Source organism: Drosophila mojavensis, unplaced genomic scaffold, assembly GCF_018153725.1.
Source record: "Drosophila mojavensis isolate 15081-1352.22 unplaced genomic scaffold, ASM1815372v1 contig_231, whole genome shotgun sequence".
Lineage (NCBI taxonomy): Eukaryota > Metazoa > Arthropoda > Insecta > Diptera > Drosophilidae > Drosophila > Drosophila mojavensis.
The window spans coordinates 2,249,011-2,359,207 of record NW_025318772.1 but is presented as its reverse complement, the minus strand read 5'-3'; the positions used below and the strand labels follow the sequence as shown (position 1 = coordinate 2,359,207).

At 42.1% G+C, this 110,197-nt stretch overlaps 4 protein-coding genes across 21 annotated transcripts; 1 reads left to right on the top strand and 3 right to left on the bottom strand.

The window, feature by feature from the left end:
• Positions 1–3,548: 3,548 nt before the first annotated feature.
• LOC6574708 (putative gustatory receptor 89a) lies at positions 3,549–5,298 on the bottom strand. The gene is given in 3 exon segments (XM_002000703.4): positions 3,549–3,984; positions 4,051–4,994; positions 5,052–5,298. Coding segments are annotated over 2 exon segments (1,098 nt in total). The 5' UTR covers positions 4,984–4,994; positions 5,052–5,298; the 3' UTR covers positions 3,549–3,819.
• Positions 5,299–6,678: 1,380 nt separating this feature from the next.
• LOC6574706 (caspase-7) lies at positions 6,679–7,892 on the bottom strand. The gene is made up of 4 exons (XM_015167613.3): positions 7,521–7,892; positions 7,349–7,431; positions 7,042–7,291; positions 6,679–6,980 (listed from the first exon to the last, which is right to left on the bottom strand). Exons 1-4 carry the CDS (start codon positions 7,852–7,854, stop codon positions 6,712–6,714), a joined length of 936 nt encoding a protein of 311 aa, XP_015023099.1. The 5' UTR covers positions 7,855–7,892; the 3' UTR covers positions 6,679–6,711.
• Positions 7,893–9,641: 1,749 nt separating this feature from the next.
• Positions 9,642–87,562, top strand: LOC6574703 (collagen alpha chain CG42342). Of its 18 annotated transcripts, XM_032729759.2 has the most exons (19): positions 9,642–10,243; positions 21,422–21,684; positions 21,761–23,006; positions 62,944–63,023; positions 63,090–63,197; positions 63,386–63,454; positions 64,380–64,433; positions 64,590–64,760; positions 65,227–65,332; positions 70,532–70,629; positions 81,124–81,486; positions 81,544–81,612; positions 81,673–81,768; positions 81,830–81,874; positions 81,934–81,996; positions 85,371–85,397; positions 85,473–85,526; positions 85,896–86,093; positions 86,337–87,098. In XM_032729759.2, exons 3-19 carry the CDS (start codon positions 22,190–22,192, stop codon positions 86,502–86,504), a joined length of 2,586 nt encoding a protein of 861 aa, XP_032585650.1. In that variant the 5' UTR covers positions 9,642–10,243; positions 21,422–21,684; positions 21,761–22,189; the 3' UTR covers positions 86,505–87,098. The 18 variants fall into 18 exon arrangements, with proteins under 18 accessions (XP_032585650.1, XP_015023097.2, XP_032585667.1 ...); XM_015167611.3 differs by having other exon boundaries at positions 21,422–23,006; positions 87,045–87,562; XM_032729776.2 differs by lacking the exon at positions 85,371–85,397 and having other exon boundaries at positions 21,422–23,006; positions 87,045–87,562.
• Positions 87,563–89,380: 1,818 nt separating this feature from the next.
• Positions 89,381–99,601, bottom strand: LOC6574701 (calexcitin-2). The gene is made up of 5 exons (XM_002000696.4): positions 99,442–99,601; positions 94,201–94,333; positions 93,221–93,273; positions 91,916–92,035; positions 89,381–90,270 (listed from the first exon to the last, which is right to left on the bottom strand). The coding sequence occupies exons 2-5, from the start codon at positions 94,256–94,258 to the stop codon at positions 89,947–89,949; spliced, it is 555 nt and encodes a 184-aa protein (XP_002000732.1). The 5' UTR covers positions 94,259–94,333; positions 99,442–99,601; the 3' UTR covers positions 89,381–89,946.
• Between the last annotated feature and the right edge of the window lie 10,596 nt (positions 99,602–110,197).

The following is a 110,197-nucleotide window of genomic DNA, read 5'->3' as shown; positions in this document are numbered from 1 at the left end:
GGCCAAGCAGGCGGCATAAATTAGGCTCAGCCCAGCCATAATTTTTGGCACACTCAGCGAATATCTATGAATTCGTTTGTTTGTACTTTTGTTGAATGCGTTTTTTGGATACAATTGAACCGAAATAAACACAGACACACGCGCGCGAAACACACACACACCCACAGACAGAGTTGGAGTCTCTCTTACATCGCGCACAACCGACAGCGCAAACACCTCGCGATCAACTGAATCGAGCTGGCCCAGCCGCAAGCCGCAAGCCAAGTTAAGTCTAGCTGGCTCTATGCGAGCAGATGATGCGACGAGTTTTCCAACAACAAGAAGAAGAGCGAGCAGCAGAAGAGCGACAAGTGCAGCAAGTGGCAGGAAAATGAAGAAAATGCGCCCCAACAAAGTCTGGGTCAAAAGAATGCAGCAGCAGCAGCCGCAGCAGCCGCGCAGCTAAGCTTTTATCCTGCTTCATAGCTAAAACTTAGATAACATACATATATGACAGATATTTTGATAAAACAAAGAGACCGTTAAAGCTTTGTTTATGGCCTTATAATGAAAGCAATTCAAAAGAAATGAAATGAATTGAAATAAAATGAAATGGAAATGTAAAGAAATGAAAGAAGGAAGACTAGCCCAAAAGGCAACAACAGAGAAGGCAACAACAACAGCAAAATGGCAATAGACTTTGTAATAATAAAAACAATAAACAGCCAAACTTATTAACATAAACATGCAGTAGAAGAAGAAGAAATGGCAGTGCCAGCAGAAGATGAGGAAGCCAAAGTGCTTAGGCGGAGAGTGCACGACGAGGGAATACCCTATAGAAGAAGTATTTTAAGTTTGTAACTGAAATGAGAGATCGAAATGTGTCAGATTTCTAGGTTCTGTGCTTATATTGAATACTAAATTCACCAAGCCAGTATACTCTCTTTCGATACAAAAACAATGTATATAGGTAAAATAAATGTTTCTGATATGTGCGTATACTAAATGGGTTGTATATAAATTCTATTGCCTAGAGCTTCAATGCATTTCGAGTTTGGCGCAAAAGAACAAATTAACATCGATAATTATCGATAATTATCGAACACCAAAAAGGAATTGGGCTGCTTATGAAATATGCGAATATGAATTTATTCAAGTCAAATGCCACAATGCTTAGCTTTAAGATTGCTTGAATTCAGAGCTACAAACTTGCTCACTCTGTTCAATTGATAGGCAAAGTTTTGTTCGAAATCGATTTTTATCGATATTTGTAATTAATATTCATAACTACTATTAATAATCATTATCCTTGTAGATAGATGTAAGAGGAAAGAAGAAAACGTTCACAAAGCGAATACTGGATCTCCTCAGTTACAGTGCCAATATGCCCCAGCTTACGCAATTCGCCTAGGGTATGGGCCATACAGTGCGCAAGGTGCGCTTGATGAGCTACTGTGCCCAGCGTTCACGTTAGCCGACTTGGCCATTAACACGCCCCATTCTCAGTTGTTTAGCGCGTCGAGCTTCAACCAAGCGCAGCTGCTGCTGCTTTCTGCAGATCAGAAATCAAACGAAGAAGAAGCAGACGAAGATAAGAGAGGTAAACACAACAATGCGATAAGCTAAAGCGTATGCCACCCCGCCAAGCCGATGCTCAGGCTGGAGTCGAGCCTAGTGAAGAGGCGTCCTAACGGTGCTGGTCATAGCCGGAGCTGAAGATGGGCTGTTGCTGTGGCTGTGGCTGGAGATGGGCTCCACAGAATGCAAAAGCGAATGGGCCGAACAAAAGCGAATAGCAACAATAACAACAAAAGGCTGATCTCTAGATCAAAACCGAACAACAACAACAACGGCTTGTGGCTAATAGCCTTTGCATAACACCTGAGTGGAGCCGATGTGCCAGCCAGTGAAGCGGGGCAGGGCAGGGCAGGGCAGGGCAGGGCTGGGCAGGTGGGGCCTGAGGGACAAGCTGCAAGCGTCGTCCGCCCAGCGGTCTGGAAAATTGGCGCGTGCAGAGGCTCCTATACTTGCGGTTAGCTGGAAAAAGTACTTCATATATATGCTATATGTCTATATGCTAATAGCGAGGGCAGCTCAAGCAGTTGCTGGGTTGCTGTGCGGCTGTCGAAGTGAAAGCAGGAAATCGTCTCAGTCCAACCAAAGTCTAAAGCTAATTCAACTATGCATATCATCAAAATTGGATTACGATTTTGCCCCATTCAATCTGTGAGCTGCTTCAGTCCCCAAAAACTTGCTTTTTGCGCTTTGAATGATTTGTGAATGATGCAACCCAACTGCACATTTGATATGCTTTGTTAAGTGCCTATGGGTTGCAGCAGGAGGCATGGATTGTGTTTGAATTATGTAACTAGAACTATTACTGAGTGAAGTGGATCGAAGTCTAAGATTTGCATAACTGAAAAAAGGCAGACCGATGTAGAGTTAATCAAATAAAATGGAATATTCAAAAGCTTTAATGACATGAAACTTATATGAAATTTAAATGTATTTTCGCGAAATTTTGACCAACTAAGTTGTTTATAATGCCATCAAAAGACATGACAATAGACAGTTGAAGAAATCTGCTTCAAATTATTCGTCAGCTGTATAGAAATGAATGGAAGTGGAGTTAATACAATATGTATTGCGCTATGGTCAAATGAAATACATACATATATTCACATATATATATCTATATATATGTGCCTATATAAATTTGTTGATTTGTCGCTCGAGGTCATGTATTGGGTTACTATTTCTAATCAATAATAGCAGAGTTTAAATGAAGATGATTACAAATAATAACCTTGACCTTGACAACTTGACAATAGCTTAAAGCTGCAAAAAGTTGCCAAAATTCAAATCTAATACTAAATTTGTTAAATTTCTTGAGTAACTCGCCAATCTATTATCAATTCACTCTTTATCTGTTTATTTGTCTTACACGCTCTATCTCCCTATCTCTCTCTCTTATTTCACTTTCTCTCTCATTTCCTCTCTAGTTTTCTTTGTTCTATCTCTTACTGTATGTATCCCTATATCTTTTTTGTCTATATTTTTCTATCTAATTATTTGAAGATCTCATTTGTATTTCTCTCTCTTCCTCTTCTTATTCATAGAGAAATCTCTTTCTCTATACATCTCCTTCTTTCTCTCAGAATCTTTCTATCTATTGTCTTGCTGTCTCATTCGCTCTACCTCTCTCTCTGCCCTTTCTTTACTCTCTCTCTCTCTCCACTGTCACTCCCTTTCTTATTCTCTCTCTTTGTCTCTTTCAAAGTTTCTTCTCGTACTTTCTCTATCTCTTTCCCTATATTTTTACGCCCATGTTTCACTATATCTATCTCAATTTCATAATATTCGCAGTCTGCATAAGATCCCTCCTCTTCAAGTATTCCCGCATTCTGGAACTCCATTAGTTAATCAAACAAGTCTTTCCATAGTTCAACTAAAATTCACAATACCCCATTCACAATAGTTTACATTATGTAATCTACATTCATCGATAATATGTAAATTCGAAGCAAATAATTTAGTTCATAAATTCATAAACTTTGTATATTGTTCGATTCAATCAATAGTATATATATTAAGAGTATCATAATCTGGACAGGTGTCGTCTTTTGCAGCAACTAGTTTTTTTTTCTTTTCCTACGCTGGGTGGCTCATGAATTTTGGCCACTTTCTTATCCAGTTTATGCGTCTATTCAAAAAACCAAAAAAAAAAAAGAAGCGTTAAAAATGAGATTAAAGACAAGCGCAACAATGAACTATAGATGGCGCCAGCTGCAGTGGTAGCTGTCATCGCTAAGCCAATACGCAAACCAAACAGAAAGCTTTCTATCGCTTTATATTCTCTACGGTGAACTGCAAAATGATGACAATGAAATTGACGGCGTACGAGACGAGAAACAGCCAAAAGGCGTTGTCCAAATTGAAGAGGCCCAAAATGGAGAACTTCAGATTGTCCAGGGGCCACATCAGCAGCGGCGTCGGCAGCGCAGCCTGCAAGCATCAGTAAGAAGTCTGAGCTGAGCTGAGGAATTCACAAAAAATTGAGCTGAAACGCACCTGCTCCTCGGTCAACTGCTCTGGCACATAGCACTGCTCCAGGCTACGACTGCGCAGCTTCCTGTGTTGCTCCTGACACATTTGCGTGGCCAGGATGAGGGCGTAGAGCTGAATGGCGACAATCGCACAATAGTTCGATATGGTCAGGGGGATGCCGTGCCGCTCCACAAAGTACGACATGTAGGCGTACATGTTGGCCAGAATGTTGATGAAGTTGCCAATGACCAGCAGGAAGATGCCCAGTTGCAGGACGCTGACGAAGTCGTCGCAGACCCGCAACAGACGCCTCTCGCGTCGCAGGAGTCGACGCTGTTGGCACGCTGCATCCGGCTGCTGCCATTGCCACTCCAGCTGCTGCATGCAGCCCAGCAGGAGGAGCAGCGCACCGAAGACGCCGTTGCCGAAGACGCTGCTCATGTGCTGCACATAGAGCTGGATGCCGTACGCCAGCAGCTGCAGCCAGGGCAGCCGCGCGGCGTTCTGCTGCAGGAAGGGCACGTTGCAGAGCAGCTCGTACAGCGACAGCAGCAGCTTGGCCCACATCAGCAGCGTGGCCGGTCAGCTGAGCGTGTGCCGGCGCTGCAGGCGCGCCAGCCCGTTCAGCAGCCGGGCCAGGCGGCGGCGCTGCCAGACGTGGGCGCCCAGCAGAGCCAGCGATATGGTAACATCGCCGGCCATCGTGGCCAGCGCGATGTGCTTGAACAGGGTCGAGTGCTTCACGTTGGTCGCCTCGTAGAGGGCCAGGCTCTGGCGCAGCAGCAGCGGCGACAGCGCCAACAGACCGAGCCAGTGCAGCCAGGCGCTGGCCGTCACCAGGCGGCGACAGCGGGCGCCACGCCCCCAACTAAAGCTGAGCGGCGCCAGACCCAGCGCCTGCCACAGGCGCAACAGCAGCAGGAGGCACAGCGCACCGAAGTGTGGCAAACGCGGCATGTTGAATGCAACTGAAAGAGGCGCGTGGCAGTTGCAAGCGCAAAACCAAGTTATATAAATGCACTTACCGCCCCATGCCCCTTCCAGTGATTATGAGCATTCAAGCTGGGCCACGGCTGACTGTTAAAAATCTAACCACAGCTATAAACGTTGCTCGCGCAACACGTTATCGCGTCCCAGCGGCATTAGCGCAATTCCAGATAAGTGTGACAACAAAAACTCTATCGTTAAAGAAAAACAATGAAAGCAAAATATAGCGATCGATAGGTAGTAGTTACATATACTAAATATGCTCTATAAAGAAGACAATTAAATGAGTTTCGATATGTGAACACAGATACAGATACAGATACATATACAGATACAGATACAGATACAGATACAGATACAGATACAGATACAGATACAGATACAGATACAGATACAGATACAGATACAGATACAGATACAGATACAGATACAGATACAGATACAGATACAGATACAGATACAGATACAGATACAGATACAGATACAGATACAGATACAGATACAGATACAGATACAGATACAGATACAGATACAGATACAGATACAGATACAGATACAGATACAGATACAGATACAGATACAGATACAGATACAGATACAGATACAGATACAGATACAGATACAGATACAGATACAGATACAGATACAGATACAGATACAGATACAGATACAGATACAGATACAGATACAGATACAGATACAGATACAGATACAGATACAGATACAGATACAGATACAGATACAGATACAGATACAGATACAGATACAGATACAGATACAGATACAGATACAGATACAGATACAGATACAGATACAGATACAGATACAGATACAGATACAGATACAGATACAGATACAGATACAGATACAGATACAGATACAGATACAGATACAGATACAGATACAGATACAGATACAGATACAGATACAGATACAGATACAGATACAGATACAGATACAGATACAGATACAGATACAGATACAGATACAGATACAGATACAGATACAGATACAGATACAGATACAGATACAGATACAGATACAGATACAGATACAGATACAGATACAGATACAGATACAGATACAGATACAGATACAGATACAGATACAGATACAGATACAGATACAGATACAGATACAGATACAGATACAGATACAGATACAGATACAGATACAGATACAGATACAGATACAGATACAGATACAGATACAGATACAGATACAGATACAGATACAGATACAGATACAGATACAGATACAGATACAGATACAGATACAGATACAGATACAGATACAGATACAGATACAGATACAGATACAGATACAGATACAGATACAGATACAGATACAGATACAGATACAGATACAGATACAGATACAGATACAGATACAGATACAGATACAGATACAGATACAGATACAGATACAGATACAGATACAGATACAGATACAGATACAGATACAGATACAGATACAGATACAGATACAGATACAGATACAGATACAGATACAGATACAGATACAGATACAGATACAGATACAGATACAGATACAGATACAGATACAGATACAGATACAGATACAGATACAGATACAGATACAGATACAGATACAGATACAGATACAGATACAGATACAGATACAGATACAGATTATATCGTACATGTAGTACTCATTTATTAAAATAATTATTATTTTTTAATTATTATTTTTCGGTTTGACGCGCAAATTAAAAGTTTTAGTTAATGTGGACATAAAATTGGGCATTTCCTTCATCTGGTTGAGCGCCTCGTTCTTCGTGTTCGATTGATACTCGTAGGCGACCTTGCGATTGACTGCGGTCAGCAGACGCAGCAGATCCACGCCCTCCGGCCGGCTGGCCTCATTGCTGGCAGCCGAGTCGAGCACCTGACAGAGACTCTGGATGAACCAGGAGCCGACCTCAACATTGCGGAACGAGTAGAATCCTGGAAATTGGAGTCCAGTCTTTAGATATTGAATTTTATTTCTATGATTCGGTTTACTCACTCTCGAAGGTTGAGTAGAAGGCCAGCATATCCGCCGTGCTGGGTATGGCATAGGTGATGGGCTGTGCTGTGGGTGCTGCAGCTGGAGCCAGCTCCCTGGTCATGACCACGATGCCGGAGTACTCCACGGCCCGTTCCACATTGTCGCCGCGACAGGCTTGTATGAAGAAGAGCTTTGGCTTGTTCACCAGGGTCTTGCAGCTGTCGCCCAGAAAGGGATTCCACAGACGTTCAACGGGATACGCCATGTCCTAGAAGCAAATTTTATATCCAATAGAGATCTCTGTGGCGACCAATCTGAGACATACCTTGGCATAGACCTTGCCCTCATCGCCGTGCGACATGACGACGAGAGCGAAACAGTCATTTTGACTGTGATCCTCGCGTGCCACTGCAACCGAATGGAATTTCCGATAAAAGTCATTATCATATATTAATATACACATACTTATTTATATAAATAGAACAGGCATTACTCACCCTCTCTGAGCAAGTCGTTGATTTCGGCGAAGGTTAGATCGTTATAGGTGCGCACATCGAACCCATAGCCGAGCAGAGATTTCTGTATCGCGTCGCGATCCCGTTCGGTGCCCACGCGCTGCTTGTGTCCCTTGACATCCTTATGATTGAGGATCAGGGCAATGCCGGCACGTGGACAATTCTCGTAGGTATCCTCGGTCGTCGGTCTGGAGATGATGATTCGGCTCAGATCCGCCTCTGACGTGGGCGTACTAACGACTTTCGTAGCATCCGCTTTGTCTTTCTTGTGCTTGTTATTTTTGCCGAAATTGAGCGAAAAGTCCGTATCGTCCATGTCCGTCGTGTACGCGATCCAGCTAGTGACTAATGGCCAAAGCTCTCGCCTCAATTCTAATGCTGCCAGCTGTGCTTATCTTATCAATGCGCTTCTTATCACCTTCAAAGCTCGCTCCAACACACGCGACTCGGCTCCTCTCCCCCAAACTCTTTGGTATCTAACTGTTGATTAGCCTGCTTCAAGGGAAGTTCTCTTCATTGCCGGCAATTGGCAGCTAATAGAATGAGTTTTTCAGCTGCAAGCAGACAATTAGATTTAGGCAACGAGTCACGCCCACAAATGAGAAATTTTGGGGGCCCTTCATCCCGCAGTTGTCGTCAATGGGCGCGCTCTTGACATTGCTCATGGAAATTACAAACATCCGCCAGCTCGGTCCTGCTCCACAACCTTGGCTATTAATGTGTTTTCCATAAATCGCAATACGCAAAAGGGCAAAAGGAAAAAAAAAAAAAAAAAAAAAAAATAGGAAGACATCGAAGAAATGACGTTGAATATAGAGACACAGGACGCCAAAGTTCGCAACGCAATTCAAATTTTGCACGCACACAAAGCAACGGAAACCGGAAATGAGTATGGCACCCAAAGAGCACGAAAGTGTTTCGCCTCAGAGGACTCCATTGCAGTGGGCTTGTGTCAGTGTGGCGGCCGCCAGTACGCACGCAGTGCCCAATTGTCAGTGTACTGGCATCCAAAGGTACCGTTAGTGCGTTGCGTTCAAAGAGAGCGCTTCGCCTAAGAGAGTCGGCGCCGGCTAAGAGAGTGTGCGTGCGTGTGTGTTGCGCGCCGTGTGGAACGTGTGGCAAATGAAACAGTGCTGCAGGCCTGGCCATAGAAAAACTATTTTGGCTAATTAATAGGACTAGATTATTTTCATGGAATGCTTTTTTGTTGGTCAACAGGAGCTCTGGTTGGTTAATTTAATTATTACATTATTTTTCGTGCTGTAAAGCTTTGCAAACAAGGGCTAAATTGATATAATTAGATTAATTAAAACAATGCAGCTACTATTCTTAATGCGAAATTCCATTAGTTCAAGCAAAGAATTTTTGTCATTATTCCACATCTGCATTAATTCCATTTTCAATTGAATTTAATTATGGCTTTCCCATTATACGCTCAATTTCACAGTGCTTTAGTTTGATGCGACCGCAGACAAAAATCAAACCTTCCGTCGATGGCGATTGCCAATGCGATTGCATTGCAGAGAACAACAATCCAAATCAGCAGCATCAGCGATGGCAAGAAGAGAACATATACACGATAACAACAGCAGCATCATCTACATACGCACAGTGAGGCAAAATGGTTGTATTGCGAAGGTAGATTTAAATTAGCTTAAATATTTTAGAATTGCTTGAATAAAAATATTCAAAGAGATACTCATAATATTATGAGAGTGATTTATAGTTTTAATCATATTTATAAGATTAATTCTACTTATAACGATTTATTTCTTATTCTTCTACTGAACATTCTGCATGATAAAAATATTGGATTGCGTTATACGTTTTACTTAAAGTTAATATATGAAATATACAATATGAATATATCCCGTTCTACGTATACGCATTGAATTTGTATTATAAAGATTCTCTAATAATAATACAAACGCTTCACAAAATAAGAATAATATTGAATTTAAAGCATTAAAAGATATTCCTATTGCCCATGTAGCTATCGCATCCACAACATGCGCAGAGAGCCACTGTGCGACGCTGGCAGCGGTCGCAGCAGCAAGAGCAATAGCAACAGAAGCAGCGGCAGCAGCAATAGCAACAACTTAGTTTCATTTCCAGTTTTCAGTTGCGCGACGACTTGCATTGCGAGCGGACGTGTTGAAACGGTGCGGAAGCGAAGCGATTGTCAAAACTAAACAGAAAACATAGCGAACGTCGAGTTATTTCAGTGTGTTTGTGCGAGTGAGTGCAAGTGTATGAGTGGCTCGCGAATAATTTGCCTGCAGCACCCGATTCGTCCAAGCATTTGGGAGCTACTAGTGCCAGCCGTTTACTCCGCGCGCGGTACTTGTATTCATTTTAGCGTTTCTGTTGCTTTTTGATTAAAGGCCTCCCAGCTACAACAACAACAACAGCAACAGCTACATCAGCTGAAGAAAAAATACAAAAAGAAGAAAGAGAAAAAGAAAGGAAAGCAAAGCCAAACAAAACAAAGCTGTAACAACAACCGCAACAACAAGCAAGAAGTGTCTGTGTGCCAAGTGCTAGCTTTAAATTATTGTTGGTTGCGGCACTTTTTTGGAAATTAAATTATGTTAAGTGCATAAATCGTTCGTCGCATCAGCAGCGGCAGCCGCAGCAACAACAATAACAACAAAATAAGCAACAACGACAGCCGAAAAAGTGAAACGCCAAGGTGCAAGCACAAAGTATGTAAAAGAGTTGCACTCGACACTCATACACACACACACACACACACACACACACATGCACACAAGCAGACATACACGCATTCAATAAAATCAACATTCTTACATGTTGTGAGCATATGTGAGTATGTGTGAGTGTGTGTGTGTGTGAACATGTTTGTACATAATGAGCTGGTTTACCCCTCTATACATGTGAGCTACACGTATGAATGTGTTTGTGTGAATGTGAGTTTTGTATGCAAAACGTGTACAACAACAACAAATTAGGGTGGTGGTTGAGCGAATGACAAAAGGCAAAAACTCACAGCATAAACGAAATCAAATCAAAAGCAGCTCAACAGAAGAATAAAAATTCATACAAAAAAGAAAAGAAACAACAATGAAAAAAAAATGCCTGCACGCTTTTAGGCGAATGCCCGCCAAAGTGCAAAAAAGAGAGAACCGTAAAAAAAAGTTGGAGCCGTTAGCTTAGGATTGCCGAAGATGCAATACACTTGCTTAGATCTGATTTATGATTAATTACAATTTTATTGAACTCTATATTATTCCCAGTCTTCCATTCTGACGATTATATAAGAAGAAGATTATTATTAATTATTAATTCGCTCGATTTCTAGAAAATTCAATGTTAAGTATCGCTTGATATATACTATATGAAATAAATATATTTTGATCGACTATTTGAATATCCCATTTATTCAAGAAATTTTACATGGAGTTTTATATTAGTTTTATCTTAAAATTTTGATAATTTTTACATCGTTATATATATATATATATATATATATATATATATATATATATATATATATATATTTTTTTTATATATTTATATATTTTCAAATAACTGTTCTGTTACCTTTATTAATAACTTTATCAAATTTTAAAATTTATACATTAAAGAAAATATTTAAGAGAGAATATGGTATCAAGTTGGGCACCTTATCCAGGCAAAGTAGATTTAAATATCATATAACATATTTCTAATTAAATTTCCAGGATAAATTGCTTTATATACCTATCCATCCCCATCATATTCAACTATTTACTGATAAAATAATACTAGATAAAATACTGCTATTTTAGTATTTGCATAAGTAGGCATCTATCATTAAACGTCTCAGCATAGCCTGTAAGACAACAGTATTCCGTTATCTGGCCATTGTGTGACCAGTGTGACCAGCTGTCAACCGTTTCTACCTCTTCTTGAACGGTAAACCCTCTGCCGCAGCGGGACCAAGTTGAGTCGACAAATCTAATGAACTCCGAGACGGTGTTCAGAAATTACTGCACGCACCTTGCTCAACAAATATTTAACATACTTTATGACAGGCCCCAGTTGGCCAGAGGCATCCCAAGCATCCAGGTGGTTCAGGTGATTGTCCCAGAGGCAGTGGCTAGGTGCAAGGCGTAAAAAAAAAATAAAAAATATATTTATTTATGTTGCTTGTTGCTTGGCGGTGCCAGGCGCTTGGTGCAAAGGTTGCGCTTTTTGCCACACAACGACCCTTTATGCTCCCCGGGGGCAATTGGCCAGGCTGGTCGGATTCGCATTTTCGACGTTCTTTTTTTATGAACTTGGCTCTTATGAAATATGCAAGCTTTTAGATGCTTTGATAAGAGTGCTGTGAGAGAGCACGGTGAGGAGGGGCAGGAGGCTTAGGTGAATTGCCTTGGGACTGCTTTGATGTTGTGTGTGTGGGGGGCGATGCGGGCGACATGCAAACAAACATTAATTGTAACTGTAAATGGCGTGAACTGCTTGAATGGCTGAGTGAATGAATGAATGAATGAAATGGGCGCATGAATGACAGTCAAGTAGACGCGACTGCGGCAACTAAAAATTGCGTTAAATGGAGGCGGCAGCACCACCAGCAGCCACAGCAGCAGCAGCACCGCCAGCCGGCGACAATTTTGATGAACTTAACAAAACACTTGACAGCAACTGTGACAGGGCGAAGTGGCAACTGGCAAGGGGCAAGTGGAGCGGTGCGACGTTGGGGTGTTGGGGCCAGAGGCAAGCTGCTGTTTGGGGTGTGGGTTGAAAGACGAGCACAGTCCATGCCATCAACGAAATTATGACGCTAAATTGAACACGAAACGGCCATCGAGCCAAAGAGCAGAGCGAAGGCATGAACCATTCCTAGTTTCAAATCGAATAGAGGGGGTTTCATTTACCGCCCTAGCCCCTACCCCAAGCCCCTAACCCCTAACCTATCAAGCACATTTAACGCGCGAATGAACCAGCAACAGCAATCAGCGAAAGGGGAGGTTGGCGCTGGACAGTTAATGCCTCAGCCTGAAGTTCTGTTTGGGGTCGTCGCGCCATGGTAGCGGGTGTTGATAACAGCAGCAACAGCAGCAGCAGCAGCAGCGGTAGCCAACAGTTGAGCATAACAATAAAAGTCATAATAATAATAATAGACATAGAATTACGGAAATGATTTTTGGACTGATAGACAGACGGACAGGCAGGCAGGCAACAGAAAGGGGTAGCGCTTCACACGGCTATGTATAGACTTTAGCTGGGTGCGGATACGGATACGGGTCGGGCTGCTGTGGAGCTGCGGCTGTGTGGTTCTATGTCTGCTGCTGTCGCTAGTTAGTTGCCACCGCAAAAGCGGAAGGTGAAAATTAAGAAATTAGCGTGCAGAGCTGTCAAATCGAAAAATGGGGGTTGGAGCTGGAGACTCTGCGATGGGAGATGGGCGATGGGAGCTGCATGCAAATTGCCAGCCGCCGCTCACTTTAACTTAATTATATAATAAACGAGAAACTGAGGCAGAGAATGAGAGAGAAAAAGAGAGAGAGAGAGAGAGAGAGAGAGAGAGTGTGTGGCTTAAAGAGCAAGGTAGACAAAGTGAGAGAGAGAGAGAGAGACAGAGATAGCGATAAAAGCTGCTGCTGGTTTGCTTGGCTTTTGTAAATTAAATGAGCTGAATGCATTTAAGGCTTAAAAGCCGCAAATCAGCTCAAGCCAACGGCTTAGCGTACGACGCTGTCTTAAGTGAGTCAGCAGCCAGGCAGACATCGTGTCTGGGTAGAGAGGAGAAAAAAGAGACAGAAAAAGCACATATAATACCCAAACCACAATGCAATTATGCAGCACCACACCGACAAGGCAGACGGGCAGACGGGCAGACGGGCTGGCAGGCAGGCAGCGCAGCTTCCAGCCCAGCATAGCATAGCCAGAGACGACATCTTGTCAGCTGCTGAAAAATTGCAGGCCGTGAGTTGTGGTAGCGACAGGTTGCAAGGCGCACACAAATTACCCAGAGGCCAGCGTACCGGGAAAAACGTATAAAGCGCATTTAAATTTGCCATTTAAAGCCAGACAGAAGAGGCCTTAAGCCCCACCAGCGACCCACCGGCCGATTGTGGCACGATGAATGCAGCCAGTGGTCAGGCAGCATGCATTGCTGCGGCATTCTCTTCAGGTCGGCCAGGTTGAGGTGGTATGCATTGATGCGTATCCCTGATTAGTGAAGCCTACAATAGACCCGATTCCAGAATACCTGCATGCCCATTGTAGTTGACTTATCGCTGGGGCTTAACGGCGTTCTTAGCTCGACCCTGACATGAACGCACAATGTCCGCTTTAAAAAGGCTCTCTTTAAAAAAATGTAGAAAAAAAAAAAAAAAAAAAGCAGAATTTAAATTGTAATTTCCATTATATTCTTACTCATATTACAAAATATTCGAAATGTTTTTGTTTATTTTGATTCCATGGAAAAGTATTTCCATTTTCTGCATGAAAAGCGATATTTGATATGTATTCGGCATGCATAAAAATAATAAATTACAAACTTTTATGATTCATCATTTGAAGCTAGGCAATTAGCATATGTGGTCGCTGGTGATTGATTATTCTTTAATGTAAGCATGCTGTAGTCGAGAGCTCCCAACTAGGAGATACTCTGCATCCTGTGCATATCTATTCTAAAATTTAAATTCCTGAATTGTGTGAAAGTTAGGTATATAAATATCCATAATATTTAAAGACTGATCACAGGAAACAGGTCTGGGATTTTTGGATATTATGATCGATTATCATATTTAGGAAAATGGATTAAATGAATAGGAATAATCATATGATATGTACCGCTAAATACATTTCAATATGTAAATTCTCTAAGGATTTACAAGACTGCTACAGTCATACTAAGGAATAGATAATGCAACATTAAATCAGTCAAGCGTGCTTTTAAAAAAATATGTAAGTTCTATGGGGTCTGTCACATACATTTTCACAAAATCATATACACCGATTCCCCCGTTTTTTTTATGGGAATTCCATAATAAACCGCTGGGAAAATTAATGCAAGTTTTAATAAAATAAAATTCATCATCAATTCGTTAATAAAACATATATACATGCATATACAAATATATCTTTTTTTATAAAGAACTATAATCATTGAGGCTATTTTATTATTAATATACATGGAAAGCACTAAAAATAGTTTTTAAGATTTAATAATACTTTTATAATCTATAAGAAAATTAAACCAAGCTCAATTTAGCAATTTATAATAAGGAAAAGTATCCCGCTTATAAAACTTTTAGTTTTATCAAATGAAAGATCTCCAAGACAAGCAAATAGAGTTAACTTTTGTATACAAACAGTAAATGATATAAGTTCTGTTTTAGTTTGTTTATTTGTGTGTAAATGTTTCTGTTTAGCTTAGTTTGCTTTTAGTTGCCTATGGCTAGGAGATTAATGTCTTATTTGGTTGATCTTTTGTTTACATTAATGAATCGACTTATTTATCAATTTCCAATATACTTTCATCTTTGCGCAACCTTAAATAGCAGCCCGAATGCTTTTGAGTTTCAGCTTAAACGCTTTGGGCGCCTGCAAAAATGGCACAAAAAGAGGAAAAATTGATGGGCCCATCTATTGCGGGCTTTAACCAAAACAAGCCACATGACAGAACCGCACACATTCTTGTCCAGTGCTCAGCTGCCCTGTGCCCCGTGTCCTGCTGCCCTGCCAGTGTCCTGCTGTATCTGTTTACACAGCTTGCCCTTTCGCAGCCTGGCCCCAGTCTGGGGCACAAGCCGGACAGACTTCGAGTTATAGTGGATTGAGCGAACAGAGAGTTGGCCAATGTGCGCCCTGTGCCTGCGCTTCAATTTACGCCTAATCACAAAACGAGCTACTGCCTGGGCCACCCAGCGCTGGGAGCTGCCGTTCGCTCGGTGGTGGTTGGCCCTGCGGCTTTGCCCGGCTAGCCAAGCAGGCAGTCAGGCATCTGGTGGGTGACCTTTTAGCGGGGTCGAGGATTAACATTTGTTGCGCCTGCCGGACTCATTCATAAAAACGCACGCAACGAGACTTGGCTCGTCCACTCGTCCGCTCGTCCTTCGTCCGGCTGACCACTTCAAGTGCAAGGCTGCATGTCTCGCCGACTACGACGACGGCAATGCCTGCGGCTGCAGCTTGTATGTGCTCCATGCCAATGTCTTACCCTTACCCACGCCCACTAAGGCCAACCACCCACCGCCAACTACCGCACCGCCGCGTGGCTGGGCTTTTGTGCAGTTAAGTGCTTAGTTGCGTGTAACTTTACACTGTTTAACAAACTCGCTAACCGCATGGCTGGCGGGAGGCGTGGCCGCCTTTGACTAAATGTTGCACCAAGCACGAGCGTGTGTCATGTGTGCCAGGTGCAAATAGGGCAGCCAAGCAAACAGTAAGGATAATCGTGAACGTATATAGTTACTCTTACACGGTGGCTCTATGCCTTCTCTCTCTCACTTTCTCATTCGCCGCCTGTCTCTTTTGTTCTCTGCTTCTTTGTCTGCCTCTCGCTCTGGCACGCTTGTGTCGGCTTTTATTACAGTTTAACTGCTTGTCGAAAACTTTGCATATGTGTGGGTGCAAACAGGTGTATGTATATGTGTAGGTGTGGGTGTGTGTAGGTGTGGGTGTGTGTATATACAGTTAATTATTCTTCGTTTTCGAATTAACTCGTTAATTTTTATACGATTTTATAATGTGCCGCCTAATACCTTAAAAGCTTTTTAAGTATAATGTCTTTAGCCAAGAGCTAAAATTGATATTAAGAGAATTTTATTACTATAGCTAGACTTATTATTATTATAATCAAACTATACTTTTTACTCCGGCTTTTGTCTTTCATTTTTGTTGAAAAGAAATTGCTATTATTCATATATTTGTTCGCAATTGAAATTCTCAGAGTTAGTTTCGTAGTTTTGTTTTGCTTGGAGCTTATAGTACTTAAAAATAATTCATTATTTTATTAAAATTTCATTGGAATTAAAAATCTCCATTTTCAAAATTAGTTGCGTAGAGTTCTTATCATGCCAAAATACTATTTAATAATAATTCAATTTATTCGTATTACTCTGCCTTCTTTTTGCTTAATATTTTGTATTTCTTTGTAACTAAAAATCTCAATTCTCAGAATTAGTTTGGTTAGTTTCGTTTTCTTATCATGCCCATATAGCTTATACTACTTAATAATAATTCAATTTATATCTTTTGCTTTGCCTTTTTTAAATGCATTTCGAATTAAAAAACCCATGGAGCATTGCTGTTGCGGGCTGACTGACGACGGAATACTCTGTTAGCAGTACGAAAACTTTTGCCAATGCAGAGAAATCTGGCTCTATCTGCATAGATGATATCTATTCTCTTCGAGTTATTTATATAATATAAAGTGCATTTTTTAGTTACGATATCAACTATTCAGCTTTCTTAGATTGCAGAGTTGTCAATATGCTTAGTCAGTGCAGAGATATTGATACTGAGACTTATATTAGGATTTGATGTTGTTGCTGCCGCAGTTGCAATTCCTTGCAGCAGCAACAAATGCAACACATTCATATATATATATATGAGATGTGTTGCTCACCCCTCAGCCACAGTTTGCCGCTCTGTTGGCTGTAAAGTGTACAATATGTGCACTAGAGAGGGATATATAGAGTGAGAGAGAGAGAGAGATAGAGAAGGGGCAGAGGGAGGTAAAAATCGAGGAGTAGACGCTGCGTCTGGCTGCATGACAGGCATCGGAGCATCGAAGCATTGGAGCATCGAGTTGGTAGCCAGTAAACAAAAGCAAACATTGCGTGCCAAAAATTCCGGAAATTTTTAAAAGTCACAACATGTGTAAGTTGGATTTTTACACTGGCTTACACACACACACACACGCACACACACACACGTACAGACATACACTCTTCATTGTTGCTGCATGTACGTAGGTGGGCTACTGTGTGAATGCCACGCCCACTTTCTATCCTTGACGGCAACGCCATGTTTTGGAGTCTTAAGTGCTAAATTGAAATTCCGAAATTAAGTAATTTCTCCCAGGGGCAAGTTGTGCCGGATGCCGTTGTTCCGAGAGTGGGCGTGCGACAGTGTTGTAAAACAGCGCACATAAAACTACAAAGACCCAACAGACGATTACAACAATGAATAGCACTAATAGTTTGTACTAGTGTATGTAGTCAAGACATAAAAAAAAACTGGTAAATTCCCGCATACACAGCATCTACAACATCCACATACACACACACACATACAGCATCTTCGGCAGCCGCAGCAAAACAAGCTGTAAAAATTATAAGGAAATGGCCAGAACATAAACAACAACACAGCCACTGTCTGTGTGTGTGTGTGTGTTGGAGACATGCCGCAATGAAAGCCGAGCTTGGACGAACGGCACAGAATCACATCATTTACGCATAAGACGATAAAGTTGCAAAAAATTTGGTTTTCTGGAAATTTAAGACGCTTGCTTGGGCTTTTATTATGTACATTGTCCTGAAACACTTGACTCGAAATCTTTGAATTGTTTACTTGTTTCGTTATTTATGTATATAACTATTATTTGGCTTACATTTCTAGTGCACACTGTACAGATATTGAAATTGATGAGAGATTGAATGATATAGCATTTGCTTGTCACATCCTTAGCAACCTGGTCTGTGAATGATATGAGGGCAAAGCCTTCGTTTGGATTTCCTTTGGCCTGTCAAGCATTTACATTTCTCTTCTTCGACTTTGGCCAACGTTTTTCAATTTCGCCGATGAAGCAGCAAAAAGTGGAGAGTGGAGTGGAAATATATATATATATAGTAGCTGTAGAGCTGGGAAATCGCACAGCCACAGCCTGGATGGAAGTAGGAGTATGTGGGGAGGGTATAGCTGCGGCAATGTTTCCGGAACTGGCTGCCAAGAAAAACTTAAACACTGCTTGCATTTTTCATATGACACGACGACTATTTATTACCCCGAACAGCACAGCACCTAAGGCCCCAGGGCTGGGGCGACTTAGCAGCCCCAAAGATGTTGGCTGTTGTTGATGATTGTTGTTGTTGTTGTTGTTGTTGTTCGTGTGTAGTGGCAGCAATAATGCTGCCAGCATTATATGTGTGTATGTGTGTGTGTGTGATGTGACCGGTGGTTGTTGAGGCGTCAACTGCTGCTCCTGGGCGCTGCTACTTGTTCTATGAGCCATCAGCTGTTGTTGTTGTTGTTGTTGTTGCTGCTGTTGATGATGATGGTGAAGAATGCGCATGTGTTGCTAACGGCCCGATTATTTTTATTGTTTATTTGCTTTGATTTTGCCCTGCTGTTGTATATGTATGTGTGTGCTGTGTTCCCTTTCATGTTTTCATTTTCTTCAGTTTGCCAATTGCCTAGGCAATGTCTAGGTGTCTGTGTGCGTGTGTGTGCGTGTTTGTGTTTTGTTTTGCGCATTTAACCGTAACGAATAAATTTAGCAAAATAAATAATCCTTTGAATGCATTGCAATTGAGCTTTTCACAGCCCTTGCCGCCCCTTAGCTATGTTTAGGTTTCAGCTTGTGGATTCACTCCCACACACACACACACACACACACACGTGCCACATTTTATTGAGCATTGTGCGCCCAGTTAGCTGAGCCGGACTCTCCTGCTAGGATTGGCTTGTCTAGTGGCCCTCGTCCAACTAATGCCTTTCTATTTTGCTTGATTTGCATTTCAATTCGAAATCAAATTTTTCAATTGCCAGCTGGACACACATTACCCTTGAGCACACACACACACATAGTCACACAGAGATATATATAAATGTTTGAGTGTGTGCACGCTTGCTAAGCAGCGTTTGCTTACACACACACCCACGCACCCACACCCACACACACACACACACACACTTGTTCGCTTGTTCGCTCACTCATGACCGACACACATAATTGAATTTAAGCGCACAAAAATTCATAGCATACTTTTTGGGGCAAAGCCCCGCCGGGCTGCTTCAGATCCATGTAAATGACAAAAGCTGCGCGCCAAACTGTTGAAATTTGAAATCAATTTATTTATATTGAGTTAGCATCAGAAAGCATTAACCTCCAGCTGACAGCGGCCACAAACACATATATACATATATGCACGTACTTTCTACGTCCGTCCCTACGTCCCCCTCCGTGCCTCTCCGTGGGATTGCAGAGTCAGCGCTAAAGCAATGCCCATTCGGGTCAATTCTTTGACTTTTCACTGGCCAATTGTCTGTCGGTCTATCCGACTGTCTGTCTGTTTTGTTGGATTGGCTCGCTCTTATTTGTTAAATTAAAAGCTTGCTGTTGTTGTTGTCGTTGTTGTAGCTGCTGTCCGTTGTTATTGGCATTATTATTGGCCCCACAGCGCACAAGACTTTCAATTAGTTTTATTAGGGTGTACCAAACATTCCATTGACTTGCACCCGCTGCTTGCTTCATAAGCTGCTTATTGCTCGCATTGTTGTTGTTGTTGTTGTTGTTGTGGCTCACTGCTCATCGAAATTGGCCTTTTGACTTTTATGCTCAATTTTTGTATTGTGGTTGCTGTGGCGCGTACTGTGGTGCGCTTTTCATACGATTGTTTTTGAGTTTTATGAGCGGTTCAGCCTCTGTCTTACTGCTGGCTCTTGTTGTGGTTGCCACATGATTACGCAATATACACGCACACACACACACATTCAAAACACGTATTGTGTAATCCATTATGATGCGCACATAATACTTGAACAGCACTTTTTTTTTTTACTCAACCTTTTTTCCTTTTGTATATAAAAAGAAACACAAAGCAAGGGAAGATAACGTTATCAGACGCAATCGACTGTAAATAAATATATATAATAGAACTTTTTTTCTTAATTATTAAGACATGTTTTATCTATGGCACCTCTCATTAGCTTAAAGAGTTTTTATGAATGCGGAAAATAATGAAATAAAAGTAAAATAAAATAAAATAAATTTCCATTGATGCAGCATTGGCTTTGTTTTCTTTTCTTTTTTGTTCATGAGCATTTAAAAAAAAGAATAAAAATAAAAAAAAAATTAAAAAATTAAATAAAAAATATATATTCAACAAGATTTTTTGCTTTTTGGTCTACATTAAACATTAGCCCATCTCTGTAGAAAACTCAGAAACTCAGGAAACAGTCTTTCACACCATCACTCAGATGCTTGAATAAATGATTCATTCTTGAAAACTTAGTTAGCAAATTCAAGTTAGGCTGCTCTTAAATTTCCCAACATGACAATAATTCTGTTTTATGGTTTTTATATTGTCCGCCGTCTGCCGTCTGCCGTCTGCCGTCTCCCGTTTGTTGTCTGCTGTCTGTTTGCTGGGAGTACAAGTGACGTTCCGCTGAAAAGCGTCTCAGGCAAACCCAGTCCGCCGTAGACTTTGTACAGTGGTAGGCTACAAATGTTTTTGACACGCCAACTCTGTAGGTCAAATACTTTTAGTGCCCCCACATCCTCTTCGCCCCTTCGCCCTCTTTCGCCCACTCAATGTTGTGGGTACTTTTTGTATTTGTTGTTTTTTTTCAGTTACTGTGCAAAAGTTTGAGAACAAGTTGAGCTGGCTCAAGTTGCTCGCCGCTAAACACGGCTGGCTGAACTTAAAACGAAGTTAACGCCAGGACGCGTCACAGCTAGGATGTCGTCCTGGCGACGCTGCCTGCTTGATTATTGAAAATGTGTCGACTGGGTCCAGTTGCCATAATTCAAGCATGGCCAATGCGGCAAACGCCTGCGCCGATTTGCTAGTAACTTTTTTGTAAACTTTTTCCGCCCCGCATTTTTCACTGACAAATTTTCTTTTTTATTTTCTCTCTTATATATTTTTTTTTTTGCCATCTTTCCCACTATTTTCTGACTTTTTCACTTTGCTCTCCAGTTTGTTGCAGTGCCAAGAGCTGAAGAACTAAATAAGTTGCAATGTGAAGAGCACTCGTGGGACAAGTGAAAACTGCGCGGTAGCCCAAGGAGAAGTAAAAAACGTGAAGAGCACAAACTCGCTGAGCGCTGTCAGAAAAGTTGCCAAGGAGCCGAGCCAGTAGCTAGCAGGAGTAGCAGCTGCTGTGACGATTGACAACACAAAAACAAAAGCAGCCACGGCGAGAGTTTGACAAGTGGCACAAGTGGCAGCAGCGCCCAAAAGTACGCAGCGACTTTTTGTTTTGTTTTGCAGCTTACGACATTTTATTTTCTCGTCCTGTTGTTGTTGCCCCAAAAGCCAAGAAAGCAGAAGGCGTACAGAGACCACCCACGCAGCCACACAGTCGATGGCCGCGTAGCTTTTGTATGCGGCTCGCATGCCGTGGCAACAACAGCGTCAATACCAACAACAACAGCAGCAGCAACAACAACAACAACAGTCGGGGCATTACAGGCACTATGTGCTGCCCAAATAGCGCAACGGAATAGAGCATCGGCAAGGACATAGCCAAACACTCGACAGCAGAAAAGAAAGGAGCAGCTGGCATAGTGCAGCACATGTGTTTTTGTGATGCGACAAGGACACTTCAAGTGCCGCCAACACACTTAAGCACAGTCCAACCAGCAGCAGCAGCAGCAGCAGCAGCAACAACAACATCTACAGTCAGCAGCAGCAACTTCTCTGGCATTAGCTTAAAACAGACAACAGACAGTCTTCAATCGCAGCATGCGCAAACATAAAGCGCCGCCCGGCGGCCACCCAATCAGTTCTAATTCCAATTCCAGTGCCAGTTCCGTGACAAGGACAATGCCAACAGTGCACAACGACACCAACGCAGCAGGCACGACAGCAACAGCAACAGCAACAGCAGCAGCAGCAACAGCAACAACAGCCACATCAACAACAGCAGCAGCAGCACTCGATATGGAGCAGCAGCGGATGTTGCTCGGCCATGCAGCTGTTGACAGCGCTACGCCAGCAGCAGCAGCAACAGCTGCTGCTACAAGCACAACTAGTCGCCTTGCAACACCAGCGGCCACCTGTCAGCAGCGATCTGCAACAGTTCGGGCAGCCAACGGCAAGGAACGGCCGCGATATACAGTCCAGCTCATGTCCTTGCTGCACATCGCCAGCTATGTGCTGTGTCTGTGTGCGTTCAGCTTTGCGCTCTATGCGAATGTGCGACAGACGCGTGTCGAGCAGCGAGTGCAGCGCCTGCAGGAGCTGGACGCACGCATCGTCGAGCTGGAGCTGCGCCTGGAGCAGCAACAATTGCTGCACTGGCCCGCAGACCAGCCCCAATTCATTTCCAGCGCCCTCAGTAGCAGCAACAGCGACAGCAACAGCAACAGCGATAATGGCACATCTTCGCACCTGGTGTTACATGTGCGCCGCGAGCTACATCGTCTGCGTCGCGACGTCTCCCACCTGCAGCTAACGCGACGTCAGCAGCGCCGGCAGGCGGCCGAAGCGGCTGCAGCAGCAGCAGCAGCGAACCTCGGAGGCAGCTCCGCGGCCAATGGCGAGTGTCAGTGCCAACCAGGTGAGTTCAACCGTTCTAATTGTATTGCCAGGGCTGCACTCAATTGCGAGGGCAGCCCAAAAGAGTACTGTCAAATACAGTGGAATATTAGGAGAAAAAAAAGCAGTGTGATATTATTTAGAGAATATCTGATTCTTAGAAATATTGTTAAATACTTAACATATTTTGTATATGTATTTTAAATATTATTATTTTATTTTGTATAAAATTAAAAAAAAAGGTATTTACTTCGACTCTTTGACAGCTTTATGATATTTTGATGAAAATTTCTAAATTTAACAAAATTTGCTTTTTATATGTTAATATGTTGTCTTTTTTTTATGATTCAAATTTAATACAAATGCCTTAGTGAATCAATAGCCGATTTTTAGTAAATATTTTTTATATATTTAAATATATTTCATATAAATATTTTTGGAAAATAATATGCATAATAAAATTATTATATGAAATATATTTACATAAATAATAAATATTTTTTGATGTATACTTTTTTTTTTATAAATATAATGAATATGTAAAGAGAAACATTAGACCACTCGAAACATTTCTTTCGCCTCCTCAACTCTCGCAACTCCCTGAGCAACTCTCGCTCTCTGAACACTTGTCGATTTGATGGCTCAAGCGTTGGCCGGCAGACGCTTTTATTTGTGGCCTGTGGCCTGGGCATGGTTAATGCACAATTGATTCGACATGTCACTCACCCACACACACTCACACACACACACGCAAGTCAACAAGTCTTGTGTGTGTGTGTGCGTGCAGCAGGCGTGATAGCCAACACAATTTAATTATTTGCGTCTGGGTAAATTTATGGCAGTTTAGAGATTTCATTAATTGGAAAAGTGTTTTCTTTTTGCATTCGTTCCCATCAGAGGGCATAGACTGATGCCCCATTCCCAGCTCCACTCAGCACACACACACACACACACACACATATGTTGTCTGTCTCTCTATGTGTATCTGTGTGTGTGTGTGTATGTTGTGTCTATGTGCAATTTGTCTGAGCTGTTGGGCTAGCGCCTTTTGTTCGTATATTTGGCTTTCAGCTTGCAGCTGGCTTCGCTGCTCGTTTCGCTTGGCATTGCCAAACTTTGATTACTCGGGGATTAGCCATGTCCTTTGAGTGCCTGCCTGCCTGCCTGGCTGCCTGCGTGGCTCTTTTTGGCTGCCAGCTTGCTTTGTGGTTTGCATAAATTTTGCTTGAAATACTTTTTAAAAACTTTAGCGACACTCGCACACATTGCCATTGCCGGCGCAATCAGTCCCCACCCACCGCCCTCCGCCCCAGCTGTGACCTTTGCTTATGGGATTTAGCCAGGACATGAACAACTTTGTGCTTTTTGCGTCCTTTTGTTCACTGTCGTCGCTGTCGCCGACGCTGTCGACGTCCTTTGTGCGCTTGGCGCATTAACGCAATTTGTCTCGACATTCGCACAATTAACTCATCCACTCGAGTGCCGCTAAGCTGTTGGCAAAGTTTGCGGCTAATCCGGGCCACGTATGGACCGCAGCGACCTTCTGGCTGCAATTTCCTTCTTTCTACTAGCATATGACGCATACGCAGCTTGTGCCGTCTCTCTCTCTCTCTGTTTCTCCCTTTGGTAACTAAATGCTCAGCGCAATTATTTAACAACTTGGCCAATTCGGGCCCAGGACCCCGACATACACTCCACTTCATTTTTTGGAGACAAGATACGACAGAAAGTTTTCTAATCGATGCGCACGCAGGTCGAAAGTTTCTGCCAGCCAGCGCAACGGTCGAAGTTTCTTTTCAAAGTCACTGCAAATAAATAAATTTTCGACGCTCTCCCGGCACTCCCGACGGCTTTGATAAGCGCGTGCCAGGCGAACGGTGCCTTGCCAGCAGCACGGCACAGCCTTTTCACAGCTCCGAGAGAGCCCAGCAGAACAATAAATCAAAGCCAAGCGGCAGGCGCTTCGGTTATGGAGGCTCCCCTTGCTTATCTCTGCAAGTGACTGCGGCAAAGGTCTTCATACTCGCCGCTTGAGCTGTCTGTATATGCAGCACAGTTGTCCTGAAGTTCCTTCGTGTCAAGGATATTGCAGTGGCGTACATTGAAATATGCTCGAGTTAATTCGATTACTTAGAACTTGTCGTTCGTTATCTGGATGAAGTTGATGAAATTACAGATTGAGCAATGTAAAGGCGAGAACCTACAGTGTTTACTGGCTAAATGCCACAGCTGTAAGCAGTAATAGATTTCTGTGATTTACTTTTAACCAGGCGATTGATCAAATAGATATGTGAATGAGCTGTGATATTGAATTGAAATATTTCTAATATTTCTAATAAATATTTATTATACATTTATAATTCAAGCTAATTTGCTTCGTTATGTGCACAGTGTATTGGCTCGTTATTCATAGTTATCAATATTTTTGAAAAGTCAAGTGCAATTCTATTCCAACTGTGAATGACATTTGACCACTTCTCATTCAATACTAAGCTGCTCTCAAATCCGTCGTGAGCTGCAGCAGCAGCACACACACACAGCCATCTGCTGCAGCTCTTCGCTGGTTTTGGAAGCTAGATGAGTGCTTCATACGGCTGTTTGGTTCCCAACATACTCTAATGCTGACCATACGCTTCTGCTGGTGATGTTGGTGATGATGCTGCTCCTGCTCCCGCTCCTGCTGCCCTCAACTGTCCCTCAATTTATCATAGCCAAACGCAAAATCCACTTTAGCAGCAACAACAACGGCAATCACCAGACAGCGCTTGATGCTCAACGGACATCGTTGGCTGCGTGTGACACTTTGCAAAGCCAAAATATGTAGAACATGCCACAGAGAGCAGCAGCCACTCACACGCAGGCACAACGAAGCACACTGAGACAGACAGATTGGCAGACAGACAGACAGTCAGTCAGAGAGAGACTGTTAGAGTATATAGTATATGAACTATGGAAATTTCCAATTAGGTTTTAATGCGTACAAGTGCTTTTTATTCAGTGCAATTTCTCACTGAACTCACACAACAGCCAGAGATGTTCTCCTTTTGGTCACATTCAGCTCACGTGCTGTTTGGCTCCCTCCCTGCGCTCACAGAGAGTGCGAGAGAGAGAGAGAGAGAGAGAGAGTCATCTCTCTGTCTGTTTTTTTCTTTTCTTTCATATTTCACAGCTGCTGTTGCTGTTGCTGTTGCTCTGCGTATATTTTTGCCAGTCATAAATTTCAATCACGTTGTCAGGATAACACCAAGTGGATATACTCATATGTCTCACGGCTGCTACAGTGCGTCTCTCTGCATATGTTGCCGCAGCCCGCTTGGGGGAGGCAGAAGGCAGGAGGCGGAAGGCCAATGGACCAGCAGCCACCCTTCCAGCTTATGCTCCTCGTTGCTGTGCGGTTTCTGGGCGTGCCAAAGCAGAACGACAAACTCTCACCTACCACAATGTACCCCCCTCTCCCCTCCCACCAGCCCACACCCTAAGCCAACCACCCACCCACACAGCGTACCCATGGCCGTGTTTGAGGCCACAGACGGTTCTGTTTTTCGGCCATTGGCACACACAGACGGCGCTGGGCAACCGAGCAATGGCAATACCAATTCGAATGCTAACGGGCCATGCCATGCCGCAGCTGAGCAGAGCAGACCACACCTCGGCATATCGATTGTCGCTACATATCAATTGATTTCCTCTTCGTTTTCAATTTGGCCAGAGCCAGCCATACTTCTGTTGCTGTTGCTGCTCCTCCTGCTGCTGCTGCTCCTGCTGCTGCTGCTGTTGCTGTTGCCTGTTTTCAGCTACATGCTGAGCATTTTGTTTATGTGACTTGGCCAGTTGTTCGCTTCGCTCGGTTGGTTTGAATTGGGCTTTGTGCCTTTTGTTGTTTGGACTTTCATTTGTGACTTTGCGTGACTTCGAGCTTACCTGGACAACAACAGAACACGCCTTGATTACCATTTAAATGCCGAACTAATAGGACAATAAACCAATCCCATTCACAGCAGACAGCAGACAGCAGCCATAACAGCAACAACAATAACAAGAACAACAATAACTGAAATTATAACAGCAGCAAATTATTAATTAGTGAAACGAAATTAATGCGCAACTGTCGTCATTATTTGTGTCGTCGTCCCATCCACGCGAGTTTCGGGCTCACCCACACACGACGCGACACTGGATGCCGCATTTGTTGACAAATTTATTTATTCGCCTTGCTGCCAGACAACCCTCACCTCTGCCCCCGCCGTCCCCTCCACTCCATAGTTGGTGCCGTCTCCTCCCCCCGGCCAGCCCGTGGCGCTGTGTTTTGTTTTACGCATTTGCGGCTTCAGCTTCTCATCGGAATGCTGCGCCGTGATGAGGAAAAAAAAAAAGAAATAAAGAAATGCTATTAAAAATAACACAGTCGACGAGGCAGCCAGATTGCCGAACAGGCCGCTGGAAAATGCAGCCAAATGAGAAAATGGAATTAATTTATTGACAGCAATAAACTAAACGAATTACCACCGAAAAATTGCATGAATTTTATTTAAATCTTCTGTCGCATGTGCCGCATATTTGCTGTCCAATTGACGATTGGCGTTTTTTAATTTTATTTTTTTTTGGTTCCAAGGTTCAATTTTTGATGAGCCACTGCGTCAGTCAGGTGCGAACTCAATTAAAATTTCAATAACGTGCAACAAGCAAAGGGACGCACGTTGCACCTGGCCAACACACCAATAATTTATAGATGGGAGTTGCTCTACTCGCAGATGTTCTCTAATTGGATTTGATGTAAATCATGTTTTGATGCGGTTTCGATTTTCATTGCAAATTTCGTATCAGAAATTATTAAAGCCAACATTTGGACAATTATGTGAATTCAAAGAAAACTAAATTTATATTAGATTTGTTATTTAATACAATCAGGTAACTAACTACAGCCTTGTTTGCTATGTAGATTAATCATATTTGCAATTGAAAGTCAATTGAATTGCAATTGGAATAGAATTTATTATAATTGCTCATATATAATCTTAAGAAGTTTGCTTGCGGATTATAACTGAATTGTGGACTCAAGTTGATGCGAGCCTGTCTGGGGCACTTTTGATCTACAGGGCATGCAAATTAGACTATTGAGCAGCTTTAATTGCCTCACTTGTCTCGCTGCAGCATTGTGAATTCATCCCAATTGAACGTGGCAATCAGCTCAATTCTCTCTCTGTCCGTCCATCAGTCAAGTGCGAGAGTCCCTCTGCTTAGTGTTTAGATATGTATGCATATATATCTTGCGGTTGTGCATGTATCTATGTCTGCGTGTGTGTGTGTGTGTGTGTGTGCAGCTGTGACCGGATCTACAACTGTCTGGGATGTTTGGTTAGTTTATTAGCCACATATGCGCGGATTTCTTTTATGGTTTTTGGTTTCCAGTTCGCACATGAGGTTCGGCCTGGCCTGGGTTTGGCTTTGGCTTTGGATTTAGCCGTTTCTTTTTTTTTTTCTTTAACATTCTGCTTCTTTTTCTCTTCGGTTTTTGCTTGTGGTTTCGTCTCATTGCCTGTTCCTGGAAATTGAACGCGTTGGCTGCTGCGTAAATATTTCAGCGCCAAGCAGAAATTTATTCGAGTCGGCGGCTCGTTTTGGGCGGCCACTGCGGCATTTGACAAGCGTCAGCGTCAGCATCAGCGATACAGTTCCAATTGCTTGAATGCTGAAAAACAGAAACTGAAACACAAACTGAAACAGAAAGAGAAACAGGAATAGGGGCGTGGCCAGGCGTGGCGCGGTACGAATGTGAGCATTGGGCGTGCATTGCCTGTAAACAGATTTCATTTTTATACTTTTACGTGATTTTCAGCGACAATTCAGCGAGTACAGCGACATTGGCGTTCAAACGACGCACATGCTCCAATTTCATGCCATGCTCACGTACGCAGCGTCCAATGCCTGCTCCAGCTATAGCTCTGCCGACAGCAGCAGCAATGCCAGCAGCGGCAGCAGCAGCGGCGGCTGCTTTATGATTTATTGCCTTGACACTGCGTGCTCTGTGCACAACCCCTGCCCGCTGGTAGAGGCAGAGGCTGAGGCACAGCCACAGCCACAGCTACAGACAGCCGCAGTTGCCACCCCTCCCCCTCCCCCCTGGCTGGGCCAACGTTTATTTTTGCCTTCGCATTGTTTGTTTGACTGACACACACAAAACTAGTCGTCGTCTGCCAGGATTTGTCGTCATTCTGTTGTTGCCGTTGCTGCTCATGGGATTTGCGAGCGTTAGTGCAACGCGTGGCAGCCAGCAGCCAGCAGCCAGCAGCTAGCAGCCAACGGGCCATGCCGCCTCCTGCTCCCCGCTCTTGCGCCCACATTTAGCGATAAATACAAGTTTTATGATGGATAATAAATGGCTTCATTCGCGTTGACAAATAGTCTGGTTTTGTTTTCATTTGCTCGGCTCGGCCAAAATCCCCTGCCCCTGCCACTGCCCCTGCACCCGCTCCAGTCACTGCCTGTGCATCCCGTCAGTTTCCGCTTAGAGGCGCATGGCATTGTCTGTTGGGCGGCTCCCAGGTCGAGCAGATAAAGATGATGTATTGCTGGCGCGTCAGTTCGCGCGTTGCCAAGTGGGTGGATTATGCTTTCAGGTAGGATTAGCAATTACGATTTAAATAGAAATTCTTGCAATTTATCATCTGGTTTTTCGTGTTGGCTTCGGTTCGGCCAATCTGTGCATTTAATCGCCAGAAAATCAGCTGAAAAAGAATAACGGTTTAAAACGTTAAGCGCCATTTCATCGGCGGTTCGAGGGGAAACGCCGTGACTAACGTGAATTTTATTGCATCATTTGAATTTGGAATATGGCAGGCAAAATATAATAATAATAATAATAATAATAATGCACAACGCTTTTGCGGCCACTCCCCGTTTGGGGCTGTTGCTTTTATGGCCGAATAATGTTTTTAGCCTTTTATGCTGCATAATTTTTCGAGCGACGGCCTCAGCGATTCGTTTTCAATTTTTGACTATTTATGCAAATTGACTGAAAATATGCATAAAAGTTGAAAATGTCATCAATTTTATGTGCACAATCCATAAAAGCGCAAAAATATTACTCATACGCCCCGCTGCGAGCGCCCCAGCACGGCTCATTAGGCCACAGTCAAAGACAACAGAAACACGAACAATAACAACAAAATATCGAAGATTTCTACTGGCCAGACAGTCAACGCTGTCTGTCTATTTGTCTGTTCCACTGTCTATCTATCTGTCTGGCTTGAGTTTTTTTTTTTTTTTTTTTTTTTTTTTTTTTTTATGTTTCAATCAATGAAAAATGAAAATGAAAATCAAAACCCCCGTCAATGTCACACAGTCTGGAGATTGGCTCTCGCCCAGTCAGTTTTACAATCTGGTAACACAATCTGCCTCTATTTACGAGCCTAACTGGAGAACTCTCTGTCTATTGCCTCTGCCAGCCGCCTCTGCCAAAGCACAGAGGGAAAGCTAATATCAATATCAGAATCAATATCAAAATCAAAATCAATCATTAACTTTGTCCATATCAGTTTCATGTGTTTCGTGCAATTCATTCTGGAGCCCGTTCCCAGGTCCACAGATTATTCGAAGTTCATTCGTACAAATCACAATCGATCATTGTCGAATCACAAACACTTAATACACGGAACGATAAAAACAAAAAACGAAAAAAAAAAAAAAAACATTTTGGGGAACATGTTAACGCTTGGTCATAATTGAATTACGGTTTTTACATCTTTTTCCCAGAAAATTCAATAATAAAATGAAAAGAAATGATTTGAGAGCGTATCGAGCCGCAATGCGGGGCAGTTAGCGCGCGTTTCCCATTTCAGTTGCCACTGTGCGCGCTTCAGTGGTTGAGTGGTTGTGCGGTTGCATGCGTGCACTGCACCAATATAATTGAGGCTGTTAACGAGCCACGGATTGAAGATGAATTCAAAAGAAGAAGAAGAAGCAGCAGCAGCAGCCAAAGGGCAGGGTGACAGTTGGGCCGAACTGGTTTTTTGCTTTAATGCTGATAAATTATGCCCGATGTGTAATACGAGAGGCGTACGTCAGAGAATTTACAATTATGTATAGATTTATATGCACATATATTATTTCCATTGTCCCTTTTTTCCATTTTTTTTTTCTCCATTTTTGTCTCTTTTTAAATGTTCGACTTCCACAAATTTGTATAAGCTATAAGATTACAATCGGCCGGCTGAGCATTTCACGGTTAGTTGGCTTAATAAGCTAACCAAAATTTAAGCTGCGATGAACTAGTTATGATTGCTTATCGCCGCAGACTGGCCTAGTGTCAATAAACACCCAACTGACAGCTCAAAGTGCGGCTATAAATTGCCAAAAAAAAAAAAAAAAAAATGGAAAAATTCGTGTGACAGTTGGGGCGAGGCGTCGCACGCATGTGCTGGCCACATCAAATGGAGTTCTGCTCAGGTGGAAAGCTTTTATGGCATGTTGGGCACTGGTAAATAAATACAACAGAAAAAAAGGAGGAGAGGAAAACTGTGGGGCTGGTGTCTGGAAATTACCTGCCTTTGTTGCGGCCGTCTGATTCATCAGTTCGAGTATCCATGTAGTTCCAGCCAGGCTGGGCTATCCTTCTGCGTGCCAAAACTCAATCAAAATTGTCGCCCGTTTGTCAATGGGCGGCTCCACTCATTCGCATGTGCCTAAGACTCCTGAGAGGGAGTGAGAGAGTGCCCTGTCTATGTCACACCCCGGAGCGTGCAATTAAGTTGCGCTTTGCTTTGTGGGTTTTTCCATTTAGTGGGCGCGCCCTGGCAGCCCATTTCATTTGCATTCGCATTCGCCGCAACGCATTGTCAGACATGCGACGTCGTTAGACAACATCGATGACGGCGATGGCGGCGACGACCGCGACTTGACGCAGTGGCGGCCACCGTTAACACTTTGCCCATGCTCGTCCACGTTACTGAGTTGCTACGTCTCCTCGGCCACCCTTTCACCCGTCCATCCCAGCCATCGCTGTCTGCGGCCTCTGCACACAATTGGAGCGCCAAAGCGTTGCTTAAATCTAATCAAAATGCGAATGTGTCGCCGTTGATGTCGCGCTAGCTGTTCAACTTGTTGTAGTAGTCGTAGTTGTCGTTGTTGTCGTAGTTGTAGTTGTTGTCGTAGTTGTAGTTGTCGTTGGTGCTGTAGTTGTCGCCTCTGCAGCAGTCGCTCTTGCTGCCAGTGAGCCAGTATGGCCTGCCGCCTTTCTTTCGCACTCGCTCCATGCAACGTGTGCAGCAGCTTCAGCTCAGTCGATGCGTTCACACACCGTTGGACGTTCGCCATTCAAATTACCAACAACAACAGCTACAACAACAGCAACAACAACATGTGACAAGTATTTCAAGTGCGGAGCATGCAACACCTTTTGACATGCTCGTTGCCTCCGTTGGCTGGTTTGGTTGGTCTTTCGCTCAAAGGCATCATTGATTTCTAAGTGCAGTTGAAAGTTGTCTAAATATGTCTTCTTCTTGTAGCAATTCAGAGCCCAAATTGATGGAAACTGAAATCGCGTTACAGTATGAAATATATTTAATAGGAATATAAACCTTAACATTTCTCTCTAAATATCGATGGGTATAGATGACATATAGCTAGTATTTGCTACAGAGAATTTGATATTTATATCTGATTTATACAGTAAAGCGACTGAGGTGTAAATGTGTAGAAGTCAATGAGAACTCAATGTCGACATCTATTTTAAAAACATTATACGGTAGAATCCAGTTATAAAGACTTATTGCGATGAAAATTGTAGTCCCCAGACAAACTTATATGAGCAAACTTATATGGTTATAGCGTGTTCCGGATATTACGACGGTGCCTTGAGCGTTGTTATAATCCGATATTCTGATCATCGCATAATCAGATAGATGTATAATAATCTTAATATTCGTTTCAAATATTATATTTATTATTATGTTTCTTTGTGTTCAATATTATAATAGTACTACTAATATTACTATTTTTCTCATCACTGGTATGAATATATAATTTATATGATTTTATATTATATGATATATATAAACATACGGATAACATATAAAAGCTATTATAAAATAGATCTATATTGCATTTATGGATGTAGTCTATATTGAAGAAATATTTTGAATTGTAATCAACATATGCTCGAGTCTATCATTTATTCAAATTGTACAAATTCCAAGTTCTTGCCCATGGGAAGAGCACTTAGTGGTCGACCTATAGAGCATTGGGTTTTTGGTTTCTCATTTCATGGGCTCATCGCTCATCGCTCGTAGCTGCGTCTAAATTGCCGACTGAGTCTAGCGCTCGGAGTCGTCTCTGGACTCGACTCGATTAGGTCTGTGTTGTGGCTCGACGAGTTGTTCACGCCAGACTGGGGCTTGTTCTGTGGCTTTTGTCACACTCATCTTCGTCGTGGTTGTCACGTCAATTTCATTGGAATTGCATTTTGGGCCGGCAGCAGCAGCGTTTGGTGTCACTGCTCCTACTCCTCCTGCTGCTGCTCCTGTTGCGCCCGGACTCGCACCTCGGGCAGCGTCCCTTTTTAGGCCGACGACGCGTTGTGCGCTGACCAGTTTGTCAACTTACAAATTTAATCAGCTTAAAGCGACAGCGCTGCCTGCCTGCCTGCCTGACACTGCTTCTTCTTCTTCTTCTTCTCATCGCGCTCATCTCTTGCCTTTTCTATGCTCCACTTGCTGCATACATTGTCGTATGTTGTATCGCGTACCCTTCAACCCCTCATCACCTCCTCCAGCCCACCATTCCGCTCATTCATAAGTATGCAGCGCTTTTGATTCCAGTTAGTTTACATTTCGTATGCAAGCTATCGCTGCATTCTGGAGCAGCTGCACACTGACGCGAGCCCAGTTGAAAATTGTATTATGCAAAGAGCTGTGTGCTGGAAATTAAACATTTGCATTCGCTTTGCTCGCTTGCTCGCGCCCTGTTCTCTCACTTAACACCTCTTGGAGGCACTCATGTGTGGCGCTTATGTGATGCTATTGGTATTGTTGTTGCTGTTGTTGCTGTTGTAGTTGCTCTTCATATTTATTTATATTTTGGCCTTTTTGGGTGTAAAACGTTTTAGCATCTCTCAAGTGTCTGAGTTACGCCCCCACTCAGATCGCGTAAACACGACCGGCTGCATTTACATAGTTAAACATATTAAGCATCACAAATGCATTTTGTGTGCGCACTTAAACGCAAGTGAAATGCTTAAATAAACATTTTAAAACAACAATAAACAGCACGTAAGTAAACAGGCAGCCAGCACTAGAATCAACATCAACATCAACTCTGGCCCACTGTGCACGGGTCTGAGTTTATAAGCTCGAGTGGCAATGCTTGGACCAATGCCAAACAGTTGTCAATTAAAGTCAACACTAAAGCAACAACAGCAGCAGCAACAACAACAACAAAAACAACAACAACAATAGCTGCTATATTAACAACAATAACAATAATGAATATAACTCTATGGCAGGGTCGCCGTCTTATCAAGAAGCAGAACAACCCGCATGAACCTTAAAGAATATATATAAATAATAAAAAAAAAAAAATAAAAAATTAAACCGACTGCTGAGAATTCACATTTATTATGTTTAACAAACCCAAATGGCGTCAACTTTCTGACACCTTCAACTCGCAGCACATATGTATGTATGTATGTATATGTATGTATGTATATGCCGGGTTCAAGATACAGAGTTTAGCTATAGAGAGATACAAATACATATATCTTATGTATAAGTATGTGAAGTGCTGTTTTTTTATGGCGCTCTGGCTGCAGCTTATAGTTGTCACTACAAATTGGTTATGCTAGGAGTCGGAGTAGGAACAGCAGTGGGAGCAGGGAATCGGTATAGGTTTTGGGTTCGCTGCTTGATTAAGCGCCATAAATCTTGAGGGTCGCAGCCAAAGCTTGAGATACATATGTAACTAGACTAGAAAAGGGTCGCACCAGCTGCTCAGAACAAACGAAATCTTTTTCCACACAACGTTAACATTTTGTTAGACAAAATGCGTACGGAGCTACAGTTCTTTACAAGTTCTCAAATCTAGCAACGGCTCTTTTGTTACAGTATCTCAGCAGAGAGAGAGAGAGAGAGAGAGAGAGAGAGAGAGAGAGAGAGAGAGAGAGAGAGAGAGAAGCAGAGAGACAGACACATTTAACACTTTATATAATTTATTGTAATTTTGTTGGTGCTATTCACGCGTTGGGTATTCTTTATTTTTTTCTTTTTTGTGGCAGGCAGCTGTTAACAAAACGGTTTCCACATAAAACTCACACCTTTCGGTTTTGGATGAGCTGCTTAGCAGCATTGGGCTGCAGCAGCATTAATACAGCTGCATCTGCATCTGCATTTGTATCTGCATCTGCATCTGCATCTGCTCTAACTGCGGCTTGAAGTCGTCAAACCCACTCAAAATGCAGATAATTTGTGTCTGCCCAGTGTGGCCTGCGGCAACAAGTTGCATGGGCTGAGCTAATGCAGCCCAGGTTTGATTTACCGTTTACCGACTGCGTGGGCTGTTGGTGATTAGCAGCCGAACGAGAGAGCAGAGAGGCACGACAAATAAACTGACTATGTAAGACGCTCTGTAGTGAGAGGAACCGAATATAGTTATACGACTCTATTAAATACATCACAATAAACGAGACTCGTTGTAAATATTTATAATATTATTATTGAAAGTAATAATAATAATAATACAAAGTAATTTTTCTCTCTTCATTTCTCTCTTTCTCTCTTAATTTTCCTATTTTATTTTATTATTTCACTCTGCCTCTCTCTCTTTCTTAATCTCCATATTTCATAATTTTTATTGCACTCTGCCTCTCTCTCCCTCCCACTTTATCATCCTCTCTCTTAATCTCTGTCTTTCATTATTTTCATTCCAGTCTCCCTCTCTTTTTCCCGATTTCCGTCTTTCATTATTTTCATTTCAGTCTCCTTCCCTCTTTCTCTCTCTCTCTCTCTCTCTCTTTTCTCACCCACATCTCCAGGCCAGTCTCGTATTTACACACCTTCAACCTTTTCCCATCTGTTGCTCTCGCTCTTCCTCACTCTCTAGCAGTTCTGACATATTTCCCTTGGCCCATCTTTCACTCGCCCCTTAATATATATAAAATATTTCAAATGGAAATCAAATTTACCTTCTGCCAACGAAACAACAATTATATAATTCTCAATGCTTCCATTTGACGTCTAGCCTAAGTACATACTTACCTCCATTAACAAATATTCGGCAAAGGCGTTCGCAGGAAAATATTTAATTTGTATTAAGAATTTCAATATTGGACTTGATTTATTCAGCACCTCGATCTCATAGCTCGCTGCATTTAATGAAATACAAAGGCATACCTATTCAAATATTTGCTTTGATTGAAAAAGAGTTAATGAAGCAGTTGACAGACAGGCCGGGCGTTTATTCAACCTTCAGTCCTTCACCCCAGAATGCTCATCAATAATCCTGCGTGTCAACATTGTTGCATGCGTTGCCCTCTTTTGGCATCGACCTTTGTTAATTGCCGTTTGTTGCATGCACACAGCTTGGTATTTAGCTCGGCCCTGTTCTCGCCCCCTGCTGCCAGTTATTACCGACTCGTTCGATCCCAGTGGCTTTTGTGCGGCAATAACTCTGTTTACATTCCTGTTAACCCGCCACACACGCATCAGCCTCAGCTTCAGCCTCAGCCTCAGCATCAGCATCGGCATCTGCCTCAGCTTCATCGGCTTTGGGCTTTGGGCTTACCTTTGCCATTTTTCTCGTTTCCTTTCAAGCCTTTGTTGATGCTCTTTGCATGTCAGCAGGCTTAAGCTGGGAGACGCCTCTGCGGCAGCGACAGCGGCAGCCTCCGCATCTGCCTAGACCATCACTTCCTGTGCGGCACCGTCCGACCCGCCTACCGTGGCTGGCTGTCTACAGGCGTCTCTGCCTACCAGTCGACCGCCTCGTCGTTCGCCTTTGTCTGTGATTTCAGTATCTTCATCGCCTTTTGCTTGTTCTGCTGCTTGCAAAACTCGTTTGCATATTGTCATAATTTCTGCACTTGCACTCACACACACACACACACGCACACTCTAATACACTCACACTCACACTACCACACACACACGCACAAACATACGCTTTCACGTAGCTCTGTGCCGGTTTTTGTTTAAACTGCTCTGCTCAGCTTAGCTCAGTGCTTGCCTTCTTTCTGTCAGCGTCGACGGCGACGCCGACAGCGACAGCGACATCAACTACAGCGCGTCGCCTAGTTGTTATGGCCACGGCATCGCCGACTGCCATTTGTGGCAAATGTAGCATGTTTTATTGTTATTTTGATTGCATTTATTGTATTTTTAAGCTGCATTGTTGTCAGCCATAAGCCGGCCGCCTTGCATTTACAAACGTTTGCCATATGCACCACATTCCTCGAGCAATCAGCTAAACGGGTATATTAGCATTGTTGTGCAGCTGCAGAACCTTTGAGCTGGACTATAATGTGTGATGTGTAAATGAATATTGAATATTATAGATAAAAACATTACACTCATAAATATAGAAACTATATTTCAAGAAAACCATGAAAAGAATTTTTAAATATTTCAGAATTTCTAATGGTCAATACAAGATTAAATATTATAGATCTAAAAGGTATACTACTTTATTAAGTATATTTCGGTTGTATGTAAAGAATAACTTTAAATATTTCCGAATTTTTTATGTTCAATATAATATTTGCATTTATATCAATACAATAACTATATTTCTTTCCATATGTTAATTTTGTGAATATTTCATAATATTGCACATTTTATAGACAACAGAGTATGCAATAGCACTGACAATTCCATTAGCTGTATAATTGTTTATGCTAAATTTATGCAGCTTAAAAAACTTCTTGCCATTCGCAGCAGTTTATGAACCTGGCCTGTGTCATCAATAAATTTCCTTTCGGTTCGCTGATTTTTGCTTTGCATTTTAAGTTCTTTCCAAGAAAATTTCACTCAGACTTTATCGTTAATATTTCATAGTAATCAGAAATTGTTGAATCTATAACCTTGATGAATACTTTGGAGCTTAACACAGTTTATATATATTATTATTATTTTTGCATTATTTGCTTTTAAACCAATTTTTATTACATACAAATTAAATTTGTTGCTTGAGCAATAGTTAAAATTTAAGAGCAAATGATTTTAGTTTTCCAACATTTGGACCCTTCTATATGCATTTGAGTTGGTTTTTCTCTTTTCACATGGACTCCACTGTCCCAGTCGGCATTAGCATGCGCTGCGATGTCTGCGGCCATTTGGCTAACGGGTTACATGGAGCAGTCGTTGCATTTAGCTGGTAATTTGCCATTTGCCTTTGCCCGTTGTTGATTGTCCATTAGCGCGTTCAGTTGAACATCGAGTGCCGCTTGAGGGTTTTAGAATTTTGCGTATCCGTCACGCTGCATGTATGTCTCTCTCTCTCTCCCTCTCTCTCTATCTCTCTCTTTCCCTCTCTCTCTCTGTGTGCATGTGTGTGAGGTGTCAGTTTTGCAACGCCCCTTTCCTGCCTACTCCTATTCAGACTTCACTTCTATTCATGCAGCTCACATCAACAGACAACAGAGAAAAATCTCTCATTGAGTGTAATTAGGCGTGTAGTCCTCTGGCACTCCTTAGCTGAGTTATGCGCTCAACTGAGCCAATACAAATGCACTTGGGAATGTATATACGCACATGTATACATATATATATTTATGTGTCTGTGTGTGTGTGTGTGTGTGTGTGTCTATCAATCAATACACAACACATCAATATTGCAGCAGATTTGCGATTGCATCTGCTCGAATCGCCCCAAGTTGTGAAATTGTCGAACTATTCAGTTTGGTTAATTAGTAAGTTTTTCTAACTACTGAAAGTTGAGCATTGTTTGTTGGTTGATTAGCGACTGCTCCAAGCACCAATAGCCAACTCTCTAATTAAAGATAACACGCTGCAAGCAAACCAAATTTCTGACGCCCACCTGGTTACGCCCTACAGCAGAGAACATGTGCGCATGGCTTGTATTCCCGTTGCCTTTGCCAACTGAACTGAAAACACAAAACAAAAAACGCAGACAAAACAAAAACAAACAAACAAACAAAGTTTTTTTTTTTTTGGCCAACAATTAAAATTGTGTAATGAACAGTGTTTTCAACACTTCCGATATGCACGGAACCAATGCATTGCCATATAATTAGAATTTAATTCAGCTTCAATTTCACTTTGTTTCAATGACAGAACTTTTATATGATATGATAGACCCGTTAACATTTGCATTTTGCAAATTATTTGATTAATATCTTTGATTTGATTGATAGCCACAACAAGTATATGAAGAGAAAAATCAAAAATACATATATACCGTAATTGTCAGCAACGGCATTTTCATGCATCCAGAAATTTCTGGACCTCAAATAACAGAAACACAAAGTAAAAAAAAAAAATAAATTAAAAAAAAAAAAATATTAAATAAAATGAATAGACAAATTTCAAAAAAAGAGGGAAGAAATATATATCTATATCTATATAAATATATTAAATAAAATAAATATAAAAAAAAAAACGAAAATTAAAAAACATTTTTACCAAATGTTTGTGGCAATTGGCTTAAATTTTTTAACATTTTTGCTAAAAAGTCCAGCAACAACAACTACAACAGCAACAAACAAGTGAAATAAACAACAAACAGTCACGTGGCTGCTAAAAATTGAAAACTAGTTAAACATTCACGGTAGCTGTAAAGGAGTCAACATAGAAAGTAGAACTCGAGCTCCGGCAAAAAACTACGAAAAAAAAAAAAAATTCAAAATGAAAAGGCAAAAAGAAAAAAATTTTTTTTCCTATTGATTTGCTGTTCAATTTGCTTGCAGTTCGTTGTCAGGGGTTGCCATTTGTTGTTGTTGCCATTGTTGTTGTCGCACAAATGTAGCCCAGCTATAGCAGCAACAACAGCAACAACAAACCAAACCTAGCCATAAATAACACGAAATGTAGCTCACAACAAGATGAAGTCTGTATAAAAAAATGAACAATAAATCTTAAGCCCATAGTCGACTAGCAGTTACTCTACAAATAGCTATATATATGTATATAGTATGAATATATTGAAATTTCAGTTCATAAAAGTTTGAAACATTTTATAATACCTCATCAGATCATCTCTTTCTCATCAGATCTGTTAAGCTGTTCGCATCAGTTGAAATGAGCTACTCGGCTCCTTCCTGTCTTCATTTTTGGCAATATGTTCCCTGTTCAAATAACCTTTTGGCATTTTTCTACGCTCGGCAGTCAAAACTAAAGTCCGGAAACGGTAAAAAAAAAATGGCAAAAAGAAAAAAGAATATTTGGGAAATAGGCAACTCGACTGGCTTTTCTATTTTTGGGTAGCTAGTTGACGACGCTGTTGGCCAAGGAGGCGAAAGCCGAATTGCTGTGCCTGCAGCTTTTATTTGGGCTCTAACCAAAAACTTTTTTGCAGCCCGGCAACAGACACTGAAATTGGACAGCTATCGCAGCTAGACAAACATTAAGTAAATAACAGCAACAACAATGTTACACAAATTGTTGAAAATGCCATACATCAGGCTGGGTCTCCTCGTGCTGCGAGAGACAGAGAGAGAGAGCGAGCGAGGCTTCTGCAGCTGTATGTCTTTTTTTAATTAATTGCCAAAAAGCGAGGCCGGCAAAAAACGGGCCAGGCCAAACACTTGTGGCCGGCCTAGAGCAGGATGGGCCGGCTGCTGCAGACCGGCAGACCGGAAGGAAGTCAGTAAGATTGTGCACAAAAGCCCCAACTAGACGAGTGTGTGTGTGTGTTTGTGTGTGGGCTGGCAGTTTGTAGCATACTTTTGTGCGCGCTGCTGTTTATGCGACTTGTAAGTTGGTCCTTGGCCATTGTTGTTGTAGCAGTTGTTGTTGCTGTTGTTGTTGTTGTTGTTGTTGTTGTTTTCTCACTTCCTTACTGATTGCCGGCAACATATTTCGCAAATTGCTGTCAAAGTGTTAAGGAAGTTGACTTGGCTTGCCCTCAGCGGGCGCCTTCACAGCAGCAGCTGTCCAATATGCCCTGAGCAATGCACTACACATAGGTTGACTCTGAGTATGTGTGAGTGCGTGTGTGTCAGGGTGTGTTAGTGTGCTCCTAATTGCCGGTAGAGGCAACAAGAGCTGCCTCGAAGATGAATTGCTAATGGTTTTCTATTATATTTTTTTTTTTTCCAAGGGAATAACAAGAGTAGCTAAAACAACAACAATAACAACAACAACAACATAAATAATAATAATAATAATCATGAGGCAGGCCAGTTTACATTGGGCCATTTGAGAGTTTCAAGTGTCAGGCATTCCAGCTAACAAAGGAACCCGCCAAGATGCTTGATAGCCTACTTTGACTGATGGGCGCCCAATGAATGCTGATGAAGATGGAGCGAACCGATGCTCATGTCCATGCCATTGAAAATGGAAATGAATCTGAAGCCGAGGCCGAGGCTGAGGCCGAGCTGACGATGAAGATGAAGATGGAGATGGAGATAAAGTTGAAGATGTATATAAGCGGCGCCGTCGTGTGAAAGTTTTCAATTTCAATTGTGTATTCAGTTTCCAAAAACAGCGCGAGCAATTTGGTGGTTGTGCACTACCTGGCTGACTGGATGGCTGTATGGCTGGCTAGGCTAGGCTAGGTAGGGAAACTCAATTAGTTGCAAATGTGCTGGCACTTGGACGAGCGAGCGAGCGAGAGAGAGAGAGAGAGAGAGAGAGTCTGACAGACGAAACGACAACAAACATTTTTCAATTAGCAAAAGGTAGCCAAGTGCCTTGAGAGCTAACTGAGCTGCGCCAAGTTGAAACCATGGACATGCAATTAACAGCATCACGTGACCTGCAACCCAAGCAACGAATTCGAGTGGCATGAAAAATGAAGCAGAAGCCGTGACGCGACGCGACGGCTAGGCGAATGCAGCGACTGCGACTGCGACGGCGACTGCCACGGTGCCGCCCTCTTGGCCCAATCGCACAGACTCAGCCAATTGACTTTTGGGCTGCCATCAATGGCATCATTAATTTATCCCAGCCGAAAATCTAGAATTCCAAATTCGAATCGAAAGCAACTTTGGCTTTGGTTTTGTGGCTTGTGGCCCGACCCGGCGCTGGGTTTCGTTTCGTTCAGCCTCAGTCAAATGAAAATAATAAAAATGTAATTAACGCCCAAGTCAAAGACGCAGCATTTGTGGGCCATGGCCATGACTATGGCTGTGGCTGTGGCTATGGCTGTGGCGCCGCCTCCTGCCTGTTGTTGTTCTGGCTCATTTCTTATACAATTAAGTGGCCCCGGCCCAAGTAGCTGCCCTTTGGCCACTGTCGGAACTTTGTCTATGCCTGCCATGAATTTCATTGCCCGGGCGTTTGTAGGCGTTTCCATTTATTGTCCGCTCCTTTGCTGGTTATCTGATTATGCGGCTGGGACCTCGGGGCGGCCTTGTCGTGCCGGAGCCGGGCCGGGCCTGATCCTCGGTCTGTCGCGGATGACACGTCAATGCCAGTTCCGTGGAGAGTTCGAAAGTTTAATTACCACTCACTGTAATCAGTGTTTGTGTGTCTGTACGTATGTATATATATGTGTGTGTGCGTGTGTGTGTGTGTGTTTGTGTACACAAAAATAGCTACAGCGCAGCAAATTACGGCCGTGGAATGCCAAAATGAAAATAAACAAAGGCATCATATGCGACTATATGCGACTTGCAAATGCTCTATAGGGATAAAATGTAGATTCTCTAGATATCAATCTCGATTTAGCACTCGTATAACTCAAAGACGAAATATCAATAACCATAGCCATAACCACACTTAAGATATCAGATTTGCTACTATATACAGTCGAGTTCCTATAATTCGAAATGGCAAGGGGATCAGTTTTTTTTTTTTTTTTTTTTTCGAATTACACAGAAATTAAAATTTTCGAGAACTATCAAGAATGCTATTTTTTCAAGGGAATAGAATTTTTTCAATTCATCGCGATTTTCAATTATAAATGTAATACCATCTATAGACCATAGATCGACAGATTGTGTATTCCTAAAGTCTTTAGATTTCAATAAATCTTAAGCTATCAGATATAATACTATATATTTATAATATAATACGATCTATATGATATAGATAGATTGTGTATTCCTAAAGTCTTAAGAATATCCCATTTTGCATATTGTTTTATGTTGTACATATTTATAGAGTCCTGTGTAATACTACAATTTCAGTTTTTCAAGTCAAAGGCCCTAGTTGTGTGTGCATAATCAGTTAGTTAGTTTGTCTTTAGTTGATATCAATTTTAATAATTGAGTTTACTCAACAATGAGCAAATAGCTCATGCACTTAACCCAGCCCGCAATTTGTATGTTCCATCATTCTTTAATAAGAATTTGTAAACATTTGCAATGGTCTATCAATAATATATAACGTGTAACCGAAAAAGCAACGTTACATAGATTTCCGGCAAACCGAACTGACTGCACTTATCCACTTTTGTAGGGCAACCACAACACAACAGAAAACACGTTCAAATTATTTTGCAACATCCCAAAAATGGAAACAACAAATAGTGAATGCCCTCGCTTGGACAGCTACCATTGTTGCAGTACCCAAAAAAAAGTAAACAAAAAAAAAAGAAGGAAAGGAAGCGAGGGCGGGCAGGGCATGGGGATGGGGCGGTCGGCATCCCCAGCGGCAGCTATAGAAAAAGTTGATGAACAACAAGACAATGAACTATGTTAAACTTGTAGCCGCAGTAAGCTGACTAAACGAGTGCCGACCTACCGACAAATTTTGTGCTCACTGCACGAGGGCGGTGCGCGCAGACAAAAGGGTCCATTGCGCCCTCGGGGGAGCAAAATAAGCAAGAGGAAAACAGAAAATATGGGGGAAATGACGTTACACAGCGGCTAACGGTCAAGAGATAGGGAAGGGGACAGCAGGGGGGGTTGGCTGTGGCCCGAGTGGCGGCACAAGATAAGCATGCTGCACTGAGCAATTGGCCAATGGCGATGGATTGAAACCAAACCTACTTGGTGCCCACTTAAGACACACAAAGCTCTAAGCAGTGAAAGGTGAGCGAGAGCCAGAGAGTGAAAGAGAGAGACAGAGAGAGAGAGAGAGAGAGAGAGGGGGAGTGAGATAGCAAGCAAGGCGAAACAATGCAGACACAACTATAAATTGATTAATGAATGCAAAGCAGAACGAAATCAAAAGAGCTAAATAGCCGACTTCTCGTGCAGATGGTTGGCCAGGGGCAGTGGCCGCCGGGGAGGGGAAGCCTGTCAAAGTGCACATCAAAGCTGGCTGCGTTTGGCATTTTTGGGGGGTCTCGACTGCTGCCTGCAGTTTGCTGTGTGTGTGCGCGCCATCTGGCGGCAAATAGATGCGGCAGCGCTGCTGACCCCAAAAAACAAAAAGGCAAAGCGAGGCGCATATAATTTCCAATCAATTGAATAAACCGCACGCAGATGCTCGCCCGATCGCTTTTTATTGCCCACTAAAAGTGAGCCACAATAGCATTCCGCGTGTCCAGCATTTGCGTCTGACCTGCTCGCCCGTGGTTGCAATTGTTTTGTTTGCTTTAATGTCTGCAACACACACACACAGGCACACAGACACTTACAGCCGTATGAGGCATGGCCCTGGCTAAGGCAAGCGAAGCTGCAACAACAAGACTCAGCAACGTCGCGACGTCGTCCTCGATTGTTTGTGGATTTTATTGAGGCTGAGGCTTTGGCTCTGGTTCTGGCTGTGGCTGTGGCTGTGGCGTCGATGACGTTGATGAATTTCTATTTACTTTGTTTAATTTCTGTTTTTATTTGCCATTCGCCGCGGCCTGCCACTCCACACTGTGGCCTGGCGTGCCCCGTGCCCCGTGCCCCACCAAGCCAGCCCCCCCCCATCGAAACTGCGTGCAATTAGCGCAAAGTGTTTTGTGGCACTCTTTATGAGTGCGCGGGGTCTGTGTCGATTTTTAGCTGCAATTACCGTTCGCCTGTTGCCCGTTTAATTGATTTTGACGCCGGTTGCCGCCAGCCCTTGCCCGCAGCAATACACCCCAATGGCCCGGCACTCCCTTCCCCCCCCTCTTTGTCGATCCACCACATTCACATCTCTCATCTGGCGTCGTCAGGCAGCTCAATCGCATCGACTCTTGCTGCGACAGCTGCAATTAGTCTGCTGTCCGACGTGCGTGACGCTGCTGCATTTGCAAAGTGTGCGAAACATCAAGGCAATAAGTCCTGCAGCTTCGCCGGACATGGCCCTGACCATCTCTCTCTCTCTTTCACTCTCCCTCTCTATATATAGATACATATTCCTAGCCACTTTACTTTCAACATCTTTTGTTTATTTCTGCTGCTGTTGCTGTGTTTGTCGTGTGATTAACTACTGTTAACTGTTTTTGTTTTCTTTACTTCTTTTTTTTGTTGCACTGCTTTGGCTCTGTTCTTGACTTTTGTGTTCTGATTTGATGCTGCATACCTGACAACAGCATCTTATAGCTTCCTGTGAGCCATTGCTCTCGAGCACATTAAACCAGCTGGAAACTTTTAGTTAGATGCTATAGCCAACAAAAGTTTTGATACTTTATTAAAAGTTCTTTTGAGATGTTTAGCTCTTAGATATAGCAAGTGGACGTCAAATGCTAATAAAGATGAGTTTTTTGCATAATCGAAATACATGAAACCTCGATCTAGCCTCTAAGCCTCTATTCTATAAACTAATTTTAGTTTCATATTAATTTAATTCATGCAACTACTTAATTAAAAATCTTCATTAGTGTTCAGTGGGAATAAAGTTTTCGAGTGGGCCGTTTAACTGAAGTTGTTGAACATTTTTAATTTATTTATACCATAAAGTTGCCGGCTCGTTGGCTCATAATTCAGAGAGCTCATAAAACATTTGCCTACATTTGTATAAACAACACAACAAGTGTGCTGGCGCCCATTTAGAAATGTTATAAATCAATTGAAAGCACACAACTAGAAATACTATGAGCCAATGCGAATGGGCTAATAACTTTGCGAGCCATTGCAAATAGCTTTCAGAAGCCTGCTACTCCTCCTACTCCTCTTCAAAAAAAAAAAAAAAAAAAAAAAAAAAAATATATGAGAGTCGTAATATTGGCTGCACAGCCATAGAAAGCGATTCATGAGAGTAGTGCTTGTTAGTTTGTTGTTTATGGCAAAGCGTACAATCAACACGAGCAACAAAAGCAACAGCAATGCAACTGCAGCCAGAGAAGAAATGAAAAATATTTCTGGCTAGCGTTGAAAGCAGCGGCCAGTCCATGAATGAGTAATAAATTGGCGCTTAATCAAGTTGGGGGCCAAACTGAAAACACAAGCCATATGCTGCAGCAGCAGTAGAAGCAGCAGCAGCAGCAGCAACTGTTGCAACTGCAACACAATATGGCAGGCATACAAAAAAATTGTGCTTCAAGTGGAATTAATATAAGGCAGGAGGCGCCACACTGAAGCTCTCTCTGCCTGCCTCTTTCGCTTGTCCTCTCCCAACCTCACTCCATCCCTTTCCCACTTCATACATATATATATGTATATAGAACTAATAGTAAATAGCATAATATGCAATATAAATCAAAAGCAATCAAATTATGTGCAGCAACAAACAAAAGAGAAGGCAACGATGAGGAAACTGCTGAAGTGGCTGCAACTCTAGTCGCCAGCAAAGTCAAAGAAAAAGAGTGGCAACAACTGCTAGTGCACTTAAAAGCAACAGCAACAACATCAACAACAATTACAGAACTTTGGCGGACTCTGTAGGCATAGGCATAAGCGGCGCTAGCCAGGCTGAGTAACTCACTACAACAACAACAACAACGGCCACGGCGACGGCAACAAAGACGCTAACACGCCCACATTGAACTTGCCTGAGGCGCAGCCTGTTGCTTGTCTTGGCCACAGCGTGGCGCAACTTTGTTGTTGCTGCTGCTGCTGCTGCTGCCCACAGCGGAAGCAGGAATATAATAACAACAACAGAAAACTTGAAAGCAGGGCGCAAAAATATATATTCAAGCAGCCGACAACAACAAACAAAGTAGAATAACTTATAATAGAGCAGAAAGTGGGTTGATTATAATTTTACGTTGCTGACGCTGCAATGTCAAAAACTGACTCCTGCTAGTCCTACTCCTGCCAGCTCAACGAGCTGCCTGCCATATGTGGCACAGCGTTAAGTCGTCAGCCAACAGTCTGCAGCCAAACATTCTGTTGTCATGCACATTTTACGTATTTGTTTTGATTTAAGATTTATTTTTTTTTTCCAATTTTGTTTTTGTATTTTTTTTCCGTCTGCCTGCCTGCTGGTATTTTATAATGATGATGAAGCGCAGCGTGTTGAAAGGTAAATAAACAGCAGCAGCTGGCTGCAACAGCAGAAGCCCCCGTAGCACCAGTAGCAACTTCAGCACACACACACACACACACACATACACCCATACACTTGAATTATGCAAACACACAAAACGCTCAACGTTGCGGCTAAAAAATTCATTAAGCTAAAGTTCATTTTTTTTCTCAAATACGGAAGACCCACGCTGTTGCTCTGGGGCGTGCAAAATGTAGACAGCATTAGTTAGTAATTATAAATAATTAGTTCGAGCCACTATTAGCGACTAATTGAATTAAAAGTTGTAGACTTTCTGCTAGCACTTGGCAAGATTTCAGATCTCTATGAGCTTCAAGCACTCCAATTTGGCAATTATGCATCATAAGAAACTTTTTGAAAAATTGATATTAAGCAAATCAAATTTGAGGCTTAGTTGAAAGCGAAGTGCGGGTATTCGAAAGTCGTGTTGCACGATTCTCGTTTCCCTCTGCCACGCGTGGCGCTGGCGGCTAAAACCGCTCACAAAATGCGCCGCATTTTCGATTCGACGTCTGTTTGCTGCTGCACTGGGGCCAGTGGAAGGCAGGCTGAAATTCAGGCTGAAATTCAGGCAGTTTATCCATAGACAGCAACGACTGACTGCCTCAAAGCAAACAGAACGCACGCGCGTCAAGCGCAGACATTTAATTTGCATAAAAAGTTTGCCATCTCACGATGGTAGCGACGGCTACCCCAAGCCGCATCTTTGGGGGCAAGTAGGTGACAGCCCCAAGTTGCCCCAAAAAGTTAAGGCCAGGCACGTGGGTGGGTTGATTGTTTGGCAGCCAGCGACCCGCGACGATGTTACCGAAACAGAAGTGCCAACAGCAGCAGCAGGAGTACGAACAGCAGCAGTAGCAGCAGGAGCAGGATCAACAGGAATAGAAGCAGCAGCTATGTACATTCACGGTGGCAATAGATGAAATTAGCATAATGTTAATTTTAATTTAAAATTTAGCCACTCTGCGTTGGCCAGAGCCATTTTTACAGCGTGTTGATGCGGCACATTGAATTTTCAGCGAATTTTTAATTTCACATTAGGCCAACACAAATTAACGAAATAACTTTTATGCTTTAAAATTACTAGACCAAACTTGAGTAGCTAAATAGATCATACTCTTTGCATGTGGCCCTCTGGCAAAGTGAGGTCATTAAACAGCTTTAACGATTTCAGCTCTGATATATATGCAACTGGCTAAATCTGTTTCCAAAGTGCACAAGCGGGTCACAGCTGTGGCAAACTTTGCAGTTTAGTTCTTTCATTTGAATACCCTGTACAGAATGAGGGGTGGGCATTCAGTCTTGTAATAGAATGCCCATCAAATGTCTAATCTTTTACTTATATGTTTGATCTATGCAAAGCTATTGGAAGGGAAAGAAGAGGCTTCAATTAATTTCTTTCTATTTTCCACGCGCTGTCTCTATTGCTGGGTAACTCGAAGTGCGGCATGCCGCATTATGATTTTCTATTCTTTGCCCCTTTTTTTTTATGGCATCTATGCAGCTCTGGAGGCAGTGTCATAATGCGACTTGCACTTGGGGTCATAATGTGGCCGCGGGCGCCAAGGGCCGAGGCTCAGATTTATGGAAGCTGTTCATGGCTTCTCCCTGGCACAGCGTGCATAATTGGCAATGCGGCATCAGATTTATGCAGCTGCTGCGCGGTTGACCCTTGTGCGGTATCTGCGCATAATTAGCACATTGCCACTTGTGCCTAATGAGCCTGTTAGACACGTCATGCGGTCAGCGATGATTCCGTGTCCCGGGCCCACGCGCTCAATGCCAATAAATATTAGATATCATGTTCGTGTTCGTGTTCGTGTTTCTGCTTGAGCTTGTGTTCGTGTTCGTGCAGTGAACCCTTTTTGTGTAGCCGCTGGGCCGGCGGCGGTTCAACTGGAAATTCTCGCTGTCCAAATTTGTATTTATTAGACAGAGCGCCACGGGGCGTATGTGTAATATGCCATTATATGCATTCCACTCAGGCGAACGCTCAACATGACGGACTGCAGCTCGTCGGGCGGACTGCAGCTGAGCATCGTATACGTATATGTGGAGCCACTTGAAATCAACTGCCATTTGGGTGTGTGTGTGTGTGTGAGTGTGTTTGTGTGTGTGTGTGGGTCGATGCAATGCTGCTGCAATAAGCACTGTGTTCAAGGGGAACGAAGGACGTCCAGAGATTTGGCAACTGCAAATCCTTGGCCAGCAAACGGTTCCATTGAACCCACGGGCAAGAGCATTATCATATCTGGGAGTGCGCAGACATGGCCACCATGCGCAGCTGTCTGTGTTTCGCAGGAATCTAATAAAAATAATGAAGATGCAGAGCAACAATAACAATAGACAAGATGAGTGTGCCATAAAAAGAAAACAGCGCGACTCGATAAAGAAGAAGAAGAAGAAGGGGAAAAAATGAAAAGCAGAAAAAAAGCAGCTAAAATAATAGAAAGCTGCTGCGTCTGCTGCATATTTTGGCCCTTGAATAAATAGACTTTGCATACACGCAAGTAGAGTGTGTGCGAGTGCGAGTGTGTGTGTGTGTGTGTGTGTGTGTATATATGTGTGCTTTATGTATTTATCATGGCACTGGCACTCAATTTATTTACAAAGCAGAACTTTCAGTCACTGCTCCAGAGTGGCCCCAAACAAGCCAAACAAAACCGAGGGAAAATCTGAAAATAAATGTGTAATGCTACGAATTGTAGATACCCTAAGCAGGGCTTAAGCTTAAAAGTAGTAAAATATATTATTATATATTAATATTATTATATTTAAAATTATTTTTTTCATCTATTTTTACTTTGTTCTGTTATTGTCTTTGTCATAGTTATTGTTTTACTGCCTTTCACTCTATTCTAATTTTCTCTTGGTTCGACTTTGGCCATTGTTCAGCTAAAAGTTTTTCCATGCATGTCAGCGAGGCGATGTCGACATTGCTTTGCTGCACTTGCTGCAGGCAACTGCAATATTTATGCTTACAGACTGCCAGGCAGTTGCTGCAACTGGACACATACTCCAATGGACACACACACAAACACACACATACAGGCACACTCAATGAACAAATAACATGTCAAGTTTCATTACAGTTCGCCCACAATTTAAAGAACCCTCGCCTCCAGGCGGCATCCGTTGCTGTCCGATAAAACTAACTCTAGTTGCGACCCCAGCAGCAACATTAGCAGCAGCAGCAGCATCAGCAGCATCAGCAGCATCAGCAGCCGTCGCATGTTTATCAGTCAACCTGTGCCCGCTGGCCAATCGCAAATCGCCAATCGCCAATCGCCATCACCGACACTTGCAGCAGCAGCAGCAGCATCAGCAACTGTTCCGCTGTCCACATCTATATATGTCTCCCCACTCTGACACGCTGTCTCTCTCCATCCTGCTCACACTCTCCCTGTCTCGCAGTGTGTATGAAATGGCTGGCTATTTGAAATTTATGGGTGCTACATGATTTGTGCGATATGAACGTAAGCAGTTTTGCACTCACGTAGTGCCAGGCAGACAAAGAGTTGCTGCAGCAGCAGCAGCAGCAGGAGTAGGAGCAGCAGGAGTATGAGCTAGAGCTAGAGCTAGACCTGGAACTGGAGAGCTTACTACTTGTCTGGCTGCCCTGTGCAGGCTGGGACACTGGCGCATTTGTCTGCTCGAAGCTATCTCTGATCATTTAATTGTAATTCGCGTCTGCATTGGCCCGAGCGACAGCAGCAGCCAGAGAAACAAAGCCCCTTTTGTGTTTTAGTTGCTGCTCATTTGAATTTGCGCCGTTGTTGTGCAAAAGGGGGCGGCTGGGCGTGCAAAATCTCTCTGTCTGGCATATTAAAATTGGTGAATTTAATTCGCCTGTTGTTTGCATAACAGGCGGGCCATGCAGGCTGCTGCACCTTAAATAATGCTCATTAAATTGCAGCAGACAGCTGGCCAGGATGTGGCAGGACGCGCACTTCAAGCTGCATGCCGCTGGGCACAGTCGCTATGCATCCGGCCATCAGCTGTTGCTGCTGCTCCTGCTCCTGCTCCGGCTCCTGCCGACGCATTATGCGCGCAAGCGTAAAACTTTCAATTATTTAAATTATACCACATGAACAATGCCACAAAAGCGCTTGCCGCACATATGCCACAAGCAACACGCAGCAGCAGCAGCAGCAACAGCTGCAGGTTGCCGTCTGCTTGCTTGTTCGCAATGTTGTCGTAGCTGTTGCTGTTGCCGTTGCTGTTGTTGTTGTCGTCTGCCATGTTACGAAATTGCCGCAAGTTTAACGCTCGTCGACACAGGCTGGCAATGCCAACGCAGTGCTTTCCACATTCCCTCCCACTTAGCCGGCTGCCCAGCCTGAGCTCATTCTCAGCCCAGCATCAGTTCGGAATCAGCCCGGATACCCACATAATTCATTCATGTCATCAGCGAAGCCGGCGGGAATGTCAGCCATTGGAAAGATGAGTGATGGCGCAGAATATCGCGCATATTGACGTCATTGTCATTGGCATTGTGTTAGTGTCACTTCATGCTCATCTCAGGCGCAACGCGTTGGCCAACTGGCTCCCCATGGATAGATACCCTTAGCTCGGCAACGTTGCTCATACGCAGCGTATAACGTGCTCTCACACGAGTTATTGCCAGTCGAAAGCCCGTTAAGTGTGAAGTGCTGAGGCACTGTGTATGTGTGTCTGTGTGTGTGTGTGTGTGTGTGTGTGTGTGATTTGTGATGGCTGACAAGCGTTCGAGTGCTTAGTTATCATACTGTGAATGTGTGCAGTGGAATGCCAGAGCGAATGAATAAACTAACCAAAGCAGTAATGCATTCGCCCGTCAATGATGTGATTAAGTACATATAGATATACGTATATGTATATAGATATTTCTTGAGATTGAGTTGCTTGCATGCACTCTGAGATCCTGACAGTTGTTCGTCAATAGATGCTGCAAGCGCAGCCACAATTAAGCCATAACTCGCCGCTCATACGGTATATGCTGTATTGCGCAATTTGTGCTCGGTTACAAGCCATTACACTGCCCACTCATGCGAATGCTGTTGTGTATGTAAAGAAGGGAAGAAAAAAAAAAAAAAAAAAAAACGTATATAAAGGAGGCTTATGGGGCATACACGCAGAAAGGCCACACACGAGAGTTAACAGTCGGCGGCTTGTCAACAAAAAAAAAGCAGCAGCGGGTAGGAGACGGGTCGAAGTTGGGGCGGGGCCTGGGCTGAGGTTCTGCATTGCCATAGACACGAACGGCGACGTCACTCAGTCAGCCAGCGAGGCAGCAATATATGAGCACACAGACAGACAGAGCTATAGCTACAGTTACATTTACAGCTCCATCTGCAGATGTATTTATATGTATGTGTATTTCCATTTATTGCTGCACTGCTCGCCCTCAGCTTGTTTCGCATTCGCATGAATTTACTTTGTATCACTTGTCACTTTTTTATTATGATTGCCCTTTGCTGTGATTTTTTATGGCTCATCCGCAAACCAGAGCCCCTCGCAACGGCTGCGGCTGCTGCTGTTGCTGCTGCTGCTGCTGCTGCTGTTATTATTATTATTATTATTATATCATTCTTCATCAGCTTGATTTCCATTCATTGTTGTGTTCATAAGGCGCACAAATATTTTTCATTATTTGTTTGCTGCTGTCGCAGCTGTTCAAGGGATTAATTTCTTGATTTACCCCAGCCTTGCATTTATAGCTATATAGATAGATTTAATACAAGTGTATGCGTGAGTGTATCTGTGTGTGTGTGTATGTGTGTGTATATTGAACACACAGATGCTCATCTTTAGTGCTATAGTAGGTGCTGAGCTCGCTTTGTTCTTTGCCGTATGGATGTTGTCAATGACAACTGCTCGAGCCATCGTCAGCTCCGTCTCTGTTTCATTTCGACTTAACTGCGGTTTTTTAGCTTTATTTTATATATTTTTCTCTCTCCCCCGCCAGCTAGAATGCAATTGCGCGGAAACATATTGAAGGAAAGCGAATCGCATTCGTTTCAGGGGCCCAGAGCCAAATATGGTAATGCCTGGTGAGAAGCTATCAGCGTCAGCGACACGGCACCAAAGAGAACGTATTAAATTCCAGTTTACTTTCGGGCGTCAAATACTTTCTATTGTTAAAAGTCTTCAATCTGTTACCTGGCTACCTAGCTACGTTTTTATTTTCTTTTCCGTTCTCTGTTTGCCCCTGTTTTGTTTGGGAATAATATTGTATTTTCCCTGCACTGTTATATATACATACATATTGTTGATGAAACTGTTTGGGATTATTCCCCTGTCGCCCCGTCGCGCTCTATTTTTTCCAGTAGCTTATCAATTCAGCGCATTTAGCCATTACTCATTTGTTTTTCTTTAATTTCCATAGGATTATCATTGGGTATTCCTTCTTTTTTTGTTTTTGGTTTTTCTACCAACGGAGATTTGCAGTCGCTGAATAAATAGTCCGCCGGATTTTCTTTCCGACAGTCCATGGCATATTGAAGTACTTTTCATTGTTATTAGCGCTCTTCGGAAAAGAGCATTCTATCAACAATAGCACTTAGAGAGCGTGGCTCTGTTTAGGCACTCATATTTGTTGGAGTGACGTAAGCCGTGGTATTATACAGATACGGAAAATGAAAATGAAAACGAAAACTTTGCAACAATCTTGGGCCGAGTGTCGTAAAGGTTGGCCAATCGGGCTGTCTGTGTGTCCGGGGTGTTTGGGCGTGTGGGTGCTTGGGTGCTTGGGTATATGGGTATCTGGCTGGGTAAGCAGCCGCTTAAGCCTTTTGCCAATTACTTAAACATAAGCAATGCTCGGGGATTTACAAGTGTTTTTCCGGCAGCAAGTTTGCCTTTCTCTCTTTTTTATTTCCGTAGTCCCAGCTGAGGGACCTGTTCTTTCCGTTGATCGTTTGGGATTAGCTGCTGCTTCTATTTTGCTCCTCTTCTTCTTCTTCTTCTTGCAGTTGGTGTTGACATAAACATTAACTTAAGTTTGCTCGAATAAGCAACATTGTGTACATTAAAAAAAACTTTGCTGTAAGCAAACAGAATGCGCTGACGCCGAGAGGAGTTTTGTAAGTTGTGCATTTGCAGTGAGTGAGTGTAAGCAGCTTTGCAGGTTGGCAGCTGCTAAGCTCCGAGTGATACGCTATAGCCGTTTCTTATCCCCGATGCCTGCGAATTTGATCGAATTACAATCAATGTTTGCTTTATGCGCAGCTCAGACTAATAAGCTTTGCTCCAATCTTGTTTTAGTTGGGCTTTCCGTTGTTGGTGCTATTGTTGTTCTTGTTGTTGTTGTCTGTCAAACTGTCAGTCATGGGAATTAAAACAAATTGGCTAAGAATAATTTAGCTCTCTGTGGCCAAAATGAATGACAGCCGCTGTCTATGCGCGCCGAATGACTTTTGTGGCAGATTTTATTATCAGCTTAAACATTTCGCAATCAGAACTCCCATCGGTCGGCATATTAAAATCACATTACGCATCATAAAACGCATTCAAATATAAGATAAACATAAAAATATAAATATAAATATAAATATAAATACAAATATAAACAATAATTATGCGAGCTGTTGGGAATTGAATAAATCCTGGCTGGAGCTGCAATAAATTATACAATTTGCATTTAAGATCATAAATCGAATAACAAATTAAATGCAAATTGCCAAACAACCATTAAAACAAAAACAAATACGAGTTGAAAAAAAAAAAATAAAGAAAATAATATAAAATTAAGCTGATATAAAAAGAGAATGAAATGTCAAATAAATGTGAAGCTAATTTGTCAGTTTGTCCGTTGTCAAACCAGCAAACCAACCGACAGACGGACAGACCGACAGAGGGACAGACTGACAGGGAACTACACGCATTTGACATCGATGTCGTTGCATTGCCCTTGATCCGTCTACCACATCTGAAGGGCGGTGGGCGAGGGCAGGGTCTGAGGGCGAGGGCGGCGGTCATCAATCAACATGAAATGAATCGAGTCCGATGAATGCAGCACAAATTGCAATTAACCGATGCATTCTTTAAATGTTTGGCAATTACTCTTTATATTTACGGGCGAACCGCAAACATTTGTCAAGCGACGCATGTTTACATGCTAGAGGGCGTTGGCCGGGGGGCGTGCATTAAATTTATTGCACTGCTTGCAACATGCCGCAGCAGCAAAACTGCGAAATTCCCCCATGCTTGGGGCCACCTGTTGATGCAGCACATTCGAAACTGTCCGGCGCATCAAGAGCTGTTTCATTTCAAAAATCCATTTACTCAAGCTGTCAGCAAACACGCCCACGGCTAACGCCACACAAGGCCAGACCCACACACACGCACGTGGAGCGAGAACCACAGCCGCCTCCTGCTTCGTTTTGCTCCTGCTGCAGCTGATTAGCGCAGCGAATTTATGGCCATCATTTGATTAGGCAAGCTGCAAAGCTGAAAAGGCAACGGTTAGCGCACAGGGCGTTTAATCGATCTGTTGCATGCAACAAACAGATTCGCTAATGCAACAGATTTGTCACTCATTTGCAACCAGGCAACGTTCAGTCGACTGCAAAGCCGGGCTTAAGCCTGAATGACAATGCAAACTTATTGCGAGCAGGCCATAATTCGGTTCACTGCTGCTGCACAATCAACAGACTCTGTAACAATGGGGGCCAAAAGCTGTTTATGTTAAAGCCAGGACAGCAGCGTCCTTCGGGCCGAGTCCTGCTCATAGTTGTCGCTGCCCACTCGAAGCTTAGCTAAGACAGCATTGTAGGCCAGCCAATGCATTAATTGGATTCACAGCCATTATTATGAGCAACAACCGCTTGGCCCTGCCACAGGGCTGTCCAAGATGCATTTGTGTAAGCTGCAATTTGGCTATTACGTTAATTAAGTGCTGCTCAGATATCCTTTTAATTAGCCAATAGACATGACACAGCTACAACTGCCGGCTGATTTATGGCCAATGCATTATCAGTGCCGGCCTGCTAGCCTGTGTGTCTATGTGTATTAACAAGAGCTGCAAACGGGTTTTTCTCTCTTGTATGTTTTTGTTTCTTTTTTTAATTTTTTTTTTTTTTATTTATTTTTAATGAGCTTCCATAAATCAGAGTGAAGCGAACCTTAACCTGTTCGGCCGGCTGTTACAGGTTTTTACTGTAGCAGCCATCCAGCATGTGCATAAACATAGATTTTCCCGTTGTAACATGGCTGGGTTCTTCTACGTTACGTATACGCATAGCTGTTCCCACTATGTGTGTGTGTGTGTTTGTATTCTGACTGTGAAACAGTAGCAGAGGCAGCAACAGCAGCAACAGCAGCAACAACAACTTGAGACAGAGAACGTAACTGAATACCGTTGGCAAAAAGGGCGACAGACTTTATTCAGGCGAACGACAAGAATTATCTCTTGTAGCAAAGTATCGCATTTCGTGAAACTGAGAGCGAGCGAGACAGTAGATGGCAGCGACAAGGGCAAAGTACAAGGACAAGGACAAGTTTCGGTGTTTGCATGGAGCGACAGCTGCAGCGGCTATGCTTTATTATAGACATTGTTGTTGCTCCTGCTGCTGCTCCTGCTGCTGCTGCTGCTGCTGCTGCTGCTGCTCCTGCTGCTCCTGCTGCTGCTGCTGCTGCTGCTGCTGCTCCTGCTGCTGCTGCAGCTCCTACTAGACATACAGAGGCAAATGCATTTATTGAAGATGGCAACAACTAACAAAAACAAGATTAAATCAAGTGTCCTTGCTGACTGACTGACTGACTGAGTGAGAGAGTGAGGAGTGAGCAGTCGGCTTGAAGCGAGAAAGTTGGCTCGGCTATATTCGACAGCGTGCAAAACAATTCAAGTGAGCATTTTCATATGCTTCAGCGTGACTTTGACTTTTTCGTTTTCATATGCTCCCAGTTGGGTTGCGGAGGATTTTCGTAGGATGCGCCTTGGCAGCAAATGTCGCACGCGACACGGCACAAGCCAAAAGTTTGCCAGCGTTGTTTGCGTTTCGAGTTAATTTTGCACGCAGACGTCCTTGACAGGATGTCGTATGGCCAGGCAAAAGTGCACACAGACAGCTGCTGCAGTCAGCTACTTAAGTGCATGCAGTATATATACAGAGGTGGTCAAAAGTAATTACACACCGAGCTTTTTTCTGCATGCTCAGCTTTAAAAGCTTGTTGTTGTTGTTGTTGTTCGCTGTTTTTGAAAAAAAGCTTTTGTGTCATAAAGCTTATTCTGTGTAGAAGCGATCGGCAAAAAGAAATTGCTAAAATAACGGTACAGGTTCGTAGATATAGCAAAAAGAACAGTTACCTAGAGGTTGTCAAAAGTATTTACACACATTTTTTTTGCGTCATAAGTATTTACACAAAATTTAAACATTTTTTAATGGCATTAATTAATGTTATTTATTTTTAATTTTTGTTGAACATAATAAAGGGTTTATTTATTTAATTTAGTATTTTGTCATTCCCCCTTTTTCGTCAATTACAGCCTGAAGCCTGGCTGGAATTGATGTTACCAATGATCGGGCGAAGTCAACTGTGAGCTCCGACCATATTCCGGTAACTTCCTGAATGGTATCATCCCGTTTCCGGTCCTTTTTGAATAGCCGTTTGGATTTTATTAAAGCCCAAACATTTTCAATAATGTTAAGGTCCGGACTTTGCGCAGGCCAGGGCAGGATTGCTTGATCTAAGTCCGCCAAAAACTTGGTGGGTATTGAGCCTTTGTGGCATGGAGCATTGTCTTGCTGCAATACCCATTCGATTGTTGGAAATAGTTTGTTCGCCGAAGTAAAAGCATTGTCATTTAATATGTGCAAATATCGTGATTGGGTCAGAGTGCCCTCTATTGGCACAAAATCTCCAAAACCATAGTACGACATGCAACCCCAAAACATTACTGTGCCACCTCCAAACCTGCTAAGAGGCTGCACTGCAGTTTTTTTATTTTGTCGACTTAAATGCATAAAAGTCTTTCGAAATGAGCCTTGAAACTGAAATGCAACCTCATCTGTCCACAAAATGTTGTACCAAAACTCCAAAGGCTTTTCAATGTACTCTAAAGCAAAAGCAAGACGTTTTGCTTTGTTTGCTTCCGAGATATCAATGATTTTTCGGACGACATAGGTGTTTATGTCAACATCCTTTAACCTTCTACGAATAGTAGCATCACTGACATGTTTACCAATTATCTGTTGTGATGCTGCAGACACTTTAACTGGGCTTATCTCGGGGTTTTCTACGAATGTGCTGACAAGTCTTCTGCATTCCCTGGTGTTCAATGCTGGCTTTCGCCCACTTCGGTGTAAATTATTCAAATTTCCAAGTGTATCCCTTTTGTTAACCAAGTTATACACCGTTTTTCTAGATATTTTGAATATCTTTACCAACTCCGATGCCCCAACACCACTCTTAAACTTGGTTACGATCTCGGATCTTGTTTCGACTGATAGTTCCTTTGTTTTTACCATTTTACAGCACATCTACAATTTCAACTACAAATTGAATTCCGATCTTAGTCAAAGACCGCACATGATCAACGCAAATCAAAGACTAAAGGCAAATTTACATTGTGTAAATACTTATGACGCAAAAAAAATGTGTGTAAATACTTTTGACAACCTCTAGGTAACTGTTCTTTTTGCTATATCTACGAACCTGTACCGTTATTTTAGCAATTTCTTTTTGCCGATCGCTTCTACACAGAATAAGCTTTATGACACAAAAGCTTTTTTTCAAAAACAGCGAACAACAACAACAACAACAAGCTTTTAAAGCTGAGCATGCAGAAAAAAGCTCGGTGTGTAATTACTTTTGACCACCTCTGTATGTATAGTATGTGTGTGTGTGCTTTTGGGCAGGGGTAATGAAAATTTCGTAGAGCCAAGGTCTCAAACTCATTAAATAGATGCCAGCTAAGCCAAAGTTTTGCTTCACTGACTTTAAACTTATGGCGCATAAGTCAAGCAGCTGTGTAATTCACACACGCACACACACACGCACACACTGGCACACACTTATTGAACTACAGCAATCAAGCTGGCAAGTATAAACAACATGACTGCCAATCCAATCCGCAAAAGGCAACAGATACCCAGCCAAAAAGCAATCATCAACTCTAGACGCTGCCTTGTGATTTAACGCTTGACTGCATTGCACGACGAATGAGACTCGATTGTTGACACACGCACACACACACACACACACTTGGCTCGATTTGCTATTATATCTTATCAGAATTTATATACACATCTACTCTAACAGAGACAAGAGTGAAGAGCATTAATGCAGCGCTCGGGGAATACAAATTTCGAATTCAACTATTTTGAGTAGGTCTGCAAAATGTCCGCAATGCCTATGCGAACTCAAAGGATACGCAGGATGCGAAGTGTTGTTTACCATTAGCTAAACACTAAATTAGGCTTTCCTGCGCCGCTCTTCCTGTTGATCGTGCGGCTGGGGCGTTGAGCGTCAATTGCCTCCACTCAACAGACGCACTTGCTCTCGCTGTCTCTCTGTCTGTCTGTCTGTCTAACTATCTGGCTGTTTGCCGGCTTGTTTAGCGCTTGTTTGTTGTACGTGTCGCTGCGGCGTTGTACGCACGTAAACGATTCCAAGTATTTATTACGCGCACAACTTGACATAATTCCTTTTTTCCGCTCTGGCAGTTGAGCCAAAGCTCAACCGAAAGCCGCCCCAGCCCATAGGCAGCGCTCATAACGAGGGGAGCTCTGCTACTGCAGCAGCAATGGCAACGGCAACGGCAACGGCTTTGGAGTAAATGCCACTTTAGTCTACTGGGCTGTTTGCTCTCGATTGGAGATGGAAGATGGAAGTTGGGCTGAGCAGGCGAGGAGAACAGCTCGATATGGATTTATGGAAGTTGTGCTTGTGTATGCGACTTGCATTACACGCTCATTGAGGGCGTTCAATTGCCATCAGCATCAGCATCAGCATCATCATCATTATCAGCAACAGCAGTGTTACATATTATCGTCATTATCTAGATTATTATCGTGCACAAGTGGGGCTCGAGCTCGAGTGGGAAAATGAAGCAAGTTTTGACTTAAGAACTTTATCTATGAACCCACCAAGCATCACATTTGTCTCATTCTCTGGCCATGTCAATGGGATTTCTTAGCGCATTAGGCAGCAACAAAACAACAACAATAACAGCAAACAAACAACGTTAACGGGCAGCAAACTGTTGGCCAAAATGACGGCAACCGTCGCCACCATCAACGCGAAAATAATACGAAAGAAAATATATACGAAAAGTGCGGCGTTAATGGCAACCCAACTGGGAAAGAGCGCAGCGCATGTGAGGGCAAGCGATATGATGATTATGATTATTATGTTGTTATTAGATTAAGCGTAATTTTAACTTTTTTTTTTTGTTTTTTGTTTTCGTGCTGCTGCTGCTGCTGCCCCATTTGCTTTTGTTCTGCTCACTTCCGATGGCATTGTTAAGTCGACTTCTTCTCTTTTTTCCTTTTTTTGGCACTGCGGCACTTCCGTTTGGCTTTGGCTTACGACACGACACTTGATGCCCCAGTTGGCCATGTTAGCAAAGTTGCCTCAAGTGTACCCAAGCGCTGGCTAAGCAACCAGGCAATGACCGTCCATTGTTCCAAGCTGTGCCTGCGTCTTGGCCACGCTTAATTGGTTCGCTTTTATTACTTGCCAAGTGCGGCTGCACAGTGTGCGCATAATTTCTACATGGCCTGGTACAGTGGGCGAATGTCATGAATTTACGAGCTCATCATTTACTCGATTCATTGATGAAAACTTTTGCTATTACCCTCGTGTAACTTAAGATTTGAGTAAGGCTTGAGTTTATTTTACTCTCTGTAGATATGGATTAATGATAGTATATGTACTAAATATAGTACAGAGATCATATTGAGACAGCTTCACACCCAACTGTCAGCTCGATTTGCTCTGATCTTCTTTGAAATGGATCTAGAGATCAACTGATCAGCTCTCACCTTTTGGTAATAGATTGTTATTAGCACCTACTTTGATAGCATTTCCTTCGAAGCTGGGTCTTTCAATTGCCTTTTGGTTTTGCTGCCCGCGACCCAATGTGACGCAAGGCAAATGAAAATCTTTTTTTAATTAAATGAGCTGGCTGCATTTGAGGGGCGTTGCTCCGTTGCTCCGGAGTCATGCTGGCTGTTCAGTGTCTGCCTGTGGCCGCTCACATCGCACCCACACAATCAGCCACACCCACTCACCAACACACACACATTTAAACAGCGACACGTGCCGGCACGGTTCAGTTCGGGCCTTTTTTTACACTTTGGTAGTTTGTGGCGCCATTTTGGCGCGAAATGAATTTAAATTGTTTGCCGGCGTTTCCTGTATTAAAGGCAGCTTCCTTCGCCTTTGGAGTTTTTCTTTCATTTTTATATTCACCTGCACCTTTTCGTATTCGTTTTCATTCACGTTCGCTCTCACTGAGAGCAGCTAGAAACGGAATTACTTAATTATAACAATTATTAAACAGCAGCCGAAAGGTCTGCCTTTTCTCAGATAGTCTTGGTAAAAAAGAGAGAGAGAGAGAGAGAGAGAGAGAGAGAGAGAGAGAGAGAGAGAGAGAGAGAGAGAAAAACTGCGCGTGTTTCCTGTTGCTTTTGTTATTATTGTTTTCGTTTTGTGTTTTTGCTGTTTTTTCTTCGCTTTTCTGGGCGCTTTTGTTATCATGTTTGTTGGCTGGCTGCTATTTTAATTAAATATTTTCACACCTACTTCATTTGCGCCCGGCTGGGACGCGACCAGACATTCATTTTATTGCCAGCATCTTGCTTTGGCCTTTATGTAGGTGTTAATTTCCTGTCTCCAGGCAACGGCAAAGGACAGTCGGCTTAAGCAAGGGCAACGCAACAACAGCAACAGCAACAGCATCAGCATCAGCGAGTATCTTGAATGTTGGCTCTAATAAGAATAATTGCCAGTAGTAGCTATAAAGCACGTTGACTGAAATTTTATGCTCCGGAAAATTGCATGCGAAATAATTGAAAAGCATCGAGTCGAGTTTTTGTCGCGTTTTGTGAGGCAGCGCTGTTGCTCCTTGGTGCATCCTGCGGCACTTGCAACAGCAGCAGCAGCAGCAGATAAAGTTTTCCACAGCGCTGAAATAATAGCAGCCAAAGTGGTTATAAATATTTTGTGCACAGTTTCTGTTTTGCCCTCTGACCACTTTTGTCCTTCTGCTTGGCGCTGCAGCGAAAGTCATTTTTCAGCTAAATGAATTTGCACAAGTTGCGGCCAAAATGCGCAAAAAGAAGCAAGAACAAGAAGCGAAAAAAAAAAAAAACTAACTGAAATGAAAAGAAATTTCAAAAGTGGCGATGCTCCGCCAACTGCGGTCGCTGGCAGAGTCAGCAGCGTATCTAATGAGGCGGAATCGGTTGACCTTAAGACACTAGCTGACGTTGCCTTTTGCAGTTAACTGCAGCAAAAAGTCGAATATGAAAACTTTACCAATTCGCCACTGACGACGAAATTGCATTTCAATTGCAGGTCCACCAGGTCCACCTGGACCGCCTGGCAAGCGAGGGAAGCGCGGCAAGAAGGGCGACCCCGGCGAGAAGGGCGAGGCGGTAAGTGCTCAATGGAGACCCGAATGACAATTCCTAACGGCAAGTGCTCAACTTTTTCTGTCCCAGGGTCTCAATGGCATCAGCGGCGAGAAGGGCGCGGCCGGCAAGCCCGGCGACAAGGGCCAAAAGGGCGACACCGGCCATCCGGGCGTCGACGTCTTCCAAACGGTGAAGGTAAGTGGAGAGCGCGGATTCACTCAAATCGGCTGCTGCTGCAAATCTGCATACGAAATTGGATGCTCAAATTCCGAAAATGTTATATCAAAAGAATTGTGTTTTTTATTTTGTATTTCCACTTGGTTTTTCTGCAAATCTCTAACCAAAATGCTCTGCTCTGCTTTCTCCGCATTCGTTCTCTGCAGGGCCTCAAGAGATCGGTGACAACGCTGCATGGCGGCACCCTTGGCTATGCGGAAATTGTAGCTGTTAAGGTATTTCTCCGCCATAAATACGTTTCAACTGCCGTACATTAGATCTGACAACCAGCTCCCGCACCCCCGCGTAACCCTAATCCTGCTACCAACCCGCTACCGCCTGGCCTGGCCATGGCCGTATCTCAGGGCAAACAGCAGTCGGACAGAGAGTTGGCAAATATTTACAACTTGTTGTCCACTGCACTTGTCTTTGTCCTTGTAGCCGTAGTAGTAGTCGTAGTTGTTGTTGTTGCTGTAGTTTGTATACGTTTTTGTTTATTATCCTGCTCATTGTTGTTCGTAATGCTTTTAACTTGACTCAGCTCTTCGGCTTAAACTGCACCATAAATTTGTAGCTACTTCAGCATAGTTTCTGCTTAGTCATTTTGTTGCATTGAAATACCAGACGGCCATCCTTTATAGCGCATCCTTTGGCTGTTTGAACTGTCGCAATGACATTTTTATCGTCATGCTTTCATGTCAACTCTTGTTTATTTTTATGGAAAGCTCTTTAATTTACATACTCGTATTTTATGCCAAGCCACACTTTTGATTTCGTATGTAATTAATATAACTGTTATTATATTTTATTTGCATATTCTTTAATTTAAATGCATTATTTATGGCGCGTTGCCAAGTTGAGTCAACGAGCACAGGCGATTTTTTCTTTGGTTTTTGCTTAATGGTTTAGAATATTATTAAAAAAAAAAAAATAATAATAATAATAATTTGATTACATAATTTGGTATTATCTACTTAATTTTCTTTTTGCTATTTAATTGATTTAAATTTACTTTTTTAGTACAAATTGAATTTTGCTTTGCAGCAGCTAAGGTTTATATTGTATTTATTTATTTGATTTAATATTTTGATTAACCAATTTAACATTTATTTTTATTTTCTAATACTTTATGGTTAATTTAATGTGTGTTTGGTTTGTAAGGACTTGCAAGAAGCGGGCGTTAACGTCTCCGCTTCGACGGTTATACAGCTAAAGGTAAGTGCTGAGGTCCTTGGCTATTATCCTTTTAGTGTAATGCATGCCTCCTACTATGTGGTTTCATCTTTGTTTAATGCACGTGCCTATCCATTTATGCGGAAGATCTGTCGATTCGTGGACAAACTAATAAACGTATTTCTTTCAATCGACTAGGGTGAGCCGGGCGAGCCTGGTCCGCCGGGACCGCCGGGAGAGCCGGGCGTTGCTGGCGTGCCGGGCGAGCGTGGACCACCAGGCGAAACTGGACCGCAGGGATTACAAGGTGAGGCCGGACAGCCAGGCCCGATTGGACCGCCCGGTGTGCCCGGCGCACCTGGCATAAAGGTGAGTGATTCACACAAAACAAAAACAAAGAGAGAGAGAGAGACAGAGAGAGAGAGGGTGAGGGAGGGAGGGAACGATAGGAATTCGAAACGATTCATAAGTAAAACAAAGATGTCACAAGGATTAATGCACTATTTGTATCTGTTGGATAAACATTGTGACGTTTTAAGTGAGTCGTCCTCACGTATCTGTGTGTGTGTTGTGTGTGTGTATCATTGTGTGCTGTCTGGCTTTGTTTTTCCGCTTTGCCCATTGTCTTTTTCTCGGTTTTCCGCATTATTTATCATTTATTTATGTATTAAGCGCCCCTCTCTCTCTCTTCCTTTATCTCTCTCATTCCCTCACCCTTGTCACCTTTTATTGTCCCTTTTTCTTGCCATTTCCACTTAATTTTCCAACAGACAGACATCAATACAGATGCAGCCCTGTGACTCATTAATACGTTTGCTTCTCGTCTCGTTTGCAGGGCGACAAGGGCGATCGCGGTGATCGCGGACTCACCACAACCATCAAGGGTGACGAGTTCCCAACGGGCATCATCGAGGGTCCGCCGGGACCGCCCGGACCACCTGGTAAGTGTCAGAAGAGAAAAAATCTCTAGAGGGGCAGCTGCCCCTCGGTTCGAGAGCCACTTAACTCTCAGAGTTATAGATATACATACACATATATATACACATACACATGGAGACTAGTCGTAAACTACGTTAAGCGCAGCTTATTGATGTTTGGGAATCGATCGATTCCATGGGTTTTTCAAGTGTTGCCACGCGGCTGCTGCCATTGGCTGGTGGCTCATCTGCGGGTTGTTTAATTTATTGCCAGCCGGCTATGGGAATAACGTAAGTGTGTGTGTGTGTGTGTGTGTGAGTGTTGGTGCGGCCCCTGGCCCCAGCCTAATTGAGTCATTCGCTAGCGCTGTCCCATTACAGCGCATTTTGGATTTTGATTTTGATTTTCGGGCTTTCGGTGTGAAAAGCAGCTCGTTAAAATGTAAATCAAACACCAAAATGCACAGCTTCAAATGCGCTGCATGCATTTCCGCTCGTCGTTGTTTTTATAGCCGCACAAATTTTGGAAATATTCTCGTTTGGTTTTTTCCTTTTCTTTTTTTTAGTTTTATTTTTTTTTCTTGTTATTTTCTGTTTTTTTTTTCATTTTTTTTTTTTCATCCACATTTGGAAATTTGTTTGCCTGCCGTATTTTGCGATAACATTTACGACCTTTGTGTTTTGTGTGCTGCCACATGCCGCAAAGTTTTGACGTCGACGTCAATTAAATGCCCCACAATTCGTCGAGGCGGCAGACGCCCCTACCGGCATACGGCCACACGCCCACTAGCCCACACGCCCACGCACCCATACGCCCACAATAGTTGAATTTCCATTTGGTCTCGGCTTTTACGATCTGACCTAACATATTTCTGCACTTTATGCGATTTTAATAAACGAAAATAACCCAAGCGGGCAGCCGTACGAATAGTTGAAACGCTCGGGCATCCAACTCGAAATCAAAATCCAAATTCGAATTGGAATCCGAGTCCGGCGTTTGTCATAAAAATTTGTAGACCCGGAGAGCTTGAAACACTTACCGCAGTCGTAAAAAAGCAACTTTATGTCATTTATGTTGCTTTTAGCGGCTCATTAGCATCGCTACTCATTCCATGTGGCGTTCCGTTGCTCGAGGCACGCATCGCCGCAATGTGGCATGCAGTATGTGGCATGTAGCATCCAGCATTCAGCATGTAGCATGCAGCATGCAGCATGTGGCAAGAGTTCGTGTAATTACCTCTGCTCCGACTCGCTTGCTCTCTGACCAATTGTTTTATTAGGGGTCTTCAGTGCGCGCAGTAAATAAACAATAGTCATGCATTAGACGGCGCAGCCACAGACAGACACATTCATGAGAGCCGAGTCGTAAATGTCAGCTAAGTGTGCGGCTATAAAGAAAATAAATTCCAGTTTTGATGAGCAAATAAAATGCCAGCTTTGGTAATCCTTTAAAAGCCCCAAAGACCTTGAACAGATCTATTCCATCTTCGTTAAATATGCTTATATGCATTTCGGGCTGTTGAACAAGTCATAGAGTCTGAAAGGTTCCTGAAACAGATTTATGAGGCACTTTGGAAAGAACTAGAAACATATTATTATAGTAGATCGGAGTGTGTGCTTCAGGTAGATAATATTTACATGTTGTCTATAAATAAGTAATAAGAAAGAGCAACAAAGTAGAATGAAATATCTTAAGTAGAGCAAAAGTTTCGGAGGATTTGCCCTCAAGTTAGGATTTTCCTTTGCAAAAATATAGCCAGTCGAATATAGACAACCCTGTATATGTTGTATATATATATAATACATAATATTTAAGCTAGTAAGTAGAATGAAATATTTTAAATAGAGCCTAACTTTTCGGTGGATTCCAGTCAGGTTTTCCCTGGTCTTCTGCTTACCAAACAAATCAGCTTTGGCCTAAGCCTTAATTATTATCAATTAAAGTTGGTAAATGACATTGATAGCTGCTCATTGCCTTGCCGTACTGGACAGCTTCCATTAGGCGCTTGAGGCTCTTAAGTATTCCATGTGCTCATCTAAAAGCAGTTGCAGCAATGAAGCAAAGATTAAATTTTCTCTCTCTCTCTCGAATACCCCTAAAGCGTGTGACCAGAGAGCATTTACTATCGATTCAGCGCTTGCAACGACCCGCAGCGCGCAGCCTCCCACTTGCCTTATCAGAGCATCAGCATGATGTTGTTGCTGTTGCTGTGGTTGTTGTTGTTGTTGTTGCTGATGTTGTCACAGTTGTTCGCTGCAGTTGCGTTAATGTTGCGCGCATTGTTTTTTGGGATTTGTAGCTAGTTGAAAACAAGATCTGCTGCTGCGATAGCCAGAGTTGCCGACAGCCAAAGCAGCAGCAGACCCTTGTGCATGGCCCACGGCCACCTCCCTGACCGGAGACAGTTCTATGAGCGCGCTGGGCTGTGCGTTGATGGACATGAAATTGCAATTTATTTTACGAAATCAGCGTCAGAATCGAGTCGCCAGTCGCTCATGGGACATGCGTCAGGGTCTGGTTCTAATGCTGGCTCTGCCTCTGCCTCTGCCCCTGCCTCTGTCTCTGCCTCTGTCTCTGCTTCTGACTACGGCTTCAGTCATTTGGGCTTGATTTGAATAAATTGAATGTCATTTGTATTTGGAATTCTTTCAGCTGGTCGCCACGTCTGTCTGTGACTCTCTGATTTTCCCTGTTGACTGCTTATCTTATCGTTGTCGTAATTAGTTAAGCTGACTTGTGCTTTATGTGTGGGCAGGCACTGAGCTGGAGCTAAAGCTGTAGCTGGACCTGGGAGACGTTTCGACAATTTAATGTGTCATTTGTATTTTGCGTCTCCAGATGAGGGCAGGAAATGCTGGCAGCATCGGCAGTTTCAGCAGCACCAGCTGCTCCAGTCCCAAATGTAATATCAAAATTTTCAATTTATTTGCTGATTTATTTGAATTCCATTTGAGTTCCTATTTTGATTGCATCTCATCCGGGCAGCTCCGCTCGGCCGAGCTCTGCTTTGCTTGGCCAGCGAAATTAAAACTTATCATTTGCACTTCATCTGCATTGCCTTTTTGCTGAAAAGGCCAACAAGGGAATATAATAGCAAACAGAGCAAAAAATACCAAAATGAAATGGGAAACTCTGAAGGGCAGACCAACACAATCCAATATCCTGGACTCTATAAATCCACTCCAGGGTTCGCGGAGCTGGACTACGCTGTCGTCGGGCCGTTGGCAATAGTTTTGATTATGGCTGAAATTGTCGCCTAAAATGCTTAACGTTAAATTATGCCGCCATAAATACTTACCGAGTCCGAGTCCGAGACCGAGACCGTGACCAAAACAAAGAGGACCAGCAAAATGTTCATTCTAAATAAACAACAGAGGACAGTGCACAGAGGCAGTGGCAGAGGCAGTGGCAGAGGCAGCGGCAGCGGCAGAGAAGCCATAAACCAAACGCCAGCCGGACTGTGGGCAGGCAAATTAATGCGCACTGGCCAGGAGGCGAGAGTCCTGCCAACTCAACTCAACGACCCGAATCCCGCCCTAAAAGCAATTTTACGAACTTAATAAATTTTCTATATCTCTTCATGCCAACACACACACACACACACATACAGGCCTGTTTTGACAAGCCACACACAATTGGATCTATGATATGAATTCTGTATGCATGTAAATACAAATATATATGTGCTGCTATATGCACTGGTGTATGTGTGTGCCGTGTGTGTATTTTGTCTATTTATTCGTCTGCCTATGTGTGAGTGGACTGTATAAATGGTCACATTTAATGGCTTTAGTCAAAAAAGACAATTTCTCATTATTTTCACTAAACAGGTCGTCACGTCGTTGTTGTTGCTTTTGTCTCGCTGTCGCTGCACAGTGGAGCAAAGTGAGTGTGCTGCTGATAGATTTATGGCGAAATGTTTCTGCACTCTTAAGTTGAAGCCAATGCGAAGCACTAATTGACTGACTATGCCAACCTGTCTGTCTGTGCGGCATTTCACTTGCAAAATGCCTATTGATTATTTTTCCTGGCGCATCTGTGACACACAAATTGCAATTGCTGCTGCATAAATAAAAGCACTGGCAAATGGGTCAAGTTACTTGAAAGCCACACGCTTCATTAGCATGGAGCGAGCTGCTGTCAAACGAGCCACTGTTGGCTTTTGGGCAGTTTATTTTTTAGCAAATAAACAATTTGCATTTTCAACTTGAACCGAGAGCCATCAAAAGCAGCAGCAGCAGCAGCAGCTACGATAGTCGCTTATCGCAGTCGGCAGCCGCAGCAGCAGCAGCAGGAGGAGGAGCAGCAGGACAATTTGCTGACCGAAAACCCATCAAACGCTTGTTGACTGACAGATGAATAGTGACAGGCCATCGAGCGATGATAATAACGGGTGTAATTACAAAGCTGTGCCACAGCCCCGCCTACTATTTGCACCGCACTTGTCGCACAGCGCGTGTCGCTGTCAATTAAGTTGTACACTTCAAGAAATATTTGCACACATTCAATCAAGTTGTTATATATGTATGTATGAGGATGTAGATCCATATCATAAGAAAACATGTGAGGCAATGTAATAAAAATAAACTATATACACAACCATATGTTGTATGGTTAGTGATGCATACAAAGCATGCGGGTATTCATGACTGCGCAATACACGCTTTCGATTGATTTACATTTTACCAGTTTATATTATATATTAAATATCAAATTAAGTCTGTTGCATATATGTTTATACATATATATAGGTGTCATTATCAGAATTTGTATCAAATTTTATTGACTATAAATATTGTGTGTAATAAAAAATAGAAATTTGTGATTTATCCAAAATAATTATAATAATAAAATATATCGCATACATTTTTTCATAATTAAATCGAGTTAAATCATGAAAATAATTTATAATAAAATGAACAAAACTTAATAGTTTAATAACAATTATTTTTTAAAATTATTCATATATTTTTTTAAAATTAATTTTTTATAATTAACTCGAGTTAATCATGAAAATACTTTATAATAAAATGAACAAAACTTAATAATTTAATAAGAATTATTTAAAAAAAAATTATTTTTATATATTTGCCTTTCCACAAACATATTCTGTAGCTCGACTATTTCTCCAAGTGTATGTGTCTATTTATGTTGCCTGAATTGTGTGCTCTTTGTGCTATTTGAAATCATTCGCTTTATATGCCAAATATTAACATTTACAGGCCCGCCCGGAGAGCGAGGAGAGCCCGGCCAGATGGGACCCATCGGACCGGCCGGACCGCCGGGCGAGAAAGGACCACGCGGCAAGCGGGGCAAGCGGGTGAGTGCTACAGCAAACCGAATAACCAATGCGAAAACTCGCTTTGCAGTCAATTTTAATTAGAAAACAACGTCGACTGCAAATTAAGTGCGAGCGTTGAAAAAAAAGCAGAGAAAGATAATAATAGAAAATCATAATGAAGAAAATTTATGAAAATGTAAATGGAAGTGTAAGTCTCTGTAAAAATGCGTGGAAGCGTAACGCTCATTTGCATACTCGTTGAATTAATCTGTAAATATTTTGTAAACACGTCGCAGTGTTACGCAACCTGTATATATGAATATATATATATGTATATACATTTGGGGCGCATCCGCATCCTTTTGGCATGACCGGGCACGCAGCGCCACCTGGCGGCTACCTTGCATGCTGAATATGTACATAGCTAAATATACGGCTAGATCTATCCATGAGAGATATATGTATGCATCCTTGACTCTGTGATATGAGCATGTTCTCCTGCGCCCCATCCCTCCCAAGGATCAACTCGCTCCACGCCCCACTAAAACCCATTACAGTTTCAGGCATAGATGAAATGCGTTTGATTAGCCCCTCAAGTATCTACCAGATACGCACGCTAAATAGGTGTTTGCGTCTCGGTGCCTCGCGGCGCCCGAAACTATGTCGCCGCACTTTGACGCCTCATCGAAATTGTCAAAACTGCGTCGGCTCTTAAGCCAGCTGGTTAATTTATACGCCTCGGCGAGTATCCGGCGCATTTATCTAGGCATTTGTGCCGTGCGTGTATGGGCACGTCCTCTGGAATGTCAACAGTGCAAAGATACTTAACATTTTTATTGGCACTTGGTGAGTCCGGGCGGCAGCTGTTGCCGCCCCGTGACGTGCTGATGGATGCACGGAGAGCATCAACGGATTCTCATATTTTGCAAAACACTGCTGCTGTATATAAATACACACGATGGATAACAGCCAGCTGAGGATTGACTGTGCGAGCGAGAGAGATGGAGAGGTAGACGAAAGGGAAGCTGGCATGAATATGTATCTAGAACGTGTTTGTGTACGTTATGAAAAATGCATAAGCGCCGCTGGCAAAGGAAAACCATCCGGGGGCAGCGATAGCATTGGCTGCTTCTGCTTTAACCACTCCAAGAGCATTTTTGCGCGTTTTGCCAATTTTCCTAAAAACAGTCTGATTATTGTATAACACACACACACACGCACACATATATATACTTAACACACACACACACACATAGAGTGCGGCGCTGAGTGGCAAATTCATATAACACGCCTTTGGCCAACTGCTGTTGGCCCAGTCATTGGCATGGCCATTGCTGTTGCTTTTACTGTTATTGTTGCTGTCGCTGTCGCTGCTGTTGTTGTTGTTGCTATCGTTGTTGTTGTTGTTGTTGTAATAATAACACAACAGCGGCAAAGAGCGTTCAAACAAAGTTCCAATACAAGCAGCAGTCAAAGACCAAAAACAACATCAAGTGGCAGTGGCAACTGGCAACAACGTGCAGCTTGGTTTTTATGACTTCTGCGTCGATTCGCCTTGGATTAACCGAGAGTTGTTCTAGTCGTTATTGCAGCTGAATGAAATGATATAATATTGAAGCTAATATACAATACATTCTCATCAGATTGGAGCTGAATCAAGAAATATAAAGAATAATCGTGTTTGCAAATTTCAGTTGATTTTGCGGGACTTTCGATCCTTCATTGATCAGCAAATCGAAATTAGTTAGTGAGTGTCTAAATTTAGTTAGTATTCAGTCAGTTATTCAGTCAGCTGTTCAGATTCAGAAAGGCACTAAGTTATTTAGTCAGTTATTCAGTTCGTTATTCAGTCAGTTTTAGTGAGTCAGTCATTCAATCAGTCATTTAGTCAGTCATTCATGCGGTCTTTTATTCAATCAGTCATTAAGCCAGGCATTCAATCATTCATTCAGTCATTCATTCGGTCAGTTATTCAAGCCATCAGTTCCTTAGTCATTCAGTGGGTTATTCAGTCAGTCCTTCAGTCTGTCACTCAATCAGTCCTTCAGTCTGTCATGCAGCCTGACACTTAGACAGTTTTAGTCAGTCTTTCAGTCATTCATTCCGTCAGTTATTCAGGCGGTCATTCTCTTAGTCATTCAGTCCGTCATTGTCAGTTATTCAGTCTCTCATTCAGTTAATTATTCAGTCAGTCATTCAGTCTGCCATACAGTCAGTTTTAGTCACTCATTTAGTCATTCAGTCAGTCATTCATTGGATCTATCTCACATTCTAACCATATCTCAATTTGATTTTTCTTACTTTTCTAGTTTCTTCTGCATAACTTTCGTGTCTCCCCTCGTTGTTAGCTTCAGTTGCGTTTAATGCATGCCGCGCCTCCTGCCACAATATTTTCAATGCTTGCGCACTCGTGCCATGGTGCTCGAATGTGCCGATTACATCGCCCGGCTCTCTGCTATTGCTGCTGTTGCTGTTGTTGCTGTTGTTGCCCGCATTGGCCGTGCCCCGCGCCTACGCGGCAGCAACGTGATGTCAAAACAAATGAAAGTCATGAGAAACGGCAGGCAGTCGCAGCTCCCTGGCTGCCTTCAGCAAACAAACAAAACTTTTGGCAACAAACAAAAGTTTGGCTCCTTCCGCGTGCCGCCGCTCCCCTCTAGCCATACAGATTCTCGGCCCAGGCCGTGCCACACCGAGGCAGTGTTCAGCATAAAAAATTATTTGCAACAATTGCCATCATCTTCGATGAACGCTGGGCTGGGTCCCAGCTCCTCCGACTCCTACTCTGACTCTGGCTATGTCTATGGCTCCGACTCTGGAGCTGGCTTTAGCTTTGGCTCTAGCGAAACGTGACGGCTCCCGGCAGCTACGACAAGGCGGGGCGTCGATTTTTCAATTCGGCTATCAGCGGCTTTGATTTTCCGAGGAAAACCTTTCCAAGCCGTAACCCAGGCATTTCAATGAATGAAAATGGGAATGCGAATGTGAATGTGAATGTCTCTGATGATGATGCGAAACGTTGAGAAATGATGCGCCTCGTGTGCCACATTTCGACTTTAACACATTCGCTTAGCAGCCAAATAGGAAAATTGTGTACAAGTTTTTCTTCTTTTGCTTTGCGTTTTCTTTTTAAATTTGGCGCGTTGCTTGCATTAAAAACTCTTGTAATTAGTTCAGTAAGTCGTAAAAAATGCTCAAATTGTTTTGGAAAACATTTATCCGTCTAGCGCTATAGAGCCACACCCCCAATGGCTTTGCATCTGGCAATAAGTCTATAGCCGTACAATGGCAACGATTTCGACTCGTTTTATTCGCATACTCTAACCAAGGGTATCTTAGCTCTAGCCAGGCGCTAGCAACAAGAAACTTCCCAGACTGCCCATGCAGTGGAAGGGTATTGGGTCTTCGGCATGGCTAGCTGAGCTACGGCTTTATTATTGCCTTTTTTCTTGTCGCGTCTGTCGCGTCGGCTACGGCCATAAAAAACGCAATTGTAGGCATTATAAATTTGACATGTTATTTTCGTCGCCTCGTCAGAATAAAATGTTCGCATGAGAATGTTGCGTCATTTGCTGGCAGGCCAGGCAAGGCAGGAAGGCGGGAAGGCGGGCGAGGGCGACGTTGGCTTAGCATATATGAAATAAGCATATGAGCAGGAGGCGGGGCAGCAGGGCCGGGTGCCCAAATGAGCTGCGATGTGATGGAATTATGCTCTGAGCAAACCTGAGCATTGCGACAGACATTTGCCAGTTGACATATAAGAAAACTCATTTATGGATCTGCGGATGAGTTATTGATGTGTAAATTCAAATTAAATGCCATTCGAAACGAAACAGAGATAAAAGTATTTCGGAACTCAAGAAATTTAACAAGCATCTATTTTACTATCATATACATAATTTGTTTAGGTTCGTTCATTGCTTATGAGAATAAATTATATATGTTGATGACCTGATGTAGTCTGGCAATCTGATATAGTCTGCCTAGAAAACTAAATAATTTGTATATAGATTTACAGATACTAAGCCAGTTTCTGTTGGCATTTCATTCTGTTTTGATAAATAGAAAATATATATATATTTTATATCACCAGGAAAACTTGATGGGAAACAATATTCTTTTATCATATTTGACAGTTCGATTGATTGTAAATTGAAAGATTCATAATAAACAATGCATCACCGCAAAGCTGGCTAATCAATTGGCTTTATTGCCTTATGTCGGTCTCTTCGGAATGAATTCAGCTTTGTGTTTGCATATTTGGGCGCTGGCAAATCTAATATACAATTTACGATCGGGCAACATATTAAAAATTTAAATTAATTTCAAACTTTTTGACGAGTTTCGCTGCGAGCAGTGAGCGCAGCGACGGGGCGTATAATGAATATCCAATGACTGTCCAACTGTGGCAGTGGGCGGTGGGCGGTGGGCGGTAGGCGTGCGGCAGATGCCGAGAGCTTTGCCATTTATTATGCGCACTGTTGTCGCTTTGGCTTTAGCTGTTTTAGATTTGCGTTGCCATTTTTTTAATAAAGTTGAAACAATATTTCACACACACACATACACACACACACACACGCACACACACTCACACACATATATATATTCTTAAACGGTGTTTCCTAGGCAGCTTCTGCCCCGAGCGCTGCGTCAAAAACTGTTGAAGCATTTATGTCAAATTTATGTTAATATATTTTACAATCGTCGCTTCACCCAGGCCCATGCCCATGCCCATGCCCATGTCCATGTCACATCAGCGTGTGTGTGTGCGTTGTCTTTGAGAGTCTCAAAATCTGCATAAATTTTGTAGCTGCTCTAGCTGGCATTTCTTATCAGCAGCATTGGGCAAGTTTCTTGTTGGCGTCGCGTGTGTCTTGGGTAAATAGAGTCATAAAAATTGCCGCTGACGCTCAAACAAAAACAAGAACAGAAACCTGAAGAGACATGAGAAAAAAATAAAACAAAAAACAAAAAATGGGTAGAAAACTTGCTGATACACGTTACAACAACAGCGAGCAGCTCCGGCTCAGTTGCCTGGGTAACATGAGCCGTGTCCCTTGGCCCTAGAGCTGCTGCTGGCCAGAAAGTCGCTCGCATGTGGCACACCGCTGACGACTCGAAGACGACACTTTGCCACACACACACGCATAAGCACACATATATGCACTGCCACACTTGTGCTCGCAAATCAAAGCCTTAAAGTTGCTTACGTGAAAAATCTAAACGATTCTGCGTGCGTCTTTGTTGCTGTGTGTTAAGTCTTTGTTTGTATGTGCGCGCGCGTGTGTGTGTGTGTGTTGTTATATCTTCATGTTTGCCACTCAAAGGGTTCACATTCGTCGTGCTCTGGCGTCTTTTCGCCGGCAATTCGTTTCGGGTGTTGGCTAAACGACGCAATAAGCTTAGCACTTTCAGCCAGCCAGCCCAACTGAATCACTGACTGAATTTTCATTGCTTCTGCTCGACTTGAGTTGAGTTGGGTTTTCGGTTTGGGTATGGAAATGTGTTTGGGTATGGGTATGGGTTTATAGCTCGATTTGATAAGCCTCCGCAATGCTGTGCCAACTGCTATGTTGCTTATCGGGCATGCGAGTCTCTCTCTGTGTGTGTGACGTCATTGTTCATTGAAAATTGCGCAGCATGCAAATTTTAGCAAATTTTTTCCCTTCTTTTCTATTTGCGCAATTTTCCATTTTGCCACTATGGCAATTATTTGTGGTCAGTGCTCATATGTCTAGCCATATTGAATATGAAGCCCAACGAAGTCGGTCAAGCATGCCATTCAAGGCACAGCAGGAGTGCGGATGCGGGTGTGTGTGTGTGTGTGTGTGTGCGTGTGGCATGTAATGTTGCCCCTGGGGTGTGCGTAACTTTTATTTTATGGCCACTGATGATGAGGGCGCTGTGGGAGCAACAAAAACGATTGAATAAAGAAATCCAGGCGCACGCAACGCCACGTATGTATGCTGGCAAATAAAAATCTCAAGTTAGCGACACCAAATGAACGGCTCTGCCCACCCACTCACACACACACACCAGTACACACGACACGCACACCTACACAGACAAGTCCTGGAAATGTATAGGCACGCGTTTGCCATTGATGTGGGGCTGTTTTCCAATGGGGCCTGCAGCCAGCCAACTGGCGTAATGTTACGTTACGCTATTCTGGCATATAGATACACCCCCGCTGCTTGCGAATGATTGCGGCTGCGAAAAGGCGAAATCTTTAGCAACGATTTCCCTAAATACTGCCAAATTTCCGGCATATTACAATATCAGGACATCAACAACAACAACAACAACAATATCGAATGGCGGTAACAATGTTTGCAAGCGGCAAAATGAAATCACGCGAAATTTTTACATTGCGTCTTGACTTTTGCCTTGCGGCTGACTGCAATGTACAATGGGCGGCATTGGCCAACAATTGCGTAAAAAAGTGATCTTAAGTGAAAATTGAATATATAGTTCAGTTTAATATTAATATATATACTATATATATAGTACTAAACTAAACTATATATTTTAAATATATAAGTATTATATTAATATGCAATTTTCATTTCATTAATTTTCAAAATTTAAAAAATTTGTTAAAGTAAATATTTAACTCTTTGTATAAATGAAATTTTTACAAACTCTAAATGTGAAAATATACATATAAGTATATATGAAGAATGTTCTAATTGAATTCTATTTTATTATTATTATTTTTAATTTTATTTATTTTTTTTAATTTAATTTTTATTTGTTCTCTTTTATTAATATAATGAAGTGTAGAATTTGTACATTCTAAGTTCTATAAAGCACAAACATATTTTATTTACCATCTATATCACTTCAATCTTATTTCTTTCGAGTAAAACTATGTATTGATTAAATGATTTTCAATTTATTTCACAAGTTCAATGTGAATTCCTTTAAAAATTTAAAAAGTTTGAGTTCTTTAAAAATTGTTTTAAGACGATTTGAAATCTGCTTTGGCAAATGAAAAACGAAAAAGAAAATAAACAGTAATTGATATCTGTAGTTGCTTTCACGGAGCCTTAAAGCTCACAACTTAAATATTCTTGGTATTTGGCTTTTGGGTCCATTGTCGATGCGAAGCGGAACATATTACGCGTTTAATGTGGCCGCGCACTTGCCAAGAACTTCCCTGGCATTGTGTGATTCTTGTAAACTTTTGTGAAGAGCGAAAGATGTGGAACGTATTACATGGCTGGGCCAACTCCGTACGCGTGATGGTGGGGTGGCAGCAGCAGCAGCAGCAGCAGCAGCAGCAGCAGCAGCAGGAGCGGGAGCGGGAGCAGGAGTTGGAGTTTTGTGTGTGAGCCGGAAACGAGCTACAAAACTTTCACCTCGGGCGGTGTTCAGCTGTTGTTGTTGTTGTTGTTGCTGCTGCTGCTGCTGCTTTAGCTGCGGTTGCCGTGGCTGTAAAAAGTATGAAATTTCTAAAGGAAACTGCCATAAAAAAAAACGAAGACGAAAAAAAACAGAAATGGGAAAAATATGCGCGCACGCACACACAAACTGACAGATGGCATGGACATCGCACTGGCGGCTGCGGCATATGACTGTACTTGAGCACGAACGTGGGCGTTGGCCACGCCCCGCTGCGGCAGTCAGTGTCGCAGGAAAAGGTCGCGCGGTCGAGATCAAAATGATTTTCAATTTAACGCATTTACGTGCGGCCATTTGTCTGCCTTTGCCTACGAAATTTCAATGAAATTCCCGTTGCGAAACGGGACTATCTACTCCCATATCCACTTCAATTGACCGGTGTCCGGCGATGGCAATTACTTTGCAATTACAACAAATTCGCGTGTATTTTCTTATCGGCCGGCGCCTGAAAGTATGCAGGGAAAGAAAACACTCGGCTTCAGTTGAAAGTTGAAATTGAAAAGCGTTTGGGCAAATAAAAAGCAAATTTGCGAATAATTTACCGAAATGCCTCTCAGCATGTGAACGCATTAAATTTATGTATGAGTGTGGGTGTGTGTGAGTGGGTGAGCGGGTGAACGGGTGTGTGTGTGGGTGTGTGGGTGTGCTATGTTTGCTGAATACATTGGAAATTAAAATCAACTCGAGGCGCTCGCACAAATATTGATACATTCTAATGGATTTCACATACAAGCAAACACACACTCGCACACACGCAGTCATAGAAAGATCGAGCGAAAGAGGCTGGCGAAAAAGCAGAGAAGAAGTTTTTATCGTAGTTAGGCAGCTGCGCCATCAGAATCGTCCTTGCGAATGGCTAACAAACATTTGCCCAAATTCACTTGGCTTCGTATCTTTTATTTATGTTATTTATCGCAGCTGCCGCTGCCGTTGCCTGTGCCGTTGCCGTCGGCTCCTTAAAGCCTTTAAATCCTTGGCCCATACGTTTTCGGCATCTCTGTTTTTATTGCTGGCGTTGATTTGTCGCTGGCATTTGTTTATCGACTCACCGACTGAGTGACTGACAGATTGGCTGATGGGCCAACTGATGGCAAATGTGGTGCCATAAGCCTTCATTATCGCCAGTGGCGCACGCAGGGCAAAAGTTAAGCGCGCGCTTTAATTTCAAGCGCTTTAATTGCCGAGCAAATGGACGACTAATCACTGAAAGCCCAACAAAGGGCGGAAGCGGAAATTCAGTAGAGCCCCAAGGCAGACACTGAGAGAGTGAGAGAGAGAGAGAGCTATTCTATACCCCAGAGTCTTTGGCAACATTGTGTATAACTGTAAAACTTGCAACAAAGTGCCAGCTGGGCGTCGACAAACACACACACACACACATACACGGAAACACTCACGCACACATACATACGTGCGATGCAGATGAGCTGCGCCTTATATGAGTATGCATAAAGGGGCAAAAGTTACTCGTGCGCTGGCAACTGCATTTGCGGTAAGCCATGACGGCGTCATGGTCGTTGCTCCTGCCACAGTCGCCTCCTGCTAGCGACCAACTTGCGTTCAAATTGTTGCTGCTGTTGTTGTTGTTGTTGTTGTCCTTGTTGTTGCTGTTGCTGTTGTCTCCTTTTTCTCGTCGCCATTTCATTTGTTTTTGTGCATTTAAGCGAGCGAACGGCCGCCATTTCGTAGCATCACTTAAGCATATGCTCCATGCGTGTGAGTGTGTGTGTGTACATGTGTGTGCTAAGCGGTTTGCATTGTTATGCAATCTATTGTTGTTGCCTTTTAATATCTGTAAGTACGGCACTTCCTTAGGCAACAAAAAGCATTGCGAACAAAAAAATGGCTATAAAATTTAATTATTTTACATGCGCTAACCCAAGAAGATTATCTTGGCGAAGACATTAAAAAGTTTCTAATACAAGTATAAAGAGGGAAACATATATACGTATAGAGAGAGAGAGAGTGAGTGAGAGAGAGTTTTATACATATTTCCATACACTTTAAGCAACAATGTTGCCCAATTTTCTGCAAGCTTTGAATTGCTATTGAATGTTTTCTTTTTTTTTTTTTCTAAGCGCCAGCTCTTACGTGTGTAAACGTTTTCCATTTCCCATTTGCTGTAGCTGTTTATATTGTTGCTGTTCCTTTTTTATGGGCCTTAACATTTGCGTAATAGACTTTGTAGCTGCCGCTGGGCGTGCTGCGGCTCGAATTCGATTGTCTTAGCGCTCGAGTACTTTTCGCTGCTGCAAATGGGATCTAAATGCAACTAGACGTATGTGTAAGTGTGTGTGTGTGTGTGTGTGAGTGATTGTGTGTGGCTGCTGTGGTTGCTCAAATGCACACGCGGCTTTTTTGGCTGTGTCGTTGACTTCTTGAATGTGTGAGTGTTCGAAATTGTTGAGAAGCGCCCGAAAACCAATTCATTATCTTTCACTTTGGAACTTACCCTGAATACGCACACACACACACGCACACACACAACCACACAATGGCACTCAACCTAGCAAGAGCCAAAGAGCAATGCACAAAACACACACACTCACACACACTCACACACACTCATACGCACACACTCGCACAGCGCACTTGAAGCACGTCGCTGCTTGACTTTATTTTCGACTCGCACTACCATGCCACGCCCCTAGCTTCCCCTGCCAGCCGCCCTCGCCGATTTTAAAGGCTTTTCTATGCCAGCATTGTCTAAGTCGGCGGCTATGGAGCGAGCTGCGACTCGGCTCCGACTTGCACTTAACACAATTTCGAGGCACACACAAAAGACTTTCACTGCGGCACAGCAGCCACCGAAAGCTCGCACCATCAATACGGCCAGCACACACCCACACTCATACACATCCATACACACCAACGAGCCGCCTGGCCACCCCAAGGGACGAGACGAAGTTGATTTTGTTTTTTACTTTATATTATCATGGCAGCGTATTACGCGTCGCTTTTGTTGCGCCATCAAAGCGTGTGTGCGGGTGTGTGGAACGAGCGCGTGCAACGCCTCGGGCGGCGCCACGTGGCATAAATTAATCTTCTCACTAAATTTGCCAACATATCTCTCTTCCATCCCCCCGTTGTCTCCCAAACGCATTTGCATTCCGCCTTTGCTTTGAGCAGCTATTTGGACCTGGCGGCGCCAAGCTGGAGGACGACTATGATGATCCGCCCGTCACACTGTTGCGTGGCCCACCCGGACCACCGGGCGCCGCGGGCAAGGACGGCCGCGACGGACGTGATGGCAGCAAGGGTGAACCCGGAGAGCCAGGTGAGCCGGGCTCACTGGGTCCACGTGGCCTGGACGGCCTACCGGGAGAGCCGGGCATTGAGGGCCCACCTGGTCTGCCCGGCTACCAGGGACCGCCCGGCGAGAAGGGCGATCGCGGCGATATTGGTCCACCTGGTCTGATGGGACCTCCTGGCCTGCCCGGACCACCAGGCTATCCAGGCGTCAAGGGCGACAAGGGTGACCGCGGCGATTCGGTAAGTTACAAACAATCGATGATTGCTATCGATATTTACCAATCGAGTACACTTTAGTACCGCAAAATGCGACGCAGGCAGGACGACGGAATGTCCGATGCCCCACACATTCCGGCAATTGAATATGTGAGTAGCTGCCTCCTCGACTCTCTAAAGACAAATCCTTAACATGCATATTTTCCACAGCTTTACGGACCACCTGGTCCACCCGGTCCCATGGGCCCGCCCGGACACACTGGACCTCAGGGCGAGCGCGGCTTGGACGGACGCAAGGGTGATCCTGTAAGTATATATAGTGCCTATGTCTAACTGTAATATCTAATATATGTCATCCATGGCATAGGGCGAGAAGGGACACAAGGGCGATCAAGGACCCATGGGCTTACCCGTAAGTATTCTGCATTGCCTTTCGATGTCCAGCTCTTATGTATGTCCATTCATTTCTAGGGCCCAATGGGCATGCGTGGTGAATCGGGACCCTCCGGTCCAGCAGGCAAGGCTGGCCTTCCGGTAAGTGACAGCTTAATGAATCCTCTGACATGAGCTCTTTTCATTGGCGTACTAAAAATTTCATGTTTGGCTTTTATGTTGCTACAAAATTTGTTGTTGATCATCTTGGTTTGGTAATTTTTGTGTTGTAAGCTTTTGCTGTGACTAAGGCATACTCTAACATTCTCTTATGTGTTCTTTATGTCTCTCTCTCTCTTTCTCTCTTTCATCAACCTGGAACAGGTGTGGGGCGACTACTAATACAACTTACTCAAAAGTGCAGTCTAAATATAAATAACAAACTTATTGCGCCTACTCTCCAAATGCGATACTCACACACCCAAACACACACACATAAACTCACACACACACTAACACCAGCGCACGGGAGGCGAAATAATAATACGCTGAACTATAAGGAAGAAATTATTTATGAAAAAAAAAAAAAAAAAAAACCAGATTTATAAATTATGCATAGAAAATGTTAGCTCTCTGACAAACCGCTCCGTTTGAATGTCAATCTATATAGTCAGTCATGTAGCTCTGTGTATATGTATGTATGTACATACCAACTGCCCATGTACATAAATACATGTGAAACCCAGCACGAAATATCAGCCGCATGCCAGCTCCAACGACAGGAGATCGCATGGAAAACAACTAAATGAATGGAAATGAATATATATGAATCATATATGAACAATACTCATATCAAACATGAAACATAACAAAGCAGCAGGCCATACAAATATTTATGTATACAAAGAGAACAGTTATTGCTATAGAGTCAGGCGATCAAACATATTTACAAATATCAATTGAATTAACCAGGCAAATTGAGTATTTAAGTACGTGTATATATATATAAATATATACGAGATGGGGCAAACATAGAACTCGGCAATCAACTAAAGCCAACAACCTGCTAACAAATGTGCAATGCAAATATTTTAATTGCATTTCATTTAAAGCTGAGCTGTTCGCATTAGCTTGTACACTTAATACAAAGCCAACAATAGCAGCAGCAACAGCAGCTGCAGCAGCAGCAGCAGCAACAGCAGCAGCAGCAGCAGCAGCAGTAGCTGCAGCAACTGTTGCATAAATCATACGCACCGTGGCACATGAAAACAACACAACATAAACTCTGACTGCAGATGCAACAGCGTGATTTAATCTGCTTGTAGCTCTCTCGATTGATCAATAAATTTCATTGTCGATATCAATTTGAAGTGCTGCTCCTGTTGCTCCTGCTGCTGCTGCTGCTGCTGCTGTTGCATTGTTGTATTATCTTAGGTGCCGTCCAGAGGCTTTGTCGTGTATTCAATTTATTGGGTGGCCAAAGCTTCACAGCTTGACAGCAACAGGAAGGGAGGGAAGACAGAAATCAATTCAAATACTCGAACTATTCATAAATTTTGAATAGAATAAGTGAAAACTGTAAAAAAAAAGAAAATCTATATAAATTTTTGAAATTTGACTCAGTGTTTGCATATAGAATATCGTGTTTAAATATGTGTGTTTTATGTCTACAAAACAAAGAAATATATGTATACATATATATGTGTATGTGTGTATTGAACACAATAACAAATTAAAACAAAATAGAATACATATAAATAATTGTAATATCATGCGACAACAACAAAGAGCTATCTTCCAATTGTGCATATTTTCAGTGTTAAATGTAACTTGAATACAAAACGCGTTGAATTAGCTAGGCTAAAACTTAAATATACCTACCCTATATATATATAATAAATATATATATATATATATATATAATTGAAATTGGAATATGTGTACACAATAAAGCATTTGCAGTGGCATCGGCCGGGCCGGTGAACGACAAAGCGGCCTCAGAATGTTAACCCAAACCCGAATACTATCCCATTGAATGCAGTTTCGAGTGCATTCAGCCATTGAGAATATTATTAACAATTAACTTATCTCATATATCCTATTGGTTTCATTGAACATCTCAAATAAATTAATGCAAATCTACCTTTCAATCTCTGCACATCACAAAAACACTAAAATGAAACGAAAAAATAAAAAAAAAAATAAATGAAAAACAATTTACATTTTATAAATAATATACGAGCATGCGATATCAGCTAAAAAACTACAGTCAATGAATACAAAATGAGACGATAATAAAAGCAAAGGGAGTAAAGCAAGTGGAATCTATGATATGTTGAACTCTAAAACAAAATGCGATGCATTTGCACAAAACTTCATAAAAAAAATAAAAAATAAAAATATTAATTTTCTGATTTATATGCATATTATGAATAGAAATTCAAAAAATGTTTGGGGCAAAATCCAAATGAATATTTATATGTCAATTTGTTTGCAATTAAATGTAACACAAAATTAAAGAATACAAAATGAAAGTAGGCGAATTTCGCATGTCAATTTTGATTTGGCCAAACTGAAGGTGTACATAAAAAAAGCTGAACGAAATGTCAACTAAAGATAAGATACGATATTTAATTAACCATAGTTCTATAATTGCGCTTAGCTCCCACTTTCACTCTATTAACTCTACTCGACTTTCACCTCTTTGACCCTCTCAATCTTTTTCAAACTAACTAACAAAATACACTATATGTAATATCCATAGGCTAGAATAATGAATTGTGTGACCCTAGCAATATGTGTTGGTCTAACGGCAATGCGAGCGCATCACATCTAACTTGAGCATTATATAATATAATTTTAACTTAAATTTAACTTTAAATTTTACAAATTACAAATTACAAATTGATATTGTCCAACTTAAATTTGAGTATTAACTTCATAAGCTGCTAACGGTAATTATAAGTGTACATTTGTTAATTACGTACTAAAAAAAAAAAAAGCAAAAAGAACAAAAAAACAACACGAAAACCAATTATTGCAATTAAATAACAAATAACAAATAATAAATATATATGTCTGCATATGTATACATATGTCTATATATTGAGTGTATTAATGTCTATATATACATAGAGGGTATATATATGTATGTATGTATGTATGCAATCGACATAATTCATAAAATACATAACGCATGCATTACGAGCATCGTGCTAATCCGAGCAGAGGGCAGCCCCTTGACCGGCGGCAGCAACAAATTGTAAAGCGGCTAATGAAATCAATATCATTTTCATCTTAATTCTGCATTTTCAATAAAGTGATGGTTTTTTACTAAAAAACAAAATACAATCGAATTCTACTAATTTGTGATTACGACTTTGATTAATCGCAAGAAGGCGAAAGAAACAGCGAAAATTGAGTTAAGATTTTCGACTTTCACTCAGGCAATTGCTAACGCTTTTATTCTCTCTCTCTCTCTCTCTCTCTCTCGCTCTCTCCGTATCTGGCCCTCTCATTCTGCGCAATGCTTACAGGGTCCGCCTGGCTTGGATGGCATGAAGGTACACTAACTGGCTTCCAAAAATGTCCGCTTAGATTCTTGGCCTTGTCTAACTGAAATCTTTGTTTTCACACAGGGCGCACAGGGCGAGACGGGACACAAGGGCGAGCGCGGTGATCCAGGTTTGCCGGTAAGTACAGCTATATATACACACACACATACACACACACGCACACACCATTTTCTGATTATATGTAGTACATATGTATCTATACACTCACACACTCACACACACACACACACACATGTGTTTTATCTACCTTATGTGGTTGCTAATTTGAATAATATGTGTTTCTTCTTTTTATTATGTTTTTTTTTTTTTTTTAAATCTTGTCTGCATGCAATTCTGTCTCTTTGTTGGCGTCGTACACTGTCTTCAATCTATGCAAAAACCTTCCACACACGTATCAACCTTTTTGACCCACACACACACACATATATATACTCAATCACGTAAACAAACAAACACACACAAACACGAACATATACGATGATAAAGGGCACCGACGGCATACCCGGACAGGAGGGACCGCGTGGCGAGCAGGGCTCACGCGGCGATGCTGGGCCGCCGGGTAAGCGCGGACGGAAAGGAGATCGCGGCGACAAGGGCGAACAGGGCGTGCCCGGACTGGACGCACCCTGTCCGCTGGGCGTGGACGGACTGCCGTTGCCTGGCTGCGGCTGGCGTCCGCCAAAGGTTAGCATGCGTTTGAACAACCCAAAATATTTCACTTTCTAATTGGCTAAACTAAAACGTGGAACTTTGCATGCGCCACTGCCCACTTATGCTACGTATTTGGCTTTGTGGTTGTTGTTGTTGTTGTTGTTTTTGTGACTAACTCGTTTAACTAACTTTTGCCTTTGCACACTAATACGGACACACGCACACGCACGCACACACACCCACCGAACGAACATATGTGCAAACATAACGGCACAGGAGCCTATCGTCTCAACGCCCATGCACAAGGACTACTTGCCGGATGTGACGCAGCCGGAGAGCAATGCCAGCGACTACGAGCAGGAGGACGAGGACGAAGAGGACCAGCCGGAGGATAATGAAAACGAATATGATGAATATCAGGAGCATTTGCATAACAATGACTAAAAACGGAAACAGCCAAGCCCAAAAGCGACAAAGGGCAAACACAAACGCAAACGCAAACACAAACACAAACTCAGACACTGAAACATAACCAAAGCAAATAGATCCTTAAACACACCCGTACCCACACACAAACACGCACACACACACACGCACTCACACATATAGAGTTAGACATATACGCACTAGCGACTAGTTAAGCATTTCCGATTTCCGCAGCTGACTTGGCTCCGTTTCGCTCACTGTTGACACATGCAATTAGCGCTAACTGATGCAGAGTGGCTGCTACCCCTAATGGCTAACTGTAGTTGATTCTATTAGCGTACACACTGCTCACTCTAACCCACACACTCACACACACTCACACACCTACACACACGTAGCTTGAACGTAACTGGCTTGGCTTGGCTTCGCTTGGTGTTGGTATTTCGAGGTGAAACATACGCTTGGCTTTGTTTCGTCCTTCCTTCCTTCTTTTTTTTAATCCGTTTTGGTAACAAGATTGGCCATTTTTGGTATACATATATGTTTCGCCCCTCGCAGGAGAACTGGCAGACGTGGCTCAAGGACGAGCTGAACGCGCTGCAGCACACAAAAACAAAAAACTAATTGCCTCAGCTGCAAACGCGTTCGCCCCGCCTCAGCTTGGGCCGTGGACGTGGCTCTGCAATATCCAGACGAATCTAAGCGCTTTGGTCTTAGTTTTAGTAATTTGTTATTGTTAATATAGAAATCGATCAATGCTATGATATATCTACCATAGAACATATCATTCAAACGTACATATGTGCCAAAATCTTTGAGAATCGCTAGAGTTGCTCAGGCAACTCGAGTTCTTACCATAAATCACAAATATTACAGTTATTTGTAGTCCTAATTTACAATACATGCACACCCACATGCATACGTACATATATATACATACATAAAACTATTTAAATTATAACGTTGTATCTACTACTATACTATAATATGCTACTGCTATTTCTACTACTTTTTCTATTACTCTAAGCAGCGGATCAAAAAATTATTGAAATAAATAATTAAATATTTATATATACAAATTTAATGAAATTAGCTCTTATATTTTTTGGCTTTATCCTTTGATTTTAAACAATAAAATGTATAAAATATTAAACTTAAACAAAAATGTGTTTCATTTTGAGAATTTTCAAATTATGATGAGCTCACATTGAAAATGATTTACTGTTGAAAGTGATTCTTATGGTAGATAAATATTTTCACAATGATATGGCAATTATGCGTGATTTACTTGTAATTTGTTAAGCTCTTAATGCCATTATTTGTAGCATTCCTGCGTATGCCAAAATAGTATAGTACAGTTACTATATAATATTTGTAGACTATTGAAATAATTTCTAGGTCTATCATCAAAAAAGATCAACGAAGGCAAAACCTAATGATCTTGACGAAGTATTGACAATTGTGAATTGTTAATCATTCAATGCGGCTTTAACCTCTCATTTATCTTGAAGATCGCAGCGATGAGACACCGCGGTGTACCGCTACTGTTTACTGTAAAAGTATGCATCACAAATTTGCGATCGCTGAGAACATTGCATGTGCCAGCTGCACACTTGCAGTCTGCAACTCATTTCATTTGCTGTTCCCCTGGTGATTTGGTTAAATTTATAACAGCTTTCGTAATCTAGAGACGGAATATCATTAATGATGACATAGCTGAACTGTGCAACAATATAATAAATAATACTCTTTAATGACCTGAGCAAAAATAAGTTAATAAAAATGCTAACTGCCGAGAGAGTTCTTAAGAATTTGATGACTTTTACTTCACTAATTTCATTACATATAGAAATTTCCAAATATATATTTAAATAAGATGTCATTGCACTGAGCCGACATCGTGATTCATCGCTCCGCTCCGCCATTGGAATCACTAAATTTTTATAAAAATTCAGCTAATAGACCAGGCGAACAGCAATGCAAGTAGGTTCTCTCATAAACATGCGAATGAAGCATTTCACTGGACAGAAAAGGGCGAGATTAATCTTCATTGCATACTTTTGGACTTGACTAAATAATATTAATCGGAGCCGCAGTTGAAGCTGATGGTAAAGATCTGATCTATAGATCTGAAGACTTGAATTTTAGTTAATTTTTGCCACTGTAAAACTAAATATTATAAATTATAATTTTGAAATTTGGTTTGAATTTGATAATGATAAATTGTAACTCTTAGAAATGAATTTAAGAATACATGAGATATTATTTAGTAGCCTGCATGCAAAAGCTTAGCCGGAAATTGTCTTTTAAATCAGCGATAAAGCGCGCCACTCAGTAACGGCAATTTGTTACGTTAAGAGAGAAAACTGCCGTTTCGTGTGCAACCTTCCCAGCTCTTTGCAGCGCTGCCACCTGGTTGCAAACTTGAACGCGAACATCTGACAAACCAACGCAAAAGCTCCCCTCGCGAAAGCTTTGCCAGCGCAGCTTTCACTGAACAAGCTTTCGCCGTTATTTTGAAGACGGTAGCTACTCCCTGTGGAGTTGCTGCCGCTGTGACCACAAAGCTCTCCGTCTGCTGAGCTCGTCGCGGTCGAGGAGCTGCACATGCAACTGCATAAATTACGTAGCCGCCCGCCCCATTGGACCCGTAAATCGCTGAGCAGTGCACCCAAGCTCGACAAGTGCAGCACCCGAAGCAGCCGAAGGTTATTTGCGGCACCAGAGAAAATTATAATTTTCATAAATTGCCAACCAATTGCTGATCTTATCGGAGTCCATGGCCTGCGGTAGTTGTAAGGACTTGAAATGGGGGCGTCGCTCGTCGCGCCCTGCCCAAATGGAATAGCAACAAGTAATGGCAATTTGCCCACAAATTAAATGTACCTTGTCGCTGTTATAGATGTTTAGCTTTTATTGTTTGTAATTGGTTGGAACACTTTACATTTACATTTATATTTAAACGCCAGAGATTGGGACGATAAACTACGACTACACACACAAACAAAAACAATTTGACAGTTTAATTGGTATTCAGTTTACAGATAACACGAATTCTGTTCTAATTGAGCTTTGAGATATCATTTAGTTATATATATATAGACATATATATAAATGTTTATATATATAATCGTATACTATATATATATTTGTATTAGTAGAATATAAAATATAAATAGTTAGACGTTTATCATTTAACTAATTAAGCTACGGATTTAGAACTTTGAATTGGGCAAAATCTGAGTTTACAGTTGACAACAACATTTAATAAAGAACGTCAGAGCTTGAAGGGCTGCTAACTGCTAACTTGGCTACAAATAGTCGAAATCGAAATGGTATTTGCAGCTGCCTGTTGATTAAGCTTTAAATTATAGAATAACTGTTGTAATTTGGATAATCCACTAGTCGGTCGCGGCATCAGTGATAAAGACATAATCGGTCAGGCATTTTCGAACAGCAGTTAGAACGAGGTCTTGCCAAAGATAAAGTTGCCGGGCGCGTTGACGTCCTCGGCGGCAAAGTACTCCTTCCACAAGGCAGCGAACTGCTCGCGGGTCACGTCGGTCTGGCCCTGGGCCATCTTGGCGAATGCCTCCTCGCACTCCTTCTTGTCCAGGCCGTAGCTGGAGCAGACCAGCGTGAACTCCGTCACATCGATGCCGCCGTCATGCGAAGCGTCCTCCAAGTCGAACATGAAGTTCATGTATGCGTTCTGCCAGTCCATCACGCTGCTGGGATCCTTGGCGTATGCGTCCCACATGTTGCACCACTCGTCCACGCTGACCTGCGAGAGCAGAAATAGAGATAGGGATAGTGAGAAAGAGAGAAAAAGAAGATTGGGTTAAAAGCCTTCGATCTATGCCTAACGCCCCAAAACACGCCGAGAAACACATTAGGCGTCTAGCCGCAGGTGGGCGTGGCAGCTGCTCGTAAAACATCATAATGGCCAACTGGGGGGTGCTGGCGCAGCCTGGGCGGGGGTTGCTTATGCTAGCCGTAATTTATGCGACCTGCACATTATGCCCCGCCGTTTATGAGCATTTCTTTTGCCTTGCCCCATGCGAAACAACAGCAATTACCGCAACATCAGCAATCGATGCCTTGACCAAAATTTAACAGTGTGCGACGCCTTGACCCAGCCGGCTGGTGGCAAACGTTAATTTTGGTCAAAGACTCCTGGCCACAAGAGGTCGGGCCATGTTTTAATGCGGCCATAAATAAGCAAAACAGCAGACAATGTGCGGTCAGCGCTATCAATTGCAGTGCCAATTGACTGAGCCCCCGTGTGGCAGCCGCCCTCGCACCACCGGCGCACCACTAACTGCATATTTTTTATGTTTATTGCATCTAAGTGCTGTGCGTTGCCAAATTGAAATGCCAAAAAGGCAGGGCACATCCTTGACCGTGTCTCTGTCTAGCTTAAGTCATAGTAGTTGCTTTGTACTCCTCGGCCTATGTGTGTGTGTGTGTGTGTGTGTAGTTGTAAAATGAGTTAAGGCAACAACAATAAATCCAAGTCTGGACAGCACAAAGCCAAAAACTGCACAAAGGCCACAAACAGTTGACTTCAGCTTATTTGCAGGAAACTTCGTCAAGTTTTTGGCTTTTAGCCAACAACTTTGCGGCTATCTGTGTCACAATCGGAGCACGGCAAAGGGGCGGCTCTTGTGCGGTGCTTGAAGCACCTGTCCTCCAGGTGCTTCTCGTGCTGAAAATTTCGCTGTACCTAGATTAGAAACTATGGCTGGTTTATAACCATGATTCAATTTGTGCAGACGCAGCCTGATTATGCCTTGCGAATGGATACTTTCCCGTGGCTGCACAAAGCGGTTATAAAGTTTGTCAATTGTAATGAGCAGCCTAGTTTGTCAATTGTAATGAGCAGCCTAGAAAACTAACTGAAGTCGTGGCCCGGAACTGCAGCTGCATTGCTCAAATAATTCACAATTCAATTTCCGTCCATTGTTGTAGATGTGGAATTTGCTTACTGGCACACAGCCACACAGCCCCAGCCAACCACCCAGCTAGCCACGCCCAGTCCTATGCACCCCAAGCCAATAAAAAGAAAATTTATGTACTTTTTTTTTTGTTGTTGCTTCTGTGCAGCGTGCGACCGACTTTGTAATGTTTGCTGCTGCATACAAACATGCAAACATAATCGGTGTGTGTCTGTGTGTCTGTGGGTGAGTGTGAGTGTGTATATGTGTGTGTGTGTGTGTGTGTGGGGGGCCCACTTGTCAGCTGCTGTCACAATGGCATCGAGTGCAGTCCATAGATTTCAACACTTTTGTCACTGACAATAAAGCCATTCAAATGGCGAACTGAAATCCCCAAACGAAGCACTTGACACGCAGTTGCTCTTTTTTGTAGTAGTTCCCAACCACACACACACATACTCACATACACACGCAGTCTGACTGTCCGCTCACCTGGCCATCGTTATCCTTGTCAGCCTTCGATCGCAGACCAGTCCAAATTTCCATCATGACATCGTAAGTCTCCTTGTTCTTTGGCGTGTCCTTTGCCCAACCGCGCAGTTTGCAAACGCGCTGTAAAACAACAACACAAAGAAAAACCCCGAAAAAATGTCAGCATAAATTGAGTTATCAGTTACGAGTTGAATAAACAAAAAACTGGACAAACACAAAAAGGCAAACAAACAAAAAAAAAAAAAAAAAAAAAAAACGTGAATTGCCAAAATCGCCAAATATAAAAACAAGAGAAAAAAAAAACTGCTGCAATATAAAACCAGTGAAAATACTATAGAAAATCAACATAGCGCCGAAAAGTGCCAAGCCAACTGTTCAACATGCAGATTGTTGCAGTTGCAGCTGTGCCCTTGCCGAGTGGGCATATCAATATTGTGATGCAATAAGAACTGCATGAAAAATAAAGGTTTTTTAAGTGTGTCTGTTGGACTGCTCTAAAAGTCGGCTTGATAAATCACATAACTGTTAGAGTAACGTATATGGAAGAGTATATGGAATCAAATTCTATTACTGAGTGCATTGTGTATATCTTATGAGCCGTCATGACTAATAGACCAGTTGCTATTCTATCATGAACATATAATTCAACAATATATAAGTCAGCTGTCACTCTGAAAAGTTTTTATCATAGAGAACTATTCTAACAGTTATGTCACAATAAAGCATAGAAATATATTTTTATTGATGCAACAAAAATTTGTTAGTATCACAAAGAGGTTACTGGAGTACCCCATATGACTTCAATAAACATTATTATTATTATATATTTTATTTTATTTTTTTAAGATAATATATTCATTATTTCTGAATTTTCATTGTATTCGAAACTGAAGGAATGCTCTGTTTAATCAACTTAGTCTATAGGACATTATTTTCTGGTCTGCAGTATGCCTAATAGCTGTTAACTGTATTACTAAAGCATTGAAGTTTGATAAAGAATGGGCTTTAATTGTTGCCAGGATCATAGAGACTTTTTATAATAAAATGGTATAAGAATATGCATTTATGATAATATTCTTTATTGGCTATATCAATTTAAAGTCTTGTAGCACTATAAAATAATCTATGCTCAATTTCACAGCTAGAAAACCTTTGCAAGAGTATTCAATATTCGTTGACTGTTTGCTGTTGATTCTGTTGATGCAGCTGTTGGTCGATACACACGCTTAGGTTTGCACATTCATTGATAGAGGCAATTGCAATTCGGCAACATTTATTTTGGCATATTTTAACTCTCGCACTTACCTCAATGGCCATCTCGAAGTCCTTAACATCAATTTCGCCGCTTTGGTTCACATCTGTTGGCGCAGCATTGTTATTTTTGTTTTTTTGGCATTGCAACAATGCGCATTCCGCATGAATACCAATGTTTGGGTGTTTTGTCCGGTTGTGGGTCAGTTTGGTTATTTGTCCACATGAAATAAACAACACAACAGAGCAAGAGCAAGAGCGAGAGAGAGAGAGAGAGAGAGGGAGTACAAAAAAGCGGAAATAAACATTAATGCAAGTTAAACGGTTTTCATGGCGGCGCAGCTGGCAAAAAGTCGCACTTCCTGACCACTTTGTCCGCCACGCCTGTGTGTTGTTGCCCATCCCTTGGCTGTTGGCCATTTCGGCAAGGCCATGTCATTTGCATTGGCCAGCCAACGAGCTGCAACGGTGTGCAAATTGCCACTTCTAGTTTCAGTGTCAAGCGTTTGGCGCTTGCATTTTATGGCAGCTGCAGCTGCTGCATGGCAGGAGGCCAAAAAGCCAGCTAAAGCGGCGCTCTGTTGTTTACTACCTGACAATTACTCATAATCGAAAAGCACTCGACCTTTGCCGCAGAGCGCAACACGCGCTTCGAGAGCAACACAATGTGTTGCCTACTTTGCTGCGCCAAACAAAAATATGTGCAGCTCGGCTTACAAGCGAAAGCTTGGTAAATCGCTCAGTTAGATGCATTTTCATTGCAAGCAAATTGAATAGAAAGTTTCAAAGTTTGACTTAAAACAATCTCAATCTGAAAGGCGTTGCCCAGCTTCAGCTTGTCAGGGCAATATTTACTCAGTTTGTGAACTTGTGTTGATTGGCCAGCTGCCAGGTAAATGGAATGCCCCTAATAATACAGTATTTAGCCAGCTCATACAATGTGTATAGACATACATGGAGCTTATGTGCTCTATCGCATGTCCGATTGCTAAGCTCCGTCTTTCAATTTGTCGCCTGGAACTGCTTTAACTTACCGAAGAACACGTTGAACAGGAACAGCAGCTTCTTCTTGCGGAAATCGGAGATGGACATTTTTGTATTTTATTAGTTTTGGTTTATCTGCTTGGAGTTGGCGTTAAAGTTTCCTGTCCGGGCTGACGCTGACAGCTGCAAGCGAGCGAAAAGAGAAAATTGGATAGCGAACTCGTTAAGCAAGAGAACAATAAAAATTGGCAAATAAAATTCACTGCAAGTGGAAAATGTCTTTAAATTTAGAGAGCACTCAATTAGGGGCTGCCACGCTTAAACGGGCGTGTCAGCCATCTAAATCTCTTGGCCCGTTTTTGTCCCATAAAACGAAAGAATGCGCTAGAGCACTAAACGGGTTGCCCTGCCAGAGCCTGCACCCTCCCTACCCCCCTCGCTTTGGTTTAGATGATGCCAGCTAATTTAGCCAAAGGAAATAAAATAAGACTGTCTAAGGATGCACAAAGGATGCGCGCCATGCAAATGCGAACGCGAACGAGAACGAGAATGCTAAAAGCTCTGCGGATTGGCGGGGCAACTGGGTCGGCGTACTGCAAGTGTGCCAGAGCTGCCTGCCATGGCTCATTTAACCTTCAATCAAAAGCAAACAGTCAACGAGGCCAGAGGCTGAATCAGAGCCATATACGCCATCTCGAATAAGAACCACGGCTCAGCTGCCTCATCACACACGGCCATGGTCATTGGCAGCCTTAAACAGGCTGTTTCGCTTTTGTTTCCCCACGCCGTTAATCGCCGTGTGTGGGCGTGAGCATGGGCGTGGGCGTGGCCGTGGGCTTCATACAGTGAATGTTTACTTTAGTTTAAGTTGGCCAGGCAACCGAATCACCTTGCACCGTCTGCTGTTTTATTTATCAACTCATAGCAGAGCGGCAACAGCAAAGGCAGAGGCAAAGGCAAAGGCAGAGGCAAAGGCAAAGGCAAAGGGAAAGCCATTGGCAAAGCCAAAGCGAAGCATAATTTTACAACAAGGAAATTGCAGCTGGGATGTCAAGTGGAAAGCGCAATGCAATGAACATGATGACAACAACGAGACAACGACAACGACAACGACAGCAACTGAAGCAGCAGCAGCAACAGCCGCAGCGCAGCTGCAGATGAAATTCAGCTCGTCAGTTTGATGACGATGGCAGCGAGCTGCAACTGGAATGCCCATAAAAACCGAGAGGACTCAAAATACTCTCAAAATATTTTCCCCTTTTATGGTGCACCTTAGAAATTAAATTAAATGGCTCATATCTCAGCGCCAGTTGCGGCACTAGCAATAAAAACTACTTGAAATTTCAGTTGTCGAGTTGTCAAGGCGCTTTGTTCACAGCGCCAGAGCTAATATCAATATTTAAATTGCAGTCAAAAGCGTGCTGCTCAAGAAATATATGCTGGTACTCTGAAGTGGCGCATAAATATTTATGCCCCGAGATGTTTAGCTTAATGCAAATACGTGCAGCTGGCAAAACAATAAATGTGTATGGAATAACAGTACATTTTTGATGCTAACAACAAACTTAAGCGAAACTGTCAACACTCATTTTCTACATAATCACATGAATGTATGTGCGAACACATTTAAGTTTACACAGACCCTTCTATGTGATTCTCAGATAAGCAGAGACAGGCAATACCAAAATATTACATTGTTTTTTTGGTTTTTTTTCTCCCCCTATTAAGACTCATTCTCATATGTAGATAAAATACCGGAATATATATTAATTGTATGCGATTCGTAAACCAGTTAATAATTGATTTTCGAATATTATATAAATATATTTTTTAAATTAATTATTATGATCTTCAATCATACTAGAAATGTGTGTATATATATATTTCATCTACATTTCTCTACATTCTACAATTTTAATCAATATCCTTGCTCTTATCTTTGAAATTCTCGTTTAAGAAAATTTATTTATTTATTAATTCCTTTTATTTAAACTGTAATTTAAAAACTATAATCTGCTTGAGCAATATGAAAAAATAATATATTTATATATTAAATATTTATTGATATGTTTTCAAATCATTTCTGGTATTTAAATAAAACCCAGCTGTGAGAGAAGATTATCTCCTCATTGTAGTCAAAATATTTTCAAAATTCATTTTTCATTTAAGCAATTCATTAATTCATGAGCAAAGTGATATTTAAAATGTGGCCAAATAGGTATATTAAATATTTAATCGACACACACTCACACATGCACACGTGTACATGGCCAACACCTGCTTGTCAGAGCTGTTTAATTGCTCACGTACAGCCAAATTATTAGGGTGTGAACAAATTGGGAAAACAAAAGTGAAATTGAATTCAGTTTGCTCAGAGCACAAAGAATTAAAAGTGAGTAAGTGAAATTGAATTTAATACGCTTTTCATTTTAATCAGCGACACGAAGCGAATAAACTTATTCTCCTTTTACGTACAGCATTTTTTATTTGTCTTCCCTTTCCTTTTCTTTTTTTTTCAGTTTTGCTTATTCATGTGGCACGCCGAGCGCGTCCTGTAAGCCGTTCGAACAGTTGGAATTAAGGCAAATGTGTCGCCGATGGAATTGGCTTTCATTTGCATTCCAGATGGAAATTGAAAATGAAATTTTAAGCCTTTTAATAGCCTGATGCGTACTTTATGCACTGCTAAAATTAATAATTAAATGAGCGCACAAATTGAATTCGCGCTTGCATGGGAAACATTTGCGAATTACGCATACGCCACGTGGTGTGGTCGAGAATGTGACATATGCAAATATACATAGCTATGCCTATAAATATGGGTGTGTGTGTGTGTATGTATATTATGCATGTGAAAAATAGGCTTGTGCTCTAATTTGTTTTGTCGCTGTTACCAATTCAGCGCATTTCCGTCGCTCACTTCCCGTTCCGATTCCACCTATACAATTGCCCTTGTCCTTGCGCTTGCCCCTTCTCTTGCTCCTGCCCGTGCTGCCACATAATTGTATTTATTATGTTTGAAGGCCCTCGGCGAAGTTGTGCATTAATTACCAATATCAATACTCGTGCGCCAATGCATAAAAGCCACAGAGTGACTTTGCCAGTGGTTGTGGCTTTGGCTTGGACCCAATCAATGGCCGTTGGGCCCATTAATTAGACCCACTTTCAGTTCCCAATAACGGAAATACTGGTGCCAATTTTTGTTGTCATTTTTATGGCGCTCTGCCCATTAACATTTATCATGGCCGCCATTATTATTTGGCCAAATATTAGGCCATCAAATTTTTAATCGACATTATTTTTATAGCCTCGCGTCAACTACGTATTTGTCGCTCCAATTAAAAACCGAGATTGAACATTAATTTCACTGTTTGTTCAGTCAATTGAAATTGGCAGCATGTTTATTGAGTTGTGGCTTACATAGCTCAGTGCATTCCCTCAAAGTTCATATAAATTGAGCTTTCCCTACTTGAGTTGCAAATAAAGAAAATGAAGTTTTCCCCAGCTATGTTCGGTTGTTGAGTTCTTGAGTTGCGTAGCTCATTTATCAAGCATTGTTGAAATTTAACAGTTAAGTGCAAATAAATCGAATTTCAATGCAGTTCTATAGTTCTATGTGAAGAGATTTTCACTAAAATAGGGATTTAATTTGGTGTAATTTTTGAAATTTTATCTCTTTTATCTTCAAGTCAAATCTAGTTCTTATATCTACTTAAAAATTTCTGAAGTGTATTTTAATGTATTTTTAATGGCTTTTCTTTTCTATATTTTTTCTATAGAAATTACTCCGTTTAATCCTAATTGAAAATCTCACTGGAATGATTAATTATAAATCTCGGACTAGAAGTAATTTGTCAAGATGAAGATAGAAAAAAGAATTGACCCAATTTAAAATGACAAATATATCGAAATATTATATGAATAAATATATGGAAATATATAGAGATATATAGAAAAATGTTGACACATAAAAATATATGGAGATAATTATATAGAATGCGCAGAAAAATTGTATAGAAATGTGTAGAAATCTATCGAAATATGTAGAAGACTATAGCAATACAAAAATATATATAAATATATGGAGAATCATAGAGAAATATATCGAGGTATATACAAATATATATATATATATCTAAATATATATTCCAGCACAAGTCTTACTTTTGAACAAAGCTTAACAATTTGCTTTATGCTCTCTGTTAAATACTATTTAAACAATATTATTCCGTTACGAATTCTAATTCTCACTACATTTAGATATTGTATATTCTCCCTGTTTTGCATACTCTAGCGAGATGTCTAGCATCGTATTCAAGTAGGTGCCTCCACCTGATCGATGGCTCACTTTTGTTGCTGTTTCGGATTGTGGATTCTGTGGACTTATCAGCGGCACAGTTTCAGCGGCCGCTAATTACTTTTGCGATGCCGCAAATTTGCGCAGCCAATTTAAAATAATAGACAAAGCGACAGTCTTTTATCTCTTGATGCAGCCCATCGGCTGGGGGCTGCAGAGCAACTGCATTCAGTGGCTGCTGCTGCAGTTGTTACAGTTGTTTCATTGTGTGGCCCGCAGTAATTTCGTGTAATTTGCATTAATTTACATTTAATTTAGTGGACAATAACAGAGCACCAGATGGCCAGACAGAAAGAACGAGCGAGATAGAGAGAGAGGAAGAGGAGGGGAGGGAGGGAGAGAGGCATATATAGAGAGAGAGAAAAAAAAAGATTGACAGCTCGTGGCGCTGGTTTAGGCCTGCGGCGCACAGAATATTTAGCCAAGGAAAATGTGGCAGGACGAGGATCCTTGAGCAGCATCGCTTGCACACGTACAATTGTATTCTCTTCCTCTTTTTCACTTTTATTCTGTCCTGTTTTGAAAACTTTTCGAGAGAAAAACTTTGGTCGTCAACACTCTGAATGAATTCATTACAAAAGCAGCGTTTCTTGCACTTGTCAAGTTTTCTACTCTTACAATGATAAGTTGGTCGGTCGGGGCGGGGGGCCAGCCAGGTGGGCTGCAGGTTCCTTGCGAAATTTGACAGAGCCTACTTGACTGCTCTCCAACTGGGCTGGCCATGTTATTCATCCTTGTTTCGCTTGTTCTTTTGAAGAACTTGTCCTCGTTACTTTTGGTTTGTTCTTGCTCTTTTGTTGGTTTTTGAAATACGTTTTCGAAATGGTTTCATTATTTTTGTAACGGAAACTCTTAACACAAATACACTCACACACACTCACACACACACACACAGACATGAACTGCGACAGCGTTTGTTATTGTTTCACTTTACCGTTGGTTAGCTCTGATTCTGATTCTGATTCCGACTCTGACTCTGACTCTGTGGCTGTTGTGGCTGCGGCTTCGGCTGCGGCTGCTTGTGTGGGTTTCTATGTGGCCTGCACTCAGGGCTTGACTGCTCGGCAACGCGCTTCAATGTTTTGTGATGTTCGCTCGTGCCGAGCCAACGGCTTTTATAAGCAACAGCAGTGGCAACAGCCAGTCCCTGCATGGCGACTGCGACTGCGACGCCAACGCCGACGCCATTGCCTCGTGGCAGAGCTTCGGCATCCCTCGGCGTCGTCGTCGTCGTCGTCGTCATCGTTGTCGTCGTGGCTCGCTTTGGGTGCTTTTTGTCATCGCACGTATTATCTTATCGCTTCGTCGTCGTCGTCGTCTGCGTCTGCGTCGCTGTCGCTGTCGACGTTGCGCTGCACTTGACGCTGCTGACTGCAATGATATATGTGCGTGTGTTTCTGTACATGTGTGTGTGTGTGTGTGTGTGTGTATGTGTGTCTGTGTGTCTGCAGTCTATTTTTCGACTACCACGTGCAACATTACAGGACAGCATGCGGCATTTTTGGTGTCTGCCCAAATGTTGAAGGCTTAAACTTCTTGCACAAAATTGCTAATTCAATTATGATTTCATTTTTGTTGTTGCCCGCACATCAATCGATGCAATTTAGATTAAAGCGTTCAATTAAATAACTCTGATTATTGCATTCGATTTCAATTTGTTTAAGCCATACGTAATTAAAAGACAACAAACGTCCATATATCATCCGAGCTGCTCCTATGCGCTAATACACACAGAGGGAGAGAGAGAGAGGGAGACAAAGAGAGAGGGAGAGAGATTAATCTTATCGCAGCAGTGTTTGATTGGCCACACAGGTGATTTAAGCGATTAGATAAAACTATTTGACTTGCATATGTTTATTTGTTGTATTATTATTATTATTTACAAGCATTCATCTCGACAAGAGAGCGAGCAAATACTAAGAAAATGGATTTGAATGCTGCAAAATATTTTTAAAACTTTTTTCTTAAAGTGGCTAAGTGAAATGAGTTTCGACTTGAGTAACTTTTGATTTTAATAAATTTTTTTATAAAATATAAATCTTATATAACCTTCTTTATAAACAATTTTCTTTTAATATTTACAGATGAAAAGTTTTTCATTGCATATTTTATGGCTGCTTTTCGCGCAGTGCTGGCTCACAAATACAACAAATCACAAATGTGCAAATGTTTTGGACAAAAAGCCTTGACTCACAATCACACACACACACACACACACACACACACACACACACACACACACATGGAACTGCAGTTGTGCCACTTGGCAGCATAATTAAAGTGGTGGCTCATTCGCATTCGATCATATCCAAATGTGGACCACCAGCCGGCTGCAGCGGCAGTCAAAGACATTTAAGCCGAACAATTTCATGTCTGCTTTTCTTGCTTTTAATTATACGAACCACACACACACACGGACACTCACACACATAAAGTAGATGAGCTCATGTAAGCGCTGGTAATTGTCAACTCTTGCTGAAATGTCGCTGCCAATTTATCAGCTTGAAAAACTGGCCAACAGAATAGAGCGCCCGCTGTGCTGTCACAGCAGGCCTCCCAAAAAAAAAGAAGAAGAAGAGAAAAGAAAAAAAAAACAATAAGAGCATTGCACAGGCTGCGCCATTTTCTTGTTCCATTGCCAAAACGTTTGCTGCTGCGGCTGTTGCAGCCTATTGCGGATGACCGTATTACCAATGTTTCGCCAGTTTCCATTTCGTTCCACTGCGAGCTGCAGCTGCATCTGCTCCGTGGGTGTGTGTCTCTGTGTGTGTGTGTGTCTCTGTGTGTGTGTGTATGTGTGTGCGCGCCGGTGCGTGTTGGAGTAGACAAATGTTTAAATTTGTGGCCCTTTTACCTGTTTGCATCTCAAGTGGCTATATGAGTGCTGCTGCCTCTTCGGCAGGAGGCGGCTGGTGGCAGGTGGCAGGTGGCTGCTGCCTTGGCAGAAAGGAAACGGATGTCGACATTGACACACTTTCAGATTAACATGGCCCGTGCTGAGCCACAGATCTCCGCCCACACACACCCGCGCCCCACTTCCAGTCCCAGTCCCAGGCCACATGTTAAATGGTCGCATAGTTTTTGCCTTCGTGCTGCTTGTTTTTGTCAGCGTTTAGCTGTCCACCCATTTCATGTTGTTGTTGCTTCGCTGTTGCTTGGAGCATAAATGAGCGGCCACTAAACGTTGGCCCAAAAAAAAAAAAAAAAAAAAAAGAAAAAAAGAAGACAGCGCACATTCCGCTTGGGGGTCCCCATGACTGAAGCAGGTGTGTATATATATGTGTGTGTGTGTGTGTGTGTGGGGACATGCATGTGTGCTTGGCACGGCAACGGCACGTTATTTGTTGGCAATCCGCACCTGTACACACTTTTCTCATGCTGTTGCTGCCGCCGTTGCTGCCGCCGATGCCGTTGCTGTTGCCGTTGCTGTTGCTGTTGCACGCTTTTGTGCGGCCTTCTGTGCCAGCCACACGCTCGCTTTTGCCGCTCGGCAATGGCAACTTGATTAGACCAACATGAAATTAAGTAATTTCGCCGTATTGTTTAGTGTTGCTCCTTCAGAGGCAGCAGCAGCAACAGCAGCAGCAGCAGCAGGAGCAGCAGCAGCCCCAACAATGGAAACAAGGAAACAAAACAATAACAAGCGCCGACCAAAAGAGCTGAACAATAGAATAGACCAAGGCCGGAGCGACTATAATGAACTACTCGTGTAGTTGTCCAACATCGAATGATAGAGGGGCAGTTTGGCAGGAAGCGAGAGCTGACTCTCACAGATCTTCGACATCTGGATGAGATATGAGCTGAAGCCACAAATTCGTAATATCCCTGAAAGCTTTTTAAATCACCTCAAAGATGTTCTACAAATTGATTCATTTCACTTTAACTCACTTTAATAAAACAAACAATTAAATTAAATATTTTAGTTCAGCAATTTGTTACTCTCTTTAAGAGAGCAAAATACCCAACAGTTGAAATTTCAGTTGGCATATTCAAATATACATATATTCTTAACAATGCATTATGCAAAAAATGAAAAAAAGAAAAAAAAAAAACAAACTCGGTTCTAACGGAACTATCCAAATGCATTTGCTAGTAATTTGGCGCAAATCTGATTAAGAAACCCGTCGCTGCCCGTAAACCATTTAGCAGACACTCGCATTACAAATTCCGCTCGTATGAATGTTTGCTCCGCGGCCCCACACGGATGAGGTAGCCAGGGGAGGGAGATAGAGAGGAGCTGCTCACTTAATGTGGCATGCCACGCCATGTGTACGTGTGCGTGTGTGTGTGTGTGTGTGCGTGCTTAGCTCGAGTCAGGTACGGCAGCGGTTGCAGTGCTGCAAAATGCACTGCACGCCAGAGCATGCCCGACGCAGTGCTTCCAGCTATTGGCGAGGACGAGCCGCGGTGCTTCGGTGGCATCCTTTTAACGCGGAATTGAATCAGCTGTCCCTAAAAGTATGCAAGCTCGTCATGCACCGCTGCAGCGCTGGGGCGCTGAAATGGGGGCGTGTCGGGCCGCTTGGCGTTGCGCTTGTGTTTGTGCAATTTACTGTTATTTTTTAAGCACTTTTCTTTTATGCGCTCATGCCAGCAGCAGCAACAACAACAACAACAACTACTGAAAGCAGACCATACCAATCCCAACCCCAAACCAAACCGAGCGCAAGAGCAAGAGCTGACAGATAGTAGAGCAAACAATTGTATTGTTTGTTTCATTTCGGAGATTTTCTGTTTGTTTGCATGAAGGTGTTTTTTTTTCCCCTTTTTTTTTGGAAATATACCCTTGCGTGTGTGTGTGTGTGCGTGCAGTGGAATTATAAAGACAAAGAAGAAATTGTTATAAGAAATTTAGTTTGTGTTTTTACTCAAGCATTTCTACGGAGCTTACTGCTGTGAGCCCAAATAAATTTGTTTCAGCATGTGAGAAAACTGTGTGGCTTAACTTTTTACACGTCTATGCATACCTAATTGTCCTGGCGTATGTGTATTCCTCAATCTTTCATTAATCAGTCAGGGGACATCAATCACTTGCGGTTCCCTTGGAAAAGCTATAGAGAAAAACTATGGAGCCAACTGTCTATAGCTGAGCCAGTGCAACAAGGTCATGATTGAGATCGTAGTTAGCTGGTTATAGAATCGGCAGAATCCTGAAATTTCTTTAAAATTTTCTAATGCTAATAATAATAACTAATTATGGTGAATTACAAATTATAAAAATTATAAATAATGAAATCCAAATATAAGTAATTAGTAAAATAAGTAATTATCGTGAATTACAAATTATAAAAATTATAAATAATGAAATCAAAATATTTAAACTCAATTTTTATTATTTTTTAATTTATATTAAATATTTATGCATGTATTTTTATTTCATTATTTAACAATTTTTTGTCATTTTTTATTCAGCTTCCATCGGCCAACAAAAATAACTTTCAAAAAATTCATGTAGTAAAATCAGCAAAATGATATAATATTTAAATATATCTAAAATAATTTAAAATGATTTACTATTCCAATATAAATATATTACTGTTTCCATTGATACTTTTTAAAATAAAGTTCTACTTACTTTAGAGTATTCCATAGTCCACTTGCTGTGGAAGGTCCTTGCTTGCATCGTTGAATCACGTGAGAAATTACACATGTCCTGCAATGTATTCAGCATGACATTGCCACAGTCACTCAATGTGAGCTTGTGTATATGTATGCGTGTGTGTGACTGTATGTATTTACGTGAGTGTATTTGTGACTTTTGGTCTGGTTTCAGCGAGTTGTGCTCGGGTAGATTTATGCTTGGGCAAAATAAATTTGGCTCGCGTCGCTTTAGCGAGCCAAATTGATGAGCCGGGATTTGTGCTAGCTGCCGACATTGCACTTAAATTAATTTTTCCATTTGATCCATGCGCTTGTGTAATTATTTCGTGTGCTTGCGAGGGCCATTCGGATTTCTAAACTGCCAGCACCCTCAGATCCGACGGATGTGTACAAAACTTGCATAACTTTTTGGCACAATAAACGAATTTGTAATTTGCAGCCATTGCAGCCGCAACAAACCGGCCAGCAGCCCGCAGCCACACCCACTCACCCGCCCACTCACTCACTCACACATCCGCCCTCGAAGCACGCTCGGAACTGACCTTCATTGGCAAAACATAACGTTGGCATCCAAAAATGCAAACGAAACTCTAATCCCATCTAGGCCAATCAATTCAAGATCGAAGCAGTTGATACTCTAAAAACATTTTTTTACTTGTATGGCTTTAATTATCTTTTATATAGATATAGGGCTTTTCTATGGTAGTCAAATATTGAGTTAATACTTTGAATCTAACTTACCCGAGATTCCCTCATTACCCTCCCAATAAGCTGTTACCAATTCGCTTTCATTGGCCATGTGCACTGGCGACAAGATAGTGTATTAACCAGCTTAGGGTATTTTTGTTAGATGGAGGCCAGGCATGCAACACATATGCAAAATAAATATTAGACTTACGGATGGCATCATAACAATTATTGCGCCGCCGCCCCCATTTCGCTGCAGGCCAATGCAGATGCAGATGCGGGTGGCCGAAATGACAGCGGAAGCCAAAATATTTACATTGATTTTGGCAACCGCTACGACAACGGAAGCCATGAAAAAGCCAACATCAGCAGCCGGCTATAGGCTGTTAGCTGTCGGCTGCTTGGCTCTTTGGCTCTATGGCTGTTGTCAGTCGGCAATGGCCCAAATGACTGTGCCTGGGTCAGGCCGGACGGCTTGGCAGGCTAATTTATCTATTGGCCGACCCCGATGGGTCAGAACGCAGTCGGCGGGGTCTAAGTAAGCTATTGTGGGGTCTAGGCTAAGGTTATGACATGCAAAAAACCATGTGTACAAATTTGCTTGAACAAAGAGAACACACACACACACAGTCACACTCACATACACATGCCAACGAAGCTCGCAGTTGGTGCTTTGCAATTGCCGCATTTGTATCTTACAGATATAGAATGTAGTGCGGCAGTTTTTGCAAATGCTGCGCTGATAAGCAGCGCCGAGACCAAATGTTTGCCAAAAACCTAAAAAAAGGAAAAGAGAGTAAGCCAACTGATAACACGGCCGGCCTGCTTATCAAACAAAGACGTCAGCGAACGCGTCAGCTGTCTCCAACTGTCGTCATCGAATCCGCATTGGCCACACAACTAAAGCCCAAGCGATTTGTCATTTCACAAGAGAAAACAAGAGAAAAAAAAAAACAAACCATCCAAAATTATCAATTTGCAATTCTATTTAATTTCGAGCTGACATTCGTGTGGCCTTCAGTCGAATTGCTAAAACTTAGCTAAGTCGAATCAAGTGCAATTCATATGCAATTTGTAATTATGCATCTGCTTGACTCGACTTGACTTGACATCTGGGCAGCCATCCAGTTTGCATACACTCGGCGAAAATCTAAGTTCAAGTGCAAAGTACTAAAAAGTTGAAGAATTTTTAATTTCAAGCGGTTTTATTATATACTAAAAAAATATAATTTTCATTCACGCATTAAATACATCAGTTTTAATTATCATTTATTAATCTTTATAGTTTATATTCTATTGTTAATTAATTTATAAAAAAAAAAAACATAGGCAAACCAACAAAATATAGCTTTATTATCTTTATTTATAGTTAACAAATGTTGATGTTTCCGACTTCATTCACAATATTTACACTGAGCGTCATTAGATTAGCGCTCGTCTTTACACACTTCCGTCATGCTCCATATTATCTCAGTTATTTATTTGAAGCGATTATACTTTTATTAATTATTTTTAAAATTAAATAATAATGACCCACAATACCATATAACAAAATATTTAAAAAAAAAAAAAAAAAAAAATTTTAAAGAAAATACAAAAAAACAGTATAAAAATATTTATACATATTATTATATTAAATATAATTAATATGGTTAATATATTGTATAATCCATTGTAGTCCCATTGCACCTATTATATAAATATATATGTACATATGTATATGTTAAGTTGTACAACTTCATATGTGTCAAGAGATGAAAAATTGATCTATATCGATTCGACGGTTGGTGTTAATCAAATATTTTTGTTTTGTGTTGTTATATATATTTTCTATTTAATATATAAAATATATTTTATTAATTAATTTTAATCAATTATTAATATGTACATATAAATATATATATACGTTCCTCACCTCTTAATTTATACTTTAAATGGTCAAGCCTAAATACATAAGTACTTATGTTTTTATTTCCATTAAAAATTTAAGGTAAGACAGACCCTATTTTTATTATTATTATATTTTATTATTATTAGTATTTTAATTTATTATTATTTATTTTTAGTATTATTATTATTATTATTATTATTATTATTATTATTATTATTATTATTATTATTATTATTATTATTATTATCATTATTATTATTATTATTATTATTATTATATTATTATTTTTATTTAAGTACTTGGGATAAAATAATATTTTCTATTAAGTAATTGAAGCTTTTTCTCAAATTGCATGTATTTCATATTTCTCATAATATATAGTGTAATAAATCGCGCTCTTTAATCTATACGATAAATATAGCAGCAGCTGATATCAGCTCTACTGAGATTACGCATCTAAGCAGTTGCATAACTCTTTTTATTAAATTCATTAAATGTTTGGGCTTCATCTTGATGCGCTGCTTCTTTCTTCTCTTTATGTACCTAAGCTCTTACTTGTGGGGTAATTTCGTTTATCAGGCGCGTGGCGTGCGAATTTTTTATTTTTTCACTTTTTTCTCGTTTTATGTATTTTGTATTTTTTGTTTTGTTTTGCCTGCACTGCGGCAAACAAAAGACAGCGTAGCGCAGCACAAGCAAATAGCAGCAGCAACAGCAACAACAAAAGCAGCAACAATAATGGTGCTGAGAGTGGTTCATGACATAATTTAGCCACTTAATTTTGAGTCGACTTTGATTAGACAATCGCAGCAGGGGCGGGGGCAGAGCTGAAGCATCACCTGTGGCTGTCGCTCTTTGGCACAGCGTCGCGATTTGTCAGCGACTTTACTACTCCAGGCGGGTTCAAACGAGTTCGAAGCATTTAAAACGCCACTGAAAGGAAACAAAAAGCAAAAGCACTCACACACACACACACACACACACACGGAGACAGATGTGTGTGTGTGTAGGGTGTAGTGGGTACACATAAATGCATAAATGCAGTTGCATTGCTGAGCAATTTCCCATGCCACAATGTGGAAACCACAAGTTTGCGCCACATAAAACAAGCAAGAAACTAAGAAAAATAAAAGCGGAGTAAGATTGCTCGAATTGAGTCCACCCGACTAGCAGCTGCACTGCATGCAGCTGTCACATAAAGTCTATAAGCTGCCCACATACCAATATAATAAAATAAACTAAAGTTCTTTGCCAACTTTTAACTCTAGCTCAAGATAATAGTAGATTTAGTTCCACTTCAGTATTGAGAGCTTCTATCGATTCAGTTGATTGTCTTTGGCCATTGCAAAGCGAACATAGACTTGGATTTCTAGAAATTTATGGCCAGAGTGAAAAGAGATAATTTGGATAGTTAAACAGAAAAGAATTGCATTTTTAGATCTATTTATAAAGTGAAACGCTTAGCTCTATCAGCTCTATCAAATGTGACTCTCAAATAAATCTCAGCTCTTTCTCTTTACATACCAAAAGCTAATATACCCCATTGCGTTGATTTTGAATGGATTCGAGTGTAAAAGTTAAAGTCACATATAAAAATAGACAACAGCCACGACAATTTCCAGGCAATTTGGCTAAAGCTAATTGCTGTTAATAAAAACAGTTAACGTTGTCGATATGAATATCGGAACTGCTGCTGCTGCTGTTGTTGGTGTTGGTGTTGCTGTTGCTGTTGTTGCTCTTGCAATTGCTGCTGTTGCTGTGATGTAAATTTACTTGGGTGGGCATTAGCTGCAATGCCTGGGCCCAGCTGTGGACACGCGATATGAAGCAAAGCAAAGTCGATTGCCAAACAAATGCTGACAGTTCAAGTATCAGTTGCCGTCTGGCCAAAACGAACATTTTCACCAGGCTGCAAAATAAAATAGCTAAAATTAGCAGAAAACGGCAGCCTAGGAATACCAAAAGCTCAAGTCAAATGCATCGCGTTTCGCTTAACTGATGTTTGTGGCCAGTTGTAGCCAAACACGCGTCAGCTTGGCTCAAACAAATGCGACTCTAAACAGGTATAAACTTTATATGTTAAGCAAATAATAGAAATTATAGACAAATTTGTTGGCTGCCAGATTTGCGTGGAATGCAGCGAAGCTGCAATACGCTTCACACGAGACTTGAGCTTTTAAATTGGATTTTAATCAAGACTTTGCGACTTGTAAAATAAAGTTAGGAAAAATTGCAATTTGTTCGCATGTTAATTAAAATTGCGCCAAAATATGAATTTTGGCATTTTCAAATGTATTTGTATGCAAATGCCGCGTATTTGTTTTGTGTTTTATACACTTTTATCAATTTCTGCATTTAGCTCGCAGTCAAATAAACTTCCTCTTTTTTTTTTTTTGAGCGCAGCTGCAGCAAACTGTGAAAATTTTTTTTTAAATATTTTTTTTACTTGCAAATTGTGCACAAACATTTTTGTAAGCCAAACAAAATATTTCGCGCCGGTTTGCGCGCGGCGCATGTGGCATGCAATGGCGTGGGGCACTGGCAATCCCCCCATTGCCACGGCCACTGTCAGCGGCCACTGCGACGGCGGCAACTTGGAGATACAGGAAACACGACGACAGCAGCAACAAAGAGACAGAGATAGCAACTTTTATTCGTGAGCGCCAGCAAATAGTATAACCTAAACAACAGCAGCAATAACAACAACAACAACAACAACAACAACAACAGCAGCTGCAACAACAACAACAACAACATCTGGCTAACCACTTGAAGCACTTTCGTTTTCATGTGAGGCAACGTCGGCAAAGACTTTGCGCATGGAAAGCGCCCGCTGCCATTTGGTAATGTAATGCGCGCATCTCAAAGATACGCTTCGATATTAACTGATGTTGCTGCTGTTGCTGCTGTTGCTGCTGCTGTTGGCTGGTGCATGCAAATGCGAAACGACGCCGCTGCCTAATGTCGATCAGCTGTCGACGCTCGTTTCGCTATTTTTGTCCGATTTTGTCGGGTTTAAGAAACTCTCTCGCGCAGCATCCGTTGCCGATCAGCTGGCCACATGTTGCCGCTATGATGCAATTGCAATTGAATAACAGCAAAGTGAAATTGCAGCCCAATGCACCGCTGCTCAACAGTTGTGGACTGCGCTGCATTCAAGGTCTCGAACCACGATTTCTCCCAACGCCAACGCAAAGATTTACGTGCTCATTTGGTTTAGCTTGACTAATTTGGCTGATGTTGCTGCTGTTGATGTTGCTGCTGCTGCTGCTGCTGCTGCTGTCGAGTCCATGTGACCCGCAACGCTTCCGTTGATTGTCGTCGCACGTTGTTTGCGTAAAATTTCATTCGATTTTAATTTTTGTTTTCTTCTTGCATTAAATTTATCAAATATTTTTGAGAAAGTTCACTTGACTTAGTCGAGGCATGAACTTTAAGCCGTTCAAAATCTGCGCCGATTGTGCAAGCTATTTTTGACTTTGTGATTAACGTTCGTTTTTGTCGACAACAA

What these genes read in the sequence shown, in the direction of transcription:
- LOC6574706 (XM_015167613.3), bottom strand. Translation starts at nt 7,854, where the DNA reads ATGGACGATACGGACTTTTCGCTCAATTTCGGCAAAAATAACAAGCAC. An exon ending in AGGGCAAGGTCTATGCCAAG is followed by an intron (nt 7,292 to 7,348) that starts GTATGTCTCAGA and finishes ATTTGCTTCTAG; the next exon opens with GACATGGCGTATCCCGTTGA. An exon ending in CTTCTACTCAACCTTCGAGA is followed by an intron (nt 6,981 to 7,041) that starts GTGAGTAAACCG and finishes TCCAATTTCCAG; the next exon opens with GATTCTACTCGTTCCGCAAT.
- LOC6574703 (XM_032729759.2), top strand. Translation starts at nt 22,190, where the DNA reads ATGCGCAAACATAAAGCGCCGCCCGGCGGCCACCCAATCAGTTCTAAT. An exon ending in CCGGCGAGAAGGGCGAGGCG is followed by an intron (nt 63,024 to 63,089) that starts GTAAGTGCTCAA and finishes TTTCTGTCCCAG; the next exon opens with GGTCTCAATGGCATCAGCGG. An exon ending in ACATTCCGGCAATTGAATAT is followed by an intron (nt 81,613 to 81,672) that starts GTGAGTAGCTGC and finishes TATTTTCCACAG; the next exon opens with CTTTACGGACCACCTGGTCC.
- LOC6574701 (XM_002000696.4), bottom strand. Translation starts at nt 94,258, where the DNA reads ATGTCCATCTCCGATTTCCGCAAGAAGAAGCTGCTGTTCCTGTTCAAC. An exon ending in CCTGTTCAACGTGTTCTTCG is followed by an intron (nt 93,274 to 94,200) that starts GTAAGTTAAAGC and finishes CTGCGCCAACAG; the next exon opens with ATGTGAACCAAAGCGGCGAA. An exon ending in ACAAGGATAACGATGGCCAG is followed by an intron (nt 90,271 to 91,915) that starts GTGAGCGGACAG and finishes CTGCTCTCGCAG; the next exon opens with GTCAGCGTGGACGAGTGGTG.